The sequence below is a fragment of the Zonotrichia leucophrys genome, chromosome 4 (genome assembly GCF_028769735.1).
Source record: "Zonotrichia leucophrys gambelii isolate GWCS_2022_RI chromosome 4, RI_Zleu_2.0, whole genome shotgun sequence".
NCBI lineage: Eukaryota > Metazoa > Chordata > Aves > Passeriformes > Passerellidae > Zonotrichia > Zonotrichia leucophrys.
In genome coordinates this window covers 70,033,924-70,175,998 of record NC_088173.1, presented here as the reverse complement: position 1 = coordinate 70,175,998, position 142,075 = coordinate 70,033,924, and the positions used below count along the sequence as shown (strand labels likewise).

Genomic DNA, 142,075 nt, shown 5'->3' with positions numbered 1-142,075 from the left:
GAGATGGGATTTAAGGTCCTTTCCAACCCAAATGGTTGATTCTATGCTCTGCAAGCCTAACCAGCGCTCCTTGGGATCTCCTGTCTTGCAATGTCTGTTGTAAACAGAATTTGCATCCTGGAGTGAGAAAAAAATAATTCAAAACCCAACCAACTAAAACAAAAAACCCCAAACCAAAAAAACCCCCACAAACTCAAATCCCAAGAAACTACTTCATGACTTGGCCACATTCTCTGCAAATGGACTGGATTTTTTTTTTTTTTAATTCAGTTCTCCCAGCAGATTTTGCATTGTCTGCCTCTGATCTCTATCTCCTGGCAGGCAAGGCAGCATTTCCTTTGATTTGACAGCATTTAGCAACAAAATCTGAGAGGAAAGCTTGTGATCTGCAGCTGTCAGAAATGCCATTTGCTCCAAGTGGGAGTGCTTGGAAGCAGGGAATCTGCTGTGGAAGGGGTGTGTGTGTGCTGGGACTGTCTGTAACCCTCCTAAGAGAGGGGTTAAAATGCATAAGTGAGAGAAAACAGAGGGGTTTGGCAGCAGATTTTTTATACATAGAACATTTATATATTTATTTCATTTATATATATAAAAATTTCTACCAAAGCCTTGCCAAACCCTTCTGGTTTATTTATGCTACAAGGCTGAAAGGGAATTTTTATTTCTGTAAATCTGCTCTCCCTGTGGAACCTGGGAAAAGGCTGGGAGTGGGATGTTAATAGAAGTTGTGGGAAAAGAAATGGGAAAAATATTTTAGATCTTTCCCATGGCCATCTTGAAAGATCAAATCCCAGCACCAGCATCACTTTGGCCCTTTTCTACCCAGAAGTTCCTGCTTTGGGGTCACTCCAGGTGAATTTCCAAGCCTGATTTTAAGTTTTTCTCAGGGCCAGGACCTGTTTTGGCCCCCTCTGATCTCTGAGTCACTGGTGCTTTCAATGAGCAGCATTTCTTACAATGTGATTATTGCTAATTTGTGCAGGATGGAGGAGTCTGGAGCAGGGCTGTGCCTTACCTGTGTGCCTGCTGTGCTGAAGGGAGAGTGCCTTTAATTCCTTGGGCAGGGAGATTGGAATCTCCCATTAGTAACCAGTTAAATGGGATTTATGGAATAAATTATGGTGCAGGGGAGGTCTGGGTGGTCTCTGGTTCTGCTCCAAGGTGGCTTTTAAAGCAAGGTCAGGTTCTTAAGAGTGAAGAATGGGAGATTCCCCCACCTCACTGGGACCCTGACCCAGTGCTTAGACTTGGCCAGAAAGAGAGAAAACCCCCACATGATGATGGAATTGGCATTTCCATTTTGGACTTCTATTGTCTCTCACAGCTGCTTGCTTTAAGGTTAAAAATCTCACAGCACTGATGAGGAGAGCTCAGTTTCTCTCCTCAGAAGTTTCTCCTGCTCTAGATAAAGCAGAACCCAAAATAGCAGAAGATCAATGAAAAAAGGGTTTAAATGTCAAAGTTGCTGGGAATCTACAAAGGAATGGCGCTGATGCTGCTGAGCCTTGTCTTAATTTCTGTGGGTTCTTAAGGGATTGAGGACAAGGGGGAATGGCTCCCACTGCCAGAGGGCAGGGATGGATGGGATATTGGACAGGAATTGTTCCCTGTGAGGGTGAGGAGCCCTGGCACAGGGTGCCCAGAGAAGAAACCTGGAAGTGTTCACCATCCTTGGAAGTGTCCAAGGCCAGGTTGGACAGGGCTTGGAGCCACTTGGAGGTGTCCCTGGGCATCCAGGGGGGTGGAATGGGAATGACATTAAAGGTCCTTTCCACCCAAACCATTCCGTGATGAGCAAACCCACAGCTCTGGCTGCTTCTCTGGAACTTGCAGGATCAGAAGTGTCTGATAACCTCCTCCAAGATACCTCAAGAACAACAATAGCCATCCCACACCTGAGAACATTCTTTCAATAGATTTCAATATTGGCATTTCCCCAAATAACTCTCTTCCCCCTCTGCTGTGGGAGAGATGACGCACTTGCTTGTGAGGGAGGTGAGCTGATGCTCAGGCTCATTCTTGTCTTGCTTTCAGGTGATAAACAGAAGGTTTAAGTCTAGAGCAAACAGGCTGGAGCTTGGTATGAGCTCGCAGATTACTCATAATTGAAAGGCTTAAAACTTTTATGCACCAGCTGCTGCTTTAGCACTAAAACAATGAGCTCCTGCAGGCAATTACCCTGCTGCCTTTGGAGAATTTCACCTGCACAGACAGAGCAGAGGAGTCCCTGGGTGATTTCCTGGATTCCTTTGGATGTGGTCAGGCTCATTAATGTGGCAACTCTGGCCTGGCCCTCCCTTGTTTCCTAATCTGGTGGTGACTCTGATTTCTGACAGACACTGATTTCAAGGAGAAGTGTCTGTATCTGATGTCTCAGGAGGATTTCGACAGCGTTATGCAAAAGTTTTGTTCTAACAAGAAGTTTGAACCCATTTCTGTCAAGGTTTGCTTCTGCTTATTTTCTGTTAGGAAGCCAAACATGAATCCTTGTTCTGATGGGAGCAGACATGGATGTGTTTACATCCCAAATTGGATCTCTCTGCCTGTTTTCAGTGGTGGTTCAAAGTGAATCTGTCAGAGGTGGCTTCGTGATGGTTCAAAGTCTATTAGAGGTGGTTTCTTGCATGCTGAGGATCACACCCTAGATGTGAACACACCCCTAGATGTGTCCATCAGAACAGCTGGACAAGGCCTTATCTGTTCAAACTGCCCCTAAGACTATTTTAAGTTGGTTTTTTTTACCAAGCTATGTGGTTGAATCACCTGGCTAAACCAGCTAAAGGTAAAGAAGTGAGTGCTGGGCTTTTCCTTTCAGTGTTGCAGAGTTTCTCCAAGTTTTTGTCTCCCAGATTTCCTTTTTCTGCCCATCACAGGCCATGGGTTCAGCTGCAGTTTCCTTCTGCTCCACAGCACTGCTGCTGATCCAGTCCCACCAGTACCAACATGTCTGTGTCTGCTGGTGCTGATATGGATTTGCAAAAAAGGATTGGGTTGGGATCTGGAATAGTCTGAGCTTTCACACATCAAAACACACATGCTTGAAATTGATATCTTTTCACGTCTGCCTGTGCAAAATGATCCTTGGGCTAATACTGGAGGCTGTTGGTTTATTAATCCCTGGATTCCTGTGTTCTTGCTGTTATAGATTCCCTTCAAATGAGCCATTCTTCCCTTGGACACCAGGGTTTGGCCCCGTCAGCCCCCTGGCAGCCTGTCCCCAGCTAAGGGAATTGAGGAATGAGTTTTTAATAAGAATGGGGATGCCCCGTGCAGCAGAGCTGGAATGGCTGCTCTGTGTTCCCAGCTCGCTCAGCCTGGGGATGCCTTTCACTTGGAACTGACATAAAAACAAATGTCAGAGCCTTCCTGAGCTGCTGCTGTGCCTGAACGAGGTGCTTCATGCTCAGAAATGTTCCCCTGGATTTGTGAGCTCCAGGAGCAAGCTGGAAGAATCAAAGCTGATGGAGCCCCCAGCAGATCTTGTCACTCTGAGATCTCCCGTGGTCTCTGCACTGGGTGTTTGAAGCAGGATAATAAGGATGGAGGAGCTGCTCCCAGCTGCTTTTCCCCCTGGAGGAAGGGGGGTTTTATGTAATGGTGCCACGTGAGTCCTTCCTGCAGCAAGCCAGGGCTGACAGGTGATCCCAAAGCCTCGTGCAAGGCTAAGAGGAAAGGGGAATTGTTGATCAGCATTCCTGCTGCAGGAGTTTCCTTGCAGTCCAGTGGATGCTGAGGGATCCACCTGGGGTTTAGAATCCAGGGATAAATTTAAGTATTAAATTACATTATTTTAAATATATTATTATAATCATTAATACAATTACAATATATACTAATAATTAATAGAATACTATTAAAAATTTAAAATATATTATTAATAATTAATATATAATGTATTATTAATATTATAATTATAATACATTATTAATTTAATAAATTTATTATGTAATTATTAAAGTTTTGACTTTTCCTACAACCTCTACCCCACAAGTGATAAACAGAATCATGGAATGGTTTGGGTTGGAAGGGGTCTTAAAGTTCATCTCATTCCAACTCCCTGCCATGGGCAGGGACACCTTGCCCTATCCCAGGTTGTTTCAAGCCCCATCCAACCTCTCTCCTCCAGGGATGGGGAGTCCACAACCTCTCTTCTCAAGGAAATACTTGTTTATCCAATGCCACTCTCAAATACCACACTGTCCAGCTTGGATTATGAAGCCACTTGTCCCTAATCTCCTCTCCCCAGCCCCTTGGAGTTGGGGAGGGTTGGAAGTTGTCCTTTCCTTGTTCAGAGTGTTGTGGTGATGTTGGATAATATTTGCTGGAGGGAGTGTGATTGTATTCAATTTCTACTCTGCCAAACTCCTTAATTCTGTACAGTTTATCCTTTGGCTGGAGCATTTCCTGATGAATGATGGTATGTGACAGGACAAGAGGCAATAGGTTCAAGCTGAGAGAAGGTTTAGATGAGATAAAAGGAAAAAAAATCCTTCCCTGTGAGGGTGGTGAGGCCCTGGCACAGGTGCCCAGAGAAGCTGTGGCTGTTCTGGATCCCTGGAAGTGTCCAAGGTCAGGTTGGAGCAACCTGGGACAGTGGAAGGTGTCCCTGCCCATGGATGGGGGTGGAATTGGATGGGATTTAAGGTCTCTTCCAGCCCAAACCACACTGGGATTCTCTGACAGAAGAGCAAAAGTGATCCACAGCATGTGGATGTTGATACGAGATGGGAAGCAATCCCCTAAAAAACTTGTTCACCTTGACCTTGGAGCATGCAAAGCAATTGTGTAAGTGCATTTATGGACATGGGGTTACAGGGGAAAAGGATGTTTTGGTGGAGACACAGCCACATTTCTGTCCCTCCAGGAAAGCAGGATGCAGCCAGGTTGTGTAAGAGCTGAGAGAAAAGGGATGAGCCCAAGACAGAGACAAATGAAAATCCAGGAACAGGCTGAGCTGAGGGTTCAACCTCCCCCAATATTGGTGTTGGCTTGTTCCTCAACTTGTTTTTGGTTGGAAATCCCAGGGATCACCTTAAGTGGGTGAGACACATTCCCTGCCTTGTTATCATCAGCTTCAGAGCTTGTCCTTTTCACCTTTCTGCTGCTCTCCTTGTTACCTTTAAACCTACAAGAACTGTTTTTAAAGGGATTTGCTGTGCCCAGCAGTTGTTGTAAGGGTGATGTGGCAGAGCAAGTGGAAGCTGTTTGACATATTTGGGACAGAGCTGAGACCACTAACAAGCACTTGGCTTGACAGTGACTGGGAGAAAGGCTGTTAACCTGCCTCGTACTAAAAGTACAGCTGTCTTAAGCACAGCAGGACTGTGGAATTGCTAATGAGGATTCTACCCAGGCTGGGGATCCAAAAAATCTCATTTTTATGAAACCTATCCTATTGTAAACAAGTTTGGCTTCTTTTCTTTTTATTTTTTTTTCTGTCTTAGTAAATAGACACCAAGTGCTATGGAATTGCAAATGTGAAACTGAACTGTGAGGGGTAACTTTTAGGGGTAGAGTCTTGTTCTATCTGTTTCTCTTTAGGCCTCATTACCTTTCCCTGGAAGCCATAAATTGAATAAAGCAATGTAATAGATCCATTTCTGCCTTCATTTTTAGATGCTCTCATATGCTTTTATTGTACCCTGAGCAAGGTATGATAAACTTTGTGTGTATAGAAAGCTGGCAGGGGCTAGAAAAACAAGACAAAAGCATATAAAACTGGCCTTCTTAAAAGTGTGGGCTTTTAGGGGAAGGAAAGGGGAAGAAAAGGCTGCTGGGATCAGATCTGAAATAAACTTTTCCATAAGGTGTACTTCTAGTTGCTTAGACTTCTAACAAACCTCAAAACACTTGACAAAATTCTTTTGTTTCCGGCTCAAAAGGGAGAGGAACAAACGGAAGGAGAAGAGGTGGTGTGTAAGTCTTGGTCCTGAGGAGATTTTGGGCTTTAGAGCTCTGCTCTGCCCCTGATTAGAGGCAGGAACCCTTGGCTTCCACCAGCAAATGGTGAAGTTCTCCAATACTCCAGCCCAGCCCCTGCAGCTACATTAGCAGAGGCTCATTTGAAGCATGACATGAGCTGAGTGTTACCAGATTCTGTTTGAAGCTCCTGTGAAGGGAGAGGATGAGATCAGAGCTTTGACTTTTCCTACAGCCTCTACCCCACAAGTGATCAAGTGCTTGAACCTTGTGCCTGTGGTGTTGTAATCTTAGAACTGGAGGTGCAACCTCCATCTGGAGGTTCTGGACATGAGATGGGCAGGATTTGAACTGGGGATTTGTATTTATAACCTTTTAAACCCCTGCTGGTGCACAACTGATTTAAGTCTTAGCATGGTGTAGAACCCCTCGCTAGAGGGAGAATTGTGGAATGTGGAATATTGGAAAATGTAGAAATTGTGGGAATGGTTTGGGTTGGAATGGACCCTAAAGATCATCCCATTCCATGCCCTGCCATGGGCAGGGACACCTTCCACAGACCAGGTTGTTCCAAGCCCTGTCCAACCTGGCCTTGAACACTTCCAAGGATGGTGGACACTTCCAGGTTGCTTCTCTGGGCACCCTGTGCCAGGGCCTCCCCACCCTCACAGGGAAGGATTTCTTCCCAATTTCCCATCTAACCCTGCCCTCTGGCATGGGAATCCATTTTCCCTTCTCTGTCACTCCAGACCCTTGTCAATTGTCCTTCTCCATCTTTCTTGGAGCCCCTTCAGGCACCGAAAGGCCACAATTAGGTCACCCCAAAGCCTTCTCTTCTCCAGGCTGGACAATCCCAATTCTCTCAACCTTCCCTCACAGCAGAGGTGATGCAACCCTCAAATCAAGGTGGTGTCTCCTCTGCACCCAGTCCAACAAGAAATCTCTGGAGCAGTTTATTCCTGTGGTGGCAGAACCCTCTGCTGTTGCCTTTACCCTGTGATTTTCCACCCCTGTCCCACAGCACAAAGGAAAACTGGATAATCCTCAGATCCAAGGTTAGACAAATGTTGGGCAAGGCTTCACAAAGGCCACAGTTTTGGATCCCTTTCCCTCCAGCACAAGGCCCAACACTCAACTTGGTGCCAGATGGTTGAAGGCCACCAAAGCAGCGCTGGGGAGCCCAGAAGAATGGAACTAAAGCTGGATGTTTTATGGGGCAATAATTAAACACTGACTGGCGCTCTTTCACTCCTCAAATCAGAAAAAACTTGCTAATTCCTGCCTGCTACTGGGAAAGTGCTGCTCTGTGCCTCTGGTGGTGGGGCTGCCCAGCAGCAGGGTTGTGTTTGCACGGCTGCAGGGCAGATCCTGCTCCTTAAAATAACCTTAAAACAACCCAAAACAACCAGCAGCAAAGCTCCAGGCTCAGACTGCAAAGGGCTCTTCAGGAGCCCTTTTCCCCCTGAATTAGACACACAAAATAGACTTTGGTAAATGGCTCTTGTGACTGCTGGAGAAAGGGTGAAATGATGTCCCACACATCCTATAGAATGTTGGGTGGGGCTTGAGAAACCTGGTTTAGTGGAGAGTGTCCCTGATGATGGCAGGGATTGGAAATATGATGCAAAAGATGATCTTTAAGGTCCCTTCCAAGCCAAACCATTCCATGATTTTGTGCTTTTTGTTGGAGCCAGTGGAGGACTTCTTGGCACCTTTGTCTTGATGTTGTCTCTTCTTCTTCCCAACTTGCTCTGGCCCTGTTGCCTTCAAACCTGGGTTTTTTAATCTCCTCCAGTCACCAATTTTCCTGGTGTCTCCCCTGCTGTTGCACATTTCCTTGACTTTTTCACTGCCTCCTGTTCATTGCCCCATACCTGCTTCCAATTTTCCTCAGCAAAGCCAAAACCCTTGAGTTCTAAATCCTGAACTCTAAGGGCTGTTGAGCATATGCAATTTAGTTGCTTTTCCTCCTCCTCTCAAAAGGCTTATAATTTGCCTGGATTTTTGGCGATGACAAAAATGAAATTTGACACAAAAAGCTTGTCCCTCGCTCATTAAACCCCTTGTTCTAAATCATGGGTCCGAGGCTCTAAGGAAAAAAAAATGGAAAAAGCCACCAGAAATTGAACAAAACAATGTGTTTATTCCCATGCTGCTTTCTGAGAAGCGGTTGGATTCACATGTTCCAAGAGAACTGTGCCCCAGGCAGACCCAGCCTAGCATGCAAACTCCTACCCTGAACAGCCAGGGCTTGATGAATTTATAACCAGCTGAAAGCAGAGCAGGGGAGAGTCAGGCAGCCTTGATAACCCTGCCTGGAGATGCACTCTTGGAAGGAAGGTTATCTCTTTTAAAAAATAGACTTAAAAAATAGCTCAAGTCCGGCTGAGCTCCCATTAGGATGTGAAGGATGGAATGGATTCAGGCTTGCCACGTTCCAGACCTCTCCAAACCCTACAAAATCCCCTTTAAACATCCCAGTTGTTCTCCACTCCACCACAACAGCACAAAGGAGGAATGGAAGCCATTCTGTGCCTTTCAGGGGTCACGGGCCATGTGGCCCTGCCCCAGCTCCACAATCAGAGCCTGAGAGAACATTGTCTGCTGGAGAACTTCCTCTGCCACACCACCCTGCTGGAACAGCACGACTGCAGCCCCAGCTCAGCCTCCAAAGGGCTGCCCTCAGCCAGCTCTGTCATTAGGACAATGAGGAATACGTATCTCCAAAGCAGCATGCCTCTTAAAAATCAATTTATTTTCAAGAATGGGTGTGATTCAACAGCTTTTTAAAGACTTCATCCCCTACTGTCTGTATGGTAAGGAATAAGCCTGGTGTTGATCTTGTGATTCTTTCAATGGAAGGCTGGAGTTGGCTGACCTCTATTGTATTTGCAGGGTGTCTCAACGTTGGAATGAATGATGAATCTGACTCCATGTTCTCAGAGGGCTAATTTATTATTTTATGATACTATATTTTATTAAAGAATACTACATTAAACTATACAAAAGAATAGAGAAAGGATACTTACAGAAGGCTAGAAAGATAATAATGAAAAATTCATTACTCTTTCCAGAATCCCGACACAGCTTGGCCCTGATTGGCCAAAGAGTGAAAACAACTCGCAGCAGAATCCAATGGAACAATCACCTGTGGGTGAACAATCTCCACATTCCAAAGCAGCAAAACACACGAGAAGCAAATGAGATAAGAATTGTTTTCCTTTTTCTCTGAGGCTTCTCAGTTTCCCAGGAGAAAAATCCTGGGTGAAGGGATTCTTTCAGGGAATGTGACAGACCTCAGTGTTTTGAATAAGGTTTTATCAATGCTGGGATCTCAATATCTGCTCCTTGGCCTCTCTACCATCAGCAGTCTCACTCAGAGTGTCCCTCTGACCCACTCCTTGCCATGGAGATGTTTCCTGTGAGAGGTTAGTGGTGATTTCCAACCTTGTAGGGGTGTGTGAGCTGTGGGACAGCCAGCACAAGAGCTTGTGTGTGGATTAGCCTGTTGGAAGAGGGCTGTGTCCTCCCAGTTTTGAGGGCTTGGAGTAGAAGAGATGCAGAGGGATTATGGGATTACTTTTATAAAGTAATTATTTTTTATTATTTTTTAATTTTTATATTATTTTATATATATATTTTAAAATGTTCTAATTTTTATTTATTATCCAATCATGGGTGTATGGGATTTTTTTCTGCCTGGCAGCTCAGGTTATGCTCTGTTGCTTGAGGCTTCACAGCGGGTTTTGTTAGTTTTTCAAGGGTTCCACAAGGTGTTAGAAGCCTCCAAGAGAGCTGAAGAGAGACTTTTACAATGGTATGGAGTGACAGGACAAGGGGAATGGCTTTAACTAAAAGTTTGGATTGGATATGAGGAGAAAGTCTTTGCTATGAGGCCCTGGCACAGGTTGCCCTGAGGGGTTGTGGACTCCCTATTTTTGGAAGTGTTCAAGCCCAGGCTGGATGGGGTAACCTGGGCTGGTGAGAGGTGTCCCTGCCCATTCAGGGGGTTGGAACCAGAGAGTCTTCAAAGTCCCCTCCAACCCAAACCATTCTGTGACTTGGTTTTCTTCATGGATTTGGCCATGATTTGTGTAAGGCCTGTAAGATTTTTGTAGTTTCTGCAGTCCAAAAGCCCCACAAGCACTGGAGGATCCCTGCCATCCTTCATCCTGGATGGGAAAGAAGGAAGAAATAATAATTGTGATGCCCCACCATGGGTTCTTCTTCTTCCCTTTCTTCTTTTTTAATGCCACATCTCTGATATTGGAATACGAGAAACTCTGCCCAGGTTTCTCTTCTCTGCCAGGGTTTCTGCTCTCCCATTTCCTCACTGGGAGGTGCAGCCCTGTGAATAATCCTTTCTGAACTGCATCTCTGGATAACTTTTCCTGAATTGTGCTGGCTGATCATAGAACTACAGAATATTATGAGTTGAAAGGGCCCCAAAAGGATCATCCAGTGACTCCTGGCCCTGCACAGGGCACCATTAATTATTTTGCCTTCCTTTACTGTCCAAATTCCTCATTCTCTGAGCCTTAAAAAGCAGAGCATTTAATAGCAGAGTGTTTAATATTCAGCCTGGGATGAACCCAGTTCACCACCAGCTTCCTCCCCCTCTTTCCACCCCACGAGTGGTCACTTCAAATTCCAGTTATGCTGGTTGCTGGAAACTTTAAATTGGCATTTTGGGTGGGCTGAATGATCTTCCTGAAAAGTCCTTGAAGGGTCTTGCCTGTAATAATGTTCCTCAGTGCCTGGCGTGGGTGAGCAGCTCTGAACTCCCAGCAGAGCTCCATGGTAACCAGAAATGGCATTAATAAGAAAAATCGCCACTTCTGCTCAGTCACTCTTATAAAACAGCCCTGCAGCTGGAGGAGCACATGCCTGGCTCAGGGGTGACACAGGTTCAGGCTGGAGCAGCCAACTCCACCACTTTAGTCTTCTCCAAATCCCAGGGCTTTGTCCTCCCCAAATCCCAAGGCTTAGCGTGGCCTTTCCCAAATCCCAAGGCTTGGGCTTGGTCCTCCCCAAATCTCGGGTCTTGGTCATCCCCAAATCCCGGGTCTTGGTCTTTCTTCCCCAAATCCCAAGGCTTGGTGCTCCCCAAATTCCAAGGCTTGGCTCAGTCCTCCCCAAATCCCAGGTCTTGCTCTTTCTTCCCCAAATCCCAAGGCTTAGTCTTTCCCAAATCCCACGGCTTGGTCTTCCTTTCCCAAATCCCAAGGCTCGGTCTTCCCCAAATGCCAAGGCTTGGTCTTCCTTCCTCAAATCCCAAGGCTTAGTTTTTCCCAGATCTCAGGTCTTGGCTTGGTCCTCCCCAAAACTCAAGGCTTGGCTTGGTCCTCCCCAAATCCCTGCTGAATGAGATTTCCTCTCCAGAATTTCCAGAGTGAGTTTGGAAAGGCATCAAGAAAGGGAAGGAATGAGCACATCCATGCCATGGCTGCTCCAGGTATCCCTCACACATTTGGGACTGGAATTTCTTTAAAAAAAAACCCCAAAACCACTCTTTGATTTGGATTTCATCATGACCATCTCTTTGCTGCTGTTAGTGTGGGATGGAGGAGCCAGCAGGACAAAAGATAAGAAAATGGTATTTCCTCAAAGCCACAGTATTTCCATTTGTCATCAGAGGCTTGTGATAGCTGGTTAGGGTTGGTCAGATTTATTTTTAATTTATTTTTTTAAATCTATTCTGACTTTTAAAGGCTGACAGGACATCCTGTACTCTTGAAGCTGGTTGGGTTTCCAGTTTTTCTTTATTTTTGCTGTTACCTCTAAAAAACCTAGAAAGGCTTCAACTTCTATGCTGGAAGAGTTGAGTATTTCCCTTACAAACTCCACATGAAGGGGAAGAGACCAGTTATTGCCTACTGAAAATGCTCTTCAGTGCTTAAAAGCTGACCAGAGAGTGCAAGAACTACCTTTAAATCACAGATTTCCGAGAAGTTTGGAGCACTGAATTTCTGTCAGCAACAACAGAATTCAGTTGCTGATTTTTATTTAATCATTTTGCTCATGCAGAGCAGAGAAACAGTGAACCTGAGTGAGGGTAACTCTGAAGCAGTAAATACTTATTTCTGGCAATTTAAGACATTTTTTGGTATGTTTCTGGTAATGAAGATGATCTAGGTTCCCTGAAGAGCTCTGGCAAGCCACAGTAGTGCTCCAGACCATATCTTATTTAAATGTGTGTGTGACTCCCATCTTGATGATCAGGAGATGAAAACAGCCCTGAGAAGGAAACTCTGCTGGAAAAGCATTTGGAAGTGAGATCTTTCCTTTATGAAAAGCCTAAATTATTTTCCCTGCTGAATTATCTTTGATTTTTTTTAAAACATGCTGAATTATCTTTGATTTTTTTTTTAACCTGCTGAATTATCTTTGATTTTTTTTTAACTGGCTTTTCTCCATGAGTACTTTATGATGACACTTAAATAACACTTTATATGTCAAAAGCACTAAGTGTGCATTAAATCCTCCTGTAACTATGAGGAAATAAGACTTCTGGCTACTGGCAAAAAAAAAAAGAATGTGATGCTTTTTGGTATTTGAGTCATTTATTACCTAAAATAGTACAAGATGGAGGTCTGGCAGGGATTTATGCAGCCCAAGTGTGACACAGATATCCAGGAAGGAGACCAATCCAGGCAGGCACAGGAAGGTTGGGATGATGAGCATTAATTCCCCCAGGCAGGTTTCTATTAACACCACTGTTCCTTGAGTAATTTTCAGCTGGAGCTTTTGCCTCACTCATCTCTGTGGGTATATTAAATAGTACATGGTGTACCAGGGGCTGAGAGATGGTTTGTAAGGAAGGGATGTGTGGATCCTTTCCTAGCAGATCAGAATTAGCAAAATACAAAGATAAATACAAGTTGTGTGAGGGCGATATTAGTCTTGCTCAAGCTGGTATTAAATAAGCAAAAAGGGTGATTTTTTTTAAAGCAAACCTGCTTTGGCAGAGGGGAAAAAGATATTTTTAAATTCCATCCTCAGCACTGTGCATTTGTGGGTGACAGCTCCTTTCTACTGAAGGAAGGAAAGTCTGAATATTAATTCTGTGATTGCGCATTTTGTGTTTGTTTTGTCTTCACTGCCATGACTTCACCCCCTTTCCTCAGCTGATACTGATGACTTGTTAGCTTGGTTAATCCCTTGTCCTCTCTGAAAACATTGGATTTTTCAGCTGCTCTACCAAGCTGAGAGCCAGGTTCATCATTAATTCCTCCTGAGGATGCTTTACCCATCTCAAGTGCTCCTTATTCCCACAAATTATTTTTGAGGAGCTTCTTTAGTCCTGTGAGTCCCTCTGCTTTTTCCTCCAATTGCCATTAGCTGGAAGGAGGATTTCAGCTCTTTTCATGCTGACAGATACATCAGTAAATTGTCACTTCCCCGCAGAGCTAAAAATCTGCCTCTGAAGTGTGGAGCTGACTTTCAACCTGAGCTTGGCATGGTTTAATCCTAATGTGGTGCATTCTGTATCACCAAATGACCCCAACCCTCCTGTTCAGCTCTTCCAGGGTGCCCTGTGGGCCATGAATTTCCCATATTTTGCTCCCTAAAAGGTCCTTTTGACCTCTGCAGTTTCAACCTTGTAGGGGGTGGATTGTTTATTTATCTATATAATTTTTTTAAATATACAGGCATCTTTTTATAGTGTCTTCTTCTGGCCACACAAACACCTCACCTGTGAGAATTTTTAATTATGATGCTCTTGATGTATTCCAGCTGCTTTAGGAGCTGGGATGGTGTTTGTCAGGAATACCTGCCCCTGAAAACAGAGAAGTTGAAAGCTGAGGCTCTTAGTAAAACCCAGTTGCTTAGAAATAGGAGTAACTTTGCTTTCATCTCAAAAAAAAAAAAGCAATAGGTGAAGGCTCTGCAAATCCATCACTCTGCCTAGAGCAGCAAGAAACCAAATCTTATCACAGAACCATGGAATGGTTTGGGTTGGAAAGGACCTTAAAAATCACCCAGTGCTACCCCCTGCCATGGCAGGGACACCTTCCACTGTCCCAGGTGGCTCCAAGCCCTGTCCAGCCTGGCCTTGGGCACTGCCAGGGATCCAGGGGCAGCCTCAGCTTCTTTGGGCACCCTGTGCCAAGGCCTCAGTACCCTCACAGGGAAGAATTTATTCCCAATATCCCAACTAAACCTTTCTTCCTTCAGTAGAAGGCCACTCCTCCTTGTCCTATCATTCCAGGCCCTTGTCCCAAATCCCTACCCAGATTTCCTGGAGCCCCTCTAGGCCCTGGAAGGCTGCAGTAGGTTCTCCTTGGAGCCTCCTCCATCACTGTGGTTGTCATCCCATGCCCCATGAGCAGTTTGGTGTTCGGAATCCTCTGAATCCTTCCCCCTCAGGGAAATCCCCAGAGCATTGCCTTGGAGAGTTTATTACCATAGAGTTTTCCCCACATGAGTGGACAGAAAGGATTCCTTCACGTGCAGGGCCTCAGCACCCTCACAGGGAAGAATTTCTTCCCAAATGTCCCATCCAAACCTTTCTTCCTTCAGTAGAATGCCACTCCTCCTTGTCCTGTCCCTCCATCCCTTGTCCCAAGTCCCTCTCCAGCTCTCCTGGAGCCCCTCAGGCCCTGGAAGGCTGCAGTAGGTTCTCCTTGAAGCCTCCTCCAGCACTGTGGTTGTCATCCCATGCCCTGTGAGCAGTTTGGTGTTTGGAATCCTCTGAATCCTTCCCCCTCAGGGAAATCCCCAGAGCATTGCCTTACCATAGCGCTTTCCCCACCTAGGTGGCAGAAAGGATTCCTTCATGTTCAAGGCCTCAGCACCCTCACAGGGAAGAATTAATTCCTAATATTCCATCTGGATCTTTTTCCTTCAATATAAGGCCACTCCTCCTTGTCCTATCATTACAGTTCCTTGTCCCAAATCCCTCTCCAGCTCTCCTGGAGCCCCTCAGGCCCTGGAAAGCTGCAGTAGGTTCTCCTTGGAGCCTCCTCCAGCACCGTGTTTGCCATCCCATGCCCCATGGGCAGTTTGGTGGACCCTGATGTTGATGCTGGAGCTCTGCCTCCTGTTCAGGGATGGGGGAAGGTGTGATGCAGGCACTGCCTGGAGCAGAGCAGAGGTTCTTGGAGGAGAAAAGGTCTGTGAGTGCAGCCCTGACCTTGACTCCAAGTTCACAGCAGATAAAAAGGAGCTGGAGGGCGTTCAGATGTCATGAGCACGCCAGGGCTGTTGGGTCTCTCCAGCTCTGCAGATGAGGGAATGTGCCAGTGACATGTTTTTGGAGGAGTCTGAAAGGACAGGCTGGTTTGATATTTAAATCTGCATCTGGGGAGGCAGCAGAGCTGTGTGTCTTGGAGGGGAATGTGAGTTTATTTGCTTGGAGCCACCACTTGTAGTATGAAATGGGAATTTGGAGAGCTCCAATGGCAGATGTGGGGTGGGGCTGATGCTTATTTAATGAGCTCTGAGTTTAAATGTTCAGTGTAGGAACCCAGCTCTGCCTGCACACCCCCTGTGACCCCCCCAGGGCCTTGGGCTGCTGAGCTCCTCTTTCATTGCAGCTTTTGCTTGTACTCACAAGGTGTGGAAGAACTGAGGGGAACCTTGAAAAAGGCGTCCTGGAGAGCAGCACTGAGAGCTTGGCCTTGCTTTCCACTTCTGAGGGGTCTGGGGGAATTTTGAAGCATGAGCTGCTTCAAAAACCTATAACTAAAACTGTAACTTCAAAATAATAACTTCAAAATTGTAACAAAAACCCAAGATCATTGGTTTTTATTTTACCTCCACAGTGTGAGAAGGAACAACCTTGTACCCAAGCAGCTCCTCCTTAGGTGACACGAGGTTGGACAGGGCAGCTTCAAATACATCTGCAACACGATTTCAGACAAAAAATTCTATATAAATGCGATTTTTAGCTGCACCTAGAGTCCAACCAAGAGCCAATCTGGCATTGGCAGCTCCAAAATAATCTGTGGGGGAGTTTTTGGTTTTGATTTTTTTTTTTTTTTGGTTTGTGTGTGTGCTGTCTCACTATGAATAAATATAAACAGTCTTCTCCATCCAAGTGTTAGCAAAAGCAGAGCAGGGGATTATAAAAAGTTAACACCCACCCTGTTTTGCCTGGAAACCTCCTAGAAAATAAACAATGCTGCATGATAGACTTGTAAATAGTTCAGTCTACTTTCCCCACTGATGATGAGAGTGGATGAGAAGGAAAAAAACATGTTTAATGCCTCTGGTGTCTTGTTGACTTCTGCCCAAACTGTGGAAAACCTGGAGCACTCAGGTGCAGCCTTAAAATGAAAATATTGATGTCTACCTGCCTAAAACAAGCTCTGGGACTCCCTGGTGGTCTCACCCAGCTATCCATAAGGTTAGGTTTAGGAGTGTGAAGGTAAAATCATTGCTCTGGTCACTCATGGCTGAAGTAATGCTCCCAAAATCAAGAATTAAGTCTGCTCCTGAGGTTCAATTATTAGGGAACAGTGGTGGTTGTAAGGCTTGTGTTAAATGACCACAACAACTTAATACCTGCTTATGTTACCAGGCATTACCTTGATAAAGCCACACTGGTATCATCTGAGCACTTAAAATGTGATTTTTACTGAAGGACCCCCTCAGGGTGAGGCTGTATCTCCATGACACAAAATCACCTCTCAGGCCTCTGAAATTGCCTGTGGGGAGCTGAGACTCTGCAGAAGAACCTGCTGACCAAAACCAGCCTGGTCCTCTTCAATGGCACTGGGGGAAGGTGCCATGTGACATTTGGGGCTTTAATATTGGATAATATCCATGGATTTTTACTCAGCAGAGTGGAGCCAGGTGGGGATCAGGCTCTCCTCACAAAGAACAAGGGACAGGATGAGAGGAAATGGCCTCAGGTTGTGCCAGGGGAGGTTCAGGTTGGATATTAAGGAAAATTTTCTCATTTTCAAAATTTCCTCAATTCAGGAAAGGGTTGCCCAGGAGAGTATTGGAGTCACCAGTCCCAGAAGGATTTAAAAGATAAGTTTAAAAGATAAATTTAAAAGAATTTTTCACAGCAGGGCATCCCCTTCATGGGTTTAACAGGGATAAGGTCTCCATGGTTGTCACATCTTGATGGCCCTTCAGTTAATTAATTAATGCCCCTAGAAGTTCTGGCCTCAAACATTCCTTCCATCTTCTCTGGCCCTGGTGCTTCTTTCCAACCAAATGAACCTGGAGCTGAAATCCAAAACAGCTCTTTGGAATTAAAGCTTCTGAAGTTTAAAGCACAGCAAAAGCCATGCTGGATTGCAAGACAGGTCTGTGTCTGCAATCCCCCTCTAAAAATGCTCCCATGTGAGTAATTTCTGCTTATTAAAAATCTAAAATTAACCCCTGGGATAACACTCTGTGTTACAACTGGAGAACAAACTCTTCTCCTTCTGAGGCACTGAATGTTTTAATCCCTGTGGACTCCCTCCCTTGTGACACATCTTGACAATTTATAGCAGAGCTGAGAGTTTTTTAAACTTGGGCTCTTTCTGGCTAAAAAGTCCAGTTTTACATCTGACAGACTTTTAATTTGAGGTGTGTGAAAACAATCTCAGATTTATCCCTGCACAATCCAACCAGGCAGGAGTTCAGGACCACTTCAGAGGGATTTTAGCCCAGTGATCCTGGCTGGGGGTTTGGTGGCCAAGTGGCCCTGCTGAGATGGCACAAGGAGAGGGTTGTGACAATGATGTGTGAGGCTGGGGAGGCCCCAAGGGCTTAAATTGTGTGTGTCACCTCACAGGAGGCTTTCCTGTGAAACAAAAGATGTCAGGGCAAGGCCAAGGGGAGATTTGGCAGAGCTGAAAGGAGCAACACCACATAAACCATGTGGTCCAAGGTTGCACTTGATGGTCTGGGAGGTGTTTCCCAAAGGAGCTGAGTCTCTGTGCCTGTTCTGGGCCTTGTTTGGTTGGGCTGGGGGTGGTGTGGTGCTCGAGGTCCCTCCTCTCGTGGCTGTGATTCCTTGAGAAGGCTGACCTAGAACAGAGGCTGGACAGAATTAAAAAAACAAAGCAGAGATTTATTAGGAGGCCTCAATGGATCCACCTTGGGCAGCACAAGAGCCCAGCCAGGGCTGCACCCCAGGTGAATCAAAATGGTCACAAAAACGGATGACCAGTCACAGGGTCTCACACTTTTATAAGTTCTGCCCCATTTGCATACTGGAGTTAATTGTCCAATTCCAGCTTTAGCCCATGCAGTCCCATCCTTCTTGTTTTTCTCTCTCCAGCCCATGGTGTTTGTGCTCTTGGGCCTGAGATTTGGATCATTTGTCCTTGGTGCCCAACTAGAGCAGAAATTGTTTTGTCTCCCTGCTCTGTGCAGAGAGCTCACCATCCCCTCATATGAAGCCCAGACCCACACACTAAAGCAGCACAGAATCTAAAAAACATAAAAGCCAAAACCTGAGGCATCAGCTGTACAAACCCTCTGCCTCCAGAATTGCCTCAGCCAAGCCGAGGTGCTGACACTGGGACATGTTGGCTCTCCAGAAAGCTCCTCAGGAGGAAAAGCAGAACTCTACAGCCCAGTCCAACCCCAGATGTGCAGAGCAGGAGTCCCATGGTGCAGGACAAAGCAGGCCCTGCTGTGCTGTGAGTCCTGCTGGGGCTCCCTTTCTTGTGCAGTGACCCCCTGAAGGAGGCCGTGCCCCTCCTGGGGCTCCTCCTTTGTGTGGAAGAGTTAAGTTTGCAGCACAAACACAGCCTGGACTTTCCATAAAACCCATTTGCTAAGTGGTGGCTTTCTCAGTGGTTTCACAGAGTGCCCCTCCCTGATCCTTATCCCTCCCTGGGGGTCTCTTTGATGTAGCAAAGCCCATTTTGATAAATTCAAGATGTTTGAATTTGATGATGTGACCTTGCTGCAAAGTGCATTGAAGTGCAGCTACCTCCTGAAATGGCCTTGGTCACTGTCTTGGTGTTGGTCACCCCTGAGGAAGGGTCTGTGTGCCACCATGGAGTGGGCAGGGGGATGTGAAATATCCCCAGGGTCGTTGCCCCTCATCCCCTCAGGCCACCTCTGCCCCTGTGCCCTGTGCTTGCTGCTGATGGGCACCAGTGGCCCTGGATTTTGGGATTCCTCAGGATTCCTGGGGAGATCCAAGGGGTCCCCCATGGCCAGGGTCCCTGCCTCCTTGCAGGCCAGCTCTGCCTGAGGGTCCCAGGGGATCCTGGGGGTCCCACATGTCCAGTGTCCTCATCTTCTCTCAGGTCAGAGCAGGGGATTATAAAAAGTGAACACCCGCCCTGTTTTGCCTGGAAACGTCTTAGAAAATAAACAGTGCTGCATGATAGACTGAACTATTTCCAAGTCTACTTTCACCACTGATGATGAGAGTGGATGGAGAGGAAAAAAAAAACGTTTAATGCCTCTGGTATCTTGTTGACTTCTGCACAAATTCTGGAGAACCTGGAGCACTCAGGTGCAGGTCCATGGCTCGCCTTAAAATGAAAATATTGGCGTCTACCAGCTCTGCTGTCTGCCTAAAACAAGCTCTGGGACATCCTGGTGGTCTCTCCAATCTCTCCATAAGGTTGGGTTTAGGAGTGTGAAGGTAAAATCATTGCTCTGGTCACTCATGGCTGAGGTAATGCTGCCAAAATCAGGAATGAAATCTGCTCCTGAGGTTCAATTATTAGGGAACTGTGGTGGTAGTAAGGCTCGTGTTAAATGACCACAACAACTTAATACCTCCTTGTGTTACCAGACATTACCTTGATAAAGCCACACTGGTATCATCTGAGCACTGAAAATGTAAATTTTACTGAAGGACCCCCTCCAGGTGAGGCTGTATCTCCATGACACAAAATCACCTCTCAGGCCTCTGAAATTGCCTGTGGGGAGCTGAGACTTTGCAGCAAGAACCTGCTGACCAAAACCAGCCTGGTCCTCTTCAATGGCACTGGGGGAAGGTGCCATGTGACATTTGGGGCTTTAATATTGGATAATATCCATGGATTTTTACTCAGCAGAGTGGAGCCAGGTGGGGATCAGGCTCTCCTCACAAGGAACAAAGGACAGGATGAGGTCCCACCTGCCCAGCATCCCTGTGTCCTTATCCCAGCTGTGCCTGAGGGTCCCTCATGCCCAGGCTCACAGGATAATGGACATTGTCACTGATAACATCAGGGAGCAGAGCAGGGTGAGTGTTGCTTCCACCACTACACAAAAAAAACCACTCCGGTTGTCCAGGAGCCTTCTGGTTTCCCTCAGAGGACCACACCAGGAGCAAAATACCCAGGTGGCTTTCTTGGCTCCATCTGGAGAAGTGAGAGGCCAGGGCAGGGGGGTGAGGACCCTTCCAGAGGTGAGGCAGTGCCCAGGGTTGGTGCTGTGGCCCTGGTGCCCCTCAGAAGAGGGAAGGGCCTGCACTGGGGGGATTGTTACTATGGCAGCACCTGGCCTCCAATCAAGATTTAAAGAAGTGATCTCCACCACTGGACAGCAAAGGAGTTGATGAACAGAACTTTAGGAGGAGCCAAAGGGTTAAAAGGCAAAACCTCCATTGTGTGAATGAGCACATAGTGGGGAAAATCCTTTGCTCTTGACACCATAATATTTTCTCTATTCAGTCTCCTGCTGTATTTTTGATAAGGTTTTAATAAAACTTTTAGATTTTTTTGAAAGTGAGGATCATTTCTCACAACCACAAAGAACTTTTGGTCCTTAGTGGTGTTTGTAGCATCATTTTAGAGTGCAGGGGACATTCTGACTGTGAGAGTTCAGGTACAGCAAGCATGAAAGCAGCCTGGTGTGAGAAATGAGTAATGTGATGAGCAATCTCACAATTAAAAGGCAAATATCATGGATATATGTTAGGAGAAGTTTTATAGATTTATATTTTACTCCTCTTGTGTTTTTATCAGGGGTTATCTGGGTTTGGGACATTTGGGAAGGTGGGATTGTTACTACAGCAACATCTGACCTTCAATCAAGATTTAAGGAAGTGATCTACACCACTGGACAGTAAAGGAGTTGATGGACAGCAGGGAATAAAGGGTTAAGAGGTGAAACCTCCACTGTGTGGGTGAGTATATGGTGGGGAAAATCCTTTACTCTCAACACCATAATATTTTCTCTATTCAGTCTCCTGCTGTATTTTTGATAAGATTTTAATAAACCTTTTAGATTTTTTTGAAAGTGGGGATCATTTCTCACAACCACAATGAACTTTTGGTCCTTAGTGGTGTTTGTAGCATCATTTTAGAGTGCAGAGAATATTCTGAGTTGGAGAATTCAGGCGCAGCAAGCATGAAAACAGCCTGGGGTGATAGGTGAGTAATATGATGAGCAATCTCACAATTAAAAGGCAAATATCATGTACATATGTTAGGAGAAGTTTTATAGATTTATAGCTGTTTTTTTACCCACTCCTTGTGGTGTTATCAGGGGGTTACCTGGGTTTGGGACATTTGGGAGGGTGGGATTTTTACTACATCAACATCTGACCTCCAATCAAGGTTTAAGGAAGGGATCTCCACCACTGGACAACAAAGAAGGAGTTGATGGACAGAACTTTGCGAGGGGCCAAAGGGTTAAAAGGCAAAACCCCCATTGTGTGGATGAACACATGGTGGGGAAAATCCTCTGCTCTTGATGCAATAATATCTTCTGGGGTTGGGATGGTTGAGGGGTACAGGGGTGGCTTCCATGAGAAGCTCTGGAATTGTCCCCATGTCCCATGGAAGGCTCCAAGGTGGACCCAGGAAGAAGGGAGGGGTGAGGGGAAGGTGTTTCTAAGATTTGGGTTTACTTCTCCTTGCCCTGCTCTGATCTGATTGGCAATAAATAAAATAAACTGCCCTGAACTGAGTCTGCTTTTCCCTTGATTTAACCAGTGAGGGATCTCTGCCTGCCCTGGTCTCAACCTTGAGCTTTTTGTTGTGTTTTCTCTGCCTTGTCCAGCTGGGGAGGGCGGTGACAGATCTGCTTTGGCACCCACTCAGGGTCAGCCCCACCACAAGCCCAAATACCTCCCCCAAGGCCAGCTCAGGGCTGGGATCTGGGGCTAAAGGCTGCGGAAATTGGGGCAAATGTGCAAAGGGATTTTTAACTGAAGATTAAATAGCTGCAGAGATTTTTCTGCAGAGTGCTCTGTTCTGTCTACACCTGCTTAGATTTCTTTGGATCTGGGAAACACTTGGGGGAAAATTAGCCCAGATTGCTTTTTTAGGCACCTTAAAGTCTATTATGGATAGAGAGTCTTTCTGCAAGAGAACAACTTGAGAAATTTGAAAAAAAAAATATTGACTGTGAGGCTGGTGAGGCCCTGGCACAGGGTCTGGATCCCTGCAAGTGTCCAAGGCCAGGTTGGACAAGGCTTGGAGACACCTGGGTTAGTGAAGGTGTCCCTGGGTGGCAGTGGATGGTCTCTAAGGTCCCTTCCAACCCAATTAATTCCATGACTCTGTAATATCCACGTTTAAAAGCAGCAGATGCATTTATTTTGTGCCTGGGGCTCACCTCAGCTCACAGCCTCAAGAGCAGGCTCTGAGGACCTGCTGCCTGCTCCCTCTGCCAGCTGTCTGATTATATCCAAGAATTAAATGTGTTTGTGCTGGGAATATTGTGGCACTCCAAAATGACACCCTTAATTGGGATCTGCCTCACAGACAACCTTGCTTTGTGATAAATGACAGCATTTCTTGTGCACACTTCTTTTTATTTTTATTCTTCTTCTTTCCCCTCCATCCCTATGAGCCAGAATGGGGAATTTGCTGTTTTCAGCTGCAGGTTTCTTTCCTGATGCTCCTGGTAGGGATAGCCCTTGTCTGTGGGCAAAAAAAGGAATGGGATTGGGGGTTTTGGGGTTATCCAAGCAAGGAAGGAGCCACAGGCCATTGGGAGGAGGAGGAAGAATCACCCAGATGCATTGCTGGGCATGCAGAGAAGTAAAGTTTGCTCCTGCTGTTGAACTTGGCTTTATCTTTGTCTTAATCTCCTCCAACCCTTTTTTCTTGATGCTCAGGAGCTGGGGGATGCCCTGGGATGTCTCCTCAGGAGATGCAGAAAGGATGAGCTGCTTTTGGGGTGCTCCCAGGTGCCCTTTTAGCTTTGTTCCACTGCTCACACACAGCCCTGGGGCTGGCCTGGGATGTGGGGATGAAGTGCAGGGGTGTCCCCAGGTGGGGCTGCAGCACAAACAGCTGCCCTGACCAGGAAGCTGCTGAGTCCCCCTTGGAGCTCCTTGCAGACCTTGAGGACCTTCCTGCTCAGGGATGTGGCCCTTTCCTGGATATTTTTGGAGGATTTGTGCCCCACAGCCCTGTAAAACTCCTGTGGATCAGCCCAGCCTTGGGCTGCTGTGGTGGAGAAGGAAAAAACCACTTCTGGATTGGGATAAGGTGGTGGAGTGTCCCATGGCCATGGTCAGGTCTGCCAGGGGAGGTGGTGAGGGCAGGACTGGTGACAAGCTCTGATTTGGGGTGGTGAGGCTGGGGACTGGGAAATCTGCTCAGAAATTCCTTCTCAGCTTCCCCTTGGGATGGGAGAGCGTAAGGAGCACAAGGAGAGCTTGTCCCAGCATGAGCTGGATGAAAAATGGCCTGAAAAGTCCTGACTGGTGTGATGGCGATAAATCTCATGTTCTGTTTTGTCACAGTGCTGAGTGCCCTGTGGGTCAGCTGCTGTGGGGTGGGGAGGGCAGCTGGGGCTGATGATTGTGCCCTGCAGAGCTCCAGGGTGGCTGAAGGAGGAGCTGGAGGGATTTTGGGATACTCTGGATAGCTCCAGAGCTCGCTGGTTCTGCAGCTCCTGCTTCAGGTACGTGGGCAGCAGCCCGAGCTGGCCATGCCTGGGATCCCCTCAGCCCTCAGAAGTTTGGAGTGGCTGGGAGCCGTTCATGAAAAGTGCTTGGAACCCACCCCAAAATTGCTGGTCTTGAACTTCTGGAGAGCTTCCAGCCCTCAGGGATGCCACTAGAGGAGCTTTGCTTTCCCCTTTTCCTGTGCCAACAAACCCTGTTCCAGACTGTAACGTTGCTAAGAGGGGAGTTCTGCAGCTTTGGGGGCTCTTGGGTCTTGGGGGCTGCCTGGTGACCCCAGCTGGGGTGTCCCCATCCCATTCCCAGCACTCCCATCCCATACTGGGAAGGGAAATGTCACCATGAGGGCACGTGGAAGTCCTGGCTGGAAAGTGCAGGAATTGTAGAGCCTAGAGGGGATTTTTGCTTTTCCTGTTCTGATCCCAGCCCACATCAGCCTGCTCAGGGATGATTTATTGGAATTATGCCTCTGCATCTCTTTAAAGCACCTTCACCTGCTTCAAAGCACCTCAGCTGCTTCCCTCAGAGCTCCCTGTTCTGCTCTGCTTTGTGCCTGCTGAAAAAACTCTTCCAGATGGTTGAAATCACTGCAAATCACCTCTCTTTGGAGCAGAGGTGCTGTTGCTTCATCAAGCACCAAACTTTGGGAATATTTCTTTTTTTTTTTTTGTGCGTGTTAGCCACAAGTATTCTGTTGGGATAATGACTGGATAATTATTTAACCTCTTTTGAGTCTTGTGGTGCTAATCAACCCTGCCTTCTTTAATCTGGGCTCCAGTGTTGTGAATGGGGCATGATTTACAGGGAGGAGAGGGGGCATAAACTTGTGTTATTGAGCCAAATTTGCTTAACCTCCCTGAAATAGCCTGTGAAGGTTGTGTTGCTCCAGGCCATAGCTGATCCTGTTTGTGCTGCTGGAGATCTGAAGGGCTTTGTCTGATCTGATCTCCCTTTGATTGAGGGTTCTCTTGGTTACTGGGACGGCAGGGAGGAGTTTCTTCCTTACAAATCATGAAATAATAAAAATCTCCAAGGGGTACAAGGGAGGAGACTGAAGAGCGTGGTCAAAGGTGGGGAAAAAAGAAATATTATGGAGATTTTTTTTTTACTTAAAAATCTAACACCATGCAGAGCTGCAGGTCTCCCTGCTGCAGGATTTTTGGAGATGCTGAAATGATCTCAGAGGATGAGTGAGCCCTCCTGTGAGGGGCACGTTTTAAATCCTCGGAGGACACCTTAGGAAGCCTCTCCATAGGCTGAGAAGCTCCAAAAGCTCTTTAATGTGTATTTGTTGGTAGTTTTTATCCAATCCAGGGCTCTGGGATGGAGCATATTCATGGATCAGTAAAAGGAGCTGGTTTTACCCTCTTGAGATGCCCTTTTCCCTCCATACCCATCACCAGTAACTCCCACCTTGTTCAAAGGCTGGCAGCACCTCAGGGAGCCCCTCCATAGTCTGGGAAGCTCCAAAAGCTCTTTAATTTATATTTGCTGGTAGTTTTTATCCAATCCAGGGCTCTGGGCTGGAGAAGATTCATGGATCAGTAAAAGGAGCTGGTTTTACCCTCTTGAGATGCCCTTTTTCCCTCCATACCCATCACCAGTAACTCCCACTGTGTTCAAAGGCTGGCAGCCCACAGTGCTCCAGGCTTTTGCTTTCTCTGCAGAACCAAAACCTTAATGGGATGTTTGTTTGGGAATTGTGGCCAGGAACACTCACCCTGGGTGGATGTTGCAAGGAGAGGGGCTGAGCCTTTAGCTCCTCATGGTTTTCACAGGGCTTGCTCAACTCTCCCCTCCCAGTTTCTATTTCTTGCTGCTGATCACGACAGAGGAAATGTGCCAGGTGAACCTTTTAGTGTTTCAGAAAGTCAGATAATGACCTTGAACCCAGCCAGGATGGTGCTGTCAGCACCTCAGGGTGTTTGGTGTGATGGGGACACTGCCACTCAGTGATGTCAACCTTTTTAATGAGTGAGGCTGGATGCAGCCTGGTGTCCCAGCCCACACCAGATCCGAGCAGGGATGAGCTGGATATGGGCTGGAATCAACCACAAATTGGGCCAGACTTTCCTGAGCTGCAGGATGTTCCTTGAGCAAGAAGGGATAAGACTTTGGAGTTCTCTAGAGCTGTCAGATCTTTACCTTGCTCAGGGTAGAATTTAAATAAATGAATTGTAGAATATTCTGAGTTGGAAGGGGCCCACAGGTGTGGCATTCACATTTTGTAGAAAAATCTTTTCACCCAGGATTTTTATCCTGAGAAACTGAGAAGCCTTAGAGAAAAAGGAAAACAATAATTATCTGATTTGCTTCTCCTGTGTTTTGCTCATGTGGAATGTGTTTGGAGATTGTTTACCCACAGGTGATTGTTTCAGTGGATTCTGCTGTGAGTTGTTTTCACTCTTTGGCCAACTGGGGCCAAGCTGTGTCATAAGTTTTCATTATTATCTTTTTAGCCTTCTGTAAGTATCCTTTCTGTATTCTTTAGTATAGTTTAGTTTAGTATTCTTCAATATAATATAGTATCATAAAATAATAAATTAGCCTTCTGAGAACATGGAGTCAGATTCATCATTCCTCCCTGCCATGGGGCACCCCACAAATACAATACACAAGGATCATGAAAGTCCAACTCTTGACCCAAGAATCCCACCCTGTGCCTGAGAGGGTTGTCCAAACACTTCTGGAACTCTCTCAGGCTGTGCCTGAACTTTTGGTATTGGGACAGAACCAGCCTATCTCTGATAGGACAGAGTTCCCTTCTCCTTCCTCCTGCTGGGGAAAAGAAACCAGGGATGTGACATCTGGGGAGAGCTGCTTGTGGTGAAATCACACAAAGCTGGGTCACAAACTCAGCTCAAACCCTCAGTGAGGGCTTCTTGCTAAAACTACCAGGAGCACCTGATGGATCAGTGTGGACCAGGATGGAATATCCCAATGAATGCCTCGAGCACAGGGAGGTGAGAGAAGCCCTGGGGGAATTTGCGTCACTCACCCAATAACACCACAATGAACTTTCAGTCCTTAGTGGTGTTTGCAGCATCATTTTTAGAGTGCAGGGACATTGTGACTGTGAGAGTTCAGGTACAGCAAGCATGAAAGCAGCCTGGTGTGAGAGATGAGTAATGTGATGAGCAATCTCACAATTAAAAGGCAAATATCATGGATATATGTTAGGAGAAGATTTATAGGTTTATATTTTACCCCCCTTGTGTTGTTATTGGGAGGTGGCCTGGGTTTGGGATATTTGGGAAGGTGGGATTGTTACTACATCAACATCTGACCTCTAATCAAGGTTTAAGGACATGATCTCCACCACTGGACAGCAAAGGAGTTGATGGACAGCAGGGACTAAAGGGTTAAAAGGTGAAACCTCCACTGTGTGGATGAGCACATGGTGGGGAAAATCCTCTGCTCTTGATGCCAAAATTTTCTCTATTCAGTCTTCTGCTGTATTTTTGATAAGGTTTTAATAAACCTTTAGATTTTTTTGAAAGTGAGTATCATTTCTCATAACCACAATGAACTTTTGGTCCTTAGTGGTGTTTGCAGCATCATTTTATAGTGCAGAGAACATTCTGACTGCGAGAGTTCAGGTGTAGCAAGCATGAAAACAGCCTGGGGTGATAGGTGAGTAATGTGATGAGCAATTTCACAATTAAAAGGCAAATATCATGGATATATGTTAGGAGAAGTTTTATAGATTTGTATTTTACCCCCCTTGTGTTGTTATGGGTTTGGGGCATTTGGGAGGGTGGGATTGTTACTACAGCAACATCTGACCTTCAATCAAGATTTAATGAAGGGATCTCCACCACTGGACAGCAAAGAAGGAGCTGATGGAGAGAAGGGACTGAAGGGTTAAAAGGTGAAACCTCCATTGCATACATGAACACATGGTGGGAAAAATCCTTTGCTCTCAACACCATAATATTTTCTCTATTCAGTCTTCTGCTGTGTTTTTGATAAGGCTTTAATAAACCTTTTAGATTTTTTTGAAAGGGAGTATAATTTCTCACAACCACAATGAAATTTTGGTCCTTAGTGGTATTTGTAGCATCATTTTAGAGTGCAGGGGACGTTCTGATTGTGAGAATTCAGGTGTAGCAAGCATGAAAACAGCCTAGCTAAGCTGGAGGGGAGCCCTGGAGCCAGAAGGTGGCTGGCAATGAACTGCTGTGGTGTTTCAGCCTCTAATCAATAAATACTTGTAATGGCAGGCAAACTCTCTATTAAAAAGCTTTGAGAGTGTCTGTTTTGTGTCTCCAGGCTGAAAACAGCCGTGCCAGGGCAGCAGCCTCCCTGATTTGCTCCTTCCTTTGTTTGCTCCCCTGTTTGTGGCAGCAGCTCAGGGGGTGCCTCAGTGTGACGGGCAGAGAAGGAGATGAGGGGATGGAGTTCATGTCCCCCATGAGCTGGGACAGGAAGGGTCCTCAACCAGCCTGATGTGATCTGCATGGACAGGGAGATGAGGGAGATGGGAATGCAGCTTCTCACCTCAATATTTTTATGTTTTATTAGGGAAGAACTGCTCAATGAGGGCTTGGCGCGTTTGTGGGTAAAGACAAAAATATCACAAATTCCAGGCTGAGGTTGGATGGGACTTGGAGAAACCTGGGACAGTGGGAAGTGTCCCTGCCCATGGCAGGGTCTGGATTTGGATCTGGATGAGCTTTACCATCCCTTCCAACCCAAACCACGATTCCCTGATACCTGAAGGAGTTTTTGCCCAGGTGGATCAGTGTGGTTGGTCCAGGGAGGGGATCAAGGTCAGTTTTGGCTGCGTTGGAAAAGGCACCCTTGGAGCTTTCCTTCCCAAAACTCAGAGCTGTGTGGGGTGACAATAAACCCAATCACTTAAAGATCCTCCTCTGAGCAGCACTGGGCATTAGTTGGTGGAATAACATCAACTCTGACCCTAATTTTGGCTGCTTATCTGGTTCCCAGCAGGCTTCAGTGCTCAGAGACAAAATCATCTGAGGCTGGTGCTGCCTTGGGGGAAGCAAATGCTGCAAAGAGAGGAGTTGTTTCTCACTCTGGAACCAAAACATTTCCCAAATCAAACCGCTGCCCAGCTTATCAGGGTGTAAATACATTCTCCTGTGGGAACAGGAACTGCAGGCCAGTCTGAGCTGAATCTTGCTGCCTCTCTTCCTATCAGTCTGCTGCAGTTTCTCAGACACTGGAGGTCTGCAGAGGGTTTGAAATGCATTATTTTCCTCATGTTTTCTTCATGGGGGAGGCAGCAAAGACCTTGGACTACCAAGAAATGTTTGGTTTCATTCAGAGCTGCTCTGTGGTGGGTGTTACACCACTGCTTTTATTTCTTTTCTCAGAAAACCCCTTGTTTTGGTGCTTCTGGAGCTGAAAGCTCAGAAATCACATCACAAACGCATCTTTGGGGATATTTCAAACTGGTTGAGTTCTTGGGGGTGTGCACCACCTCAAAAAAAAGGAAGGCCAGAATGTTGTGATAAAGGAATTGTGCTCCTGACGTGTTTTATTCCGTCCTTGGGTGTAATCTCTTGCCACATCCTGGGACTTGAGGCTGGTGAAAGGGCAAGGCATGTGGGAGCTCCCCAGAGAAGGAAATGACTGTCAGGTTACTCTCTGCTTTAATTCCAGTTATTTCTATCTATTTTCTCAGGATTTCCAGCCAGGAGCCAGCCTGTCTGTGAGAGAAGCATCTCAATGGATGAGAAGGTGCCAGCACTGTTGTAGGTGGCCCTTTGAAGTCTGCACATTCTCTTCAGCCAGGAGAGCCCAAAATACAGCCTGGAAGAGAAGGACAGGGAGCAGGAGTTGTAATTTCAGCTGAATTCTGCAGAATCAGGAGCTGCAGCCTGGCAGGTGGTGGACAGCTCTGAACTGCAGCTCTCAAAGTCGGCAAATAATGGTTGGGTTTGGTTCATTTTGGGGTGTAAAAGTTGTTTCTTCTCACTGGGGTAAGAGGCAGCAACAGGATTAAAAGATATTTCCTATGGTTCTGCAGCCTCAGGCGGAGAATGAGGACAGGGGAGTATGGATGGGCTATGAAATAAATACAATATAAATATTAGGGAGTCTTGCATCTCTTTGCATGTAGAAATCTTTCCTGTAGCAAGGAAATAATTTTGTATTTTGGCACAGGACTGATAGTGAAACGCTGAATTCAGAGATAAGAATCACTTGTTTTTCTTCCAGCTCTCCTCTATTAAAAAGGAGTAAAACTCATCAAACCTCCCCTTGTTTTTTACATGAAAACCTTTGGGGTTTTCTGGTTTGTGCAGGAAGAATAATCTCCTAGGAGATGATGACCAGACTGGTGTTGAACTGGCTTAATGTTGGAAAACTTCCCTGCTAGTGAGTCAAAATTCCCTTGCACTGCTCCTTTCCTGTTCCTCATGGCACTAAAACATGGCAAACTCGTGGCCTACTTGGAATTTTTTCATGGAATGGTTTTCTTTGTAAACCTGCAGGTGATTTCAGGCTTCTTACTTTGGGTATCAAATGCTTAAAAGTTTCCCTTTCTGCCTTGTAAAGACTGAAAATGAATCTACAAACTTCCAGATCCCTCTGGGACAGTTTTTCCTGTCCAGAAAGGGTTGCAGAAGGCAGATCTAATCTCTCAGCTGGACTAGATGATCATTGTAGGTCCCTTTTGGCTGGAAATATTTTACCTCAGGAATGGCTTGTTCTGCTGGTTATTCTTTCTTCCCTCTCATGGAAAAGGGAGGTGTTTGGTTGGAGGAAAAAACCTCTCTGCTGTCCTTTGTCACTGTTCAGTGGGAGTCACTAAATCCCTGCTGCCATCAATAGTCTGTGGCATTTAATGCAAAAATATCATTATGAAGATACTGAGCTGCTTCCTAAAGGCATTGAGGGCTTTATTTATGCCCTCTTCCAGGTGGTGGGAATGCTGCTGATCCAAATTAACTTGAAGAACATGTGCTGGGCTATCAGCACTAGAAGAGCTGGGTTTTGGTTGATGTGGCAGAAGGGAGAGCAGCTCAGCCCCTCTGTTGGGTTGTGCTGCTGCACTGGTTTCCAATAATTGTTGTTTTACTAATTTCAGAGTAAAAAACTCCTTTAAATTGCTGTTGGTTTGAAGGGATGGGCTCTCAAACCTGAGGCTCTGGCTCTGTGGGGGCTCTGTGCTCTTGGTGAACCCAAGGAGGACACAGTGAGTTCTCCTTCTCCTCAAGGAGAGGTGGTGGAGAACATGGTGAATTCTCCTTCTCCACAAGGGGAGGTGGTGGAGAACATGGTGAATTCTCCTTCTCCTCAAGGAGAGGTGGTGGAGGACACGGTGAATTCTCCTTCTCCACAAGGAGAGGTGGTGGAGGACACGGTGAATTCTCCTCCTCAAGGGGAGGTGGTGGAGAACACGGTGAATTCTCCTTCTCCACAGGGGGAGGTGGTGGAGAACGTGGTGAATTCTCCTTCTCCATATGGGGAGGTGGTGGAGGACACGGTGAATTCTCCTCCTCAAGGGGAGGTGGTGGAGGACATGGTGAATTCTCCTCCTCAAGGGGAGGTGGTGGAGGACATGGTGAATTCTCCTCCACAAGGAGAGGTGGTGGAGAACATGGTGAATTCTCCTCCACAAGGAGAGGTGGTGGAGAACATGGTGAATTGTCCTTCTCTGCCAGGAGCTGCTGCCCCCATTTCTGTCACCCAGCCCTTTGCTGGTACCTGTGCTTGCCACATCCCTTGAAATGCCTCTTCTGCCACATCCTCTCACCAAATATCCCATCCTGGTCCAGGCTGGTATGTGGAAGCTCCAGTTGTGAACCTGTGATGGTTTTATTGGGGTGCTCTGTGCATCCCTGCCCCTCACCCCCTCTGTCCCACTGCTGGGGAGGGTGGCACCTCAAGGAGGTTTTTCCTGCAGCCCAACTTGAGCTCCATGAGCACAATGAACTCTGAATCCCCTTTAGCAGTGAGGAAAACCCTGCTGGGCTTTGAAGCTGTTTGTGGAACTTGAGGGGCTTTTAATTATTATTATTATTTTTCTTTTCTGTTCTTATGAGTCTGCTGCCAGCAATTGTATGTGCTCAGTGAGATGAAAGTCACCATGCCCAAGTGTGAAGAATCTTCACAAACACATCCCAGAATCTGATCCATTTTTGTGTTAAAAGTGGGAGTTTAGCTTGTCTGGAAGCTCTTCCAGTTGCTCACAACTTCTCTGTGCTGTAAGTCCTCATGAACCTGCTGCTGAGTCAGTTAAAATCTGCTCTTTTTTTGCCTGGAAAATGATCTTCATTAGGCTTGTTTTTGTTTCTGCTGCTTCCTGTGTGTCTTTGCCTGGTGTGAAGCTGCACTGCTGCCTGGTGCCCTCCTCTTCCTCATCATGAAGGTTTCAGGTAAATATTTTTGCCTGTGGATATGTGTGATTTAACTGGAATAATTAGTCAAGGGGCTCTGCATGGCTGGAGTTTATTCCTCATTACATCTTGAGAAGCTGCTGATTGTCCCTGTTTTTTATCTGCTGCTTTTGTTGTGTAATTCTTTATTGCACTCTCACATGACATCATCTGGAGCTGCTGCTCTGGGCTTTGGGCTTCAGAACATGTTCAGCTGAGTCTTGGGCAAGGAGCAGAGTTTATTACTAAATCCATTAGAGTTCTGAAAATAAATAACCACCATGCTGAATTCCTTATCACCAGCACGTTGCCTCCAGCAGAAGTGAAAATATTCACATTGAGTGGTCACTGACGGCCTGAGAGGGGCTGAGGTTGTCAGTGCCTGGAGTCACTGAGGGTTTTTAACTTTAAATTCTGCTCTACACACACAAAAAAAAAAGGCTGGCAAGTGTGTTCTCCACTGGAATCAACAATCTCTTAATGCTCTGAGGCTAAACTAAGGCTGAAGTCAGCTATTCAGCTGTGGCTCCGTGCAAATCTATTGTGTTTATCTCTGCCCAAGATGTGCTCATTAGGCAGCAGGACTCTTTGTGTAGCTGGAACATCATTTGAAGGGTAGGATTTTCCCAAGATTTTCCCCACAAAGAAAGCAGAGCAGTGGAAAAGCATCTTCTGCTGAATGTCCCCCTCTTCTTCAGTAGCTCCAGTGGCATGGCTGAGCCTCAGTGCTGGACAGGGGGGGCAGCTCTGGTTTCTGTGGCAGGGACAGCACCCAGGGAATGGCTGGAGCTGGTTGAGGTTGGAAATCAGGGAAAGGTTCCTTATCCAGAGGGTGCTGGCAGTGCCCAACTCCCCAGGGAATGGGCACAGCCCCGAGGCTGCCAGAGCTCCAGGAGGGTTTGGACAAGGGTGGGATTGTTGGGGTGTCTGTGCAGGGCCAGGAGCTGGCCTGGATGATCCTGTGGGTCCGTTCCAGCTCAGGATATTCCATATTCCATTCCACAGATATGCCTTACCAGGGTTTGCTGTGTCCTGTAAGGAGGTGTTGGGTCTCTGGCAGCAGGGAGACACAGCCTGGGCTCTCTGCAGGGTGCGACAGCCCCTGTGTGACACAGAGACCCCAAATCCTGCTGTTGGCCAGCCAGGAATGGGGATGTGCTCTGGGAAGCTCCATGGAGAGATCTCTGATTGCTGCAGGAGGCAAAACAGACACCCAGGTGCTGAGGGGCCAGAGTAGGGCTGGAGCTGCTGCTTGGGAGGTGCGTTTCAATCCTACACTCCTTGGGAAATAACTTTTTCCTTTATACCAAAATTGACCAAAATTATTTCTGGTTCAAAGTTTTGGGTGGACTGGCAGTGCTCAGGAGCCTGTGGCTGTGAGAGAAACCACATCCATCTGCTGCTGCTCCTCTCTCTCACAGCATCAGAAGGACCTGGAGCTGCTGGAGAAAATCCAGAGGAGGCCATGGTGCTGCTCCAGGGGCTGGAGCCAGGCTGGGAGAGCTGGGGGTGCTCACCTGGAGAGGAGAAGGATCCAAGGAGAGCTCAGAGCCCCTTGCAGGGCCTGAAGGGGCTCCAGGAGAGCTGGAGAGGGACTGGGGACAAGGCATGGAGGGACAGGACACAGGGAATGGTTCCCACTGCCAGAGGGCAGGGTTAGGTGAGATACTGGGCAGGAATTGTTCCCTGTGAGGGTGCTGAGCCCTGGCACAGGGTGCTCAGAGAAGCTGTGGCTGCCCCTTGGTCCCTGTAAGTGTCCCAGCCCAGGCTGGACAGGGCTTGGAGCCACCTGGGACAGTGGGAGGTGTCCCTGCCACGGCAGGGGTGGCACTGGATGGGCTTTAAGGTCCCTTCCCAAACCATTTCATCATTCTGTGGTCTCAAGTCAGGATTTTTCTCACTTTTACCCCAATTCCCTCTCTGGGCAGGGTTAGGTGGGATATTGGGAAGGAATTGTTCCCTGGGAGGGTGAGAAGCTGTGGCTGCCCCTGGATCCCTGGCAGTGCCCAAGGCCAGGCTGGACGGGGCTTGGAGCACCCTGGGACAGTGGAAGGTGTCCCTGCCATGGCAGGGGGTGGAACTGGGTGGGCTTTAAGGTCCTTTCCAACCCAAACCATTCCATGACTCCATGATCCTCTCCAAGCTGCAGTTCTGTGGCTCCTTCCCAGGGAGGTGGCACCCAGGTGGGAGCTGCTCCCTTTTTGTCTCCCTAAACACCTCCTGGAGGTGGGAGATCTTTACAAATCAACATTTCAGGCCATGAGGAGGGGCAAAGCCTGTGCAGTGAGCACAGTGGTGATGTCTGAGCTCCCAGCCCTGCTCTCATCTCCCTGCTCTAGCCGGGGGCAGCACGAGCTGGCTGCAGGCTCTGGCCTAATGAGATCTGCATGTTGGCATGGCTTTGGCCAGGGAGTTTCTGCCTCCAGCTCTGGCACAGCCTGCTGGAGCCTGGCTGCCTTCCCCAGCTCCTGCCAGTGCCAGGAGGAAATCACCATCTGGGTGCAATCTGCAGCTCAAGGAGCCTGACCTTCCCAGCAGCTCTTGGTTGAGCACCAGCTCTGCCCTCCCTGGGCTCCTTCCCTTGCTAGGGAAAAAGATTGTACAGGAGGGAGACAAAGGAGTGAGTGTTTCTGTACATTTTAATCAAATATAGCTGATTGTTTCTTCTCTTTTCTTTTTTCTTTACCTTCTGATTGGGAACATGAGCAAGGAGCAGCAGAATATTGCCTCTACCTTAAAGCTTCAGATTTCTGGGTCTGCTGCTTGTGCAGCTGCCTCCTGCACTCCCCTAATCCCCCTTGTGCTGAAGGGACTGTTGTGCCTTTTGCTGGAGTTGTTTTGGGGTCTTCTCTCTCTTACTTAGATGAGTTTCTCAGGTGGGGGCAACCTTAAAATATTTGACTCTTCAAGGAGGGCTTGATGTGCTCCCTTTCACCTGGGTGAGCTAATGCTGCTCAGTGTAATATTTATTTGTGCCAAAAAGAAGATGGCAGTTGCTAAACTCACCTCAAAGTCTCAAAACCTCCTCAAAATTCAGGTCACTGGCTCCTTTGGCTTCTAAATTTAATTTCTTGGATTCCTGAAAGCAAACCTGGTGCCTCAAACCAGCCTGGGTCTCCCCAGAGCAGCCTGAAATGGGATCCCCAGAGCTGCTCCTGAGGGATTCAGCTCCAGGGGTGGAATCAGAGAGGGCTGAAGGGATCAGTGGTGGGATAAACACTTAAACCCATCCCAAATGCCAAGGCAGGAGTTACCTGGAGCTCCCAGCAGGTCGCTGCTCCCTCTGCTGTGCTTTTTTATTGCAGTGTCCTGCAGGTGATGGCACGAGCAGGATGTGCAGCAGGGGCTGGGAAGAGAACTCAGGTTTCCCTCAAAGAGCAGGAGGTGAGGTGGGATTTAAGGAGTTCATGATGCAAACAGAATAAAACAACCCAGACTTCAGCCATGGTGGTACCTACATTTTTAATTTGGATCTCCTAAGCAATTTCTTTGCTTTTGTTTCAAGTCTTGGCTGTGTCACAGCTTGGGAATCCCAGAGCTGCTTCGTGAGGATGGGATAAGGGTTTCTCTGCAATGCTTGGGTCCACCTAGTGTTACTTTCTGTGTCCAGGCTCTTGCAGCCTCCAATGTGAGGCCATCAGAAAGGAAAAACAAATATTAAAAAAAAATCAATCAGAGTCTTGGAAAAGCATCCTGCTAAAAAGCAAATACACCTGGCATCTGTCCCTGCCTTGGAGGGAACCCAAGTATCTTCTGCTGGGATACTTGGCTGATCCTGCTGGACCAGGCAAGCAGGTCCTGTATGATCTGGTTGTGAAGCAAAAATCCACTTCCCGCTGGTTTCCAGCCACAAACCAGCCTGGCTACAAAGAGCTGCTTAATGCCAACCAGTCAGTCAATAGGGGAGGAAAATGAACTTCTGCCTGGGAGGGAGGTTGGCTTTGTGCATAAAGTTAAGAACCTGCTGGAGGGGAATGTTGGGATGAGGCTCCTCAGCAGCTGATGGGCTTGGGGAAGGGTGGAACTGCTGCTCCTTGGATCCAGCTGTCCCTGGGTGGCTGTGCTTGGCTGTGACAGGGCAGAATGTCTGCAGAGATCAGGTTTGGAGAGCAGGGATAGAGCAGAGAGAGCCAGACACTGCAGTATCTGATGTCCCCTCTGGTGCCTGGCATGGTGGCAGATAAGCTGATACCCTCCAGAAAATGTCACTGGTGGAGGGCTAAGATTTCTACCATGGGACAGGCACTGCTTTAATGATAATTTATCATAATGGGAAATATGGTTTGGTGCATTAAAGGGGAGTTAATACCAGGGTCAAGTTTTCTGCCATGAGCTCAGAGCCCAAAGGATGCAGGAGTGGAAGGGATCTCAAAACTCCTGGAGGAGACTTCTAGCTCTGGGAAGTTGTCCCTGGATGCTGTCATGTCATTCCTAGTTATCCTCTTCAGGAGGAGCTGCAAGGTGACCCCTGGGCACACTGGGCTCCCTCTCACCTGGTGCAGCTGCCACGTGCTCAGTGTGGGCACAGAGTTAAATGTTGTATATAAACATGTACAGCTAAACCACTCAAACATTCACTTCCTCAATAAATGCATCCTCCAAGCCAACATAAATTAAATTGGATTAAATTATTTGGATTACAACCAAATCCCCCCACTTTTTTTCCTCTTTTTGGTGATGTCCTGGTTTTGGCTGGGATAGAGTTGATTTAAAGCGTTGTGTTTTGGATTTAGTATGAGAATAATGTTGGAGTAATAGCTTTAACCTTCAACTTTTGACAGAGAGTTTCCCACCTCTGTTCAAATGATGTCAAATGCTTTCCTGGGTGATTTGGGATTTTTTTTTCCTTGGATGTGGTTTGTTGGTTTAGAGGATGGTGAAGGTTCACTCAGGGTATGCTGCCTCCACACCAAGATCTGTAGCAATCAAAAGCCAAGATGTCAATAAGATTTCTTTAAACTTTCTTCACCCCTCATTTCCAAATATCCGAATTTTGTGGCTGCCCCTGGATCCCTGGAAGTGTCCAAGGCCAGGCTGGACAGGGCTTGGAGCAACCTGGGATAGTGGAAAATGTCCCTGCCCATGTCAGGTGGGGTGGGACTGGATGGTCCTTAAGGACCCTTCCCACCCAAACCATTCCAGGATTCCCAAATTGCTGTAGCTGGATCAGCTGAGACCCTTCAGGAGGAAATAAAAATCAAGAAATGGAGAAACAAAACAGTCCCAGTCCAATTTTCATGGTGTAAGAACTTAAATGTGCCTTTTTTTTCCTACAGCAAAGGCTGCAGGTTGCTTTTTTCTGCCCCTGCTTTTAAAATTTCGTTGTTGCTGCTTGGTTTGGTAAAGAACCTCAGGCTCCCTTGCTGTGCTGTGCCCCAGGGATTTATTTTGACCCCCAGCTGGTTGGTTTGGACTCAAAAATTTCTGTGCCAGGTTACTTCAGAGGAATTTTGAAGTGCCAGAGAAAACCAGTGTGGATGATGGGACCCCACGGTGTCCATGAGCAGCTCTGATGGGAGAAGCAAAATTTGTCAGAGCTGTGCTTTTCCCTTGCTCTGAAGTTATGAACATCATCTCCCCTGCTAATGCCTCCAGCAGCCTGCATCCCTGGAAAAGTGAATACAGATTTCATTTTGCATTGAAAGGAAGAGCCTCAATCCAGGGCCTGTTGTGTTGGAACAAGGGAGATGGTTTTACCTGAAAAATTACGATTTAATTTTTCATTGAAGGGAAGAGCCTCAATCCAGGGCCTGTTGTGCTGGAACAAGAGGGGAATGAAAGACTTATTTTTTCATTGAAAGGAAGAGCCTCAATGCAGGGCCCATTGTTTTGAAACAAGGTGGGGTGGTTTTAACCTGAAAAATTAAGATTTAATTTTTCATTGAAGGGAAGAACCTCAGTCCAAGGCCTGTTGCACTGGAACAAGGGATGGTGGCCTTAACCTGAAGAATTAATTTTTCTTTGAAAGGAAGAGCCTCAATCCAGGGCCCATTGCTCTGAAACAAGGGGAGGGAATGATTTTAACCCGAAGGATACGTGTCCATATAGATATGAATTAATATTAGGAAGGATTTTTTTCAATAAGAGGATGGTGAGGCCCTGGCACAGGGTACCCAGAGGAGCTGTGGATCCCTGGAAGTGCCCAAGGCCAGGTTGGACAGGGCTTGGAACAACCTGGGCTGGTGGAAATTGTCCCTGCATGGCCAGGGCTGGAAGTGGATGATCATTGAGGTCCTTCCAACGCAATATATTATATAAAAAATTCCGTAGGCTTCTCGAGGAGGGGTCTGCGGGCAGGATCTGCCTTTGCGGTGTCGCTGTCCCCGCCGGGGCCGCGGGCGGGCTTTAGGACCCGGCCGCCTGTGACACCGCCTGTCCCTTCCCCTCCCAGCCGCGCTCCTCGCTCGGGACTTTCTCCAGCTTCATTTTTTTTTTATTATTATTTTATTTATTTATTTTTTTTTAATTGGCGCGCGTGCAGGGGTGGGGGGGGGGTGAAAACCCAGTTGTCTCTCTCTCTCTCTCTTTTTTTTTTTTCCTTCATTATTTATTTATTTTCGGCGGGGGAAAATAAATAAAGAAGTTCTGCCCCCCCCTCCCCCGTCGGCGGCGGGGAAGGCGAAGGCGCGGCGATGGTGCGGACGGGATGAGCGGCGCGGCCATGGCAGCCCGGCGGCTCTTCCACCTCCAGCCCTGCGGTGAGGGACAGGGGTCTGAGGGGCTTCAGGGCTCCGAGGGGCTCTGGGGGACCGGGGGGACCCGGCTGTCCCCCTGCCACCCCCGCTTGCCACCCCGGATTTTGCTTGTTGCACAGCGCAGGGGGTCGCGGCGGGATGCGGTGGGCTTGGAGAGGGGGATGTGTTCTGGTTTTCCCTCTTGGGATGGGGGTAAAAAATCTTCCCTTTGCTTTGTTTTTTATTTTTTATTTTTTCTGTTGGTGACACTCCTGAAGTTGAGCTGCTTGTGCAGAGCGGGATGTTCCAGCGCCGGGGATGCGGTGGGACAGGAGGACACAGAGGGGAAAAGGAGCGATGGAAAGTTGGGGTCTGGCTGTTCTTGGGGTGTTTTATGCCCCGTTTTCACTTTGCCTTCTTTGCACCCAGCATGGGGCGGAGGGCACCGGGTGCTGCTCAGCTCTGCCGAGCGGATGAGGTTGCCTGACTTGGTGTTGGTGTAAAAACCGCAATAAAAAGGAGGGGGAGAAAATAAGTAGAAAAAGCGAAACTTTAATGCGAAAAGTTGGGACAGTTGTGCGCGCTGGGGAAGGCCCCCAGCAAGGAGTTAATCTAAAATGCGGGGGGAGGAGGGGTTTAAATGCGCTGTGTGATTTGGGGTGAAGTTTCAGAGTTATTTTTGCGGTGTCTCCCCGCTGCCCTGCAGAGGAAGCGCTTCCTTCACCGGCATGGCCGCGGCAGCGCTGGGTGACACCGGCTGAAGTGACAGGGACCGCTGCCGGGACTCTGTGCTGGACCACAAGTGACTGTAGGTGGCACAGCAGCTTTGTCACCCGTGCTGTCCCCGCACCTCTGGTGAGGATCGGTGTTCCGGGAGGGTCTGTGCCTCCGGAGCCTTCCCCGCTCCGGTTTAATGGCAAAGTTTTCATTTAGAGCTGATGTTCTGCCTTAGCCGTGTGCTTTACGGACCGTGTTGGATTATGGGGACTGGTTTGGGTGCCTGCAGGAGTAGAAAATCATGGAGATTTGGGTGTCCTGCAGGAATAGAATATCATGGAGAGGTTTGGGTGTCCTGCAGGAGTAGAAAATCAGGGGATGGTTTGGGCTGTCCTGCAGGAATAGAAAATCATGGAGAGGTTTGGGTTGTCCTGCAGGAATAGAAAATCATGGAAAGGTTTGGGGTGTCCTGCAGGAATAGAAAATCATGGAAAGGTTTGGGCTGTCCTGCAGGAATAGAAAATCATAGAAAGGTTTGGGCTGTCCTACAGGAATAGAAAGTATTGGGAAAGTTTGGGCTGTCCTACAGGAATAGAAAGTATTGGGAAAGTTTGGGCTGTCCTACAGGAATAGAAAGTATTGGGAAGGTTTGGGCTGTCCTGCAGGAATAGAAAATCATAGAAAGGTTTGGGCTGTCCTGCAGGAATAGAAAATCATAGAAAGGTTTGGGCTGTCCTGCAGGAATAGAAAATCATGGAAAGGCTTGGGCTGTCCTGCAGGAATAGAAAATCATGGAAAGGCTTGGGCTGTCCTGCAGGAATAGAAAATCGTGGAATGGTTTGGGCTGTCCTGCAGGAATAGAAAATCATGGAAAGGCTTGGACTGTCCTGCAGGAATAGAAAATCGTGGAATCGTTTGGGCTGTCGTGTGGGAATAGAAAATCACTGGAAGGTTTGGGCTGTCCTGCAGGAGTCAAAAATCGTGGGAAGGTTTTGGCTGTCCTGCAGGAATAGAAAATAATGGGAAGGTTTGGGTTTTGGACCTTAAAATACATCACATTCCACCCCTGCCATGGTCAGGGACACCTTCCACTGTCCCAGGTTGCTCCAAGCCCTGTCCAACCTGGCCTTGGGCACTTGCAGGGATCCAGGGGCAGCCACAGCTTCTCTGTGTGGATTTGCACGTGGAGAATCCAAGGGAATTTCCCCCTTTCCCCCAAGTTATTTCAGTGTTTGCAGGATTTTTCCTGGACTGTCTCTAGGTGTGAGCACAGCCTTGTCCCTCCTCTGCCAAGTTCCTGCTCCTCAAGTGCTGCAGCACGGGATAAACCGCTTGAGCCAGGACTGAGTAAACCCAGCTGTGCCTCACCTGGCTTACTGCTCTTGGGTTTGTGGCTGCTTTTTTGGGGTTTTTTGGGAGGCTGGAACAGCGAGGCAACACTTGGAGTCCTGTCTGCACAGCAACCTCAGTGATTGCCACCCCCTGCGAGCCGCGCGTCGCCGCTTCCCGGCTATAATCGGGATTTGTTGGCTAATCCATCTCAGCCAGAGCCCTCCAGTTTTGAAATATCTGTGGCTTTTGTACAGTTGGTGCTCCCTAAGAATGATGGACCGCAGAGGAAGTTCCCCTCCGGCTCTCCTGTTGTTCCTTGGCAGTTTGAATGCTTCAGCTTGTTTAAATAAATGCAGATAAAAAGGAAGGGTTGGGGTTTTTTTGAGTGGAGCCCTCGCTTGACCCACCCGGTGGCATAAGATATCTGTGTGTAAGCTCAGAGTGGCTTGACTTCTAGTAAAGCTGTAGTAAATCATTTGAGGCTGTAAACATTTATTAAAACAAGCTTTATTTTTGTGTTGAGTCAGTGTGAAAACAAAGATGTCTTGGGTTTCAAAGGGAAGGGATCCGCAAGGGAAGTTTTCTGCGCTGGCTTAAAGGAAAGTGTCAGTGAGAAGTTGGATATTTCAGCAGAAGGGAGCTGAGGTAAGAGTTAGGGTCAGATTTTAGCTTCAGAGTTGGAATTTAATCCAGAATTATCAGACTTAGCCTGGTGCTGTTCAATTTGTCTGAATAAGACTAAAACCTCCAATTCTGTCCTGGCACAACTGCGCTGTGCGCTGATGTTCTGCATAGGTACTTTAGGCTTAAGGACAGGTGTTAAATCACATTAACTGGGGAAAGCTGCTTTTTTGGTTTGGTTTTTTTTTTTTTTTTCAGTAATTTTAATAGTGTGCTGTGATTGAGGTGTCTCTGGGAAGCCACAGCATTCCCAGAACCTTTCTGTTTCAGTAGGCTGGGTGGCACTTGAGTTACCTCCTCCTCATGTGAACCCATTCTGGAGAAGTCCTGGTTCCTTGTGTAGGATTGCCCTGGGAGGAAACAAAGCCTGGGAAACTTTAATAACTCATCATCATCATCATGGAGCTGTTATCTACCCTCTAAATATGCAAATCCTTGTCAAGACATCTAGGACAGGTTAAATCCAAGCTGCCTTTGCTATTCCCATCTGAACTGGGAATGCCAAGGCAGTTCCTCAGAGTTCATCCTTACTTGAACCTGAGCAGTGCTGTGTGATTGTGCAGTTTGCAGAGCAGCTCCTTCCACGGTTTGAGCTGGGACCTGGTGATGCTGAAAATCAAGTTTTGTTTTTTATTCCTCTTTTTTAGTGGAAATACAACTTCCTAGCTCTGCTCTGGGCTGGGCTCCCCACAAAGGCTCTCTGCAGAGCACAGCACTGAGGGCTCCTGCATCTGTCAGTGCTGGCTGTGCCATCAAAGGGCTTTGCTGTCACTCATTGCTCCATGGCTTCTTCTGCTCCCTCTTTCTAAATTCATCCCTGGCTCTGACTCCCAATTAAAACCAGCAGGACTGGGAGCTTCACTCTACCTCTGCTGCTGAAGGAGGATCTGAGCTCTGAGCTTGGGTAGGGAATCTGCTGAGATTTGGGTAGGGAACAAAGCCAGAGTAGTGCCAATCCTCTGAGATTTGCTGAGAAAGTGCAAGAACACTGGGAGAAAAACATGAAAAGCAAGGCATTGGAGTGGGCTACATTTTATGCTGGTGAGGACTTTCCTTCCCCACATGTTCTTTGGGGTTCCCCAGCTGATGGAAGTGGCAGAGGAAGGCTGGTGGGGCTGTGCCATAGTGGGATGGATGCCAGCAGTGCTGAATGGGGGCTGTGCTGGGGAAAACCAAGATCTGAAGCTGGTGGAGAGAAGATCTCAGCTGGTCAATGCTGAGAACTGGACAACCTTTGTCTCAAGGTGTTCAGGTGGGCAAACAGTGGAGGTGGAGTTGTTGCTGGGTACAGTGGAGTTGTTGCTGGATGTTACCCACCAAGAGGGGCTCAGGAGTGGAAATTAGGAGGACAGAGCAGCTTGGGAGGAGGATGAGGCGATCTTCCTCCCCTCCTGCTGCTGGGGCAGGTGCTGGCACCCTGCAGTGCCCCCCTGGGATGCGCCACCCCACGGGACGAGGTGTGAGGCACCAGGTTTATTCTCCTTTTCCTCTGCCATCTCCTTTTCCAGGAGTTAACCGCCTCTTCCCCCTGCTCCGAGCCTAATTGCGTCCCCAGGGCTTAACACGCGTGTGTTTGTTTTATTCAACGTGTTGGCTGTTCCCACCGGAACAGGCTGATTTTTCTACTTTTTTTTTTTTTTAGGGATTGGGCTCTTTTTTTTTTTCCTTTTTTTTTTTTTGCTTATTGTGCACAACAAGCTCCTGCACAAGATATTCGTTGCGGGAGGAGGTTGGGAGGGGGGGGAGGAACTGTAGTAATGCCAATACTTCTTGAATATTATAAACCTGGCTTATCAGCCCGACGCAGAGCTGGAATTTGTCTCTTCCTGTGCTGCATCTCTGCTTTCTGAGAGGGGCGTTTAAATACAGCCTGGAGACGCTGCCTTGCCAGTGTGCTCTGCTGGGCTCTGACAGCAGCACCGGGGCTGCTCCAGCGTCTTTGGGCTTTCTTTTATTACTCTTTTTTTTTTATTATTTTTGCACTAAATCCTTTGGGGGAAAAAAAAGGAACTTCTCTGGGAGAAGGCTCTGAGACTGCATGTCCCAACAGTACGCGCTGCAGGAGGCGAAGGGAGACGCGGTTTGCTTCGTACCTGGCTCTCCTCTCTTCTCTGTGCTGATGGAGCCGGCGTCCTTCTGCTACCCCAGGCTCACCTTCCTGCGCTCTCCCTATGGCCAGTTTGGGGCCAGTGCTGGCTCGTCCCAGGATTTGGCCCCGTGGCCGCAGCATTTGGTGCAGCAGAGGTGGAGCAGGCCGGTGGATGGTGCGTGCCCAGGGTTTGGAAGGGTTGGGACGGGGCAGCAGAGCAGCCCAGGTGGGGTTTGAGGTGGGTTTGGAGATGGGAGCAGCACAGGTGGGACTTTGGAAGGGTTGGGACGGGGCAGCAGAGCAGCCCAGGTGGGGTTTGAGGTGGGTTTGGAGATGGGAGCAGCACAGGTGGGACTTTGAGGATGATTGGTGTGGTGGTGGTGATGCTGTCCTGGTCGCACAGTTTGGCATCTCCACCAAGGAGCAGCTCTGGGAGAGCTGATAAACAACCTCAGCGTGGAAAAAATTAAAAATAGAAACTGATCTGAGCCAGTCTTTTGTTTCATGAGCTTGTTCACTTGCTGAAATGGATCCGGCACTGCGTGAAACCTGAAATACCTGCTGGAGGCTCAGCGGGCTCGGTTCACCTCTGGGGTTGTGATGCTGTCAGGGATCCTCTGGACTGTTAGTGAAGGTATCAGGTGTGGGGATACAGGAAGGTTTGAAGATGCTCTGTGCAGGTTTGTCTCACTGTGAGGAGTTACCTTAAAAATTCCAGCTTGGTTCAAATCTTGCTTTAATGTAATATGGGGAGCTTGGTGAATGCTGCTGGTTTAGGAGCTGAGCTCTGTAAGTGCTCATCCTAAGGATGGGAGTCTCAACTTCCTATAAAACTTTTTTTTGGGGAAGATGTCTGGTATTGTATTGCCCTGTTTTCTCTTTAAAGGTGGAGCAAGGAGTGGGACTGGAGACCTCCAGGGGTCTCTTCCACTTTCTGAACCACGCTTTACCTCCTTAGCATCTTATTGCCAGTCTGTGATGTGCCTTACCTGGAAAAGCTCGTCAGGTGGCATGGCAAGGGAAAAAAAAAAAAAATGGAGGAGACTGGCTGAGCAGTCTCAGCAGAGAAAAGGCGTGGGAGGTGTTTAAAAACACGCTTTGCCTGTGGTTCTGTGCAGAGGAAACCAGCCTGGGGCAGGGCCTGGGGATGGGGGCTTGTGGCTGCTAAAGGGATGCCCCTTCCCCAGCCGGGTGCTGCCTCCCCTTGCCGTGCTCTGGTAAATATCATCACTGGGAATTATTTTACTGAACTCACAGGGATTGTCAGAGTTGCTGTAGTAGGGGAGTGACCCAGCCTTGCCAGCATTTGGATAAATTGCTGTTTATTTCTGTTTTATTCTTTTAGGGTTCTGTCTTTTCTGGGTTGATGTTGCTTTGGGGAGGTTTGTTGTTGTTGTTTTTTGTTGTTGTGTGTTTGGCCAGCTTAGACCATTCCTCTGGGGTTTAAGTCTCTGGGGGAGACTTGGCTTATTGTGCTGGAAATCTGGAATTGTAAGGAAAGTGAAGCAGTGTAGAACAGGCTGGAGCAGGAGGAGAGGATGTGGCATTTTCCCTCCAAAGCTTTTTAGGCACCTCACGGTCCAGTGCTGGGCACACACGCTGGGATTTAAGTCCCCTCGGATGAGGTGAGGTCTTTGAGCTCTAATTTCTGCAACTTGCTGCTGGAGCACAGACTTGCTGCCCTGTTTCTCATTCCACTGCATGCATGCATTAACCCCTGCACTGCTGCTGCCGTGCAGCTGAGCTGGATGAAGCAGCAGAGCCCGGCAGGCACGGCAGCTGTATCTTTAAGGAATTTGCTCTATCTCCCTCTCAGCAGCAGGTTTTTTCTCCCCCCCTCCTCCTTTTTTTTCATCCTCTGGCTTTCCCTGTACTTCTCTCTGTAAGGTACAGCATCTTCTCACTTCAGCTCTGGCTGGCACAGAGCTTTTTTTCTTTTTTAAGGAGGCACAGGAGCTTTCTCCATCCTGCATCCAGCAAAACTCTCCGGCGCGCTGCGTCGCTTTAACTACTCTATTTCTGCTCCTGGAGGCAAACAGCTCTGAGAGCTGGTGGGATCCGGGTGGCTGCAGGAGGAGACATCCCAAATCCTTGTTTGGGGCAGTGGTGGCATGTGCGGAGGTGCTGCCCAGGTGTGGGTTTGGCAGAGCTGGGCTGGAGGTGTCCATCTGGGAGCTAATGGGTCGCGCTCTCACTCCACCCATCCGCCGCTCGCCAATTGGAAGTGAGGGACAAAGATGCTCTGGATGGATTCATGTTGGAGCCAGTGAAAAAGCAGGAGCCGGCTCTGCCTCGGCCACCTGAGCGAGTGGCCTTTGGGGACAAGTGCTGCTGGCTGGGGGGAGCAGCCCTGAGGGCAGCAGAGGCATCTGTGGCTCTTGGAGAAGTAGTGCAGGTAAGTTGTGGTCTTAAAACCCCTCCCAGGCTGAAGCACTGCTGTTGCTGGGTGATGCATTTGGTCAGGAAATCTGAAAAAGCAGCTCTGCCAGCTCTTGAATTATTTAATTCACTAAAGTAAGGCAGTGCTTGATGTATTTTCTATGGGCTTTGCTGTGCTTGGTGATGATATCTATTGCCTGTGCTGGGTGTCTCAGTGTTTAAGGATGGAGAATGCCTTTTGAATTCCGTTTAAATTAACCAGAGTGCTGGCTGTCGGGGTTTGAATTTAGTTTCAAGGTATGCATGGGGAGATGAGCACTGAAGAGAGCTTCTCTGTTCTGGTTTTTCTCTTAATTAATGGCAACACATCCTCCCAGCCTGTCAGTGAGCTTTCCATAGAGCTGTTTCACTTGGGGGAAGTGCAGTGCTGAGTGGAGACAAAATCATGTATGTGGTGTGTCTGAAATGCTCCCAAACATCATCCCTGGTGCTGTAGCTGTGGAAGCCTTGTAGAGGAACCATAAACAACATCCTAATGAGTAACATTATCTCCCAGCTTGTCAGTCTGCAGTTATTTCATCACTGGACTGGGGCATTTTAATTTTGGATTGATGATGGACTGGAAAATGGGATCTGGTGCTGCTGCCTCTCCCCCCACCTGTGTTGTTGTTGTTGTTGTTGTTGTTGTGACTGATGTTGTTTTATGGCTCCCAAACTGCATGGGGTGATTGGTGTTGTCCTGCTGAAGCTGGTGGGAATTGCAGACCCTGTTTCTGAGGCTGCAGAGTGCAGCTCTGTGGCCATTTGGGGATCCTTTTGGGCTCTTCTTGCTTTTCGTGGCAGAGGGAAATTTTTCTTTCTGAGTCTTGATGAGAAGCACAGCTGAAAATGTGTTGGGTGATCAGGTGTCTGGGTTCAGTGCTCTGCTTCTGTTTCCAGTACAGACCTTAGGTTTGGCCTGACTTTTGGTTTTCTGTGGCTTAGATCTGTTCCATCCAGTGATTTTGGGGGATGGTGGTAGGGAGGGATGCAGGAACAACTTTGCTGTTAAAGCTTGGCTCAGCCACTGCTGCCTTTTCAGCAGCTGTTTTCATTCCTGGTGGTGATAAGATAGCAGGGGGAAAAAAACTTTCTAGAAATCCACTTTGTTCCAAAACATGACCCTGGTATCCTGGAGGAGGGAGGGATGTTCCAGAGTGACACTGGTGGGGCTGCAGCATCTCTTCCACTTAACCCCCAAGAAAGGCTTATTCCCACCAGTTTACTCCTAATTTTTACAGTATTTAAACATTTAAACCCCTCCAGGGAGCAGCTTCCACCCTCTGAATAGCCCCAAGTCAGTGAAATGTTGTCAGACTGTCTCTTAACCATTTCTGCATGGTTTACACAGTGCCACTGCAGATAAGTGGCAGGTGGTGGCCTCTGGAAGACCTGCCTGTACAAAGAAGGCATTTCAGCAGAGAAAAAGATCTCAGGCATCTTTTAAAAATCCATTTTCAACCCTAACTAAGGTTTGGGGCTGTTGCAATATCTCTTTTTCTTTTGGATTAAGAGTGATGAGGCTTCTGATAGGGCCGTGCAAGGGAAAGAGCTGCCTGAGAAGCTGTCAGTAAGAGTTAATGCTTTCTAAATTATTTAAATGTTTCAGGAAAAGTCTACTGAAGAGCCTCAACTGGCCTGATCTTGGGCCTTTGCCAGCTTGTGGCATCTCTGGAGGTGTTTTGCTGTCTCTCCTCTCCATGTAGTGCTTAAGCAAGAAATCCTTGCGAGAGTTAAATCGCTTTTTAGAGGGTCCAGCAAAACAAAACCTCCAAAAAACTGTAAAAATAACTCAAAAAAACCAAACTAAAAAGGGGGAGAATAGCCAGAATAGTCCAACAGCCAAATCCCAAATGTTGTTGGTGCCTTGCTGCTGAAATTGTCCTGCTCACCTGTGAAATGCTGGCCAAGAAATCCAGTGGGTGAGGAGTAGATATCCTGCGTGGCTCTGGATGTGCAGGGTGCCTTCCTCTTGCAGCTCACCTCTGGGAGGCAGCCTCGGATATTAATTGTTTGGGTGGGCTAAATTGTGATGAGTCAACCTACAAAACGTGGTGCTCCTGCTAAATCCAAACAGCTTTTTTGTTTTTGGGGTGCTGGGAGCTGTCACTGCTGCACCCAGTGACTCTTTATTAGCTGGTTTTATTGCATGGGTGAGCTGCAGGAAGCTGAGGAGGGGAATTGTTCAATGCAGTGAGGAAAAGGCTTTGATTTGAAAACAGCCACGTCTGATCCCTGAGCCTGTGTGTGGGTGGGTGTTTGCCTGGCAGGGAGCAGGCAGGAGGATGCTTCCTGCTTTATCCCTTCAATATGATGCTTTATTTTTTCCCAGCCAGCCACTGTGAAAATGAGTTCTGGGGTTTCATTTACCACAGTGCCCCGTGGCATAACTTAAAACCTCCCCACACCATTTCCATCCTCAGAGGAATATCCAGCTCCTTGCAAATAATCCATGGTTTGAACCTTGAGTGCCTGCTGAGCCTCAAAGGCATGGAGTTGTGTTTGCTGCCTGGGATGTCATCCCACTCTGGTGGAGGACACTGTTTAGATAAATCCATGGAGCAAAACTTTATATCCAAGTGACTCAGGATAGCCCTGGAAATGTCAGAGGACTGCTTTGTGTTCTCCAAAAATCACAGAAATGGGACATTTCCAAGGGGTGTGATGTTTACTTTAGATAATCCAGAGTTCTGAGTCCTACAAACAGGGATCTGGGGGAATGAAACCCTTCTGGGAAACAAAGAAATGGTGAAAATCCTTTGGGGATACTTCTGGTAGGGGGATAGGGGAATAAGCAGCACATCAATGCACCCCTGTGGCAGGAGGAGCATTCAGGTTCCTTTAGTTTAAACATAAAGGGAGTTCTAAAGAATGATTTAACAGAAACATTCTCTCCTGTAAGGTTTTCTAGAGGATGTGTTTATACATCAGGAGGGCAAAGCCTGCGTCCCTGCAGGTCTGGGTCTCTGGGCTGGAGCAATAATTTGCCTTCAGATTTGGGCTGCTTAAAAGCACCTTCCTCCTCAGTGTTTGCTCTGAGCAGCACTTCATCTTCCAAAAGTTTACTGGGGTGAAGAGCTTTGGAGTAGATTTAGATCTTTCTGGGGCATGGCTATTTCCTACACTGTTTTCAGGACCTCCTGAGTTGATTTCTTGTAGATATTTGCATGCAGGTGATATTTTAATCAACCCATTTGCTAAAAATCTGCAGGGAATATCCCTGTTTTGTTACCCAGTGATGCCAGTCACCCTTCTGTGTTAAATCTCCAGATGTTCTGGGGCTTTTTTTCCCTTCAGGGGCTGTGTTTTTCCTCCTAGCCTCATGAGGAGGAGGAGGAGGATGAGCTGAGGAAGGTGAGGGGCAGCAGATGCAGGCAGAGGGGAGCTGCCCTCTCCCTGCGGGGCACTGCCCACTCTTTGCTCTTCTCCTGGTGTTTTTGGGAGCTGTGTTGGGAGGATATTTTGCTGCGTGTGATGGGTGGAACGGGGAGGGAGCAGGATCCCAGCTGGGGCCTGTGGAGCTGGCTCTGTCCTTACAGAGCCCTTCCCTGCAGCCCTGGCCCTGAGCTGGGCAGGGATGGGGCTCTGCTGTGCCCTGGGCAGGGAGGGTTATCCCCCTCAGGCTCGGCTGGGGATGGATGTGTGGCTGCACTGACAAAGGACAGCCAGGCTGCAAAGCTGTGCCTAAAAAGATTCCATTAGTTGATCTTGACTCAGCCCTTCAAGAAAAAACTCCCTGGGACTGCCAGGGTGGATATTCCCCATTTGATCACTTACAAAAGGTCTTTTTGCCCCTCTGGAATTTTGTCTTTGATGTTTTCCTTTGCCTTTGTCCATGCTTTTTAGGGAGGGGTCTGTGTTTGGGAAGCATCAGACACCATTTACCTTTCTGCTTTCCTTTCCAAGCATCCCTCACTGATCTTGAATTACAGTGATCAGTTTGGAAGCCCTGACTCCTGTGATTCTTTTCCTTTTATTTTTTTGGTCACACCTCTCTAGGCATGGAGAAAAACAAGTCAAATCTCCAGCTCTTGTCCTCCTGTCTGTCTGTCAGTTGTGATTGCCCAGCCCAGCAGCACAGGGGCATATTCCAATTTCTGTGCCAGCAGGAGCTTTGCTCTCACCAGCCTTTTCCAGCTGAATTAGGTGGAGCTGTGGGAAGGAATCAGCTGCTGAAGGTGTAGATAGAAATGAGAAGTGGCAACTCCAGCCAGAATAGCTTTTTGCTTGCTGCTGTCCATTAATTCTTGCTGACTTGGGTGGTTTTAAATGATTTGCAGGGAATGTCTCAACCAAGAGCCTGTGCTGCTTGGTTCTTCTTGAAAATTCTCAGAATCTCTTGTTTTAAGAGCACAAGAGAAACTGTGTTGGAGAAAAACTGTAATATTGACATATTTGGAGCTGTTCATCTCGTCTGTGATCAGATTTGCTGCTGACAAGCTCCTGTCCTGTTCTGTTGTGATGCATTTGTGTTATCAGAGGAGCTGGAGGCTTCCTCATCCTCCTCCTGTTGAGCTTTTGCTGCACACTGAGATTTTTAAACTCCATTTCAGTCAATGCCCCACATAATTAAAAAATTCCTTCTCTCCTACAGGTTTTCCCTGAGGTGTTATTTCCTCTGTGTGTGATTTTTCTCTGAAGTCTTGCTTTCTGCTGACTTTGGGTGGAGAAGGGGAGCAGAGTCACAGTTTATGTGCTTTAAATACCCAATAACCACTTGGTTATTGGGTATTTAAAGCACATAAATTGTGACTCTGTCCTTGCTCCAAATTGCAGGAACCTGAATGCAACTTCCAGATCTCTTGTGCAGGAATTCTTTGTCCTGGGTGTTGGGGTGGAGAGAGCAAAGAATAAGAATTTATTAAGAGTTTAATATTGAACAGCAGGACTGGGGAGCTTTGGATGGGGGAAGCTGCATCATCTTCCACCAGCTTGAAGCCTTGGATGAGACCATGAATTTGTGCAAGCTGGAATTATCCCTGGATCAGTTGGAGGGAGTGCAACTTAACTGTAAAATTCCTCATTTTGCATTCAGTGAACTCCTGGAGTCAGCTGGAAGTGGCCAGAACCTTGCTGCAAAGCTCAAGTCCTGCATGTCTTCTGGGAAATGGATTTCTTTCCAGTTACCCATCCCATTTCTGCCCAGTTATCTGACTGGGCAGTTCTGCATGATGCAATAATTGCTAATTCTTCCTGGGAGGAAATAGGCAAAGTCTCAAGGCTTTTTCAGCACAAATGAGTGATTTTTGTGGTGACTTCTCACTCATAGGCTGACATGTTTTGCTTTATCAGCTTTGAGGCAGGACATTGCACGTGCTGATGAGTCTGACAAATGTCCTCAGAGCTCCAGCAAAAATGATAAAAATTGAGGTTCTTGAAGAAGCTGTGGCTGCCCCATCCCTGGAAGTGTCCGAGGCCAGGTTGGATGGGGTTGGAGGAACCTGATCTGGTGGAAGGTGTTGGAATATGGGGTTGGAGCTGGATGGTCTTTAAGGACCCTTCTGGCCCAAACCATTCTGTGAAATTGGGGTATTGGAGCATACCCTGAGTAAAGGACAATGAAGCTACATGATGTTTTCTGATCAGAACTTTTGGGCTAATTAAATTTTCCAGATGTACAAGTTGGTCATGTTTACAGACAGCCCAAGAGCTGCCAATATTAAAGGACCTGTAAATAAAAAAGTTCTTCCCCAGTACCTCTTTCAAACGGGTGTTGTCTCAAAACAAACTCCAATTAACTATCAAGGCACTAGAATTTTTAGAGATTTAAGCCAAAAAAAGCTATAAATGCCACAGGCTGTGGCAGTACTTGTAGAAAGCTTTTGCAGAGCTGTGTTTCACTTCAATATAAGGCTTGTGCTTCAGAGGGCTGTTTATTTGGAAGATGCCAGCACCAGAACATTGTAATTGAGTTACCCAAGTATCCCGAGAATGTGTTTTTATTCATAATCCTCCAGTATTGCAAGGCTCAAGGGAACTTATTGCTAACTTTAAAACAAGAGAGTCAAAATGGGTTTATTAGCTGGAGATGCAGTGTGCACAGGAATTTAATAATGGAGGATGGCATGGCAGGGGTTTGTTGTTAAATGTAAAAATGATAAGAATGTAAGAAATCAGGAAATATACCCACTTCTTGTCTGGTGCTTCCCATGGCAGATCAGCTGTTCCATCCCAGCACCTTAAACAACAACAGCAACCCTGACTCTGCTGCCAGTTAAAAATAAATGTCATATCCAGGTCTGGTGGAAGCTGTCCCTGCCCATGGCAGAGTCTTGGATGGTCTTTTAACTTCCAGCTCAGATAATTCTGTGATTCTCTCATATTCCTCTGCCTTGGTGGCTCTTGGGGTCGCTGCTGTTGCCTCAGCTCAAAGGGTAATGGCTTAGCCATGAAATCTTCAGCTGCATCCTTGAGTCTGGAAAAAGCAGCTTTGTTTTCTCTTTTGCAGCACTTCAGCTCTTCACGTCTGAATTCAGTGCTCAGAAAGCTCAGAAATTTTCATTTTGAGGAAGGAAAGAAGTGGTAACACCGTGTGCCTCTCCAATTTAGTCTCATCTAACAAGCATCCCTGCAGGGAATAAGGTTGGGGTGGCAGTGGGAAGTTATTTTCTGGAGTAAATTAATGTTTAGAAAAGAAGAGCACGGCTTAAATTGTCAAAAGAGAGCTGCACCATGTGCTTTTGGGCAGACAGTGGAAGGTGGCACCGTGTTCTGCCTTTGGATAGAGAGAACAGTTGGAGAGTCTGGTTGTCCTTGGAGGTGATGGGTGAGAAGGAGTCTGAAGAGAGGCAGGACCTCTCTGAGACCTCTCAGAGGCACAGAAATGAGTTGTTGTGCTCCATCTTTGCTCCTTGGGGTAGTGCTTTCCAGCTTTGTCTCTAGAAGCATTTGTCTTGCTGAAATTTCTTTGCTTGGATTTTTTTTTTCTTTAATTGTTGGAGCCTTTGAAAGAAAACCTGAGTGGAAGGAACGGGAGGCATGGGATTGGTGGATCTGAGGGTGTGCCGAGGGGAAACCCCTGCACTTTACAGGCTGGAGGAAAATTTATCCTTCATGGAAACACTTCTGCAATTTCAGGCAAGTGCTGGAGCATTACCATGTTGATACCTAATGAATTTGGAGACTTGTACTCCTGCCCAGGCTTCCCTAAGCCCAGCAATTGCATCGATCACTGCGGTGTTTCATAACTGGCCCTTGCTTGAACTCTTTTTAATTTCAGGAGTGGAGGTGAGGTGGGGAGAGGAAATACAAGGTTGGTGTGTGTGTGCCAGGCAGTGGCTGCTGGAGCAGAGCAGGCTCAGCCTTGCTGTCAGCTCTGCACAGCCCAAACCCAGCGCAGCAAAATGCGGCTGAGGAGCCGAGACCTTGGATGTGAAATCCTGTAAGCGCCAGGAGAGGGGAGCAGGTGGAGCCGCTGATGTGTTTGTCTTTCTGGCTGCTCCTCAGCCTGCACTTCAGCAGGAGCCAGCTGGCCTTGTCCTTAGGTAGCATCCCTCAGCATAAGGAATGCTGATGGGAGAATATGGGGAGAAAAGGACTGGGGCGTAAGGAGATTAATTGGGCTGTCCCTGAGATCTGTCTGGTTTGTTCTGCTCAGTTCAGAACTTGGGGTTGTTCAGACTGGAAAAGAGGTGACCTGTATTAGAGGACACATTTTAAGACATTTCCTCCTAATTTATCCAAAGCTGGGACAGAAGATTGTAGGGTAAACTTACTGCGACATTTTACTGCTTAAAGAGGGCCTTTAGGAAAGGTGGGGACAGACTTTTTAGAAAAGCTTCTTGGGATAAGACAAGGGGTGATGGTTATAAATGAAAAGAGGTTTAGTTTAGACATAAAGAATAAATTTTTTGCAGGTTGCCCAGAGATTTGGTGGATGCCCCATCCCAGGAGATGTTCAACATCAGGCTGGATGGCTGAGCAGCCTTATCTAGTTACAGATATCCCTTCCCATGGCAGGGAAGGTGGAATAAACCTTTAGAAATCCCTTCCAAACCAAATTATTGTATGAAAAAGTCAGGTGAATGTTGAATTCTGTAGTGCATCAGAGGTACAGATGCTGTAGCCCCCAATTTACCTTTCCCACCTCCACTTGTGCTAATCCCTGACCTTTCAGCTGCGCCTGTGGCTCCCTGCCTGTGTCTGGGCTTGTATAAACACCCATCACCTTTTACCTCCTGGGCACGCCAGGCACAGGTTCCTGATGTTAATGTGCCCCTTCCGTGGGGGATGGAAGAGCTTTTCCAAAGGCGCCAACAAGGCTGTTTGGAAGTCTGAATTGGGTTGGTGCTGTGGGACAGCATTATGTTGGGAGAAGACAAATTACCAGGGCTGGGTTTTTGCCAGGACGTAGTAGGGTGAACGCCTGACTTTTTATCTTTTTTTTTTTTTTTCTTTCCCCAAACGTGCCATTGCATCTTTAATTACAAGGTTAAGACCTCTGTTTTATGACTCATCTGAAAAAAACAGCACCTCCACCATAATTACCCGAGCATGTTGCCGGGGGGACTGTGGTTCATTAGTGACTCAGAGGAACCAGTGGCACCTAATGAAATGGCACTGCCTGCTGTAACACCCCAGCCTTGCCCTTTTCATGCCTGCTCCAAGCAGGGACCAAACCAGTCTCCCATAAAGGTGTGATGCCAATCTTTGGGATGCTGCAGCTGGAAGGAATTTCTGAGGAAGAAACCAACCAATTCCTGATCATTAGACAGCATCAAGCCACAGAATAGCTGTGTTCAGTTGAAGGAAGAGCAGAGGGTCTCATTTTGCCCAGTGAAAGATGAACATGTTACTTCAGGCTCCCTCAGAAGCCATAAGAGGAGTGAGAAATGGATAAACCATCCTGCTGGGAATGTGGGTTCCTTGGGTAATCTGCCCGCCGCCGAGGCGTATTTTGTTTGTTTCCCTGAAATACGTAAATGCAATCATTGCACAATAAAAGAGTCTTTTAAAACTTTCCTTTGATCATTAACATGCTAATCAGTCTGGATGGATCTTCTCCTTCCCTTCCAGGTGGAGGGAAACAATTGACTCGTGTAATGGGTGCCCCTTGGCCACAGTTCGGTGCCGTTTGTTCCTCCAGCCCATTGTTCTGGGATGAACTTTGGAACATTGTGTTTCTCCTTTGGACCAGACACTGGAATTGCCCTCTGGTTTATGTGCTGGCTCTTTTATTTATTTTTTTTTTCCCATAGCCATCAGGGTATCCCTTCAGGATCCTGTGGGCACTGGAATGTCTGAGTGGTGACAAGTGACAGGGCTGGGAGGTGCTGCCGTCAGTGACAAGTGGCTTTACATCCGTCATGTGCACAAGGGCTCCCGTGGGACCAGCAGCAATTGTGAGCCCTGAAAACGTGGCACACTGTACAAGGGAATAAAGAGCCTGCAACCTGGGAGCCAGAAGTGATGGGGCAGAGAAAGGCTCTTTGGGAAACAGTGTCATACCTCAAAGGAAAAGCAGGAAGCCTAATCTGTAGAACAATAAGGCAGGCAAAACCTCTTTCCTTGTTGGCCCAAATTCATCCCAGGCTTGCGTAGGTAATGTTTGATTAGCCTAATGAGCTGGGGAGAGACACAGCAAACCTATTCCTCTTTCTGATTGCATTTTGGCTGGCAAGAAGTGTGTGAAGAGGCAGCATCGAGTCCCACGTTTCCAAGGGGCTGCTCGGGTGATTCTTGCTCAGGGCTTGAAATCAAGGGCTCTGTTATTGATGGAAAATGAGCCATGCACCTGTCCAGGGGCGCTGCTGCCCACACAGGCTGAGCTGTCACATTTTGTCAGCCTTCAGAGCAGCCAGGCTGGGTTTGGGCAGCAGGCTTTGGTCACACCTGAGAGCAGGTGCTGCTGTGCTCTGTTATCACACCAATAGATGTTCAGTGGCTGCTTTGCCAGCAGTGAATTGCAGAACTGACTCAGTAGCAAAACTCCTGTTCCTAATAAATGCTGGGGATCCATCCCTGCTGCTGCTGTGTTGGTGGATTTGCTCTTGCTCAGCATCATTTCCCATTTGTGGCTTCCTCACCAGACCCTGTTGGTGCAGATGGTGTTGCCTGCAGGACCTCAGCTCAGGAAGTGGGCCAAGGAAGGCTGGAGGGTTCTGGGGCTTATCTTCAAGTGCCAAGCACTGTTTGGGGGATATCCTAATGATTAGGAGTAGCAGGATGGAAAGTGAATTCCCATTTTCATAAAATTGAGTTGTTTTATGTAAATTAAACTGGTTATTTTGTCTGAGCACAAGGTACTACTCGGGCTTCATTGTGGCTAGTATTTTTATAAAAACATTTCAGATGTTTAGTTTGTGTTTTTGCTGACGTACTTGTTCAGGTTTGGTAAATCCCTGAGATGATCAGAGTCATCCTGATCTTTAGCCTTGCTCTTTTGTGGTCCCAGCCCAGGATGTCTGACACTTTTTTGCAAGTACTGCCTGTGGCTGTAAAGGAAATTTCTGGTAAATACTATAATATCAATAAGCAAAAAGTTACATTTACCACACAGGAAAATCTGATGCCTGCAGTATTTTGGGTTTGGCTTTGTGCTGTAAAGTGAAGACATTCAACATCTTGATGATTCTCATGTTTCATTTTTTTCTGTCTTCTCCAGAGTCTCCACCAGCAGCGATGTCAAGAAATGGATACTTCTTTGAAGAGAGTGGCAAGTATTATTTGACTTTTTTTGCACACACACCTTATTGGAGGGAGAGCTGCACTGCAGGGGTAGCTGCAAACCTGCCATGGGTGATAGAGAATCCATTCAGCTGAAGTGTGATGTGAAAACAGTCTGGTGTGGTGCTTGTGTAATCCAGTACTGGGAGCAGGCTCCGTGTTTTTAAATCCTGTAGATGTTTGAGATAGGCAGTAAATAATCAACTCCACATTGTCATCAGTGACTGTTCTGGGTGGCTCCTTGTTTTTCAAGTTCTTTTGTGATGTTTTCCTGTCATACAGCCTGGCAGGTGTATCTGCTTGTCTTTTTCTGGAGTGGGGATCATGCGTGGGTGTTGGATCCCTTTGGAGACATCCTGCCAAAGAGCATCAAGCAAAACTTGGATGGCTCTGGCAGACACATCTTTTACTGCAAAGATTTTTTTTTTTCTTTGAAGCAAGATGAAATGGTGGCATTTGAAAATTTGGATCATCTGCCTCAACTTGGATCATCTGCCTCAAAGATGACTGAGATCTTGGAGGTACTGAAGTTCCATCTTCTCTGCTGATTCTGGAGAAGTAGGATCATGGAATAATTTTGGTTGGAAAAGACCTTAAAGATAATCTTGTTCCAACCTCCTGCCCTGTGTTTTCCCCCAAAACAGCATGTATTTAGGGAATTAGGGAGAGATCTCCTGGAGAATTCCAGCCTCTTCAGGAAGTAGTCCCTGAGGGCTTGGGGCTTCCTGCCCTTGGAAGTGCTGGAAATATTCAGGACTTCCAAATGGTGAGAAAAAAGACTAAAATTCTCTGGTTATTTAGGCCCTTAGATGCTTGTAGCTGTCACAAGGCTCATCTTTCTTGTTCCAGGCTGGGCCAAGCCTTAGGTTGACATCTGGAAGGGGAAGTTGAATGTCTGCCAGATGTCAGCTGATCCAGCGCCACTGGTGACAGCACTTCCTTTGGCACTGGCTCTCCCTTTCTCGTACAAAGAACAAATTTTGGGGAGTCAAAGGACAAAACTGGAAGCCAGTCCTCTCATCTCTAGCCAGAGGTGTTCTCTGGAGGCTGGGTTGAGTTGCAGAAGGGCAGAAAATCATGCTTGACCTCAGGGAGGATTTCTGAGGGCATATGGGGTGTGAGGTTTGGGTAGCCCTGCTCCTTCCCTCCTTCCCACCTGGGTCGTGGGCTCTTGGGATGTTGTTGGTGCTTTCCTGAGGACTGGGAATGTGAGAGAGCGACCCAGGTTGGGAGCTGGGGAGGTGACTGAGCCCCCAGCATCTGCCTGAGAGCAGTGAAAGGGTTTGGGGGGATACACTGCTGATTTTGGCAGTACAAGCCCCTACTTCTTCCCCAAACCCTTCTGCCAGAGCCCAGCTGTCTGTCCTGACATCTTAGGTGCCTCTACATGTCCCCTTTCAGGACTCAGTCTTGCCTTCTTCAAACTATCCCCACAAACACCAAAAAAAACCCCCAAAAGCAGATCTCTGAATGTTTTTTTCTTCTTGTGGCATCTTCTGAGAGCGGCTTCTTCTTTTGTCGACTTGGTGCCATGGCAATGGGCATTTCTGCCCTGGATTTGTGGTATTACTCATCTTCCTCCTTTGTCTTAAGGAGACAGCACCTTGGAGCTGCCTCTGAGGGCTTTGAGGAGCTCTCTGGTGCTTTCCTGCTGTGCTTGTGTGGTTTGGGGAAGGAGGGGAGGTTCCTCCTCGGCCCTTGTTGTGTTGTGATTGGAAATACACTGGATTTCTTGGTTATTTCACTCTCAGAGCTGCTGTCACTCTTACTCCTCATTACAAAGTGACCTTTTGGAAGAGTTCAGCTGCTGTGGAGTGATGAGTCACCTTGTGCTGCTCGATTGCACCGAGGCCTTGGGGTGGATGGACAGCACATCCCAGGGTGTGTGCTGGTGTGAGCGCTCCCACCCCGCCGTGCTGCTTTGGTGATCTCTCTGCAGGAGTTCTGTGCCCTCAGATTCTCAAAGCCTTCACCCCAAAACGTCATCAGGGCTGCAGGAAACCACAGATAAAGATGTTACCTTTTCACAGGGTTTCAAAACAGCTTGTTTTGAAATGGGGCTATGAAATCACCGAGCTTGTGGGGATCTGCCAGGCAGGAGATGTTCTTGCCCCACCTCTGAAGCAATAAAAATCCCCAGTCCCCCTAGAAAGAAAAAAAAGAAACCTCTTAAATTCTGTTTTTTGGACATTTTCCTCCCTTTTCTCAGCAGGGCAACATCTTTTGATATTCTTGCTCTGTGTAGAGTGGAGCTTTTTTCCTTATCTCCTCCTGGGATCTTGCAAATACATATGGTTTTCTGTATTCTTAGTAATTAGGATGTTTTTGTTTCTGAGCATATCTGAGGCTCTCTTCGGAGCCTGGGTCTGTCTTTTGCCAGCTAACTTTTCTTTACCCTTCTTGTGTTCTCAGCAATGTTAAAATTTAAAAGTTGAAAACTCATTTTCAGTTGAAAGGACTGTAGTGAGCGTGATCTTGGCTGCAGCACCTAAGCAGAGCTTTGGAAGAACCTCCTGGATGTTTACATCCTTAAAAACTTCAAGTTTTTAGTAATTTGTAGCTCTGGTAATTACTGGGGAGCTGGGGAAAGCCCTGAAAGGATTTTCTAGTGAATTAATATGTGACTATTTGGGAAATTCAGAGGTTGTTATGGTCCCAACCATCTCCCAGCCTAACTAGCTAAAAGTCTGGAAAGTTCATCAAGGAAATCAGCTTTGAGTTCAAGTTTTCCCTTATTTCTGGAAGAACTTGAAAGCCACTTTTGTGGCTTTTAGTGCCTTGCATGAGGTAAATACTTACAAGAGGTAAATATTTACAAAAGGTAAATACTTACAGTGTAGCTGGGAAAAAAATCTGGTGAGGAGTTTGTTCTGTACAGGCAATATTAAGAGGAAAAAAAAGGAAATAAATTTGTGCCTGCCCAGTTGGACATTTCTGATTGAGGGTGGTGGCAGCAGATTTGATAACATCTGATGGCCATGGTCTGTTTTCAGCCCATGTGTGCTGTCAGTTTTAACAGTTGTCCTGTGCCATCTTGCTGATGAAAATCCATGTTTTTACTCATTTTTTGAATATCTGGAAGAAGCCTCTTGCACAAACAAACCTGGCAGGGCCTGGTGGTAATTGGTGTCCCCCTCCTTGCGTGTTAAAGTCACTTAAATCTTCTGTAAGGTTGTTTTGACAAATGAGTTTTCTTTGTGGTGAGTGTGAGTGAGTAATGAGATGATTGTGGAGCTCCAATCCAAACCTGGGGATAATTGGAGTCCTGATAAAATGCAGCTCAGCAATCAGGGCTCAGAATTAACTCATCAAGCCCCTCATTGTCTATTGGGAGCATCCTGCACCCTCCTTGTGGAAGTGGAGCTCTAAAAGCACTGGAATTACCTGCAAGTGATTAAATTCTGCCCAAATTGTGATGAGGTTTTTAACTGAGCCAAAAACTTTCCCTGATAAGACACAAACCCAGAAGTTTTCTGGTTCCTCTTGCAAAATCTGAGGGAAGGAATCCCAGTGCAGTGCTGGGGATATCTGAATTGTTGCATTGTTTGAAAGCTGGCTCAACAGATCCTGCAGCATAAATTTATTTTTTTTTCTGGTCTTCCAGAGCAAATCCCTCACTGCCTGGTCTCCTCTGACTTATTAATTGGTTTTGCTGGCACAATAAATCACAGTTGTGTTGAAGGGCCCCAAGGCCCCAGTCTGGCTTGGGATGTTTGGATATATTTTATCTGCTTGTTTTTGTTTTTCAGTTTGCAGTTCAGCTTGGTATGTGTTCTGGGGGAGTTTTCTTTCTTCTTCTTTTTTTTTTTATTTTTTAAAATATATTTGACTTTATCTATCTTGGAATTGTTTGCTTAAGTAGGAGATTAATTTAAATGTTTTTTTGAAACAAATCCTTTCACAATGGGTTTTTTCCCATGAGATGCCCAGTTTGCCAGCAGGAGATGAACTGCTGCTACCTGTGGGAGAGCACCAGGAGATGGCTCACAGGTCTCTTGCACATTTTTATTTCTGGAATTATCAGGAGAAAAACCTTTAATAAAATACCAAAAGGAACAGGAACACCCCTGATTTCTGAGGGTTCTGCTGCAGCACTGAGACTCCACATGCTCCTGTGTTCTGTAAAAACAAAACAAAAAACCCCCACAACACTCCACTGAATTACTTGGATTATTCACAACATTTCCTAGAAATCTGGCTGCAAAATACAATACTGGAATTAATTCAAAAGTGCCTGGGTGTTGTTTGTTTTGTTTTGTTTTTGTGTTGTTTTTTTTTTTTTTTTGGAGGGTTTTTTTTTTCTTTGCAGCAGCAACAGATCAGTTCTTGGAGCTCTGTTATGAATTATCACTGAAGTGGCAGGGGAAGCCTGATGTTTTCATCTGGCTCTTCATGACAAAAGGCTGGAGTAGGGTTGGGAAGATGCAGCTGAGGTTGTGGTCAGCCAGTGGTGCAGGGCTGTGGGAGAGCTCTGCTCTTGCTGACTCACCTGCTCTGCACTTTCTACCTCTGCTTTGGATTTTTTTTTTTTTTTTTTTTTTGCTTTTCCAAGAGGAGGTTGTGGTTTAATCTGTGCTCTTGAGCTTAGGTAATGGATTGACATCATCCTAGCAGGTGGTCATTGCTGTAGAAAATCTGTATTTTGTAGAGAGCCAAAAAGCTTCACCCAACACTCTTAAGGTACCTGTGGAAGGTCTGGCATTGGGGGACACCTCATGTAAATCCTATTTACATGATCTGAAGATCTGCCTGTGCCAACCCAAATTATTTGGTTTAAATCTAGAGTGATTTATTGAGTTGGGACCCTGAAGAACACCTCTTCCACCCTTCCCATGGGCAGAGTTACCTTCCACTTAACCAGGGTGCTCCAGGCTCTGTCCACACACTTGCAGGAATGAGGCAACCAAAACTTCTCTGTGAATCTTAATAGTTTTTCTAACCAAGGTATTCAGGATAAGCTCTGGGTGCTCCTGGCTGATGAGTTTTCTGCAGCAAACCCTCAGCAGTCCAGCCATGAGGTTTGGGGACACCCCCAGCCCCCCAGTTGGTCCCTGTGGCTGCCAGGGGTAAATAAATCTCCTGTGAGCCTTGCCAGGGCTGTGAACCAGAGAAAAAGCTTAAAATCCTAGCAGGCATCCAGATTTATTTAATCATTGTGGCTCTCAGTTTTAGCAGGGTGGGAGACAGCTTTGGGTGCTGCTGGCTGGCTGCAGCCTTGCAGTTGTTCTTGTCTGTGAAATGCAATCATTTGTTAGGAAAGAAGAGGATTTTTATGACTTTTGTCGTGCAAAACAAAGCCCAAACTTTGCAGTTCAACCTCAGCAGGGATGTGTAAAATTTAGGTGTGCATTTACCTAAAAAAATATCATTATAGCAATGTAATTGCTCTCATTTTGTCTGGGAAAAAAGAGAATTATTTTGGTAATTTGGGTGATTTTGCTGGAATCAGCCTGTGAGATGTGCCCACAAACTTGCTGTGGTTCATGTGGGACTAGGGTGATGTTTACACCTTTTTTTTTCTGGAATGTTCTGGAGATTGGAAAACTGATCACACTTGCACAAAGTTCTTCCAGATCTCTCCAGAATCCTCCAGCTGCTCTCTCCCTGCCTGAGTTACCTGACTGGAAGGTTACCTAGCCTATGGAGGCACCAGGAATTTGTGTTTTCTGTGCAGAGTGGAAAGGTCACTTTGGAGGTGGCTGCTCCATTATTAACTGAGTTTCCTTTTGCACCCAAAGTTTGGGATTTGGGTGTTTTCCAAGTGGTGCAGTGAATTGGAGCCTGCAGGGACTGAAACAAACCCTCTGAGAGCTCAGGTTAATTAAAACTTCATGCCTTTCTTGAAAATCAGTGTCTATTCCTGGCTAGAGCAAGTTAAAAATCCACAAGGAGAAAAATTAGGTGAAGATGACTTTTTTTAACTCAATACCAGCATTACCAAGTGAGTTTTTAGGCTTAAATCTCTCTTGAGTTCCTTAATACTCTGTTACAACCAGGAACTGGGGTGCTCCAAAGAACCAGGCTGGATTTTAGGGTAATGCCCATATCCCATCTGATGCTCCTTTACCTTTAAAAGCTATTGAATATACATTATTATCATTGATTCCTCTGACCTTCTGTACTTGACCTGTAATTCCTCTGAGAAAATGGATGCAAAAATGGTTTTCAGGCTCTTCCAAAACAATTTGCTGCCTTCTGTGCCTAAAAACTCCCTTGAGGAATCTGAAATGGCTTTTAAGGTGACAAGCTGATAGCATTGGATTGCCAATCACAGCTCAAAAAGCCTCTTTTAACGTAGTTTGAGGTCCCTGGCTTTCTGAGGAGAGTTTTTGGGAGGGGTGAAGAGGAGGAGATGCAATTCCATGATTCTGGAAGCCTGGGCTTGGATTTGACAGAGGGAATAAGCACTGCTGTAGATGAGAACAATTTTCCAGGCTTGGAGAAGAGATTGCCTTGGAAATTGAGGGTAAAAATCAGTTGCTTCCAGAAAACTGCTCTGAGTTAGTGGCTTGTGCCTGCAGATGTTGGTTAGAGCTCCACAAGTGGCTTTGTCACCTGAGAGGTTGTGCAGGGGCTGTGGCTGGAATAATTCCCATCACCTGGGGTGTGAGAGGATGTTTTTAGTAATAAAGCTGCTTTTTCTCCCAGGAAATTGAGCTTGATTAAGGTTTTTGGCTTTCCTGGAGAAGCCTGCAGCCCTTGCTGCTCCCACTCCAGCTTTTCCAGGGAATTTATCTGACGTGGCTGAGGCTGAGCTTCCTGCTCAGCTGATTTCATTGGCCCAGGTGCAGCTGCCAGGTGCCACCAGAGCAGCAGTGGGACACTCAGTGCCACCACTGATGGCAGCAGCTGCAGTCACTGCTGCTCCCTACAGAGCCCTGAGCACTAAAACTCAGCTCCAAAGCAAAATAGCTGCAGGGCAGGCACCTTGTCAGAGCTGTGAGAGGGCTGAGAGCAGCAGGAGCTGGGAGGTGGAGCTGAGAATGTGAGGAAAGTAAAGAGAGAAGGCTGGGAATGGAATCATGGAATCCTGGAATGGTTTGGGTTGGAAGGGTCCTTAAAAGATCCCCCTTCACCCTCTTGCCATGGGCAGGAGCAGCTTCCATCAGACCAGGTTGCTCCAAGCCCCATCCAGCCTGATCTTGGGTGGATTTTGGGATTTCAGAACACAGCAGGTCTGGGATTAACTACAGAGGAAGGGCTGATGTTTTGCAGGGAAATCACCAGAGAAATCCTAATTCTTCTTCTTTTTTTCTTCCCAGCACCTGCATAAAATTGAGTTTATTTTCTACTTATTCTGGTTTATTTTCCTGTTGCATAGTATGGGCTGAGGGAAGCCCTTAAAGTAAAGGAGGATTTAAGGTGAAAGCATCTGCTGGTTCTGAGGGTGAGGAGGGGATTTTGTTCTTGCAGCACTGAAGGGTGCTGCTTGCTCTCCTTGGTCTCATGCACTTCCCATGTTTTTCCATTTCTTTGCCATGAGATGAGTGCTGCAGGGTGGTCTGAGGGGGATTATCCTGACCACAGTGTGTTCTTCATGGTGCAGGAGGGCTGCACTGGTCTGGGCCAGCTTTAACTGTGTTCCAGCTCCTCCTCAGCCAAACCTCTTTTCTCTCTTTCTTTTCTCTTTCTTTTCTCTCTCTTTTCTGTCTTTCCTCTCTCTTTTCTCTCCTTTCTCTCTCTTTTCTCTCTCTGTTTTCTCTCTCTCTTTCCCCTCTCTTTCCCCCTCTTTCCTCTCTCTTTCCTCTCTCTTTCCTCTCTCTCTCCTCTCTCTTTCCTCTGTTTTCTCTCTTTTCTTTCCTCTCTCTTTCCCTTCTCTCCCCTCTCTCCTCTCTCTTTCCTCTTTCTCTCCCTTTCTCTCCCTTTCTCTCTCTTTCTCTCCCTTCTCTCCCTTTCTCTCCCTTTCTCTCCCTTTCTCTCCCTTTCTCTCCCTTTCTCTCCCTTTCTCTCCCTTTCTCTTCCTTCTCTTTTCTCTCTTTTCCTCTCTTTTCTCTCTTTCTCTTCTCTCTCTTCTCTTTCTCTCTTTCTCTCTTTCTCTTCCTCTTTCTCTCTTTCTCTCTCATTCTCTCTCTCTTTCTCTCTCTTTCTCTTTCTTTCTCTCTCTTTCTCTCTCTCTCTCTTTCTCTCTCTCTCCTCTCTCTTTCTTTTCTCCTTCCTTTCTCCATCCTTTTTTTCTCTGTCTCTTCTCTCTCCTCTCTCTCTCTCCTCTCTCTCTTCTCTTTTAGAGCATATTTTGGGCTGAAGTGACACCTTCTGTGCTCAGGGCTCTGACTGGCCCTGTCACACAGCCCGTGGCACTTCAGCCAACGCTGGCTTCATCTGAAGGTGCCAACTTGCAGTGATAAAGATGGGGGGAGCATCAATTTGAAGATCTTAAACTCTCCCCCAGGAAATCTGATGCCAATGAAAAGGTGTTTAACTCTGCCCTCGGTCTCTGAAGCAACTGCTCCTGACAAAGCCTGTGAAGTGTTTCTGGGACTTCCATATGGAAACTTAGTTGGCATTTGCACAAATTCTGCAACAGCCACATCAGATCCTGCTCTGAACTTCTGCAAAACACCCATCAGACTTCCAGAGGAGCTGAACAGCTTCTGCTGTCGCTTGTGGCATCTGCTGCCCTTCAAGCAGCGGGGGTGGCACTCAGTGAGCATCAGGGAATGAGGGGGAAGCAGCTGCCAGGGCTGGAGGCAGGGCTGCAGCTCACAGGGAAGGTGCATCTGCCACCACAGAGCCTGTGTCACCTCGAGGTCACCCTGCCTTTGACAGGCGTGAATTGCTCATGGTTTCAAGCTCCTGGCAGATGAAATGGGCTGAAGGATTCCAAACAGGAGTGATCTGAGCCTGGAGGTGCTTCAGTGACAGAGCAGACACCTGTCTGGGAGTGCAGTTCCTGTCCAGCCCAGGTTGGGGATTATTTGCAGGCCGAGTGTTTTGTCCCTGCCTTGCCCAAGGGACACGAGGCTCGGCTGCCTTTTGTTCTGCTCTTTCCTCCCCTAAAGAGGGAGGAACAGAGGATGCTTCCCTTGCCAGAGTCCTGGCTGACCTCTGCCCAACCCTCTGATCCTACTCCACCCTTGCCCTTCTTCCAGCTCCTGGGCTGCTTCTGTCCTGTCTCCAGCCCTCTCTGGTTTCCACCACTGCCACCCTCTTATCAAACCACTTTCAGTGGCTGGGGAGGGGAATAAATCATTTTCCCTGCTTGGCTTTTCCCTATTTACCCATCTGATTCCTTTAGGACAGAGAAGAAAAGCTCAGCCATGTTCTCAGAGCTGGGTGCTCAAACCATCCTTATGTGACCCAGTGAGTGGGAAGGTTGGAGATGAAGCTCAGAACTTCACTGAGGGTGCAATCCTGGATGTGGTTGAGGTGGAAAAAGCCTTGGCCAGGGTGATTTTTTTTCCTCTGGATGTGGTTGAGGTGGAAAAAGCCTTCCCCAGGCTGTTTTTTTTCCTTTGCAGGGCTGCCCAAACTCTCCTGGCACTGAGGGGAATGTCAGCGCTGTGGGTGCTCAGCTTTGAGGAGAGATTATGGTGTCCATCATGCATTTTGGAGGAACCAAACCCCAACTTTGGGACTTAGTTTGCGATTGAGATGCTTGTGAGGGACTTTGCAATACTTCTGATGGCAACAGGCACCTTGGCTGGCTGTTGTCCATCCCTTCCACATCTGCCAGCAGAGATTCCTTATCTGGTGGTGCCCTCAGCATTCAGGTGTTTCCTGTACTTTCCTCACTTCACTTTTTTCTGTCTGGACAAGTTTCCATCGTGCAGGGCTGCAAACACCCCAAGCTCTGCCAGCAGCGGAGGGTGATATCCTCAGTGTGCTTTGCTGGATGGGGACAGCAGCACCCTGGATGGTTTTTGAAGCCTTCAGAGCACTTCAGGGCTTATTCACATTAATTCCTGTCAGATTGTAAGGTGAAGGAGGCAGAGATCAGGAGGGGGGTTAATCTGAGGGGCTTTATCAAGTATCCCACACCTTTGATAAGTAGTTTAGGAGTCATCTGGAGGCTTGAAGCTCCTGCAGCCCCTTTGCACCCTCTGAACCCTCTGGGGGGATGCTGAGCTCCATCAGCTCGTGGCAGGAAATGCTGCAGCCCCTGTCCTGTGTCACTGAGTTCCTGTTTGTGGCTTCACTCATCTGGGTTTGTGTTTTGTGGTGGAGAACTGTTGGCTTGATCCCTCAGAGGCAGCATGTGCTGCTTTCAGCTGCTGCCTCCACATTTGCTTATACAAGGCTTTAAAAAAAGCCATCAATATTTTAGTTTCCATTCAAGCCTCTGCCTTGGAGCTCCCCCTTTTCATTTCACTGTAGTGCCTAGAGCCAGCTAATGAAATATCTCCCTCCTGCTTCAAATTAGGCATAAAAGACTTGTTAGAAGATGAGGAGAAGCTGCTGAATAATCCTGGTAATGTAAAAATCGACATTCTATAATGTCCCTAATTCTCCTAATTAAACATGATACATGAGTGTGCTACAAGAGTCCTCCAGCTGCTCCCTAATGAGATGTTGCAGGGACCACTTTGCTGTTGGATGAGGCTGGGTTAAACTCTAATTAAAGCCTTGCAAAAGGCTAAGGAGTTGTCTGGTGTAATTAAGAAACTTGTCTCGCATTCTCAGTGCTGCCACCCCCAGTGACCTGCTCCTCTGCCCGTTGGGGAACTATGGGTCTCTCTGTCCATATCAGGTATCTCCTTGGAAACTTCTTTTATTTTTTTTCCGTTTTCCCACCTGTAGTTTCAAATTGCCGTGTCCCAAAGCAGCGGCGCGGCCTTGGCTCGGTTGAGGTGTTGAGTTCGGGGTGCGCTGGGGCACAACTCTTACTTTTGGTGGTGTTTTTATGCAGCATTTTCATCCTGTGGTGGCTTTTACCTGAAGGGGAGCAAGATGTTGTGGCTGAGTCTTGCTGCCCACACTGTTGGCATGAGGAAGAAGCCTCTGAGGCCACCCCAAAACATGCTGGGTGCCATTCCTTGAACGCCGCGGGCCTCGCAGGGCCTCAGAGCGGCGCCTCACAAGGCCCCGGCGATGGCCGAGAGCCCCTCAACCCTGGACTCAGACTCGGACACCACAGACATCTCACTGCCAACAACAACAGCAACACGCCGTGCGAGCCAGCCCTCTTATGACACCCCCCTCTCATTGTCAGGGTACCTCAAGTGCGACACGGACGATGCGAAGGAGGAGGTGGTGAATGAGGAGCTCTTCGACGGCGTCAACTCCACCATCGTGTCTGCAGACAGCATCCGCTTCTTCGTCAACGTCAACCTCGAGGGCACTCCCAGCGCCACCGGTGAGTGGCCCCAAAAAATAGGGGTGGCAAAGGGGGGTTGGTGCTGCTGGTGGGATTTCATGGGATCACAGTAGATTGGGTTGGAAGGGATCTTAAATGTGATTTCTTTAAGGGTAGGGACAGCTTCTGCTAGGCCAGGTTGCTCCAGGCCCTGTCCAACCCATCCTTGAACCTTTGCTTCTGGCACAGTGTTTTAATATCCTCAGTGCTGATAAATGATGAGGACGGAAAATAGCCAAGCTATTCACCAAAAAACTTCTGTCATTTTGTTTTATTTCATATGCAATTTTTAACTTTTTTCTTTTGCACAAAATCCCGTTGGCTTAATTTCCCATAAAATCCAGTGCTGATACTTAGTGAATCCTTTGAAAAGTAAAGCTGGAAGAGGAAGGGAATACAGATCTAAACTGAAATCCTACATAGTGCTAAGCCAGGTCTGAGAAACAGAGGTTTTAGGAGAAAACAAAAATCAAGCTAAAGAGGTTTTTTTTTTGTGGCTGGTAGCTGTGACAATCTTTCTTAGCTGTAGCAACCATTTTATTTTTCTAGAAAATGTTTTCAGTTTTAGTAAGATAAGTAGTTCTGAATTAGACAAAACTTAACCTTCTTTATTCCCTGGAAGTGTTCAAGGCCAGGTTGGATGGGGCTTGGAGCAACCTGGTCTGGTGGAAGGTGTCCCTGCCCACAGATGGGGGATGGAACTGGGTTATCTTTAAGGTCCTTTCCCACCCAGTTTGTGAAAGTTGGATTTTGTGGGATATACCTGGGAAAACACAGCTCTAGGATACACAGCAGCCTGGATTTGTCCCAGCAGCCGGAGCCTGCCTACGTGGGCTATTTTAGAGGTTAAATGCACAGGCTGTGGCTTATTCTTGGTGTCACAATGTCAGAGAGTCCTTTAAGTTTGTTAAAAGTTATTTTTGAGTTACATGCAAATCCCAGTTGATCTGCAGTGAGCAGTTACTGGGAATGGTGATGCACACTAGGCGCAGCCTGGACTCCTGTTTGACTGTCTTGGAGTCTGCTTTTTGACTCTGAGCAATGACTTGAACTTAGGAATAATATCCAGCAATTTCCAAGCCTGCAATTTTACAAATGCCATCTTAATTGAAAGATTTAAGGGAACTGTGCTCTGCTATGACAAGTCAGGACTCAATGCCGTGGGGTGCATTGTTTGGGGATGAGGAATGCAGGTGCTGTGGATTCTTCTGCATCTGAAGAAGTTCACTTTCCTTGTGTGTCCTTGTGGGCTTTTTTTTGTTTTCCCTTCCATTCAAAACAGGACAAAAAAGGCTGCCTTATTTCCCTGAAGCATTGCTGTTTGTGCTGGTGATATTAGTTGTATCCCTTTTTTTTTTTTTCTCAGCTAAGATGATCAGAATTTTTAAGGAAAAATTGATTTCTGGTGTGTTGGGGTCCTGTTTCAAATGGAACGCTGGAGATTTTTAAAATGAGTTTCAGACAGAGCAAAACCCCAAACTTTCAATAAGGGGATATGTGAAAAAATAGATTTTTTCCCCTCTTTTACAACATCAAAGTGATCCAGGTAGCCAAATTCCAACTTTTTCACTGTTATGCAAAGCATTCATCAGGGTCCAGGGGTAGGAGTCATCTGGGCTATCAGTTCTTTTACAGAGATGGTTTTACTGGAGTTTCTTCCAGACTGGATTTATACACATCAAATCAGTCTGTGGCTGCCCAGGGCACAGCTGATCCTCCTGGAGGAGTGGCTGAGATGAACCCCTTAAAATCCTCCAAGAAAAACACCCTGAACTTCTGAAAAAAATACCCAATTCCCAAACTGAGGTTTAATTATGCCAGAGCCAAGGTGTGTCTGGGAGTGAATTGTTCCCTGCACAGAAATTCCCTTCCATCACTGCCACTCTTTGGGAGGTTTGTTTTTATACTCAGGTTTTGATTTCCTAGAGCAAAGCTGGAACTGAACCTTTGCAAGCTGGAAAGGAGGAGGAAATAAAAGTGGGGTTTCTCCAGGCAATGCCAGAAACCCCAACACCTCATTTCTTACCCCTGGGGAGCTGGTGCACCAGGATCCTACAAAATCCTCTGTTGCTCTGAAAACACAGAGAAAAACCAAGCATGGGAATGGAATCTTTGCATCCTCATCTAATTTTCCTGCCTTCTCCAAGCTGGGTGAAATGTTTGAGTCAAAATGTGCTCTCTTGGCTGAATGTGGTGCCCAAACTCTCTCTTGCTGGAGATTTTTTGGGGTCAGCTGCTGTGAGTTTGCTGCCCACCTTAATAAAGGGCTAAAAGATCCAAAATTCCCATTTTGGAGGGGATGAGTTGGAACCCTGGGATGCAGGTGCTGACAGGCAGTGAAGGTGGAATTACAGATGCAGTGACAGCTCTGCATCATCCTGTTGAGCTGTTCCTCTCTGTGTGATGTGTGTGCAGCTCTCCATGAGCATAATTGGATGCTCTCCACTGCAATTCTGTTTTTAAAAAGATCACTGTGTGGGATTAAGCTTTGAGCCAACAAAACACAGCACGACCAATAAAACCCCAACAAATGACCACTGACATAAAATACTGGGCTTTCTGCACAGGTGTGTGTAAAACAGGATGGCTTGAAGAAATCTGGGGTTTAAGGTATGGTCTGTCTTATTTTTAATTAATACTGGCTGCCTTTGCAGGGAGTACTGAGCCCAAAGCAGTGCAGATGCCTGAGCACTAAAATGCTGCTCAGTGGTGACATTTGGGTCATTTCTCCTGGGTGTTTCAGTGCTTCCTTGTGTTAACTGATGGAAGTTTTTTTTTTTAATTCTTTTCTGCTTTTTATCCTTGTAACTTGGATTTTGGTGGTAACATTTGTTTTCAGGAAATATTCATAGCTCTAAGAGGAAGGTGGGTGTTTATCTGAAGCTGGAGGCTTTTGGACCTGGGATCTGCATTTTTGGGGGAAGATCAGGGTGGTTTTTAGGCTGAGGCTTTTTCTGAAGTCACAATAAATGTTTGCAAGTAAAATCACAGAATTGTTTGGGTGGGAAGTGACCTTTAAAGGTCATCTAGTCCAACACCCCTGCAGTAAGCAGGAATGTTTTCCACTACACCAGTTTGCTCCAAACCCCATCCAACCTGGCCTTGAACACTTCCAGGGATCCGGGGGCAGATCTCTGGGCAATTGGGCCTCACCACCCTCATTGTAAAATAATTTCTTTTTCAAGTCTAATCTAAATGTCCTCTCTGTCAATGGGAAACATTTCCCCGTTGTCCTGGCACTCCAGGCTTTTGTCCAGGAAACCTTTATCTGCAGCACACCTGGAATTAAATCCCTGCAAATAATTACAGCAGTTTGGTTTAGGCTGGGCCTTAAATTTAATGGACAGGTCATGCAAGTGAGTCTTGGGAATATGTGGGGGCACATCCTTGCCATCAGTCACAGCGTTCTTATCTCCTTGGCAGCTCCCTTAAATCAGCCAGGCACGTATTTTCATCATTTGGATCTTGGGTTTTTCTTTCAGTTTCAGGTTTTGAAACAATCATTTGGATCTTGTTCTTGTACTTTGGGCTTTTAAAACAGTTCTTTGGATGTTGTTTTCGTAGTTTGAGGCTCTGAAACAATTCACCTTCTCCTTACCCACATTGCAAGAGGTTTTGCACAGTATTTCTTTGAATTTAGGCACATTTCTCAAAGATTTGTGGAGCTCTCGCTGCTGAACTTTTCCCACTTGCAGCTGATGCTCAGACTGGAGATTTTAGAGAGTTTTGGGGAGAACAAGCCAAACTCCTTCCAGCAGTGAGAAGCCAATTGGAAAGCAGGATGTGGCTGTGCCGGGGTGTGGGGAGGAAGCAGCGGAACACCAATTACGCTTCAGGAGAAATTAGAGGCTGTTCCACTCTGCTCAAACTGATCATTCCTAGATGATGTTTTTCAGTTTTGAGTTTTGCTCAGTTTTAGGTTTTAAAACAATCATTTGGATCTTGTTCTTGCACTTTGGGCTTTTAAAACAGTTCTTTGGATGTTGTTTTTGTAGTTTGAGGCTCTGAAACTCAGCCTCTCCTTACCCACATTGCAGGAGGTTCTGCACAGTATATCCTTAAATTCAGGCACAATTTCTCCAGGATTTGTGGAGCTGTAGCTGCCTTACTTATCCCACTTGCAGCTGATGCTCAGACTGGAGATTTTAGAGGTGTCTCCAGCAGTTTTGGGGAGCACAAGCCAAACTCCTGCCGGCAGTGAGGAGCCAATTGGAAAGCAGGATGTGGCTGTGCCGGGGTGTGGGGGGAAAGCAGCGGAACACCAATTACGCTTCAGGAGGAATTAAAGGCTGTTCCACCCTGCTCAAACTGATCATTCCTAGATACAGAGAATCAACAGTTTCCTGTGCTCCAGAGGCACACACGTGCACGCCCGCCGCCACAAAACACAGCATCCAAATCCTGGCCCAGCCCCTGCCCAGATGACTTTTTTTCCTTCAAGGGGACGAGGAGAAAAGCTGGATGCTGGCGCCAAGGATATTCCAGGGAGAGTAAGGTCCAGAGACAAGTGGTCTGGGCTTGAATGGGTATCACTCTGCACACAATAGTCACATTTCCTCACATTAATACCAAGGTCCTTTTTATGTCTCGAGGCACAATGCTGACCCACGCGTTCCATCTGATAACTCCTGTTTTAGCAGTTTGATGTCAGAGTGGGATGTTGGGCTCCTGAGGCTTCCTACCCTCTAATGGAAAGTGGATATAGCGATTGTGTGCCGGGGAGGGGACGGCCTCCCTCCGAATTTCCTGGCCAGGGTGTTTTCAAAGCGCTGCTTAGGAAGCTGAGGGAGGTGTGGGGGGAGCACGGGTGCTTCTGCACGGAGGCAGCAGCCTCCCTTCTCCGTGCTTCACCTTGGTGCTTTGGAGCAGCTAAATCCTCCCTGTGGGTTTTAAAGCGCGTGGAAAAAAATGCACATATTTCCTTTACTCCAAATTGATTGATAGAATCTACCACAGGTGGGTTTTTTTTATGAAATATTCAGCTTTTATAGCACATAGGTGTGACAAGTGACACCTTGACCTAATCAATCTTTGTGATGTCCCCTCTCTTCCCAGTTCCCCACCCAGGAGTGTGAGGGATGGTTCTTCACCTGCCCTGCTGTTTTTGCTGCTCCACAATCCTTATTCCCACCTGCCTTTGGCCTGAGGGTTTGTGGGATGAACCGAGCAGACTTCAGGCCCTTTTCCTCATCACCTCTTGTGGGAATGTGGGAATATGGAATAATGAAGGCACAGTTATTTATCTAACAATATTTAACCAAAATTACTCAAATCTAATGGTGATTAGTCCAAGCTCAGTACAGCAAAGCAAAGAATCCTGTTGCCCTGCTGTTTTTGCTGCTCCAGATTCCTTATTCCCACCTGCCTTTGGCCTGGGTATTTGTGGGATGAACCCAGCAGACTTCAGGCTCTTTTCCTCATCACCTGTTGTGGGAATGGGGGATAATGAAGGCACAGTTATTTAACAATATTTAATCAAAATTACTCAAATCTGGGGGTGATTAGTCCAGGTTCAGGACAGCAAAGCAAAGAATCCCTCTGAGATCCTGTTTGTGCAATCCCTCACTGCCAGTGGTGTGTTAGAGGTGTCACCAGTGCTCCTGACAAACTCCTGTCACGCCATGTGGTGATGGGGTTTTATTTAAATGTCTTTAAGGCAGATTTGAAAAGCAGAACAGTTTTTTTTTCTGCTCACAGTGTGGTTTGACACAAGTGGCTGAGTCTCAGATTTGGGCAGACCCTTGATAAAAAGCAAAGATTAAATAGATTTTTTAGTTTTTTTAAGTAATAAGCCCTCACAATCTTAAATGCTTCCAGTCACACCAGGTCCTTGCCTTTTCAGGGTAAACCATGGAAGTGCTAATACAGTATTCTGCTCTGATTTATTTTACTGTGCTTATATATATTTACTGTGAAGATGCACCAGGGAGTGTTTGTAGATCTAAAGAAATGTGCCCAGCCAAAAAGCTCTTTTTCTCCAATTTCCACTCCTTTTATCCCAAAATAAAATACTGTCTTAAGATGCTGCAAGCATCCAGTGGTGGCTCTGCTCCAAAGGCTTTTGGATCTTCTCAGGTGTTAAGGGCAGCACTGGGGACCTGGATGAGGAAAAGGATGGAAAGGGATCCTGGGTGAAAGGAGATCTCTTAAGACAAAAGGTGAAAAACCTTAAACTTTGGTGTTTGACTTTCAGGGGTTTGTTTTCAGGCTTGCATGGCAGATGTTGTTACCTAAGCAGGGGGTGGAGGGGAAGCAAGGAGGGGATTTTGTTTCTCTGGGTTGCTCTCAGGGATATTATCAGGGCAGCTGGGATGAAACCAAACAAATAAACTTCCAAGCATTAAATCTCATTTGTGTTGAAGTTGGACAGGGCCTGTTTGGAGAATAAAAGGAGAGACAGAGCGTGCCACAAGGTCTGATGGTGACAATTCCTCAGAGTTGTCACAGCTGAGCTCCCTGGGAGTCGCTCGTGGGGTTCCCAGTAACGCTCCGTGCCTGTGTGCACGCATCCCAGAACGTCGGGATGCGCGTGGCGCCTTGATCTGCCTGCCAGGGGATGTCGGGGATGCGTTGCTGACTTTTTGGCTTTTCCCCTGGGCAGGACCTGGAGCAGAGCCCAACAGATAAGCTCAGCCACCCCTGGCAGCTCTCCCTCACACACACAATAATGCCCCTTGCTCGCTCGCTTGCCTAAAATAGGCTTGTGCTGCCTGCTCTGTCCAGCAAGGAGGGCCGCAAAAATAGACGTGAAAATTTCACGTGATCCCGACCTCCCTGTAGAGTTTCATTGTGACATTCAGGTGTGAAATCTGTTAGGGTTTCTGGTAGGGTGAATCCAGGGTTTTTTGCCATATCATCTCCATGAAGGGCTCCTTTGTGGAGGTGCAAGGGCCAGTGTGTTGATTCTTTTTACCCCTCCTTGGCTGGAGAGAGGTGGAGATGGTGCTCTGGAGGAGGAGAAAATGAGTGGCAGGTTGGTGGTGATTGGACTTGAGCTTTGGATGTGTCATGGGCAACCTCCTGCAGGGTTTGATCCCACTGTGCCCGGCAGGAAATAAATGGATATTTATTGTGAACAAGGCAGAAGAGCACTTGAGAAGACTCTGTGTATTTTTCCCTTCCCTTTGTCATGTTCCAGTGGATTTGCTGCTATCCCTGAGTGATTTTGTAGCACTCCAGTGAGCATTTAAGATACCAGCCCAGAACTGGGATGGACATACCCGTCCATCTCCTTGCCTGGATTAAATCTGAGCCGTGTGTTGTTGGGATGAATGATGAATGAAGCTCTGGGCTTTGCAAAATGCCACCTCCATACCCAGAACAGCTTTTTTGAGAAGTTTGAAAGATCCTGCTCCAACAGATGTAATGAGATGTTTTTGCTTGTGTTGATAAAGCAGCACTTGGTGCTCCTCCAGCTGGGTACGTGAGAGAGCTGTCAGCAAAGATTGATACATCTTGAAAATGATAAGAGGAACCAAGAGCTGCTGCCTGATAAAAGCACAACAAGAATTTCTGTTCCATTTCCATGTATCCATGAGGACAGGCTGCAGCTCTCTCTTCAGCATGTGCCTGCTATTGTTCAGGATTGTGGGTATTTTTTTTGTCTCTCCAGAACTATTTCTTGCAAAAGCAGATAAACCAAAACATGTTTTCTCCTCAATGAATATTTATGGGCTTCCAAATCTCCCCGCATACTTCTGCATGTGTAATTAGGCTGGAAGTTGGGTAAGTGAGCATTGGAGAACTACAGATGTGAGAGCCTGGGGAAAATGCTTGATGTTTCTGGTTTATTTGGGTGCTTGCTTTTTAATAATAAATTGCACTTTTTAGATGAAACAGCTTGTGTTTTCCAAAAGGCGCAGCAAAAGCAGGAATAATTGGGGCTGTTGCAGCAGCAGACTTGTCTGGTTAAGTGATGCTTTTAATCACATGTGCAGCATCCAAGTGAAATTTGGGAGAAGTTGGGTGATGTAACCAAAGCCTCTGAACCACCTCATTGTGTTTAGGGGGAGATGAAGTCAATCCTTTCCCTCTTTTCTACAGCTCTGCTCCCACTTTGAGTTGGAGCCTTTGAACCCCACTGAGGGCAAAACTCAAATTTCTGTTTGATCAGCAATGATTTTGTTTAAAGCAGTTTTCTGCATGCAAAAGATAATAGGTTTTTTTTTTTTTTTTTGGAGTTCTGGAGTTTTAACATGAGTTGCACCCTCAGCTGATTTTTGAAGAGTAGCAGGGCTTGGCTTGAAGGTGAGTGGCCAAGTCATGGGATTGCAGCAGCTCTTACAGGTTAGGATTTGGAAGTAGAGCTCTGGAAAGGAAGCAAAACCCTCATCTGAATAACTGTAACTCCGTGTTACATCTCTGTAGTTTTCCACAGCTTGGCCTCTGGAAAAGTTTTGGTCTTCAGTGGGTTTTTCCATGCTGCTGCTGCTGTGCTCATTCAAATTAAAGCTGTTCATGTGCTTCATTTTGGTAGCAGCTCAGGCTTTTGGGGGGTTTTTTTGGAGAACTTAAGGAGAAGGATGCCAGGCTGGAAGTGTTCAAGTCCATGTTGGATGGGGCTTGGTGCTGCCTGGTCAAGTGGAAAGTGACCTCAGTGGTCTTTATGATCCCTTCCATCCCAAACTTTTCCATGATTCTCTGCAAAGAAAGTACCTGTGGGACAAATAATGCCACAGAGAAGCTGCCTTGGCTGCAAGGACTCGGCTTTTGGCAAATACAGCTTGATTTTGTTTTGTTTTGTAGCTGATACCCAAAAAATGCTTTGTAGTTACTCTAAGAAAATGTTATTGTTGGCTCTTGGAAGTTTGAAGTGGGAATTTCCCGGGTTCCCCCATCCTGTGTATTCAATGACATTTACTAGTCCCTAAACAGCAGTTTTCTTTCCCAAGAGTTGTGTTGCTTTCTCCTCAGATTTATGGAGGCAGCGTGGTGAGTTGACAGGACATTAATGTGCTCATCTTGGAGTCACTGCCTGCAATCCCTTGGAAGTGCCTGGCTGTTATTGTTGACTCCTTAACGAGGACAAGGAGGGTTTCCAAACGAGGGTGACTCATGAAATCGTAGCCTCAATCTATCAAACAACGATGCATTGGATTAAATGATTACTTCAAGGATTAGAAGTTGGATTTTTGGGGAGGTGGAGAGGGAGGGGAGAGAAGGGAAGAGTAAAAATACATCAGAGTTACAAAAACCCAGCCAAAAAAAGCTGCAAGACACAATCCCCTAGTGATCAGATAATGCCAATCCAAGCGTGCTTGGTTCACGCTTCCAAAATGGGAGATGTTGTAAAAACTGAATCTCTGCTTTTCTCTAGAGATCATCCCCTGCCAAGAGAGTGATGCTTCACCTCCTCCTGAGCCTCCTGCTCGGCTCCTGCTGCCTGTCAGGTACCTCTGATAGTAACACTCTTCTGATGTGGGTTTTTTTTCTCCTTCTTTCCAGCTGAAAGTGAAGGTGCTGGCTGCGTGTTACTGCACACATCAAGGAAGGTAAGTAGAGGTGCTGTGTGACCAATTTGGTTTTTTCATCATCCAGAAGTACAGAAAAGGATCTTGAAACACACTTGAGGGGCTGCTTGTCGCTGGCCTAAACAAAAGGCATTTAAATGCTTCTTCTCTTCAATTCCTCTCCCTTTCTTTAAAGCTAAAAAGCCACGTGCTGCTCATTCTCAGAACAATTTCTCTGTAATTCTGATTGTTCCACTGCTTTTTGTCCCAGACAATTCCTTGACATGTTAATTCATCACTTTCTCTTCTGCAGCTGCCTCCACAGGGATCCAAGTGTGTCCTGGCTGCTGAGCTCCTCTGGAGCTGGAAACAGAGACACCCAGCAGACATGGCTGGGGTTTGGTTCCCTCTTTATTCCAGCTATTCAGTCATCCTTCACGAGGTTCTGCAGGAGTGAAATCCCTGGAAACAAGCAGGCTAGGAGGAGGATTAGGAGCCCACACTTAGTTTACACTTGCTCCTGAGACTGTAACTCACTAATGATAAGGTGAAAGTGCAAAAAAAACCTCTATAAGCTTTTGTTATTCCAAAACTTCAGCTATGGAAAGGCACAGAAATTACTCAGGGAGGAATTGGGTTGGTTTTTAATAACTTCTCTGTGAGGGTGGGCAGGCTCTTGCACAGGGCACCCAGAGAAGCTGTGGCTGCCCCTGGATCCCTGCAAGTGCCCAAGGCCAGGTTGGACAGGGCTTGGAGCACCCTGGGATAGTGAAGGTGTCCCTGCCATGGCAGGGGTGGCACTGGGTGATCTTTGAGGTCCCTTCCAACCCAAGCCATTCTTTAATTCTCTGATTCTGCATTTTGTACTGTGTGAAGTTTTGCCTTTAGATTTGGGAGGCTCTTGGTGCGTTAAGTTGTCTTGACTTTGTGCCTGAAGGAGTTGCCGTTGTCATGGGAACTTGTAGCATCACTGATCCTGGGAAATCACAGAATCATTTAGGTTGGGAAAACCCTCTAAGGTCACAAATCCAACCATTCCCCCAGCACCGCCAAGGCCACCACTGACATGTCCCCAAGTGCCACATCCACACAGCTTTTAAACCCCTCCAGGGATGGGGACTCCACCACAGCCCTGGGCAGCTGTGCCTGTGCCTGAGATCTTGGATTTCAGGCTTTGCTGCAGGTTGTAATTTGAAGTTTTAGTTTGTCCAGCCTTGTAAGCTTTGGGGGCTTTTTAGGGAATCCCAGAGAGCTCTTTTAATTCTGCTTTTCTTTAGGACTCTAAGACAGCTCAAATCCTGAAAAGATATTTCAGAAGTGTGAATTAGTAGTGGGAGGAAATGTGTGATAGCTTTAGAAACCTTTTCCCCAAGTTAACAAAAAACCCCAAAGCAAATCAATACCAAAGAAAACACCACCCCAAACAAAGCCACCACCAAAAAAAAAATTAAACATTGTTTGGTATAGAATCATGGAAAGTTAAAATAAGCAATTCTATGCTCTGGAATGAAAATGTCTTTATCCCTAATTTGTCTTGTCTAATCCCAGTGCCAAGGTTCTCAGTCATACACACTTGACTGAAAGTAACCTGAGAACTTAATCACTTAAAAGTGCAAATTCTAAGCCCAAACTCAGGATCTGCCTCTGATAAGAAATAGTTGGAAACTGCTAACTCATAAGTGTCTCTTCTATTTTGTTTTTCCTTTTCAGAGCTGTAGGATTCTTGCTTTTTCTGGCCTGTAGTTCATGCTTGAGCATTTTAGTGTGCTGTGGAGCCACAAATACCAGAGAGCTTTAGCAGGGCTTGAGAAAAAGACACTTTTGCCAGTTTTTCCCTCCAGGGAGGATGAGTGGAAATTTTGTGCTTCAAATGCAAAGGAAATTGAGACCTGACTCATGGAGGAGATGGCTCCAAGTGTCTGGGAAGGGGGAATCACCAGCAGAGAAGTGAGAAGCTTTGTTTGGAGAAGTTTCCCTGCAGGTTGTCCCTGTCTCTGGTGGAAGCCTGTGGTTCTGGAAGGGCAGTTTGTGTCTCAGGCAATTTGCTATCTAGCATTTGGTGGGCAGGAATAAAGGCTCTTCACACAGATTGAGCTATTTAATCACCATCACAGAGTGGTTCTGAGGGAATTGGCCCAAAGGATCATGGCAGCAGCCCAGGCAGAGCTCTGCTCAGCAGAATGGGATTTTTTGGACACCAGAAAAAATGTGCTGGTGGCTCTAAGTGAAGGTGTCTCCCTCCTGAGCAGCCAGCCAAGAGAGAGCTTGCATTTTGAGCCTTGTTGATAAGTTAGAATGTGTGATTTTGGCCTGCCTGAAGTCAGGGCAGGCTTTTTCAGTGTTTTCCCCCTTTTTTGGCACAGCAGCCTCTGTTCTGTCATGGTGCAAGTGGAGCTTTGCAATCAAGGATGCCCAGAGCTGTTCAAATGGCTCTTGGGTAGCTGACTTGGGTTTCTTCCTAAGCAGTTTCCAGCATCAAATTTCCAGCATCAAGTTTCCTGGTGTGACTTGACTATCCAGCTAAAAATATTAGAGAGGGAGCCTTCATTAATCTGCCCTGAACCCAGTGGGGGTCCTGGCTGGAACAGTTGTGCCTGAGCTGTCTCTGAGGCTTTGCTGTGCCAGTGCTTCCAGTAATTTGATTTTGGTGTGTCTCAGGGAGTGATGGATTTCTCTCCTTTCATGGTGGCTGCTTGCCTTGTGATGTTTAATGTGCATAAAGCCTCTTTAAGCTCAGGGAGTAGATTTAGACTGGGTGTTAGAGATGCTCCCTTTTGAAGGTGGGGAGGCCCTGGCACAGGGTGCCCAGAGAAGCTGTGGCTGCCCCTGGATCCCTGGAAGTGCCCCAGGCCAGGTTGGACGGGGATTTGGAGCACCCTGGGATAGTGAAGGTGTCCCTGCCCATGGCAAGGGTTTGAACTGGATGAGCTTTGAGTTCCCTTCCAGCCCAAACCATTCCATGACTCTATAATGCCTTCCCTAATCTTAGGAGCTGATAATAATGCTAAATGGATGATAAATATGAGTCTTCCCCCTATTTCCTATAAAGGACCAACAGCAGGGAAATGAAACAGCTCTGGGGCATGGAAAGTTATTTTTCCAAGGCATTGCTTGAAGCCTGTGGCTCAGCTGGAGCTGAATCCTCCTGATTTGCAATGAGCTGCTGCTGGTGCTGTCAGGCACAGCTCAGTGCAGGATCAGGGTCGATTGAGATGAGCTGGGGCCTTCCAGTGCCTGAAGGCAGCTACAAGAAAGATAGGGAAGAGATAACTTAAAATAGTCTGGAGTGACAGGACAAGGGAAAATGGCTTCAGACTGAAAGAGAGTAGGTTTAGACTGGATATTAGGAAAAAATTCTTTATCATGAAGATGGTGAGGCCCTGGCACAGCTTGCCCAGAGAAGCTGTGTCTGCCCCACCCTGGAAGTGTCCAAGGCCAGGTTGGATAGTGCTCTGAGCAACCTGGGACAGTGGAAAGTGTCCCTGCCCATGGCAAGGGACGGAACTGGATCATCTTTGAGGTCCTTTCAATCCAAACCATTCTGTGATTCTGTGATCTGGGCAGATAACCCACATGAATGCCTTTGATTAATTTTTTGCTGTCCCTCACCTTTCTCCTTCTGCTATTCTCCTTCTGGTTGCTTCTCTGCAGAAGTTGGTGACACAAAGCCACCTTTGCTATTTTGAAAACGCATTATTACAGGTGTATGTTAATCTGCTCTCACTTTTGAGACAGACTCAGTGCTTGCACTTCTGAGGTGGAGTTGTAGCTGTGTCACCGTCTCCTCTCCTACGAGCAGATGGCTCCAAAGCCTTGGGGGTGGGAGCTGAAACGCTTCAGAGAATCCTCCCTCTCAAGGATGCTGTGGAAAGAGTGATTGATGCAAAGTAAAACAGTGCTAATTGCAATGGATGTGTACTGACAACTTGATAGTTGCTGTGATAATTACAGTAATTAGGGAGATGTTAGCATTTTTTTGCCTGTGTCTATAAATGGAAAAGGTAAGAGAGAATGTGCATGGAAGGAGAGGACCCATGAGGGATGGCCGTGCACCCTGGGGGAAATGTGGCATGGTCCTGGCTGTGGAGGCAGCTGGGGATCAGATTTGTAAAAGCAATTCAGAGCTTGGTTCTTCCTGAGCTTGAGGGGAACTGAGGGTTTCAATGTCTCTTGACAATCTGGTTCTCAGCATCACGAATTGAGCTTGGCAGCTTTCCCATGGGAAGGAAGATCCATAGAACAGCTCAGTTCACATTTCCTCACTCAGGCTGTTGGACAGGGCCAAGACTGCCAGCCCTCCTTGTCCAATGCTTGTGTGTGGATTTCCGAGGACTCTGCAATGGGAATTTGTAGTTTGATCACTCAATTAATCACCTTCCCACTGACAGGTACAGAAAGGAGTTGAGGTCTACATATTGCAGACAGGTAGAAAAATTATAAAAGAAAAGCCTCATAAAATCAGGCCTGCTCTGCTAAATTAATAGCTGGCCTGTCACTTCTAAATGCAGCTAAGTACTTTGCAAGTTCTCATGCAAAAACATCTTGAAAATGAGAGTTTGTTAACACAACAGTCTATTTCTAGGGTAGAAAACAAGTGCACCTATATAAACAATAAGCTCAGTCCCATAAGAAGATAGATAAACAATAAGCTCAGTCCCATCAGTGAAGATAATATGTAAACAATTCAAGAATAGAGAGATTTGATAGACAAATAAAATACCTTTTACTAACCAATAGAGTAATTAGCAAGAAAGCTATTAACCAGTTAAAGTTGCCCAGGAAGGCTGTAAAAACTGTATTAAATGAGTTGTGTGAATAAAGAATTAACTTTTCCTGCATGAAGAGACTGAGTTCTGACATACTGGGACTGTCTCTTCCATCTCAAAGCCAGTGAGTCTGGGACAGCAGAAAGAACCAGCAGAGAGCTGGGATAGTTTCAGCCTCTGCTGTCTTTTATTCATTATTGCTTTAAAGCTAAGTCTACAAAGGAAGAAAACTTCCATGGAAGTGGAAAGAACAGAAATTTAGCAAATGTCAGAAAAGTTGATGGGCTGGATGGCATTCCCCACCTTCCACTTCAGGCTCCCTAACTGGGAGCACTGGGAACAGATGGTTCCCAGTTTGAGGACAACTGGGTTGACTTAGCACTGAGATTCATACTGGTGATTTTTCATGCTGCTGAGCTCAGTGTCCAATTCTCCCAAATAACTTTCCCACTTTTTTGTCAAACTTCCTGAATTACTTGAATCTAAAAAAGATTTAAAATGCTACCTTAAATATTTTTACTTTTAGACCAACTTAATCTAGGCTAAAAAAAACCAACCAACCACAAAAAAAACTTTTTTTAAAAAAAATTCTGCTTTCTATGTCAGGGTATAAATGGTACCTGTGGGCACACTGTTAGGATAAGCCTTGAAAATGCAAACCTTCCATGCATTAATGCATAAAATGCTTTTTCTTCTGTGATCTCCATGGCCAGTAGAATCTTTGGTTGTGTGCTAACCTCAGCAAAACTGCTTGTGAAGGACCCAAATTCTGCTTTGCTGGTTTTGTGTACAGCTGTCTCATGCTCTTTTCTCAACACAGTACCTGAAATTAAAGAATTTTGAGGAGGAGGTGAGAGCCCAGAGAGACCTGGATGGTTTCTTGGCCAGAGCCAGCATCATCCTGGATGAAACAGCCACGTCCTTGGACGATGTTCTCCGGGAGATGCTGAGACATTTCGCCGAGGATCCTGAGAACATGGAGCCCAGCTGCAACTTCGAAAAAATCATGAACACTTTATTCACAGATTCAGGGACCCCACGGGAAGGGAACGGTAATCAGCTCTTTGCTTTGCCTGCTGGGCTGCTCTTCATTTGCCATCCTGGCCATGGTGGGGTGTGCTGGGCAATCACTGTGTGGTCCCCAGGCTTGCACGTTGCATGTGACCCCATGGGTTAATTTTATTTTCCATGTCATTCAGACTGAAGGGCCTCATTTCTCCTGGGTTTTTGTGTTTTGGTGGAGTCTTACCCCTGTTTCATTAAGATCATCCATTGTGGTGTTCTCTGGGGCGTCTTGTTTGCGTGGACCCTTTTAGTTTGCTTGTCCTCATCAGCAATGGCTCCTTTGCCTTGTGATTCTCCACCTGAATTCACACAGGCTGAGGAATTTTGCCTGCTTTGGATGAGTAACTGGGGAGGGTTGATCCTTTGTGTCACTCCCAGCCCATTGGAGGAAATTGGAGACACTTGATTTTCCTCCAGAAGCTCAACTGGGGCAGCCCTAGCCAAGGTTGTTGGCTTGGTATGACCTTAAGCTATCAACAAATGGTATCACCTTAAGCTATCAACAACTGGTATCACCCTAAGTTATCAACAACTGGTATCACCTTAAGCTATCAAAAAAATGTTGTAGTGTAGTCTAAAAAATTACTGCCTTATAGCCCAAGATGTGAAGAAGCTTAACTAAGCATTGTTTCTCTGTAGGCATCCTTGATGGTTCAGAGCCACCAGGAATGATTGCACTATCATATCCAGCGCACCTCAAATGTAACTGTCACAGCCTGAGTGAATTTGTTTAACAGATATGTCAAGTCCTGAGCATGTAGTAAGCATGTTCATGCTTTGGTTACTTCTTGCTACCTGTCTTTAGAGCTTCGCATTTGTAATCCTTTTAATTTAGGCTTTCTGCCAATAAAGAACAAAAAGTAAGTAGTGCTGTAAAATAGTGTGAGAGCAGTAGCTGGGAAGAGGGGGAGAGAGGGCAGGGGATTGGGAAGGTGACATCCCTCCCAGTCCTGTCTGTGTGTGTGTGGTGGATAATGCTAATCTAATAACCCAGTACTGCAGTAGGATGATGTTGGGAGGAGAAAGCAGCTGCTTTTCTGAGCTGTGAATAGTTTAAGGACACAGTTCAAAAGCAGCAGGGCAAATGTTTCCATCTCTCTCTGTCAGCCCCCACCCCTGCATTAGTCCACTGGGCAGATAGGAATGCTTGGGATTAGTAGTCAGCTTCCATTTAGACAGAAATGTTATTTACAGCTGCAGAATAAATGAGGACAGCCTGTGATGTTTCCCTCTCTTCTCTTCCCAGTTCACCTTTTATCAGACACAATTCAAGGGGTCACAGCCACAGTCACGGGGGTGCAGTATCAGCAGTCCTGGCTCTGTATCATGTAAGTACCTGGCTTAGATGAGCAAAACCACTGACATCCAAACCTTTTCCTGCTGCTGGGAGGAGCAGAGGTTCAGAATGTGCCCTTTTGGGTTAAGATGGTGGTGCTTGTTCCATCCATCCTGTGGGATCTGTCTCTCTCTGGGCTGCTTCTCTTGGCAAACACATGCAGTAGGTGACCACAGCCCCTCCAGGGCATTCAGCTCTTGGATGTTATAGAAATCTGCTGTTAACAAGCTAAGAATGCTGAAAAAATGAGCCAGAAAATGCTAATTACTGAGAAATGCTAATAAGGGGACAAGCAAACTGGTTCATGGACTGCTTTGCCTGCCAAAGTCTGGGAGCCTGGACCAAAAGATTTCTGAGGTCCTTTGATGGAACCATCCAAACTTTGTTGCTGAAAATTGAAGTCAGACATTCCACACTATTTAGACACTGATTACTTTGTCTGACAATTAATTTGGACGCTGATTAATTGTCAACACTGTTAAACATTGGAGGAGCAGGCCCTTAAGAACTCTGTCACCTGGGATTTATGAGATGTGGTGGCTTCACCCCAGCTTGCACTTGACCAGAACTGGGGTTTGAAGTCATTGTCTCCAAGTCAGGCCTGTGGGGTGAGCCAGGCTGTCCCTTCACAGGGGAAAAGCCAGAACCTGAGTCCCTGAGCCAGCCAAGGCTGTGCCTTTTTGACTCTTGCTTTATTCCTGTGCATTCTTAAAGTCAGAGTTGTCAAGAAATATGTTAATTCCCAGAGAAATGGCTGGGATATGTGGGATAGGTGCCTAAAGGCATGCACATATTTTAGCCTTCACAGCCAGTTTGCTGGGACAACTGTCACAATAGTTTTCCTTCTGCTTGCTCTTCTCCTGCCCTCTGCTTATGGCTGGGGAAAATGGAGAGAAATAGAGGATTAAGAAAAAAAAAACCAATCAAAAAATAGACAACACAATCAACAAACAAGGAGAAATCTTCCCCTTGTTTTGAGTCTCTTATGAAAGAGAAGGATGTGATCTCCATGTGAAAAAGAAGTGATGGCATATCAGGGCATCAGAGAGCTGGATGATATTTTTTGCTTTTGGTGCTACTTTTTTACACCTGGCACTTACAGAGCAGGACCACAATGAACAAAACTAATCTATAAAGTAAAATAGTGTCAACCAAGAGGACTTTTGGGCAGTTTTCTCCTCTTTGGATGCCATAGGAAGGGTAACAGCAGTAAGGATAAGGTGCTGCTGATGCAGAGGATGGAAGTTGCTCCTGTGGGGTGAGGAGGGTTTTGGGGAGTGTTGCCTTAACACCAAAGCATTTTAAAGGTCAGGATACAAATGCTGTGATTACATACATGAGACTGAAAAGGGTGGGTTCAGCCTCTTAGGAAAGTGAGCCAAAGCTTTAAATGCATCCATGTGAGTAATCCTGGCTTCCATGACAAGAGATGATTTAAAAAATAAGCTCAGAGCCTGAAGGTGTCTTGTGCAAAACTTTCCTTGTTTCTTCCTTTTGTTGCTCTGAAGAGGGAGAAGAAAGTGGTGGGAAAGCAATGATGAGTTATTAACCATAATTATCTAATTATTGCACTGTATTTCTGCTGGAGTTATTGTGCAACAGATTGTGAACCATATTTTTAGATCTTACATTTTTCTTGAAGTCAGATTGCAAAACAGCTTCCAAACCTCTGAAGTAAAAGGAATTTGTTGATGAAAAAATTTTCCATATGAGTGGGAAGAACCTTTAAGATATCTGCTATTCTTTATCCTTGAATTTGGTCTATACCCTTTGCTAAGTTTTAAATTAGCACTTCTGGGTTGGTGCACATTAACCAACTTTTAATTCCTGGTGGATGAGATAAAATTGATATAATAAGATTATATTAATGAGGAGGAACAGCTCAGAGATAAGGTTTTGGTGGTGTTGCTTCTGCATAGATGATGAGAGGGAATATTAACATCTGAAATTAGTTAGGGGTGAGAAAGGAAGGAATTGTGTAGGATATTCACCGAGTTGTGCAGAGCCTGGCTGCAGAAGAACATTCCTAATGAAGACAAAAATGTGTTTCCCTCTCCTTTGTGCTGGAAAGAAGGCTCTTATTTCTTATCAGATTTATCCTCCCTGAAAAGAGCAGTGGGGAAAACCTGGGGTAGAGATAATCGTTCTGCTTCTGTTGGATTTGGTGCTTTCCTGATGGTTTCAGGTCTAGGGAAGCTCCAGCAAGGTCAGACATTCCATATGGAGCTGGGCTTCAGTCACAGGGCAGAACAAACCCTTGAGGAATTGAAGATCTCAAGGTTTCAATGTTCCTGTGAAGTCCAGAAAAACAACTGAATTCTGATTCACTGCAGGTCTTAGGGGTGGATTTGTCAGGAATGACGAAAACCTGATCTTGCTGAGGCCATACCAGGATGCATCAGCTTATGGAAAACTTGGGATTCTTCAGTTAAAATGAGAGCTGAGAGTATCAAAGCCTTTCATGCCCCAGGGTCCAGCTCTGGAAGAATGAAGTTTCTATTTGTGTACATGGTCACTTCCTAACTAGAAAGCAAATCTTGAGAGTTATAGATGAGCTCCATCAGCCCAGGACAACATCTCATACCTTTGAAACCATGGACACAACTCTTTTTTACTCGTATTTCAGCATTTGCCAGAACAGGAAGACCCAAACTGCCCAGAGATCTCATCTCTACTTCTCTGGGATGTTGTTTCTTTGGACAACCTGGGATGAGGGATTTCTGTCCCAGACTGGGGAGTGCTGGACTGTTTTCCTCAGTTATTTAAGTGAGGAAGTTCAGCTGCTGGCAGGAGCTGCAGCATGGAATGATTAAAGCTCCCCTGAAGCACCCAGACCTGCCATGATCCCAGCACAGAGGGGTAAACTGGATGTTTTCCATGGGATAAATGGGCAAGAAGATCCAGTGGGAGCTGCTAGTTTTGGTGTTGCAGTTTTATGCCTCAAAAAGGCCAAGAAACCCCTCCCCAAGAAATCCCATGAAGAGGTGACTCTATCCCAAGCCAAGTCCTGTCACACCCCTCTCCTTCTTTAACTGCCTGACAAATGAAGATGAACATGCCTGATTTTTAATTTTTTTGCTCTTGGAGTGAAGGATATATGATTTTAAAATGGCTTAACTGGGTGCTGGTGGATTTTTCTCCCTCATGTCCTGCGAGGTAAAACATCAGCTCAGTGGGTTATGGAATAAATATCCCTGAGCTGATGGAACTCCCCAGGCATCCCAACTTCCAGGCTGTGTTCTCCCTGCCAGCACATTGATATAACTGCTGATTTACAGAGCTGAATCCTTAGAAGAATGTGAAATCAAGCTGCTCCATGGTCAGGATGGAGTAGTTGTAGAGCCATTTCTGGCTGGATTGCTAAGGCACATGGACTGGGCATTAAAGTGATTTCCTAAAGCTCTTTTAACAGGCAGAGCAGAGGGAAAAAAGCCTCTCTGCAAGCAAAGAGTGGTTCAGTGGTTTGTGTGCTCTGTGTTGCTATAGAATTTCTGCCTTTGATGCAGCCTGTCATGGCAGTGACTCCTGTGGAGGAGTTTAACACAGAAAAACCCAGGTAGCCTCTCAAAAATAGGTATTGCGAGATGATATTGGATAACCAGCAAGGCTACTGTTGAGATAATCAAAATTTGAGGAGTTAGATCCCAAATTTAATGTATTGTGGTGAAAGATGTGACTCTCAACAGAACTAATGCAGGTCCATTTCATGTGTTTAAGGATTTTTCCAGACCCAGAGGTCTGTGGGTTTCTAGAAGAGTCACACTGTCTCTGATTTAGCTGTTGAATAGATTGCAAATAGAGATGCTTCACTTGCTGTCTCTTCCTCAGATTGTTCTTTTAAAGGGCAGAATGGGAAATTAAAACAGTTGGACTGCTTAAAACAAATATTTTCATTTAGAGGGATGATTACAAGATTTGGAGCCTTGTAAGCAAGAGCCTCTTCTCCAGAATTTACAACCATCATCTCTCAAGTGTTCTTTGGGCTCAGAGAACCATACAATTTTTTAAGGGCCTCTCCACCCTTTTTGATTTTTCCCAGATTATGCTGGAGAGTGGAAGCTTTTGCAGGTGCTGTTTTATGTAAAGAAAACCTCAAATTCAACCTCTGCATTAGGAATTTGGGCCCTGAAGAAGAAAGATGGCTTGTTTTGCTACCTGCAGGGTCTGAACAGGGGTGAGAAGTCTCCCTATAGAATCAGGAAGGTTGGAAAAGTCCAATCCTTAATGCAGCACTACCGTGTTCACCTCCAAACCATGGCCCCAGTGTTGAGTTTGGGAGGTCACCAGGATGAAGGAGGAATTGAGAATCTGACTCTTAGAAGGCTGATTTATTATTATATTATATTATATTATATTATATTATATTATATTATATTATATTATATTATATTATATTATATTATATTATATTATATTATATTATATTATATTATAGTATTGTATAGTATAGTATTGTATAGTATATACTAAAACTATATTAAAGAAAGAGAAAGGATACAGACAGAAGTCTTAACAAGAATGATAATGAAAAACTCATGACTGACTCCTCAGAGTCTGACAGAGCTGATGGTGGTTGGTCATTAATTAAAAGCAAATCACATGAAACCAATCAAACATGCACCTGTTGGTAAACAATCTCCAGCCACATTCCAAAGCAGCAAAACAGGGAGAAGCAAATGAGATAATATTCTTTTTTTTTCTCTGAGCATTCTCATCTTCCCAGGAGAAGAAATGCTGGCAAAGGGATTTTTCAGAAAATATCACAGTGACAGCCCCAGTGCCACAGCCAACATCTGGCAAGGGTTCTTTGAATTCAGAGAACCAATTAATTTTCTTTTTAGGGCCTCTCCCTCCATGCTGGGCCATCCCAGGTGGTGCTGGAGAGCTCCTGCAGGTGTTGTGTGATGGAATAGAATTCTCAATACTCACTGAGCTGGAGGAGATCCTTCCCCCTGGAGAGGATGAGTCTCCTGGAGCCCAGCAAGGTGCATTTCCCAGGCCAGAAGGACTCCCAGCCTGGAGTGGGGGTGTTGTGGCTGAGACCAGCCTGTGCCAAGCTCTGGGTGAGCTGCCTGGCCTGGCCACAGCTTCATTCCTCACTTGCAGATCCTGCTTTCTCCACGCTGGTGCCTGGAGCTGCTCAGCAAAGGAAGATTTATTGGCAGTGGTTGAGAACAAGAAGTGTCATTGTTGTTCTGTGTGGGGACAGGAAAAGGCTGGCTGGCTGATTACCTCTGCTGGGCACTTTTTCATACTGCAAGGGATAATTTGTTTCTGAATTAACTTCCTTTCTTGCCCTTTTAAAAGAGGGTTTCTGTTTCTCTTAGGTCTCCATAATTTGACCCTTTTTATGATTTGCTTGAGCAATGTGTTATTACTCTGATAACATCTTGGGTGTGGGGCAGACCTGGGGCACGTGGGACTCGGTGGATCTGGGATTTTGGTGGAGCTCTGCCAGTTCTCACCATCCCAGTGCCACCCTCAGCACCACCAGAGGCAGAGAGGAGCACAGGGAAGCAGAATTTGTGCTATCATTTCAATGCCCTTTTTACAAGCTCAATTATTGGGGGATCAAGATAAAACTGCTGAGAACACAACCTGGCATCTCATTAAATCATAGTCCAGCATTTCCTGGGCTGACTAATACTGGGTGAAAATAGATTTTTTCAGCTTTCTGGCCAAACCAAGGGAGAGTCAAATGTAGCTCAAGTCAAACCAAAAAGGAACTTGGAGGCTTTGACCAAATCAGACTTGATTTAGAGTCAGCTGAAAATGTCTTGCTATTTCTCAGTTTTTTGGGGCTATTTACCCTCCTGCATTTTTTTTTTTTTAGTGGGAATTTAGGTTCTACTTTAAAAAAAAACTTGTTTCATTTTGAAAGTGACTTTCTTCTTGGCCTGAGCTGTGCTGACTTTTACCTGCAGTCTTGCTTGGCTTGGGATTTCTCCATGTAAACCAAGGAACTTTATTTTTTTTGTGTCTTTTACAAATATTTGCACAATTCTAGTTGGGACTGCAGTTTTGGTTTGTATTGTATTTGTATCTGGATTCTGGAATTAAAACAAAAGTGGGAGCTGTAAGTGCTACACCAGGGAATAGGATTTGAGTCAGCTATATAATTGCTTAAATTTGAAGAAAAGCTTGAGCTGCTGAATGATGCATGGGCAGGAGTGACTTGGCCTTGAACTGGAAGTATTGAAACATCATTTTTCCCCAAATTTATGGATGTAACAGAGGGAGAGCAGACTGAGATGAGGCTGCATTCTGCACTGTTCCTCCCCTCCATGCAGCCAGGCTCAGGTACATCCCATCTTCTCTGTGGCACCTGTTTAAATCTGGTTTTAATCAGGTTTGTCCTCACTAAATCAACTCCAGCCTGATTTGCAAAGGTGTTATTGATCTAAATTATTTGTACATTGACCTAAGTGTTAGAAATTCTCAGTTTTGCTGGTGTGATATTGGGATTTAGAGCCATGTGTCAGTGTCCATAGAGTTCTTTACAGAGGAGCTGGAGGAGACTCTCAGAAGTGTGAGAAACCTCAAACTCCAGCACTCTGGATAAAACTATTTGAGATGAAAAGGGTTGATAATGACAGTGAATTTCTTGGTGTCTTGTCAATGTCAATTCCACTGTGTGAAATCTTTCAATGCTGTGGGATCCTCTTTCCTCAGCTTGAGAAAACAGTGAACTCCTGACTTAGGGAAACACAAATTTTTGGTGGCTGCCATGAAAATGATCTTAGATGTAAGAGAGACCCAATAGCAAAGCTCAGTTTTTTACAGTCCAGTTTTCCCTCTGTACCTACCCAAGAAGCTCTTGAGCTGAAGTGGGATTTGACGCTGCTGGCAGGACTCCTGTCCCTGCAAAACACAGCTCTGGAGACAGTTCATGGAGATGAAACATAACCCTGTCACTCCAGGGAGAAAGAAAACTCCAGAACTTGTGGCTTGCTTTGTTATTGCGCTGTATAATAGGCTTTTCCAGATTGCTTTGTACTTGAGTGGTTTCTTGCTTGGTCAGGTCCTGCCTGGTGCACATGGCAGGGAAGGAAAGGTGAGTGGGAAGTGTTGGTATTGAATTTATTAACCCTTGGCTCCTCCAGGGGTTAAGAAATTGTTGATACAGCCCTGTGAGCCACAGGTGCTGATACCTGCTGCTGCTGGCCATGGCTGGGATAGAAATTATGTCCAAAATGCCCAGCAAACCTTCATTTCTAAAACAGATTAATTGATGAGCTTGATGCCTCAGGTTTTGGTTTTTATATTTTTCAGATTCTGTGCTGCTTTAGTGTGTGGGTCTGGGTTTCATATGAGGGGATGGTGAGCTCTGTGCACAGAGCAGGGAGACAAAACAATTCCTGCTCCAGCTGGGCACCAAGGACAAATGACCAAATCTCAGGCCCAAAATTGCAAACAACATGGGCTGAAGAGAGAAAAACAAGCAGGATGGGACTGCATGGGCTAAATTAGACAACTCCAAGATGCAAATGGAGCAGAACTTATAAAAGTGAGAGACCCCATGACCAGTTGTCCATTTTGTGACCATTTTGGGTTCATCTTGGGTGCAGCCCTGGCTGGGCTCTTGTGCTGCCCAAGGTAGATCCATTGAGGTCTTTTAATAAATCCCTACTTTATTGTTTAGCTCTAACCTCTGTTCTGGGTAAGCCTTCGCAAGGCATCAAGCTCAGCAGCTGAGGTGTGCAAATGCTGAGAGCTGAGCTCAGAATTAATGTTAATGCTTTCAGTAATCATTCACTGCTGGTGACCAGGTGGGTGAAGGTGGCAGAACTGAAGGTGTTGGGCCACTTGAAGGTTCTCCAGTTGGTCCAAAGCCCAGAGTTCATGTCCCCTCTGGCTTATTGAGCTGTAACACAAGGAGACTTGTCTGCAGTCCAGCCACAGCTGGATTGCAACCAGGGGCTTGGCTTTGGTTGTGAAAACAAGTGTTGCTTGCACTCTATTTTCAATTACTTCAAAAGATATTTATTCCTCACCTTAGGACCTGCCTTGATCTTTCTCTCTTGCAAAGCTGATTCAAGTACAAAAAGAACAAGAGGCTGTGGTGAAGGGAAGTTAGGAAATAAATGAACCAGTGTCATCTTTCTCATGCCCTGTATTGTTCTAATTAAGCTGTTTGCTTGCTCTCAGACAAGTGTCTGTATGAGATTAATTTGTAGAAGCAGGCTGCTTCCAGTTTGAGATCAGGAAGTCAAACTCAGTAAGAAAATACTTGATGGTGTGATTTTTAATTTTTTTAAATGCAAATATTGAAGAACTTGATAGAAAATCTGACGTAGTCCAGACCAGGACATCTCCAGCTGAAGATCTTGTTAATGGAACAGCCCTCAGGGTGCATGGGGGTGAGAATACATCTCAAAAACAAAGAAACAAGATGGATTATGGAAGAGAAATTAGAGAAATAAATCTTCCTGTTGGAGGGCTGTATTAGGTGCTTGTTAGATGAACAAAAGGGAGCAAGCAGCTGAAATAACTTTGAACCAGGTAAAAGGAGGGGAGTATATAATGATAACTCTGGGGCAGGAAAACATTTCCATACCTCTTCCAGGTGTCTGTAGGCAAACCCTGTGTGCATTTTCCACCAGTGGTTTACAGAAGGGTTGGGAAGTGGTTGGTGGCTTTAAAGGGAACAGGAGAGCTGAATGCCAGGCTGACATTACTCACTTGCTACCCCTGAAGCAAACCCCAAAATTTTCCAGCAGGCAAAGTGGCAGCTAAACAGGTCCCAGCTCTGGTTAAATATCCTGAGGTGGAGACAAACCTGATCTTTCACAGCCTCTGGAGATGATCCCTGTGTTTATTCCACACAACTTTCTTTGTTAGTCTTGGTTCTGGGAGTCAAACATCCATCCCAGCCCCTGGATCACAGCCAAGGATTTCCCTCCAAGCACTAATCCCATCTCTGTGGTTCTTGAGCAGGGAGGTCAGCCTGGTTTCTTTAACACTTGGGAGCCAGAAAGTGGAAAACAACAGCTGGGAGCAAATGGGGAAAGCCATTACAACAGAGAGATCTGCCTGAGGCAGAAGTGGGAGTACATTGGCTTGGCATTTTGCCTTAGTGTTTCCAGAAGCACCTTGGGAGATCAGGTGAAATGAAATGTAATCTGCTTTCCAATAATGCAGGTGGTTTTTCATAAGAGGCTTTTTTTTTTTTTTTTTGTGTTTGTGTAGACACTTCTGTAGCTCTGCAGGTACTCAGTGTGTTGTGCTCTCTGTCATTTGTTTTTTTGGCTGTTAAAAAGCAGCTGGAGGAAAAGGCAGAATACACCTTGAAATCTTGAAAGGTATTTCCCATCAAAACATAGATGTCAAATTGTACAAAAGGGAGCAGAATTGGGCTGATAGTAACTAAGTTTAAGACTTCAGATGTCTTCAACCAACATCATAATGTGTTTCTCAAAGGTGAAATGTGTTTTTATACCTTGTGCACCAGGGGAGATCATGCCTGGAGTTGTGGGGCCCAGTCTGACAATCCCCTTTTCCCCACAGTTGCACTATAAAGTCCCTTCAGCGACGTCACGTTTGCATCAGCCGCCTGGAGAGGCCTCAGAACTGGGGGGAGAACTCCTGTGAAGTCAGATTTGTCATACTGGTCCTGGCTCCTCCCAAAATGGTGAGTTTTGTTCTTCTTGCTCCATAATTTCAGCAGTTTCTCCTGAGTTTGTTGTTCCTTGGGCTCCTCCGAGGGTTAATAAATGTTTTTAAACATTTATTGGTTTGTTTTTAAAACACAAGGGGATGTGAAAAGGCCTGAGGTCTTCTCAGCAGCTGTCAAGATGATTTGTGCTGTTGGTGAGGGGTGGATTGGTGGGCTGTCCTTGTCTCATGGCCTGTATCCTGATGGGGAGGAGAGCACTCTGTGGTCCCCATAAACACCTGGGATGCCCTTAACACTCCATGGATTCCCCTCTCCAGCTGGAGCTGCTATTTTTAGAAGTAAGAAATGCAGTTCCTTGCTAAAGCCAAGCTTTTGAAAGGCCCTTGTGAGCCTACAGCTGGTGCCCCAGGGCAAAGGTCTGGGTTGTTTCCCAGCAAACTTCCCTGATGGGGCTGACATTTACCCTGCACGTGTGGCTGCAGCAGCTGGAGGTGATGTAGCCAAGAGGAAGATGATTCTTTTTTGAGCTCTGTTGCAGTGAGGGTGAGACTTTCTGGGAGCTGTGGTGCTTTTAAGGCCAGCCTGTCCCTGAGGCTCCTTGGGTTCAGAGCTTTTAGCACCTGAAACAGCAAGGTTAAAGCTTGCTCAAGTTCAGGTTCTTTGGTGTTGACAAGAATGGCACAGTAGAACACTTTTACTGCAATCAGAATATCCTGAGTTGGAAGGGACCCACAAGGATCATCCAAGTCTGACTCTGATATCATGGGGTGCATCAAGGTTAATTGGGGATCACCATCCTGTCTTCCTAGAAAGCCCTGGCCTGACCAAGGTGGTTCTTGCAGCTGATGGCTGAGTGGTTCAAAGCTCAAGACCTTTTCACACTCCAGCTGGCTGTTTACACCTTGGGGCTGCTGGGTCTGTGCTCCTGGGAGGTGCTGGAGAGGTTGAGGACCTTTCCTGGGACAGGATATGTCCTGATTCAATTTCCTGCTCTTCAATGCTATCTGTGTGACCTTGGCACCTGCTGCTCTGGCCTGTCTCCTCCCCCCTTCACCACCACCCACATTTAAATGGGAATCCTGGTGTTTCCTTCTTTCCCAGGATTTCTGGCAGGTCTTTCCCAACTTGCTTTTGGCATGGACCTCGAAGCCAACAGGCTGAAAACATATTGATGTTCCTTGTGCAAAGCAGGAGGGAGAACACCTGGAGCTGTGTGCAGCTCCATGGATCTGTCCCTCATTGTTATCTGGGGCCAGCTACGTGCAAAGCCCTCACCAGCGGCTCTGCATCCGCTGGGATCCCCAGAGTTTGCAATTCCAATGGTCAGCATCAAATTAAGGGAAGGGAGTGGAGGCCAACAGAGCTTGCACTTGCCAATGTGCTTTTTTATTTTAAATGGGTTGGTGGAGCCAGCCCCAAGTGCGCATTTCTGGTGCAGCAGTTAAAATAATTAACCTGCTGACAGCATCACGTTCAGTGGAAGGGGGGAAAGTCCACAAAATGGGCATTTGTTATGCTGGGAATCCAGATTCTTGGCCTTGCTAATATGGAGGAAGGTAAAAAAAAAGAGCTTTCCTGCAAATATCTATCCTCTCTAAACTGTTCATCTCCTTAGTGAAGGAAAAATGGGAAGAGCATTGGGAATATTGAAGCAATCCTTGCAGCATCCAGCCCAAGGATTGTTGCTACTTCGAGGTGAAAGGTGGAGCCTTCTCTGTGATGGCTATTCCAGGCTGGTTCACAGACTCTAAAAGCAAGTCTCAGGGAAAATCCTTCACTTGAATCCAAACCTCTCCCTGGAAACTTAAATTGAATGTGCCCTAGTGAGTGTTTGAAGGGACATTCCTGGTGATAGAATCCCAGAATAGTTTGGGTTGGGAGGGGCATTTAAAACAATCTCATTCCAACTTCTGCCATGTTCAGAGACACCTTCCACTATCCCAGATTGCTCCAAGCCCCATCCAACCTGGTCTTGAACACTTCAGGGGTAGGGCAGCCACAATTTTTTGGAGCAAATGGAAGATGGGGCAGTTACAATTTTCCTGAGCAAATGGCAGAGAGGAGGATGATGTGAGTGATGGAGGAAGGACAGCATTAGCAATGACTCTGGGACCAGCTCAGTGCCACCCACGCCTGAGCTTCTGCGTCACCCACACTGAATTATTTGGTTGTGTCCATGGAGAAATTGTTCATCTGTTCAGTTGTGAATCATGAGAAGCAATTGGGATCAATCACAGATGCTCACTCTTCTTTTCACAGCAGAGTGAGGAGCTTGGAGGTTCTCCAGGGCTGGGGGAATGTTTGGGTGTCTCTGGTAGCTGCTGCCTGATAAGTGTAGAGTGTAGAAGAGGTGGGTGGGTTAAAACTTGGCATCAGAAGGAGCTTTTAATGAGCTGTGGTTCTGTGTAATTTAGTCTTGGCAAGTATTTCACCTGTCCTGGCCACAGTAGGAGCAGGTCAGGGCCTGGAGAGCTTGGATTTTGTGGGTTTGTGCAGGGACTGGGGGACCTCAGCCTCCTTTACTCTTCCCTTTGCATTTAATTTCTTGCAGTAGGAAAGCAGCTTGGATTCTGTTGGAAGCTGGACCCCCACAGATCAGGCCTGTGTCTCACAGAAATATTAAATCCTGAAAATAAACACTTTTTTCATGTCTGCAAGACTCCTGTCCCTTCCAATCATTTAGTGAAGACAGACAAGAGCTCCTTGTGTGTGTTCTCAGCTGTTTTTTCCCATCCTTTCCTCTGTGCCAGTGGTTACTTGAGCTGAGAGCTCTCAACCTCCACTTGTGCTGCCAGAATTGCTCCAGAGTGGCCAAATGAGTTGAGTTTTAATGCCCAGAAAATAGGAATCAGATGAGCACAATAATCTCAGTCTTTCAGATAAGACATCAGTACCTGCAGAAGCCTTTCCACCCCAGGAGCAGCAATGCTGAGGTGATGTTAAGTAGCAGAGATTGTCTTGTCTTGAAGGGAAAGCAGGGATAAAATGCACACTCAGCATGATTCAGCTTTGGATTGGTTTCTGGGAAGTTGATCAAGTAAAGATCAATCAGGGCCTCAGGACCTGTGGTGGTGCCTCCAGAGGATTCCGCTGTGGATGTGTGTTCATCTGCAACAACTTCCAACTTCCACATGTGCCCTCCTCCCTCAGGTCTCTCTGGGATCCTGGGAGGGGGGCAGGTTTGTCTTCAGAGGGATAAATTATGGGGTTTACCTTTCAGAAGTGAAATTACATGGTTTTACAAGCACTTTTTCTGTCTTTTTTTTTTCCTGCTTAGAAAAGCACCAAAACGGCCACAGAAGTGGGCAGGACCTTTGCCACGATGTTTTCAGACATAACCTTCCGGCAGAAGCTTCTGGAAACCAAAACTGAGGAGGAGTTCAAGGAGGCCTTGGTGTACCAACGCCACTTGCTGACGGTGGCCAATCAGAGACCCTCAGGAAGGAAAGATGGGCGCAAGTCACACGGTAGCAAACACCTCAAGGTGAGGCTTGGCCAGCACCTCTGCCATGCCCTGGTGTCCAAATCCCTCCATCCATCATCCATATATCCATCCATCCATCCGTCCATCCATCATCCATCCATCATCCATCCATCCATCCATCCATCCATCCATCCATCCATCCATCCATCATCCATCCATCCATCCGTCCATTATCCATCCATCCATCCATCCATCCATCCATCCATCCATCCATCCAAGGAGATTTGGGGTGAGGAGGTGAACATTTGAGGCCAGTGGATGCAGCAGCATTCCCAGCAAGCTCCCACCACCAAGGCTTCCCCAAATTTCTGCTTTGTGCACACCCACCTTTCTCAGATTTGCTATAAATCTCCAAAAAGCCACTTTAAGGTGCTGAAGGGATGCAGAGCACTTGGGGGTTTAAATGGTTGCAGGACTTTGATTCCAGATGCTTAGTGAAGGGTGGGATTAATGGATCCCTGCTCCTTGTCAGTCCAAGGTACTTAATCCTTACAATCAGAAGGCTCTGAAGGAAGCTGCTGCTTGTCTTTCCTGCAGCCAAAAAAGCTTCTTGGCCATCTCTGCACGGTAATTTCACTTAAAAGTTGCCTGTCAGTATTTGGCCTGAATTCTCCCTGTTTGATCTGTAGCTCTGTAAAACATTACTTGCTTTGTACTTTAAAGTTGGAGGGAAATGCTGTAACTCAGCTTTCTTTTCTGGAATTTCCTGTGTGTTGGTCATTGCTTTGTTTTTCCGTTCAGAAATCCATTCTTTAAGCAGACAGCATACCTGAAAAACAAACTGGGCTATCCCCAGCATGCTGCTCCTGTCTCTGCATTACAAATAACCCCAAAGCTTTGGGTTGCTTATAGTGCAGGAGCTGCTTCACTTATCACTTATTTTTTCCCCCTGGAACAGATTTAAGGGTTTTGATCTGCACATCTGGAAATGAGCAAAGCTCATGTTTTTCCTGTGGAATCCCCTTGCTTATAGGTAGTGCTTTGAACTTTGCTAGACCCCAGATCTGCTCTTAACTTTGCAGAACAAGTCCTGAAACCCTCTTTAAACTCAGGTCATGCAAGGCAGGGATATTTGGAGTAGTAATTTACCTAAAGTAGGTTTAACCCTCTACACCTGGCCTTTCAAATGGATTTTTGTTAGAGCAGTTGAAGTGTCTGACTTTGTCTTTTGCTAAAAATAGCCAAAAACATGTCTCCAGAGGGTTTTCTGCTCTGTGGTTTGGTGAGGAGGGCTGGATGAGACACTGAGTTTGTAGGTTTTGGCCCTGACACTGGTGATTCCTGCTGGCCTGCTTGGAAAAGCAGCCTTGGCCAGGCTGAATTCTGGTTTCTGTAGAGGGTGACACTTCTTCCTTCAGCTCTTGCTTTTGGCATTGACGGTGTGGGCCTGGATTTGCTGAAGTGTTTTGTCTTTTTAAAACCATTTTATCCTTGAGGTCTTGGGAGATGCAGCCTCTCTATCCCCACCTCGCCCTGCCAGTACAAAGAGCTGGGAAAGGAGATTTCCTGGCAAGCCAAGGTTTGCCTGGAGAAGTGAGGTTGATTTGACCTCTTAGGTTGGATTCCTCAGCTCCTGAGAGCCATCTCCAGCTTTTCCTCCCTTGTGGAGAGGAAGCATTTAATATGAGCAAAACAAACCCATGTGAGAGCAGGAGTGTAATTTCAACCTGTCAGCCACCCCCAGAGAAATAAACACCCTCCCAGGAGCCCCTGGACTGTGACAAGTGAGCTCTCAGGAAGGTGTAAAGTCTCTGGGTGACATGAAAATCTGGCCTCTTGGGTCCTGCAGTGATGGGAGAGGAAACAAGCCTGAAATTCTGGGTGTGTGAGTGGGATTTTTTGCAAGTGCTTGTTTTTACCTCTGCTGAAATACTGAGGGGGATGTGACAGTCACATTCCCTGCTGTGCCTACAGCACTGTCACTTTGCTTTGGCTCATCTCAGAGGATTATTTAGGCAGGGCTATGTACTCAATCATAATTAAGTCAGCCTGAAATCCTCTTGTTTACTGAGGCATCTAATTGTGATTTTGTTCATGGAGGAGCCCCTAACAGCTGTGATGTTTTTCTGGCTGTGATTTTGTGTCCTGTGTGGATTTGCTGAGGGGGCTGTGTGTGCTCAGCGTCAGCAGGAGGGGGATACAGAGGATGATGTGGTTTTGCACAGATTCATGTCCCTGATCTCTGTAAAATACTCCTGCAGCCCCCCAGCACTTTTGGGGAGGGCTGAGGAAGGGTCAGAGTTGTTGGAGCACATTTTTTCTGTTTGGCTTTGTAGCTGCTAAGTGCTGGCTTAGCCTCTTCTCTAACCCAAATAATGGTAAGAAACTGGGAGACATTTGTAGAATGCAAAGTGGAAAAATTCATGAACTTCATCTCTTTGGCTAGGTTGGGGGATAAAAGTGAAACCAAAAAGGGCTGTAACTTTGGAGGCCAGTCTTTCATATTCTGTATTTTTTATCTTTTGTAACTCAGTCTTTTAGCAGCCTCCTACTTTAAGGAAGGCTGGAGAGGGCGTGGAGTGACAGGAGAGGGGGGAATGGAATTAAACTGAAAGAGGTAGATTTAGATGAGATATTAGGAAGAAATCCTTCTGTCACAGGGTGCCCAGAGAAGCTGTGGCTGTCCCTGGATCCCTGGAAGTGTCCAAGGACAGGGCTTGGAGCCACCTGGGATAGTGGAAAGTGTCCCTGCCTTTGGACCTGGGTGGGCTTTGAGATCCCTTCCAGCCCAAACTATTCTGTGATTCTGTGGTATCTCTGGTGCAGCCCAGGTTGAGTCTGAGGGTAGAGAGCAGAGAGGAAAGCTCACAGGAGGATCAGCCCAACAGAAGGAACAGCTTTTCCTGCTGGTGAGGTTCCACTGACACCCCCTACCCTCATTCCACACTCACACACACAAGAAATAAGTGCGTGGAAGAAATCAGAGCGGGTCTTAAACGTAACCCTGGTGCCTTGTGGGATGAGTTAGGCAGTGCTTTCCTCCTCTGCACACTCCCAGCTGCCTGGAACAGCTTTTGTTCCCCAGAGCCCTCTCCCTGCTGCCCCAGGCCAGCAGCAGCCTCTGCTCCTCCTTCCCTGCAAGATGAGACACCCTGAGCATCCTTTCCCTGTGCTCACTGCAGCATGATAAGTAAACATCCCAGTCTGAGGCCATTGTGATTCTCTGGCTGACTCATGCCTTCAGGAATCTCTTTCTGGGGGGAAAAATTAAATTGCTTTTCGAGTGCATCTGGCTTTGATGTCCAGCTCTGCCACCAAATATGGTTGAAGCACTGAGATTTTTTTCAGAAATGCTTCAAATGCAGATGTTTTGCTGGCAACACATCTGTCTGCTCATCCTGGTTGTTCAGGTTAGAGTTGAAACTGTCCTAAAGTTCAAAAAGTCCTACAGGTGCATTGGCAAATAGCAACAGAATTGACTTAAATAGCTGAAATCTGAGATGATACAGTCACTGATAAAGGAGCTGCTCCTCTTTGCACCCCAAACCCAGTGATTGCTGTGCCTGGTGTGTTCCTCCTAAAGGAAAATATCCCCTTCTTTATTTTGTTTGTGGTTCTGATTTTCCAGGTGCTGCAAACAGGTGAGTCCCAGGAGAGAAGGCAAAGCTGTGTGTAGTCCATAAAATGAGCACTGTACCTTTCTAAAGCAGTCATTTTTATCAGTTTCCACATGAGGCAGCCAAAGGAAGAGCTCCCTGCTGCTTTGAGATGATCTGTCAGTGTAAATTTTGTGTCTGTAATTTTTATTTCCCCCCTTACACTCCCTAGCAGAGGTTATAAGTCTTCTGTGCCTGTTTCTGCAACAAATACATGAAATGTTTTAGCTGAGGCAGCTGGGGTTGTTATCACTGCATAAAGGTGCATTTGATTTTCAGAGTGGCTTGTGTGCTCTGAGAGTAACAGGAAAAAATCTGACAGGTGCCTCATTTGTAAGTGTTGCCTACCCTGATGCTTTCCATGTGCTTTCCATAAGGAAGGACTTGTGAGGATTGGGAGGCTGAGAGTCAATAGCAGCTGTCACATATTCCTGACAAGCTCCTCATTGCCTGTGGTGAGCAGCAGATCCTATCAGCAATCCCACTGCACCTTGCAGGCCCCCAAACCAGGAATAAAAGGGAAAATGTTGGATTTTTGGAACCCTTCCCCAGTGTTTTTATTGTGTTTTAAGGGCAGAAATTATGGTTGTGTGGATTTACTCAAGCTTTTCCCTGTTGATGGAGTTTGAGGTGCAGACAGCCTGAATTTCCTCACATCTTTTGAGGTCTCCCTTTGCCTCGGCAAAGCACTTGCTGGGGATCCTCTTTCAGAGGTTTCACATGGATATAGGAGAATTTTTGTGCTGGCATCTAAAGGAAAAGTTGTGTGAAGGGATGGGGAAGGCACCTCAGACATGTTCAACCCCAGGACACCCAATGTCTGATCCATCCAGTGGATCCTCAGCTCCCTCACCTGCAAACCAGGGATGCAGATAGGAGTGGGAGGGGGAAAAGGGAAGGAAGGGAGGAAAACAGGGTGGTCTGGGGGATTTTCTCCTTTACAATGCTATGAGGATATAAATTGAATCTGGGCGAGTTTATTTTTATTATCACGACAAGATGGGATTTGAATGCCCTATTGAAAACGAGCCCTCTCACTCCTATCAGGCTTGAATAAGGAGCTTAATCTCTTTAACAATGCATGAGCCCTTACACTGACACAGCACTTCCTTCCTTTCTTCAGCTGCAGGACTTTCTCAGTATTGGCAAGGGGATTTCTGATGACATTGCACGAAGATTCCCAGTGTACGCGCTGGATTTCACCGATGGTACGTTGGCCAATGTTTATGGAAGCGCTGCCCCGAGTGGGGAATTTTTTTTTTGTGATGTGATGTCCTGTTTACAGTGTGCATTCAATGTGTGCTTTGATATGTGTAACAGCTCTCCTGGCCCTTGTTTAAAAGGGTGTTTTGGCAAAAGCCGGTGAATGGGCAGCGTGGAGCACTGGAGAGGAGGCTCCTGCAGCGTTTCCTTAATGAAGGTGCTGGCTGTGCGCGGATGAGGGTTTTAATTTTTATTAAGCGGTGATTAAATGGATCGATTATTACCGTGTGTAGACTCACATCAACTCCTTGCAATCTAATTACTCAGCACTGGCCTGATAGGCCCTTTCTGCTGCCTCTGCAAGCTGGCTCCACACTAATTATAGTGATGCTGTGGGAGTTGAGAATGCTTAAACAAAATGTGAGCTGCAGTAACTTCAGCCCGGTGTTGTGAAAAACAGGATACGGCTCGTCCGCTGCCGCCAGATCACACGAGCAGCACACAGTGTTTAAAGTGAGCCTCAGCCTGATGCAGCTCCCACAGTGGCCTTGGGGTTTTGAAGAGTTGTTTTCTCCCTTTTCACTCACAGACTTTCACTTTCTTGAAGGCTGGGCGGAATCTTCAGGGCAAAGTGAGGTTACAGAGCCCGAGCCTGACATCAATATGTGTTTCCTGCAGCTTGTTGGGGAGCTGGTTAATATATTCAATCTCATACCCAGAAAGTTCAAATAAAACAGAGAATTAAAGTGTAGGCAGGGAGAACCTTGGAGATTTATCAGCTATATCAGGAATTTATCCCTTCCTGCTGTTAAATCCACCTTAGCTCAAGTGTGTGTCCCTGCCTTCCTCAGTGCACCAGTACTGTGAAGGCTCTTGAGATGAAGGTGTTCTTCTTTGGATTAGGCATAAAAAAACCAAGATGCCCACCCAGACCCCAATTTTCAGAGTATTCTCTTGCAAAGCCATCTTCCACAGGCAGCTTAAGCTTCAGAGAGGCCTGGCCAAGGCTGTGGATGTGTCCTCACTCCCTTCCAACCAGGAGAGGAACGTAAATGAGATGTTGGCTTAGCACAGGGGTTGAGTGCTGGGTGCTTTCTCCAGGTGCACTGCTGGGATGCAATTTATTTTCAGGAGACTTGGTGTGATAGGAGGGCTAAGGCTGATTTCTCTGGGGATTTGAGGGTGTTTTAAAGAGGATGGGAGATGTAAAATGATTTTCAGGGGAGCAGCAAGGATTTGGATGAAACGGAAACAATTTTTGCTGTGTGAATCACTGGCATCAGGTCTGGCAGGGGACTTCAGCTCCTAATCTGGACACTTCATCCCTTTGGCTGTTGCTTTCTAGAGCTGTCAAAAGCTCATTTTTCATTATAAAGGGATTTTGAAGCACTTTAGAAGGGAACTGCTGCAGAAGTGCCTTGTGGGGACCCATGTTCACCTCAAGACAGAGCAGTGTCTGCTGTGCCTGTCTGAGCTCAGCAGGCACAAAACCATCAGATTTTGGTCCTGCAGCCAATTCTGGCTGTCAGCAGATTTAGGAGCCCCCTTCAGGGTCCATATTGTGGCTCCGTCTGCATCCATATGGATCCTGTGGGTGCTGCCTCAGCCCCGGGCTCTTGGCTGTGAGTTCTGCAGGCTTTGCTCACACTGATGTACAGAATGGGCATAAAAGTGGGATAAAATGCAACCACAGGTTAAAAAGTGTCAGTGATTTGTTATACAACTTCTGGAGAGTGGAAAAAAGCCCAGTGAAACTCCAGAACTACTTCAGCTCAAATGGGAGGTTCTCATTGTAGGAGCAGTTGTGCCCTTTCAATAGAAAAAGGGGATTTTCTAAAAAATACTGTATGTTAGTATGGCCATTTCTTTCCAGAAACCAGAAATTAGGATGAATTCTTTAAGGAGCTGCTTGAAATGAAAAGCAGATGGAGCATGAAGCATGTGCCATAAACTGCTGAGACTGAAGGTGATCAGGAATGTGGAATTCCTGGAGCATCTCAAAGCAGTGGTGCAGCAGAACACGAGGGATTTGAACTATCCCAGTGTCTGCACTCCAGACAGCCACATGTGCACCATCAAAGAGCTCTGAATTATAAAGATGCTGGGTTTTGGATGGTTGGAGTCTCTAAATCCTCAATCTCAGAAGCATCCTGGGGTTTTGGGTTAGACAGATAAACCCATCAGGAGCAGGGGGATAAATAATGAGGTTTTTTGTAGGACCAGAAAATCTTTGGCCAGTTAGAGTTTTGTGGGATTGGTCCCTTTTCACACACTGCACAAATTTCCCTTAAAGGAAAAGTCTTTCTCTTTTTTTTTGTTTCTTTTTACTTCAGATTAGAAACTCATCAACTTAATGTTGTGGCAATCTTGTGCATTTTACTGAATGGGTCAAAGGATCAAGGAAGAGTTTTCTAAACATTTTTCCCAGGATTTTGGTGATAAAGATGGCTTTTAATAGATGTCTTCCAGCAGGAGCATCTGAAGATGAACAACTAGGCTATGCTGAGTCTGAGAACTCCTGTAGTTTTCCTTTAAATTGGAATTTATTCCATTTGGCTGTGACCTTTGTGTGTAGGATTCTATCTTAAAAAACCAGTGTGACTGAACTTCATCCTGATCCTGTCAAATTGGCTCAGAGCACTCGTGAGTCAATTTTATTACTCTTTAAGCCTCAAACTGGAGCTTCCAGAAATTTCTTTATATTGAGGCTGGTTTGAGTGAAAGGGGATTCTGCCTGGACTCAGATACAAGATTTCTGAAACTCCTGAAAGCTGCTGTCCTCATTCTTCAGTGTTATTTTCTGGGACAACACAGAGGAACAAACACAATTGCAGTGCCTGAAGTGCCCAGTGGGAAATGTGAGGTGCCTTAGATTTTAATGGTGAGCTTTGATGCTGTGTTCTTCAACATCCATATTCCTTCACCTCCTTCAGGGAAAATGAAGGAAAAAGAGGAAAACTGATGTTTATTCTTTCTCCCTGTTTTTTTTTTGAGCTTGTGTCTTTGATACCTGGTTGTGATGGGTGGAAAGTCCTGCTGGAAGTGTGGATTTCTCCCTGTCCTTGGTCCTGCAGGGGGTCCCTAACCAGCTCCTGAGGTCTGCTGGCAGATCCTTGGGATTTGCCGTGATGTTTTGCAGGAGGGAGATCTCCAAAGCTCCCTGCAATGTGGGCATGCTTAGAAGGCTTTAAAATGTTGGAGAAATTGGATTTGAAAGAGAACTTTTTGTTGCTGGCTGTCTAAGAGTTTAAACCTTGATCTGAACCCAGAGCTGAAATGTTGACCATGGACTGGTTTTGATTTGTGCCAAATCCTCATCAGCTTTCCTGCCTGGTTGCCTTGGCCACCTTGTCTGTCAGGATTCCATTCCTGGGAGGGGAAATAAAGGGATTGCAGAGAGGCCTTTCCCTGTCTCTCCTGCCTTAGATCAGATATGAGAGAGCTCCTGCATCACCCTGCAGCCCTTCATCCCTAAATACCACCTGGGTACCAAAGTTTAACATCCCAAACTTGTCATAATTGCCCAAAACATCCAACTTGGGTTGCTCTGGGGTCTCTGTGTGTCAGTGGTGGATGGGAATGTTCTAAAGATACATCATGTTTTGTGGATGGATGTTGCCTTCCAAGAGACCCAGGATTTCTTGGGAAATGGGCTGAAGGAAGTGAGATGGAAAGGGAAAGGAGTGAGCCTTGATCTGATTTTTCATGCCTCTCTGCTCTCAGCATATGCTTGGCTTCTGCTCCAAACTCCCTGAGTGGATTTCCTTTTCCGGTTGAGTTCTTAGTCCCACTTGTTCTGTGATTTATTCCTCACAGGACTTCAGGGAAGATTCATCTTCACAACATTGGGCAGAGTCCAGCAGCCACCACATAAATGAAAGCCCAGCTTTTGAGGGCTTTAGGAGAAGTTTGTAATTCTGAGTTTTACAGTGTTTTTAATATGAATTTTTTTTTTAATTAGGGCTTTAATAAACACATCCTTGCTGCTATGCTGCAGGTCATTGTAATTAAATTTTCTTTGCACAGGATGTTTCAGAGAATTGGGAAGAAACATTAACAGGCAGCTCAGAGAATGACCATCAGTTGTGATTTTGATTTAGTAAATACACAATTAATAGACTTCAGGAGCTGTAAACCCAATTTTTAGGGCTGCTGGTCATTGAGTTACTGCTATGGAATCCCAAGCACAGTGAGGCCAAAATTGCTGCAGTTTCCCCTGAAACTGTAACCTTGTCTCTACAAACTGTGAGATTTCAGAAATCCACGCAGGTAAAATGGAACTGTCACGTTGATGAACATAATTGCTCCCCATTCCAGTGTGTAGCTATACCTTAATTTCAGGGGAATGCTCCTGTAATAATCAGCTACTCAAATTCCACAGCTGGACCAAGAGTTGATTTTTATGCTATAAATTTCCATGGTGCAGGTGGAGTGACACATTTTTCAGTGGCTTTATGAGCCTTGTCACAGATGAAATACCATCAAAATGCATCTCACCTTCTTCTGAATGAAGCCACAGCAGTCCATGGGCTGCAGAACATCCTGAAAATGTTTCACCAGATGTTGGCTTTAAAAAGGCAGAAGGGCAAATTGTGGTTAATGCTGGATTTCAGTGCCTGTTCCAGGTGGATCTGTACAAGGAGAGGCAGTGTTTGGTTGTGACTGCAATTAAAGAGTGAGCAGTCAGCTTTGGGAAGGAGTGTGTTTAATTATTGTCTCCATTACAAAGTGAATTTCACTGCCCACCAGAAGGATTCTTGATCCTAGAATCTTATGTGGCTGATTATGGATTAAAGAAAGTGCTGGAAGTCTTGGACCCAGCCAGGATGAATCACAGAATTACTGAAGTTGGAAAAATCCTCCAAGATTGAGTCCAAGCTGTACCCAATCCTTGTCCCCAGCCCAGAGCACTGAGTGCCACCTCCAGTCCTTCCTTGGACAGCTCCAGGGCTGGGCACTCCCTGGACAGCCCATTCCAATGTTTAACAACCTTTTCCATGAAGAAATTCCTCCTGATGTTCAGCTGAACTCCCTTGGTGCAGCTTGGGTCCATGTCCTTGTGCATAAGGACCTCCATGACCAGCAAGGGCTCCTTTGCCAGGATGGAATCTGAAAATGAAATTTTGTAATGCTCTTCAAGGTTTCTTCCTTCTGCCCTCTCATGCTATGGTTTAACCACCTGAACCTTTTAAAAAAAGATATTATTTGCTTCTCTGGACCTGGTTGTCCTTTCAGAAATTATTTCAAAGCTTCCAGGCATTGTTGCCCCTGACCTTTCACATTGGAAAGACTCCTTTGTCCAAAAAGCAGTATTTTGGAGTGATAGAGAATCCTCTGAACCAGGGTGTGACCATGTCTGCTCATGGAACCTCCCCTCAGCCCTGTTTCTCTTGCCAAATCCTTCCTTTTCTCTAAAGGCTTCAAGCAGTTTGGGCTGTGAGGTTGGAGTCAGGATCACAGGATGTCTTCGTCTGTGAGAATTAAATTCCAACCCTTTGGGTTGCCAGGAGTAGTCAGGAATGTGACCTGTGGTTTCTGGATCTTCCCAATAAATGCAAAAGAATTTGCCTGGGAACAGCTGGGTCTGATGACTCCCAAAAGGTCAAACTCATATTTGCATGCTTGAGGTGTCTCTTGTCAGGTTTTAGCCTGGACTTTGAGGATGCTGAGCATCAGAAGTGCTCTTTGTGTCTGTTCCTCTCCTGCCTGCAAGCAGGCACCTCACAAGGTGTCCTTTATTCATGTGGCTGCCTGTTCATTACACATCACCTTTGATTTTTGGGTTTTTACGTCCTCCTCCCATCCTTATCTCTGCCCTGCAAATGGTGCAGAAAGCAGATGTTAGATAAGATCCCAAAGTCATTGAGAGATTTTTGTTCTTTTCATTCTGGTGATAAAGATTTTCAGTGTGGCACCAATAACCTCAAAAGCCAAGCCCTCCTTTATCTGATCCAACTAATTTTTTTTTTTGGTTTTACCTCTCTCAGCAAGGGACTGGTGCTGCAAAAGCTTAGATAGACATTTGGCAGCTCAGAGCAGATTTCTATGTGGGAATTCTTGGCTCTGGAGCCTCCCAGAAAGGGGAATTGGGCAGCTCCAAGCACCTCCAGCTGTTTTAGAGGAACAGCACCATCAAGGATGGTGGCACAGGCAGCCTGGAGGCTGAGGAGACTTTTTCCAGTGCATCCTCTCTGTTCTGTGGAAAAACTTGTGTTCTCCTGGAGCAACATCAGCTGCTGTCATCTCATCCTTTCTCCTGTGCACCCCCAGTGAGCTCATATCAGCATCAGCCTGAAAACAGGAAGGGGAAGGGAAGCTACTTCAGAGGCTCTTAAATTCATATTCTGACACTTTAATTCTCTTTCTGGCTGCTTTGTGTTTTGGCCTGGTGTGGTTTTTTTTCCGATGGAGATGAGAGGGGTGAGTGGATGGAAAAGAGAGAGGCTGTTCTTTCAGCAGGGCTTGGTAAATCAAACCTCAGTGCAGCCATTCCTGACCTCTGGGGCTGTTTGTTTTTTGTCCTTCTGCCATTTTTTGGCTCAGAGTAGCATATTATTGATCAAACCTACAGCCTTAGACTTCTGTCTAGGGAAAAATGAAGTGCTTAGTGTTTTCCTGCCCAAGAAAAGAGTAGGGAAGACAAGAGATTGTTGTGAAGCTCACTAGGGACACAGTCCAGAATGCCTGAAAAGTTGGTGTTAAAAAGGCAGGAGTGGGGGTTTATGAACCCTAAACTTACAGTTTCTGCCTTGATCCTCTTCCAAGCTCTGGGGATTGACAAAACTGAGCAAAAGGCTTCTTGTATTTCCTGTTTTGATGATGTCCAAAATGTCTGGTGGCAATTTTGGTGCTACTTCTGGTCCCAGATGAACAGAAGAGTGTGGGATGTACAGAATCAATCATTAACTGTTTGGTTCCATGTTTAAAGAGTGGACTGAATTTCTGCTTCTCAAGATGAACTAACAGTGGCTGTGGCTGATGTGAGAAGGTTTTTAGTGCTTTACCAACATGATTTTTATTGTGGTTTGCCCCAGGTATTATTGGGAGCAACAAAGCTATAGGGAAATACATCACAACCATGATCTTTCTGTACTTTGCCTGCCTCCTTCCAGCCATTGCTTTTGGGTCCCTCAATGATGAAAATACCCGAGGAGCTATTGGTGAGTTCATCAGTTTTGTGCTTCTTAAACTTGACAGTTTTGTGCATTTGATTCCATGTATTCAAAATTTCATTATGGTCACAGAAAGTTCTGAGAGTTTTTATTTACAGGGGGAAGACAAACCCAAAATCACGACTGAAGGATTTTTTTCTAATTAAGTTTATTATTTTTGTTAAAAACCAGAAAAATTGAACACTGCTTTGGGTGTTATCATCTGACTTGGATTGACACAGAAGTATGCTACTGTATTTTTGAATTATGCTGACTTAATGTAATTATTTGCACATTTTTCTTGGTACAAGCTGCTGTGCTTTTGACCTGGATTTGATTGCCAGCATTGAAATCCCTGGGACAGAGCTAAACATCATCCTTTATCCCAGTTGTAGAAGCAGTTTGTGCTGCAGTCACAGTTCAAACCAGCACTGGTTATGTCTTATAAGTGTTAAAATAAAATAAATACATTAAAAAGTATATATAAAATATAACAATACACAGAAAAAATTCCAGAGTCCATCAGTTAACTGAACATCTGGAAACCTAAATTATGGATACGAATAAAGGCTCACTTTTTGATTTATGAGTGTGTACTCTATAAACATTTCTTCGCCTCATGAGTGGTTTGTTTCTGTGCCCTGTGGAAGCTCCTGGATGAGGCAGGGATTGACCCAACTCCCTGTTTTTGTTTCCACCCTCCCCAATTCCAGATGTGCGGAAGACGATTTTCGGGCAGTGCATTGGAGGGCTGCTCTACGCCCTCTTCTCAGGGCAGCCCCTGGTGGTGCTGCTGACCACAGCTCCCTTGGCCATCTACATCAGTGGTGAGTCTGCAGCGGGGGATTTGAGGGACTGGGACTTTGGGTGAGAGCTTTCTAGAGTTTGAGTTGGGTTTGTTTGATAAATTGATGTTTAATGGCTGCTATCAGGGAAAGGTCTCCCCCAGAGGGTGGTGGGGATGGGAGCAAGCTCCCCTGGGAGTTACAGGGCACAAAGTCAAGGAGTGCTTGGATAAGGCTCTAAGGTACATCATGGGATTGTTGGGATGTCCTGTGTGGGGCCAGGAGTTGGATGGATAATCCGATGGGGTCCCTTCCAGCTCAGGATGTTCTGAAATTCAAAACCTGAATCAAATTCCTCCCCTTTCCATCACCATCAGAATATCCTAAGTTGGAAGGGACCCACAGGGATCATCGAGACCTGGTTTAGTTCAAATTGTTTTTCTGAAGAAATCATTTTGCAGAGAAAAAAATAAATGAAAAGAAGCATTTCTTCAGCTTCAGTGAGAAAATCTGTTTAAGTAATGATTTTCTCATGTGGCTGCGTTTAACCAGCTTGAAACAAAGTTTTTTGGGTCTGTTGAGTTTTGAATTTTTCTAATCAATGTTTTAAAGTATCATCAGCAGCTTTCCAGGTACTGCAAGCTGATCTCAATGAACCAAAGATCAGCCAAAGGAACAAGCTCAGTTATCTGTGGGGATAACCAGAGGATGGGGCTGCAAAGAGCAGCTGTGACACCCCTTGCTCAACAGCATCCCAAAATGTCACTGAGAGCAAATTTCAGTTGCTTTTGTGGCCTCAATCTCCAGGAAAAATGCTTTGAGCAGTATGGGGGGGAATATTTTTCCAGGTGTCTCTCCCCATTTATCCTGGTGGAAGGGGAGATCAGTTTGTGTTGATCCAGTGGAAGTGCAGGAATATGGATTTAGTGGTATCTGTAATAAATGCATTGGGGTAAAGTGTTGAAATTGGTTCTTTGTGGCCTGGAGCAGATGGGGATCACTGGGTGGCAGTGACAGGAGTTGATTGTGACACATGAATGCTTCACTTTTGCAGTCATCCAAGGAATCTGTGATGACTACAACTTGGATTTCAATGCTTTCTATGCCTGGATTGGACTCTGGAACAGCTTTTTCCTTGTGATCTACTCCCTCTTTAATGTCAGCCTCCTGATGAAGCTCTTTAAAAGGTAGCTATTTTCAAGAAGTCATATTTTGATCAGATTATTCTTCAAATGGAAAAATTACACATTCCACAAGCTCCTTAATTATGAACTTGCTGCAAAATGTATTTTGTGAGAGGAGGAAAGTATCATTTTGGCTTATTGTTCCAGCTTGAAAGAAGTTCTCTGATTTACTGGGTTTTGTTTCTAAGTTGGAGCCTAACTCAGATTGGTGTATTTTCATGTAAATTGATGAATATGCGGATTTTTCTTTGAGCAGAGTTGAATGCAGCTCTATTAATTCCTGGGCTTTTTCCACAGGTCAACAGAAGAAATAATTGCACTTTTTATATCCATCACATTTGTGCTTGATGCCATCAAAGGCATTATTAAAGGTAAGTCTTGCAACAGAGTTTTTCAGAGCAGATCTCTGCTTTGCTGCCTTGTCAAAGGCAAGCACAAGGCTGCAAAAATGTGTGATGTTTGCTTGTTCTGTGTTCAAAGTCTTCAGGGGAAAAAAGAAAATCGGTGTGTGAGATAGAAGCAGCCCTTTGTCAGCAATTTACCTGGGTGTGCAGAATTTTTAGCAGCTCTGATTTCTGTTGGTTGAGACAGAATTGGTTTCTAAACTTCCACCAAATGGAGAAACCATTATGTTATTGATGTGAGTGCTTCCTCCTGATTCCAGTTTGGTTTTGAAAAAAAAACAAAAAAGTCCAATTTGAATGCAGTGTATGGAGTCCTTATTCCTTGACACATTATTCAGACTCTGTGGAGGGGAGTTGAAAGATGGGTTGGGATTTCTTGGTTTTCCCTGAGCTCTGAGACCCTTCTCTAATGGCAGTACAAGGACTGCAGTGCCTCCAGCACCTTCCTGAATCTCCTCTGCCCTTTCAAGCCACTTGGTTTTCCCATTTCTGGGTTAAATTCTACATCTCCATGGAGAGCCTTGAGGTTTAATAGATTCCTCTGAAACTTCTCTCCCTCCCCATGGGGATTGGCAGGAGGTATTTGAGAAGGTGAATCATGGTAGCAGAAATACCTTGTGAGTGGCAGCATTTCTGTTCATCCCAGTGAGGAGCTGGACAATTCCTTGATTTTTATGACCTGTTGTCCAACATCCCAAAATTTGAGCTATCTTTGAAATCCTTCAGGATACACCCAAGCACACTCCTTGTTTTTAAGACACTCAGGCTTGCAAGGGAATGCTTTCCAAGAGATTTGACACTGCAGAGCAATTTGAAGTGAGAAACTTTCTCGCTTGACTGGGAATCCTTAATTGCCTTGTGTGCTTTGATTGTGCAATCAGAGGGTGTTTTTTTCTCTGTAGAACACCTGCATCTTTTAAATATCCTGCTTGGAGCTTGGTGAGGCAGAGATTTTATGGGATAATTGTTGACTCTGTGAGCTTTGCTGAGTGTGTGCTGTCAGTGCCCTGTCCTGGAGGCATGGGACAGTCTCCAGGTGGTCCTCAACAGAAAATTCAGCTGCCCTGTAAAAATTAGCAAATATTCACAAAGTTTCTGTAGCCCAGAGCTGATCTCCCATAGCAGAGGTTAAAAGTGCAGGAAGCATCCACTGCTCTTGTCTGCCAGACTTTCAGGAATGTGCAAGAAAATCCGTGGAGTATTGTAGTGGGAACAGGAGAAGATGCTGTAAGACAAGGGGCAGTGGCCTTACTGACAGAAACCAGGTTTAGATTGGATATTAGGGAGAAATTCTTCCCTGTGAGGGTGGTGAGGCCCTGGCACAGGTTCCCAGAGCATCTGTGGTTGCCTCTGGATCCCTGGAAGTGTCCCAGGCCAGGTTGGATGGGACTTGGAGCACCCTGGGACAGTGGAAGGTGTCCCTGCCCATGGCAGGGGATGGAACAAGATGATCTTAAAGATCCCTTCCAACCCAGCACATTCTGTGATTTTATGTGTGATTAGTGAACCAGTTGAATGTTCTTTGTGCTTGTGAAAGGATGAATTTGCAGAAATGATGGTGATAAAGTCACACCAACACTCCTTTGCCAGCTCATGTTGGCTTCAGCTGCATCTGGGAGCGTTCAGGGCTCCACAGGTGGGTCCAAAGCTGTTTCCAGACGCAGGAGGGCACTGGTGCTGACAGGCACAGACTTTATCCTTAACCCTCTTAGAGCCCATATTTATAAACATACCACCAGTCAACTCATAGCCACAGGCTCACCTTTGTTCTTCCCTGTCTGTTTTTGAGGAGGTGATGGTTCACTGCTGCCACCTCCTCCTCCTCCCACTCAAAATTTTGGTTGAGCAGTTCAGTAGGAAGTGAAAGCTGATATTTTTTCGATGCTGTTTAAATGTGTCCTGTTAGTGCCTTGGCTTTTTGAGTGCCAGGGGACAATGCCACCTCTTCCCAGATGTTTTCCCAGCCTGTTCATAGCCTTGATTCTGTGCAAGGTACACATGCAGGAAAGGAGGGGACGGGAGCCAAAGCCACACGGTCCGGTGACACTTTGTTTTCACTGCCTGGCCCGGTCACCGAGGCTGTGTTTGTTTGATCTTGACATCTGCACTGAGCAGGAAATGGTGGTGAGCAGGCAGAGGAAAACAAAGCCAGCTCATGTTGTTGGAGGCTGGAGAAGGGCTTGGCTTCAGCCAGGGCACCCCTGGCTCTGCTGCTCTCTCTGGATGATGGCAGCGAGGTTCACTGAGCTCTGGTGCGAAAACAAACCAGAAATGTTCAGGAATCAAATCCTTCCCAGCAAGGTGGTATGTGATGAAGGCCTCCACTCTCTGTCTTGGCGTGTTCTTGTTGCTTGAATTAAAATACAAGAGTAAAGCAAGGTTTTTTTCCTCTGTCCAGGAGGGACTGGAGCAGTCCTGCCTGAGTTGGTGCATATACATGGAATTGCAGCCGCAGAGATGGAACATGGAGTGATGTAGTCAAGCTGAGCACCAAAGATCAGCCCCAAATATATTATTGCAATATATCCCAGCCCTAAATATACTATTGCATTATAGCCATCTGTGGGAGCTTGAGAAAATCTACAAGACCCAAAACAAAATCACTTGTTTGTTACTCATTCCAGTCCAAATCTTAATCCAGAGGAACGCAAATACATTCTCTGTAGTTCCTGGGTTGTTTGTGCTGCTGGTTTCTCTGATGCATCTCTGGGACTCAGTAGCACTCAGGGTGGGCAGGCTTTTCTCCCTGGCCAGCTGTGAATTCCCAGGAAATGCTGCCAGAATCATTTTTGTCAGGACAAAAGCATCCTTTGGCGTTCAGAGCCGGAAAGTGCAAATCTTCTAACGAGCCATTCTGTGCCAGGCTCTGGGTCATGGCAGTGCCCTGGGGCCCAGGATTTTTTTTTACCTGTTTTCAGAGCAGGTGTGTGTGTGTGTCCTGCCAGGGCTGAGGCAGCTGGAGCACAGAGGGAGGAAATGAAGGAGGGCAGAGCCTCTTCCATAGCACGCAATGGGGAACCTTTCTGGAGCAGGGTCAGGATGGGATTGTTCCTCACTGGGGGAACCTTTCTGGAGCTTTAAGGGGATCTCCTCACTCCTGGCTGCTCTTGGTGCAGTTTGAGAGGTTACATTTTGAGCTGTAAACCTTCTGTGATGTTTAAATTTATGTACAGATGTCTTGAATGAGAGGCAGTCTTGTCTCTTGTGGCCTATGTGCTATGCTGGCCTCATCCACTTGTGGAATGCCCAGACTCCTTTTAAAGCACCTTTAAATCCTTCCAGAGATGGTGCAGGAAAGATCATTACTGCTTTTCAAATGGCTTCTTTGTTGAACTTGGGGCATTTTACACTGGGGTGAGCTCCAAAGCAGCAGTAACACAACCTGGGCTTCAGTCCAGGTGGTTGCAAATATTTGTTGGGCTGCACAAGAACATTCAAAGTTCCCTCTCAAACATTCAGAATTAGTTTGTCTACACTGCTTTCCCTGTGGCCACTGCAGATGGAAAAGTTGAAATGTTTGGTGCTTTCAGAACCTGGATTATTATTTGAGAGTGAGGGAAATGTTAGGAAGTGCATTTTAACCTAAGCTTCAGGTGGTTGTGGTTTTGCCTAGAGAGGATGGTCTTGCCCTGAAGTTCTCTATGCAAAGTTTGAAGGGATATTTTGACCAAAATGAAGAAAGATAGTGGGACTGCAAAGCTCTGGTGTGGTGGTTTCCATGCTCCTGTATTTCCCATGGGTATAGGGAAGTGTGGATGCTGCATGTTGCCATTGGAGCAGATATTGTGGGAACACTGAGGCTGCAAAGCCCAATTCCCATCTTCTGCTTTTACTTGCTCCTTCAGGCTGTTTTTCCCCAAAGTGGTGAAATGATCCCAAAAACATATTTTTACACTTGAAGCCAGCCAGTGACATAGAAATGGGAACACAGTAAATGCTCAAGAGCAAGAGGGTCTTTACAGCTGTCCATTCCTTATATAAATGCCTTTGAGCTGATCTAAAACATTTATGGACAGTTCCAGAGGCTTTACTGGGTGTTTTGCTTGTGCAGGTTTACTTCAGGCCTGTAACTCTAATTTGCATTGTAAATTTAAATGTTCTGCCAGGTTTTGCATGTCAACACTTACCTCTGAAATCTGGACTAGCCTTGGAAGAAAAGTAATTAGTGTACACTCTGTAATCCACTTAAGGATCTGTGCAACCTGGCTGCTCTTAGTGTTTCCAGAGAATCCTGATGGAATTTGTTTGCCAGGCTACTGAAAGCAGGTGTCTAGATAGAAATATTTATATGTGTATCTAACAGCAGTGCTTCCAGTGTTGGGAACAAAACCACATAATTAGCACTGCAAGTCCTTACAGTGTTGCTTTATAAATTAATCTAACTCTTACCTGTTAAAGTAAGTGAAAAAATCAATTTGTGAAGCACTGGCTTCCTAAGAGCAACAGCTCTGATTTCTTTCTGCAGGCTTGAGAGGCAGAGCTGGTGAGGCATAACGTTAATACTTCGTGATCAAGCAAGAAACCCACTTTATTTAACTTGCTTTGATTGTCTTCTCCTAACGCTTGCCTGTTGGTTGTTTGTGCAGTTTTTAAGACATATTACCGCAATGACCAGACAGGAGGTGGAAAAGCAGGGGCTGATGCTATCCCAGGCCTTGGCATCAACAGCAGCTTCTTGATGAACTCCTCAGTGAGCGAGAACCAGACGTGCACTCAGGATGGGCACCACTACGGGCGCGAGACCGCTGTCCTCAGCCTCATGCTGATGTTGGGAACTCTCTGGCTCGGCCACACCCTCTATCAGTTCAAGAAAAGGTGAGTTGTTCAGAGCTCAGGCTGCTGACTGTTTCATGTTCTCTCTGAGGGAGTCATTAACAGAATGACCAGGTTGGAAAAGACCTTCAAGATCATCCAGTCCAACCCAGCCCCAACACCTCAACTAAACCCTGGCACTGAGTGCCAAATTCAGGTTTTATTTAAACACATCCAGGGAAGGCGACTCCACTACCTCCCCCGGCAGCCATTCCAGAACTTTATCACTCTTTCTGTGAAAAACTTCTTTCTAATATCCAACCTGTATTTCCCTTGGTGCAGCTTGAGGCTGTGTCTCTGGTTCTGTCAGTGCTGCCTGGAGAAAGAAATCAACCCCACCTGACCACAGCCACCTTTCAGGGAGTTGTAGAGAGTTATAAGCTCACCTCTGAGCCTCCTTATCTCCAGGCTGGACACCCCCAGCTCTCTCAATTGTTCCTCACAGGGTTTGTGTTCCCAGCCCCTCACCAGCCTTGTTGCTCTCCTTGGGACATGCTCAAGTATCTCAACATCCTTCCTAAACTGAGGGGCCAGAACTGGACACAGCACTCAAGGTGTGGCCTCACCAATTTTGCAACCCAGGAATATCAGGTGGAAGCCAAAGACAGAGATGAACTTGCCAGGGCCACCTGGAAAATATTCCCAGTAGAACAAAATGTTCACTCAGTGGATGATGTCCTTCTGTCTTTGGTTTGGCCTCACAAGTGACTTTGTAAAAAAGCTTTGGGTTCCCACTTGGGATCCCTGTATCTCCCTCCAAACAGGGATTGAACCATTTTGCGGGGCAAAAATTCCTGATGGTGCAGGAAGGTCTACTGGGAATGTACTTTCAGTGTGCTCCCGGGAGTCAAACATCGGCTCTAATTTGGGGTTTGCTCCTATTGCTCTTAAAACTCTTCATTTGAGATGCAGGAATCAATTAAAGTAAAGTGCAAATGAGACACAAATTGGTGCTTGAAGGCCTTTTTTTTTTCTAGCTTGCATCTTATTTTCTTGTTTCTTTGTGTTTTGCTTCTGCACTCATCAACCTTCAAAGGTTCCAGAAGATTTAGGGCTGAGTAAAAGACTAATTCATCACTCCAAGTATCTCTTTAGCATTGCAAGATGAGACTGAATTTTCACTTTTAAACATTAAATGTTGTCAGGATTGAGTGATTGTCCTGACAGTGGGGTGCTGATGGGAATTTCTTGTCTCTTTTGCAGCCCATATTTGCACGCGAGGGTACGTGAAATTCTGTCCGACTGTGCCTTACCCATTTCAGTCCTGACCTTCTCTATTGTGGGTTCCTTTATCTTCAATGAAATTGAAAGTAAGTTCTTATTTTGTTCTCTGGAATTCTGAGGTTTATGAAAGCAAGAAGTGAAATCCTAGAAGGGTTTTGCTAATAAAGTTCTTCCATATAATTTCACAAATTCTTTGTGTACCTCCCACCAAGAGCTCAGATTTCCTCACTGTTAGATTTATATCATTCAAAACCCTGATTGAGTCTGGGGCAAGAAAAATTATCCAGATGTGTCTTTTCAATGAGTTTGAGGTATGTGTCATAAAAAGGGAGATGAACAATCTCTGGCAAAGAACAAAGGGCAGAGTAATCAGCAGGCAGGAAGGGTTGTTGCCAGTCATATCAACATGGAGTTGGTCATCCCAGTTTGTCCTCTTTGTCTCCAGTTTGTTTTCCTAATTTAGGTGAAATGGTGCAGAGCATCTGGGCAGCTCTAAGTTACACAAGGAAATCTAAAAATGAGCCACCATTCATTGGCCAAATAGATCAACTTTTCCATATCAGGAAGTGATAATGGGGACAGGAATTGCATTGTCCTGCAGTGACGTGAGCGGGTGATGTGAGGAAATGTATGGAAACAAATAAGAAATGGCTTTTTCTTTGTTGTGATGGCCATTCCATCCAGTTGGATTGCAAAATGATGTGTGGCCATGTGTGATTTATCCCCAGCCATGGATTGCTTCCAATAGCAGCAGTTTTGATTTAGATTTTATACTAAAATGCCTTGCACAGCTTGTTGGAGATGAGGAAGTTCTCAAATGCCTCTGTGGGTTGATGAGCTGAGCATTATGGTGCTGGTTAGAAATAAGGCTTCCTCATCTAAAAACATGTTGCATCTGTGGAAAACAAGTTTCCCTCTTTTGTTTTGCTCCAATATCTGTAATGCCTCGCTAGGACTAGCAGTGGTCTGTCCTATCAGGATGGCAGCCAAGTTGTAAGTGGATGGAGGAGAAAAATAAACCAAACCAGCCAGATGGACCCATCTTCCATGGCCTCCAGGCTCCCACATGCCAGAGCATCACTCCTGCTTTCCTGCTCGCTTCCCAGCACTTCGTGGTGTGGGTAAAACATTGATGGTTGGACAAGAAGGTGCCTCCTAACATCCTTCCCCTCCTCTTTGCAGTGTCCAAATTTAACTACAACGCCTCTGACAGCTTGTTTGTGCTGGCCCCTGTGCAGTCCCTGTCCATTGGGTCGGTCATGAGTGCCATGGGGCTGGGATTTCTCCTCTCCATGCTCTTCTTCATCGAGCAGAACATCGTCGCGTCGCTCACCAACGCCCCAGAGAACAGGTAACACCTCTGTGGAGGGATGTCCCTGGGTCTGCACCACCACTGCTAGCCCAAAGCTTGTCTGAACACCAGAAATGTATTCAGGGTGTGTTTTTAAGAATTTCTGTTGTCACAGGTGGAGGTAACTCTGCTTCTTAACTCCTCACCATCCCCAAAGCCTGATGTTGTGGCAATGAGCCAGAACCACAAATCCTCCACAATCTCATCACCTCAACCCATTTCTTCTTTACTCTCTGCCCAACACCATTGTTTGTCCTCTAAAACTCTCAAGGCATTTTTTAGGAAGAGTTTGGGAGACAAGAGGTGGTGTGGTGAATGTGAAGTGGATGTTTTGTACAGTTTGAGGTCTTTGGATGCACCTCAACATATTTTAGGGAGTGTCTGACACATGTGGACACTTGCACTGCTCTTGCAGTACAGAGAATTTGTTGAAAATGAGAAGTCAATGACCTACATAAATGCTGTAGCACAATGTGCTGCAGCTGAGCATCAGGAGTGTTTGGAGCTGGTAAATTCCATCTGCAAAAAAGGTGGAAGTGCAATAAAACAATATGTCCAATGTCTGATAAGTCTCACTTGTGTGCAAACTTGAGATATTGCACTATTAAAATATTCCCTCTGATGTTTTTGTGCCAACTGCAATCAGATGTGATGTCAAGAATGAATGTGGATGACTTTTTTTCCAGGGGAACTACCACGTCTCTGAGGATTTTTTGCTAATGTGATGCGTGGGAGGGTTCTCTCCTTGCATAATATCCATTAGCATTCTCCATGTTGTAGCTGGAGTGACACAGTATTAGGAGAGAGGAGACAAGCTCAAATTCAGCTACACTAATTTAGTTTCCTTTGACCACCTCTTATCTCTATTATATCCCTTTAAGTGTTGCATAAATCTGTATGTAAGTGGGTCATCTCTTGGCTAAGATGAATTTCTTCTACACTTTTGGTATTTTCCACTAGAGTGTCTTTAAGGAATGTAAAATACTCTTTGGAGTTTTTTAAAGTGCTTTTCAGAGCATCTGGGTACAGAGCTGAGCTGGTCAGGTGTTGGGGCAGGGATTTTTAGAGATGTAAAAACTAAGACTCGACACCATCTGTTTGTGGTGCCAACACAGACACTTTGCACTATCCCAGGTTGCTCCAACTCCCATCCAGCCTGACCTTGGACACTTCCAGGGATCCAGGGGCAGCCACAGCTTCTCTGGGCAATCTGTGCCACCCACACAGGGAAGGATTATTTTCTAATATCTCATCTAAATCTACTCTTTGTCTGTTTGAGTCCATTCCCCCTTGTCCTGGAAGGCTGCAATTAGGTCACCTCCAGATTGAACAATCCCAATTCTCTCAGCCTTTCCTCACAGAGCAGAGGTGCTCCATCCCTCTGATAATCTCGGTGGCCTCCTCTGGATTCATTCCAACAGGTTAATGTCCTTAAAGCCTTCTGAAAAGAATGGGGAGGACAACAAACAATGACCCTGAGGGTGCTGAAGGTGCCTTTGCTCAGAGAAAGCAGCACGTGAGCAGGGGCTGTGTTTCCAACGCAGGAAATGCGTTTGCAATCCCACCCTTCCTGCCAGCACCTTCCAGAGGCATTGCAGGGCAGACACCTACCTGACCCACTCACCCCACAGCCTCCTCAGTCAGTGGAAGGGGACACTCCCTGTGGGACCAGGCTTTTGTCCCAAAACAAGCCCCACCCCACATTTCTGCTGCCCAAACAATGGCTTTGATCTTCATGGGCTGGGTCAGCTCTACCAGCTCCATGTGCCTCATGTCCAGGAGTATCATGGATGGCTCCAAGTCTGTGCAGAGGTGTTCTTTGCAGCTTGTTTGGGTGGCATTGGCATCTAAATGATATTCCCTTTCCAGCTGGTGGTGCCCACAGAGAATTCAGCTGATCCCTTACATTGTGTGAGGATGTTAAGTGCTCCAGTGGCAGAGATTCAGCCTGAGACCTTCCAGTGAGGGTTTAAACTCTGAGAGCTGAATCCTTCTCCAGCTTTTTTTCTAAACTTTACTCGTAATATCTCAGTATTATATCTCTCTTTACTCATAATATCTCCTACAAGATAGGAGTATTCAGGAAAGGGACAGACCTTGGAAAAAATTATTGAAGTCAGTGTGAGTTCAGTCTTGGTGCTGCTTTTCTGCACAGTCCTGGCAAAGTGAGTGTGCTCTTACTTCTCAGTGAAGGCTGTCAGATTCCCCCATCCCCTAAAAAACAAACCAGGGAGACTCTGCAGCATTTGGTGAACTTAGGGGCAAATTTCCTTGGTTGGCTACCAACCTTTTGGAATGTGTTGCCCAGAGAAGCTGTGGCTGTCCCCCCTAGAAGTGTCCAAGGACAGGTAGGATGGGGTTTGGAGTAACCTGGGATAGTGGAAGGTGTCCCTTCCCATGGCAGGGGGATGGAACTGGATGATCTTTAAGGTTCCTTCCAACCCAAACCGTTCTGTGATCCATTCCACAATGCTGTGACTACCAAGGAGGAGCTGAAGTTTAATGAATTCCTGTCCCATTTTCTTATCATGCAGTAGCAATTACATAATTAGGGGATTACTGCAGCATACCAAGCACGTGTTCTGCTCGTGGGGAAGGAGACAGATCAGTTTCTTGTTCTTACAAACAAGAGACTTCAGTGTCAGTACTTTGACAACAAATGCTCAGGATTTTATGTGGACTCTGTGAGCAAACACATGCATGGATTTTGTATAGACTCTGCAATAAATGTAGGAGAAAAACACTGAAATTTTCATGGGCTATTACTTCATGGGCTGCCTTTCTGCTCAGCATTGTTCTGTCCAGATGACAGCAACTTAGGGGAGCAAACCATCACATTTCACTCCTTTAGTGTTCACACCGTGCGCACGGTAAATCCAGAGGTGTGAAATCTCGGTGTGTATCTTTGTTGAGTGTTCAACAAAGACAGCCAGTAGGGTTTGCACCAGGTGTAACCAGGTGTAACTGCTGTCCCCCACTGCTCATTGCAGGTTGGTGAAGGGCACAGCCTATCACTGGGACCTGCTGCTGGTGGCACTGATCAACACGGGGCTCTCGGTTTTCGGCCTGCCCTGGATCCACGCGGCCTTCCCGCATTCCCCCATGCACGTCCGGGCCCTGGCCTACGTGGAGGAGAGAGTGGAGAGTGGACACATCTATGAGACGTAAGTAGAGCTCTTTGGATTCAGTTTTGAGCTCTTTGGATTCATTTTTGTTGCCATCCCAATCCTTTGGGAACGGTGGGTTTGCGTGGTTGGGGTGTTGGATGTTGTATTCCAGATAGGAAAGTGATGGAAATATGCACCCAATGAGCCTTGATTTGGCTTCATCCCCTTCACTCAAGCACTCAAATTCATGCTCTGGACAGTGGCAGCATCCTACAGGGATCCCACCCACTCCATTGCAAATTCTGCTCTGGAAAAGTCAGCCAAGGCCATTTGCAGTTTCAGCCTTGTGGAAAGCTGAGGAGATGCTTTGGCCGGATCTCTCCGGATGCTTTCCCCAGAAAGAATCCAAAGCTGATTCACTGCCTGAAACCTGTCTGGTGGTTATTACGAAGGGGAGAAAAAATGCACCATTATTTCAGAGCTCCCATAACATCTCCCACCACATTTTGGGAAGGAGATGCTTAAATTCTCTGGGTTTTAAACAAAAACAAGTGTGAAGCCATGGCTGGGTCATGGGTTTCCATTTAAGACCAACTCTTCTGCTGCTCTGAGTTGAGCAACACATTCTTATCACAGACCTATTAAAAAAAATTAAAAACCTTTTTCTCATGAAACAATCTCTGCTCTGGAGCAGATCTGGCCTGTTTGATCTCAATCTGTTGCAGTTGAGTGCTTTTACCACGGGAGTGGTAATTTCCACTCACATACCATTAGTTTTAATTATCCTGCCTTGGTTTCCATTTTCTGCATTGCCACTTATCAAAAGTGAGGCTAAGTGATCATTGATTTTGGGGGATGGAGTAGGTCTGTCTTAATCTCAGTCTTGCCTTCATGCTTGTTTTGGTGCCAAATGGCCCAGCCCAGCCAGGCACAGCTGATTTTTGGGTCAGGGATGGACAAATTTCACCTTCCACATCTGGAAATTGCTGAGTTCTGCTGCACCCTGTAACTCTTCTACAGATCTTTTCCTGGGAGATCAGTCCCTTGGGTTTGTGTTCCCATTAGGATATGTTGCTATTGGTTGTTTCCACAGTTGTATCTCTCTTGAATAAATGCTAAACCCTATTTAAAGAAAAAAATCAACTTTGAAATTGGAGTTCTGTAGAGTTTTAATCCTTGCCCTTGCTCCTCATGTCCGTGATGTGCTCTGGGATACCTGCACTTTCTGTTTCTTTGAGAGATGCAAAACTCACATTTTGAAACCCATGTGCCAAACCTCCCTCCTGTGTCTCCTGTTGTCACTTTGAATACCCAAATGCCTCTTTTTCCTGTTTTTCCACTGTCATGGTTCTGTATTCTGTCTTTGCTTTGACCAAGTCAAGTCCCCTGCCTGAACTAAGGACTAATTCCTGCACCTCTCCTCTCCTCCTTCACGCCAAAAAAAAGCACCAGAGAGGCCTTTTTGGCCACTCTGTCCAAGATACAGCTCCAGGGATTATCCTGGAATGGCTGAGGGCTGTCTATCTCCCTGAGGATGTTTCCTCATGGCACAGCTCTGCTCTGCTGGAGGCAAATTGGTGCTGGGAACTGGATATTGGGACTGAAAAAGGGAATGAGGGTTTCCTGGTGCTTTGAACTCCCTTTGAGACCTAAGCTTTTTGTTCTCTGCAAAGCACTGGGGCTGGAACAGGAGGCTCCAAGCAATGCAGTCATCTTTTTCTTTCCTTTTTTTTTTTTTCCCTCTTAGCCAGCTCTGCTGAAAAAGAAATGAAGCTCAATTAGAAAATCAACTCTGTCTCCCTTGGCAGGCTCCTTCCCTGCACTCAAAATCAAAGCTCCCACAGGATGATGATATAAACAAGGATAAAGATCTGTCACACTGAAAGCAAAATTTTCTTCTCCCCTGTAGAGAAACGATTTCAGTTTCCTGTGGCAATCTGCAAACAGGCTCTTGTTGCTTACTTGGAGAAGTTCAGGAATGGCTAATCCCATGCTAGCCATATTTAGAGGATTTGGGGGAAATGAGCCTGGATTATGCTCTTTAATCTCCATTAATTACTTTATTTCTATCACAGTACAGACTTTCTGGAGCTGTTTCCTCAAGGGCCAAACCAGATTCTGAACACATGGAAATCAAGGATTCCTCTGTTGATTTAATGTGACTGTGATGTTCTTACTCTGGAAATGAGGTGCTGGAATTAGCAGAAGACCAATCTAAAGCTGGGAACATCAGTTTTACAAATACCATGTTTGGCCAATTATGAGCAATTTTAGCTATGTTCTGATAAAATATTCCAAACTAATAAGTGGCATTAGCAGGGGCTGGCAGCAATTGCAGTACATCTTGCCTGTGATCAAACACAGTGCTGTGATTGCTGCATCCCTAAGAGATGGCTGCAGAAAATTCCATGAACTTCAGAAATCTCTTACCTAAGGGCTGCCGCTCTGAGCTTGTTCTTGCAGCCTTGCATCTGATGGAAATGTGATTTTGTAGCTCCTTTTGTTCCTGAGCTCTTCCACTTGCATGACTTCCCTTGCAGACTTGCGTGTGCTTGCAGGGCAGGAGCCTCCCCAGCAGGAGGAGAGATCTCTGTGTGAAACAGCAGAAATTCTTCCTCTGTGGCTGACCTGGTGCTGGAGGAACTCTTGTGTACCTGGATGGGGTTAAATCAGTGCATCCTTAAACTCCTGCTGCTCTGAGCCACCACGGAGGCTTGTGGTGCTTCTGGCAGCTCTGGAGTGGCCAGACTGGAATGACTCTGGGACAGTTGCACTTGAAGCTGCTTGGTTTTGTTAATCTCCAGCAGTTATGTAGTGATCCAGACCTGGAGGCAGTGGGAAAGATGCCAAACTCTGTCCGTTTAGGTGATGTCCCAGTTCCACCAGAGCTGGCAAGAATGGAGCACTCTGCTCTCCCTCAGCCTCTCTAGGCACTGACAGGGACCTCTTGGATGTGAGAGACTTGCAAGAGGATCCAACAAAATCTGCTTGGAAGGAGAAAAGCTGGGATTTAAACCTGTTGGAAGGTTACTTAAAGGTTAACACCTCTGTGCATCCTGTCCTGGTAATCCTGGATTGTTTGTAGGACCTGCCCCACTACTCACAGAAGAATTCCAGTGTTGTCATCAGGATTTTGTGTGCTGTTTGTGGTACCTGTTGTTCTTTAGGTCTCGTGACTGCTGGTGTTAATTCTGCCTTGTTGTCCAAATCCTCAGAGCAAGCTTTGGGCTGTCACCCCTTCCCTCCCTGTCCAAATACAGGTGTGGAAGGCTCCTTCATCCCCTTTTGTTCCTTGAAGGTATAAACAGATTTCAGATTCAACCTGACCTTACTTCTGAGCAAAACTCTTCAACTTAATATTGCAATAATTCAGTCTTCTTCAGAACAGAATGATTAAGAAATCCCAGCAGTGCATGTGCAAAGGAGAGAAGTGTGTTCTGATAGATCTTTGGTGTTAATCCTCAGAGAAATTTGTGTATAGGGTTAATTCAGAATTTGAGGGGTCTCATCCAGGGAATGAGGTCACTAAATGACACCAAAACAGCCTATGGACAAAAATTTTCCCTCATAACAGGGGGATTTATTCACTGTCTGATCCACTGTATTGTTGGATTTATCTTCTAAAAAGAAAAAAAAATAGGAATCCTCTTTTTCTTTCCTTGTAAGTAGTCTTGACAGATGTGGGTTTCCTTTCCTCCTATTGTTTCTGGTGATTTTTTCAGACTGGGAGGAGATGCTCACAGGTTTAGCTGAAGTGCACAGAAAACACAGCAGCCTCCCCTCAAGCAGGTTGCTAAAGCTGCTGCCTGCTTTCCTGTCAGTCTTCCTCTCAAAAAAAGCTCAATTTGTGGCCTGTCAGCTCTGGAAAATTTGCATTAATTAATGACATGTTTAGCATGGTAATAGGCAGTTGCCCACAGCAGGATAGAATCCCTGTGTGGTGCTCTCAGCACTCCCTTCCATGTAAACAGGGAGATCCTCAAATCCATCAGAAATGCTGACTCGCTCTCAGGAGGAGACTGCTGACTTGCTGTTTGGTTTTTTGTTTGTTTTTTTTTTCCCCTCCAAGACGTTCCTTATATCCTGGAGAAGTCAATGAGTTTTCTTTGGGAGAGAAGCCAGTTGCATGTGCCCAGGGTAAAGCAAGGGAAGGAAAGACCAGAAAGAGGATTCTTGGCTGTTTATTTTTTTTTTTCTTTTCTGCATTGTGCTAAACAGAATCAGTTTTGAGGGCAATTTAGTTCAGGATAGGATCTGTAGAGCTTTACAGAAGGGGAATTTGGCACTTTTCCAGCTGCTCTGTTTGAGCTGTGGATTAAGTGCCTGGCCTGGCTCCAGCCAGGCTCTGCCTCCTCAATGTCAGCACGGGGCCAGAAGTGCTGATTTCAGTGGTGGCGATGAGTTTCCCTTTCCCTGGTGGCACGTGTGCTCCATGGAGCAACCACTGGGATAAAAACAGATCTTGGGGTGTTCTCCCATCTCCTAACCCCTCTTTTCTTGCTGCCAGGATTGTGAGTGTGAAGGAGACGCGGCTGACAAGTCTGATGGCCAATTTCCTGGTGGGGCTGTCGCTGCTGCTGCTCCCGTTCCCCCTGCAGTGGATCCCAAAGCCGGTGCTCTTCGGCCTCTTCCTCTACATCGCCCTCACCTCCATCGATGGCAACCAGCTCTTTGAGAGGGTGGCTCTGCTGCTCAAGGAACAGGTACCTGGAGCTGTTTGCAACCCAGCTGTTCAAAATCTCAGTGTGGGATTTTTTTTTGTGAGGTGTTTATTTTTTAATGAGGGGTTTTGGGGGGAGTTTTAAACCCCCCCTGTGCTGTTGTGTATTGTGTTTGGGTTTTCCCCAGATGAAGGAAGGAATGATGAATCTGACTCCATGTTCTTAGAAGGCTAATTTAACTACATTATTTTAAAAAATACTAAACTATACTGTACTAAAGAATACAGAAAGGATACTTACAAAAGGATAAAATTATAATAATTTATTATTTTATGATACTATATTATAATAAAAAATACTAAACTGCACTATACAGAAAGGATACTTACAAAAGGCTAAAAAGATAATAATTTATTATTTTATGATACTATATTATATTAAAAATTACTAAACTATACTATACTAAAGAATACAGAAAGGATACTTACAAAAGCCTTAAAAAGATAATAATTTATTATTTTATGATACTATATTATATTAAAAATTACTAAACTATACTATACTAAAGAATACAGAAAGGATACTTACAAAAGCCTCAAAATATTATAATTGATTATTTTATGATACTATATTATATTAAAAAATACTCAACTATACTATTCTTAAGAATACAGAAATGATACTTACAAAAGGCTTAAAAATATAATAATTTATTATTTTATGATACTATATTATATTAAAAAATACTATACTATACTAAAGAATACAGACAGGATACTTACAAAAGGCTAAAAATATAATAATTGATTATTTTATGATACTATATTAAAAATACTAAACTATACTATTCTAAAGAATACAGAAAAGATATTTACAAAAGGTTTAAAAAGATAATAATTGATTGTTTTGTGATACTATATTATATTAAAAAATACTAAACTATACTATACTAAAGAATACAGAAAGGATACTTAAAAAAGGCTAAAAAGATAATAATTGATTATTTTATGATACTATATTATATTTAAAAATACTATACTATACTAAAGAATACAGACAGGATACTTACAAACGGCTTAAAAAGATAATTGATTATTTTATGATACTGTATTATATTAAAAAATACTAAACTATACTATACTAAAGAATACAGAAAGGATACTTAAAAAAGGCTAAAAAGATAATAATGAAAACTTGTGACTCTCTTTCTAGAGTCCACAGTTTGGCCCTGATTGGCCAAAGAGTGAAAACAACTCACAGCAGAAATCACCTGTGGGTAAACAATCTCCAAACACATTCCAAAAGAACAAAACACAACAAGGAGAAGCAAATCAGAGAATTATTGTTTTTCTTTTTCTCTGAGGCTTTTCAACTTCCCAGGAGAGAAATCCTGGGTGAAGGGATTTTTCCAGAAAATGTGAATATCACAGTTGTCATCTGCAGTGTACATGCATTTAAAAAAATAATAATATAAAATATAATAAGCACAACATCAAGAAATTATGATATTTGATTTCCCCATCAAAGCTTCAGGCAGGTATTTTCTTGGTGCTGTTTTATACTTTCATTTTGTGTAAAATACAGCAAGATGGGATTTTAAACTCAAAATGAAATTACTTGTGTTATTGAAACCTCTGTGATGTGGGCTGAAAACAAACCTGGAAGATGTTTTTTTAAACCTGTCTCTGTTACAGGTGCTAAAAATGTGTTGTTTGGGAGTGTAGGTGGTACCTGGAGCAGTCTCCAGCTCACCTTCTCTTATATAACAAGGATCAAGGGCTTAATAAGCCCAGCATTTGGCTCTACATCTCTGCTAATCTGTCTTGATCTCCATTATTACATCCCAGAGGTCAAAACTGTGAAATTTGGGTAAAGATTGCATTTGTCATGTCATGTCAATTTTTGAACAGCTACTGATATATGTGACTTATTACTTCTGGTTTCAGTAGGAATTATGTGTGGAATTTTCCAGGTTTTGGCATGCAAAATTAAAAAGTATTCTCAAATATGGAAAACTCCCTTTTGTGGAAACCTTTTAATGAGTCATGGCACGATCTAAAAGCCACTGAGGCTGTGTTGGTGCCAGCAGACAGTCGCTCATCCTCTTCATTGATGTATAGACAGTGAGTCAAAGCCTGAGTGCTCAGACATGAGCAAGGAACTGTCAAAAGAAACCACCATATTTAGCCTATTAATGTCATTTTTTCCCCCCTATTTCTCAAAAATGGGTGGCTTATAGGAGCTGAGAAAATCCCTGCAGTGTGAGCACAGCCCTTAACACATTTCCCTCATCTCCTGAAGCCCTAGAGGAGTTCAGCCAAGAGATGGGAGCTCCAGGGGCAAGCCTGGAGCCTTGCAAGGCTATGAAGTTATGAGGAGCTGGGTGTCAGGGGGAGGAGCCATGGACAGGAACAACACCTGGATGCATCTGCTCTCCTTCCCACCTCTGGCTCTGGAGCCCTGGCAATCCCAGTCCTCCTCAGGGAATCTCACTACTGCCCTTCCCAAGGTGTTTCATTGCACTCCAGATGTTCCCTGAGGGGTGTCTCTGCAGGCTCTCAGTGCCCACTCATCCTCTGGGTCTTGCTGCCAATGCTGTGGTTTCAGGCACTGGAATTTAGGAATTAACCCTACAAATCCCATGTTCAGCAGCTGAACCTTTTAAGGACCCTGATGGTGATTCATGCATTGTATAAATTGATGACTTCCCTCCAACCCTGGTGTCCCAAAGTTCCATTCTGCTGTCCCAAATCCAGGTCCCTGCATGTCTAACATGTGGCTTTTCTCTTCCCAGACTGCTTATCCTCCAACCCATTACATCCGCAGAGTTCCCCAGAGGAAGATCCACTACTTCACAGGCCTGCAGGTCCTGCAGCTCCTCATCCTCTGTGGCTTTGGAATGTCACCCCTGCCTTACATGAAGATGATCTTCCCCCTCATCATGATAGGGATGATCCCCATCAGGTAGGAAGCTTGGTTGTATTTTTTTCCCTGTCTCCCATGTCTTGTGTTTTCAGGCTTGGGTTGCTGGAAGTCTGAGGAGAGGAGAAATTGGGAGCTGGACTTGTTTAGTCTGGAGAGAAGAGTGAGAGGGGATCTCACCAATCCATATAAATACCTCCAGGATGGTGCCAGACTCTTTCCAATGATGCCCAGTGATAAGACAAGGACTAAAAGACACAAACTAAAACACAAGAAGTTCCACCACAATATGAGGAAGAACTTGTTTATGTTGAGGGTGGGAGCAGCCCTGGAGTCTCCCTCTCTGGAGACATTCCAAACCCACCTGGACACATTCCTGTGTCACCTGCTCCTGGGGGATTGGGCTGGGTGATCTCCAGAGGTCCCTTCCAATCCCAGCTATTGCATGAAGTGGGAGTGGTTCAGGAGGGTTTTCTGCATTTTCCAGCCTAAGCAGCTCCTGGAAGTGGGTAATAACAAGGGGCTTTTTACCACCTGCTCAGACCTGAGGAGAAATCAGGATTTCACTGCTGCTGGGAGTTGTGCAGAGTTCTGGGCTGGCAGGTGCTCTTCCTCCAGCTTCCCAGGAGACTGAACCTCTCCTTTTTAGTTCCTCTGAGATGCCTGATCTTCCAGAGAAGCCATAGTCCAGACCTCTAGGTGGTATTTGATAACGTTCCTTATCACTTTGCAATTTGATTTTCCAGCAGAGCTGGAAACTTTTCCTAAGAGGAATCCTTATCTCTTACTTAGTGCTGTGGTGACCTCCCAGACCTCCTGCACTGCTGGATGCCCCTGTCAATGATCAGTTGGGTGAAACTGGCCACATTTAAACTGAAAATATATATTTAAAGCTGGGAGGACCACACAATATCCTACAGAGAGAGAGAGAATTGAGATAGAATCATTAAGAAATTTAACTAATTTCTTCCTTGGGGTTCATTAGCAGCTACTGCCCATCATTCTCCAGTTAAATCATTCATGCTCTCAGTCCTTTGGATATAATGAGAGGCCATAAAAAGATCTTGGAAGGAACAGATCAAGTTTCCAGTCCACTTGATTATTTTTAGGCCAGCATGGTACCAGTGATATCTGCTTGACTTTGAGCTTGCAGTCCCAGAGATTTTGCAAAGTCCAGGGCTGCCAATTTGCTGATCTGCACCACCTGCTGTGGTGTTTTCCTTGGCTGATAAAGATGGGTCCAGTCCTTTCTGAAGCAAAAGCGAATGTTAGAGCCACCATGGCTTTCAAGAGGATCATGTCAGAGCCATTCGGGCTGGATTTTAAAGATAAACAGGCTTGGAAAACACAGAAATTATTGTTCCTCTGGTGGTAATGCCTCACCTGCCCTTCACACTGGTGGCACTTGGGGTGCCTGGGTAAGTGCTGGTAAATATCCCAGAGCTGGATGAGTGGCTCCTGTAGGAATTGCAGCTCAGTGCAGAACAGAAAACGTGGGGCACACTCAGCCAAATTCAGGCATTGGACATGGTATGAAAAACTCAATTAGTTTGGAGAGAATGCAGTCAAAAAATCTGATTTTGTACTCAGAGCTCAATACTAATATGCAAATCTATCTTCTTTTCAGTAAATAAGATGCTGTCACTTTATACCCTCTGTGTTGCTAACTCATTTCTTTTTCCAGGGCAGTTTTTTCCCAGCAGCTGGATAATCAGCCCTGCTGCCAAGGGGAAGATGCTGCCTGGCACAGCATGGAAATTTGCCCTTGGCTTTGCTTCCTCTGATTTCTTTTGCCTTCATGTAGTTTGTGTGGCCTCCAGCCAAGAAGGCAGCACCATGATCCATGAGCTCTGTAGTTAATGACTTTTTCCCAAAGATTTGGCATTCTAAATAGATGAGGCACTTGAAGAAATTTAATATATTTTCTCCAATTTATTTTTTTAAAGAAGTGAAGGGAAAAAGAGGAGATGGGACAGTAGCCAGGGGACAAATTCAAGGATCAAACAAGGCATGGCTTGGTGTCCCATCCAGAACTCAGCCATGTCCCAAAGCCACATTTCCATCCATCCAACAGCTGGAGAAACAGGATTTGTGTTGTCATTAGTGGGGGATCACTGGTGTGGTCTCAGACAGATTCTGAGAAGCCACTGAAATCCATGACTGCGGTGGAAAACAGCCTGACTGAAGAAAACTTGATCTCTTTGGCTATTCCCAGTTCCTGGCCTAAATTCAGAACTTTGGGATGATGAGTTTTTGGTTGCCCACAGAAGAATCTTCTCTCCAAGTTGTCTCTTATCTGGGCTCTCAAGCATTTTATTCTATGATAGGTCTATTTAAGGAGATCCTGGTATTTCTCATTAATAAGTGATGTTTGGGATCACTTGTACAGCTGTTGAAATCTGAAACTGATTTTTTGGTGCTTTATCAGTTATTTTAACAGCTGAAGAGTCACTTCCTTGTTAAACAAGGGAAAATGCCAGATAAATGTGCATTTGGGTTGGTTTTTTTTTCTTTTTTTTGTTGTTGTTGAGTTGTAGTTTGTATTTTATTATAGGGTATTTTATTTATAAAATAAAATATAATAGGGTATATAGGGTATTTTATTTATAAAATACCCTATAGCAAAATAAAATAATTCCTTATAATAATAATAAAATAAAATAATACCCTATAATAATAATAAAATAAAATAATACCCTTAATAATAATAAAATAAATAATAATAATAATAAAATACAAACAGTTTTATTTACAAAATATTTAATTAGTTTAAAATATTATTTTAAACACTTCTTAAAATAAATTTAAATTTTATTTTAATGTGTGACAGTAGTTTAAAAGTAGTGTTAGTTCTTATTTTTAAAATGACAGATATAATACTATTTATTTATGTAAATATATTATTTGGGTTTTTATTTAAAATTTTTGTATATATGTGAATAGTTTTATTTATTTACAAGATTTACAAGAGCAACTTTACAGTACCTTTCTAACCGAAATATATTAACGTGAGGATATTCTTGCAAAAAATCAAATTAAAAAAAATTATAGTAAGTAATTTTTTAATTACAATTTTTTATAGTAAACTACTTCTTAAAGTAAGCTTATAAAAATTTTTAAAGTAATTTGTTTTAAATGTGTTTGTCCATGCATCTCCACATGGAGAAGCCAGACACCAGGTCAGGATGGTCTTGTTTGGAGTCATGGCTTTTCACCTCTTTATTTTTGTCACCCTGAGGACTTGGTGGTGACAGAGCTCTGGGAAAGTGACTTCCTCCAGTGAGGATGAGGATGAGGATGTTCTCTTTCCAGCTGGAAGGAGGGAGGAGGCTCTTGCAGAGGGAGTCGGGCATTGCTGTTCATATAAATAAAAGCTGTGTTTGCTTTTGTGAGGTTTTGCTGTCCCCCGCTTTGTGTCCCCCTCAGTGTGTGAATGTCACAGCCAATCTCGCCCAGGAGCTTTAGGACAAAGAGAAAAATGCTGCCCAAACAAGGACTGACCGCTGTGTCTGCTCTGCCCTAGGTACAACCTGCTCCCCAAGATCATCGAGGCCAAGTACCTGGATGCCATGGATGCAGAGTACTGAGTGTCCCCAGCCTGCAGAGCAGCAGGGACAGCCCTGGGGGCCAGCCAAGGCCTGGGACCATCCCTGCAGCTTCCTTTCACCACTTTCTTCGTGCTCTGACGTTGGCAATGCACTCCTGTCACAGCTCCACGGGGCCTGTGCCAGACCAAGGGAGCCTTGGACTGAGAGGACGCTGCTCTCTGGAGCTGTCAGGCCAAGGAGCTTTATGGAAAATGCTTCTTTCCACACCCCCTAAGCACACCAACCCCAAAGATCAGCCTGGCCGCACGGTTGGAGCATCCAGAGTTGGCCTGTGTTCCCTTGTTTGAGGGTGGGGGGGATTTTTTAATGCACCACATCCTTTTCTTCCCTAACACTAAGAACAGACCCTTGTTTTATAGAATGACAGCCCTGGCCTGGCCTTTGAAATTCCAATTCCCTGTGCATCCAGTGTTCCCAAATTGGTGTTCTGGGTGGGATGGCCCTGTGCTAAACCACTGATGGCAGCAGAGATGGTGGCTGTTTTCTCACATTCATGGGTTTGGAAGCACTTGCAATGTGTACTGCTACAACCCACAGCTTTGGATGAATTTTTAATCCCAGCAAATGAGCTGGGAACATTCAGAGGCTGGGCTGGAATGGCCCTGTGGGTGAAACCCCTGCTGGGTTTGAGCTGTTTGGGCATTAGTTTGGATCTCTCTCCCATTTCTCCTGGGTAATCAAACACAGAATTGTAGGTTTTTGCACAACTGCAGCATTTTTTGCTTGCACGCAGAGGGCAGTTGTGTAGAGGTTGCATATATACATATGTACAGTAGTGCCTATGTGTACATATATACATATGGAGTTGTGTATATATTTTGCATAGATATACAAATAGGCCTGGTTCTTTCCAAATTCACAAAGTGTTTTGTGCACTCAGTGTTACCCACCATGTCCTGACCATATACTTGTTCTCTCTGCTTCAGTGCTGCTTTTTCTCATTTTGAGATATGGTCACTTTTATTCCTTTGGAAGCTGCTCAGTTACTGGTTCTGTTCATGTGTTGCTTTCTTCAAGGTGTTTTCTTTGCTTTCTCCTTCCTGTGGCTTGAGACCTTCATCATTCTGTCTCGAGGCTCCACCATGTGAATTTTTCATTTAATTTTGATGTACAGAATGCAATGAAAGTTTTCCTCTTTTCACCTAATCAATATTTGTTGGTCATTTCATTGTTTCTGTTGCGTAGCTGATTTCCAGTTTCCCTCCCCCTGCCCCTCCCAGATGTTATATTATATTTCTGGATGAATCTTAACTTCTGCTGTCTTTTATATTTCAGTTTATTTAATTTTGCTTGTACTATGGTCAGTTTTCTTATTTGGAGTACTGTGAAACAAAGCTGCCCTTTAGTTCAGTGCTTGGCACATCACAGGTCACAGCTAAAAATGTTCAGAAAATTGTGGACCTCGGTGATGAACTTTCAAAAGAGTAGAAATGAGGGAAGAAGAATGTAAAATATGAATTTATCAGCACAGAGAAGTGTGTCTCACCAGTTGCTTGCCCAGTAAATGATGCAGAGATTTTTCCTCCCACCCCAGCATGGTGAGGGAGACCAACCCAGCCATGAGGGAGGAAGGCTTTGGGTGCAAAGCTCCTGTGCTGATGCTGAACCAGGCTCAAGCCACTGCAGATTTGGTGTATTTGCACTAAAGATCAGAAGGTATTTAATCTTCGTGGAGCTGCCCACGGCTCTCAAACACGTGTGCAGAACTAATTTTTGCATTTTCTTACGAAACCCTTTGTATTGAGACTCTGGAGGAGAGCAGTGAGAGTTCCTATATCCATGATTTTATATCCCCGGGGGAATTTTAGGGGAAACCCCTCAGCTTAGCAAGCAAAACAATGTCACAGACAGCAAAACCACGACTTTCATGTGGCACCAGGATGGTGTGAGAATTCTCAGGGTCAGGGTGACCACCCCAGTGCATCAGAGCAGGGAATTTGGCTCTCAGCAGCCTCAGAGGCGGCTCCTGCACGTCTGACAAGAGCAGGTACAAACCCAAACGTGGTTTCTGACCATTTTCCCCAAGATTCCCTGGCTTTTGAGTCATTTCTGTGGCAGGGTCACTCAGAGCTGTTAGCAAGGGCTGCGTGCAGGAGCGGGGGCAGGCAGGATCTCAGAGGTGGCACAGCTCTGTCTGATCTTCAGTCGACAGCAGAAGGGCAGGTGAGAGGCAGCAGTTCAGGCCCAGGCAGTGCAGAGGCTGCTGAGGCTGAAATAACATGTTTTTCCCACAGATGTCAAAAGATTGAAGCAAAGCTGCAATCAGAGGTGTCATCCTCTGGCTGAGTGAAGCTGTAACACACACGTGACCCGTGGGTGAATTCCTGGTGTCTCCACAGGAAAAACTCTCCTTGGGGGGTGGTTTGAGGGAATTTTGGGTGCTGTGGCTGGAGGAAGGACAGGATGTGCCCAAGGGAGTGTGGCTTTGGTCCTCTTTGAAGCTCTGGGTGGGATTTCCCATAGTGGGGTGGACTGGCCTGCAGGTTTTACCAGATGAAATAATTTTGAGATGCACCTTCCATTTCCCCACTTAGAAGAACCAAAAATGACCCCATTTAAAACCTTTTTAAAATGTCCCCATTTAAAACCTTTTTAAATTATCAATTTCAGATAGTGTCAAATGGTGCAGAGAGAATTGAAAATCCAGGCAGCAGGGAGGGTTAAATTTCAACCACAACTCTTGTTTGTATCTTTTCTTTTCCTTCAGAGGTGTGACTTGAGTGTTTGTGCTTTCTTTGTAGCATCAGTAGGATTCTGTTCTGCAGGGTTTTTGTTCTTACAGAAGTCAGGGGCCAAAGAATCAACTGATGGGAAATCAGCACAGCTTGAGGGGGGGGAAAAAAAAAGCTGTGCTGGCTTGGACTGATTGAACATTTGAACCTATGTCTCAATATTTGGGTGGAAGGGAGATGTGAGACTCGAGGCCTCTTGTCTCAGGAGGGGTTTTTATGATCCTGCAGAGGATTTATTTTAATTTTTTCCATGCCTTTTCTCTTCTTGTTTGCTTCTGGTTTTGCTGACTTAAGTGCAGGCGTTTCCAGGAAGTAGCTGACTAGGGAAGGAGGGTTTGTTCAGAGTTGATTGAGCACTTTAATACTTCTGTGAAGGTTTAAGACAATTAGAATGTAAAAGAAGTTTTATTATAAGCTCTTTATATACGCACAATGCTCTGTGTAACTGTTGCCAAAGAACTGAGTCTGAAAGGTGTCAAGAGCTGTTGGGAGAGTCTGTGGGCTTCACCTGGCATTGCAAGGTAGGGAAAAGCTTCTGAAACGAGTGGATTTTGGAAGTTGCCCTTTGACAGCTGCCAAAATGATCAGAAACTGGAGATAGAATAAAATTCTACTCTCAAACTTGTAGTTTTTGATCCTTGCGTTGAATGTAGGAGCTAGAAGTGAGCTTGACAATTAAAATTGGATTTGTACCTGACTGGTTTTGTTGGTCTGAGACTTTATTTTGTTGCTTTGGAAGACGTGCTGTGTGTGGGATTTGATGTGTTTGTCCATGTAAATGAAGGGAAGTTGGTGAAAAGGTGGAACTTGCTGACCAAGCAGTGCAGCCCTTTTGGGATTGCTTAGGGGAGCAGAGCTGACAACTGCACTGCAACAACCCCAAACTCCCTGGCACCAACATTTGAAGTTATTTAATAAATGTCAGGCTCCACTTGGATGTGCTGCAGAAGGATGGGGATGGAGTAAAGGGATTCAGCTGCTTTGGCTCAGAGCTGCTGCTGTGAAGGGGTCCAGGATGAGCCCCAGCACTGTGGGACACAACTGGAGCTTCCTGATGGTCCAGGAAAGAAACAGGGTGGATGCCACACTTCTGTACAGCTGTAGGTTCTTCCCCAAAATTCCCCATCCCCAGCTGCACCCAGAGACTTCACAAACTCCTGCTCATGATCTTTGGCTGCTTTAGGAGCTGCTGCTGCACTCTGCTCTGGACACTCCTGGGAGGAGCAGGAAATTCCCCAAAGTTGGATGGATTTGAAGGTGGGAGGGCAGGGGTTGGTTTGGGGGAGTTTTTGTGGAGTTCTCAGCAACAAGAAAGGGACCTGAGCTGTCACATCACCAAAAGCAGCTCCTGTGTGTCCCACCAGGCACCATCATCACACATTCATGTTACTCCCTCCCAACCTTTTTTTTATTATTTGTTGCATTCTGAATCTGCCCTTCGCAGGGTTTTTACCTGATTAGAACATTGATGGGCAGATCCAGGGGTGGCTCGAGCACCTCTGTTGTGTCTGTCCCCCCAAAACCCAGTGCAGGCTGTTTGCTGTCATCTCCTGAGCCAGCGCTCTGCTTCCCCAGCCCACTCTAGAAGCTGCCTCTGGAATTTCCACGGGGGAAATGCTGAGGGGGAATTTTTCCTCGAGAACCTGAGCCTGTGTCTGGCAGTGGCTGCTCCTTTGCCAGATAATCAATGATGAAGGATTGATTCACAACTGTGCAGCAGCTGCACCTCCCCATCTCTTCAGAAATCTCCTTTATGGACCCTGTTCCAGTTGGGATGTCCTCCTTTCATCTGCCAAGCTTCCCAAACAACCCAAATGGACATAATCGGGTGGGGCTGGGTTATTTTCTGTGCTGAGGCCTGAATGTTAGAAGGGAATCATCTTCTCTAATTATTTTCCTGTCTAATTAAGGCATTGAAGGACCAAACCCTGTCCATCCCACTCGTGGCTGCAGCTCTGCTTGCAAAGAGCAAACCAGAGCAGAGGGCAGGGAGTTGTTGCAGTACAAGCTTTAGAATCACAAATTAGCACTTTCCTCTTTGGCTTTTGGGTGTTTTCCTCTCACACTTCCCTGGCTGTGTCTTTCTTTGCCTTGTACAAAACGCTGCATGAGCCGGGATCACTTTGCTCTGCTCTGATGTCACATTAAATATTGAAGAGCCTGTCCTGGGGGAGCTGCTGCCTTCTGCTCCCCATCTGCTCACTTGGAGACTCTGCTCTTCCTCCAGGAGACAAATCCCTGCTGCTGCAGGAGCAGCGTCCCTGAAAGGGCACACAGGAGGGTCACTCAGCCACAGAAGGGGAGCAAAATGCAAAGAATTGGGAAAAACAGCTTGAAAATAAAGTCCCTCCTGATCTGAGTGATGTTGGGACTTTTTAGTATGTGGGGAGAAGCAGGAGCTGTGCAGCAGTGAGGTGTTTGTGAATCAGGAGCCTGCAGGAAATCCTCCTTATCAAATTCAGCATGTGGGGGACTGATTTCAGTGCTGATTTTGGGAGGGCTGGGAGCAGTTCTCACCTGGCAGATCCAGGGGTGGCTCAAGCACCTCTGTTGTGTCTGTTCCCCCAAAACTCAGTGCAAGCTGTTTGCTCACCTGCCCAGCAGCAGCAGTTGGTGTTCTGGAATGCTTTTCGAGGTGAGTTTTCCATGGCTGGATGGCCTGGGTGGTTCTGCAGGGGTGGCAGGAGCAGAAGGTGCAGCCCTGGGTGCCCTGAGCATCCCCAGTGCTGGGGGGAGCTCTTGGATGGGGGTGACAGAGCCCAGGCTGTGTCCCCTCCTGTCTGGGGCTGCATCTCCTGGGAGCTGTGCTGGCACCTCCCATTGCTCAAATCTGGGACCAAATTTGATTTCAACAGCACCTCCAGGGAGTGCTGGCCTGCTGGAACAGGATTTTATGGGAATCACATCTTCATGGAATCACAGAGTGGTTTGGGTTGGAAAGGACCTTAAAGCCCATCCAGTTTCACTCCCTGCCATGTTCAGGGACACATTCCATCAGCCCAGGCTGATCCAAGCCCTGTCAAACCTGGTCTTGGGCACTTCCAGGGATCCAGGGACAGCCACAGCTTCTCTGGGAATTCCATCCCAGCCCCTCCTCAGCCTCCCAGGGAACAATTCCTTCCCAATCTCCCAGCCATCCCTGCCCTCTGGCAGTGGGCAGCCATTCCCTGTGTCCTGTCCCTCCAGGCCCTTCACTGCAGAGCTTCCCTTGCCTGCCCAGGTGTTGGCAGCTTCCTCCCATCTCCACCACTTCTGATACTGAAAACTAATTCTGATTCTGGGATTGAGTGGCCAATTCTGGAAGCTGCAGCCCCTGGGAGGTGTTGGATATGTCCCCTTGGAGCTGGGCCATGCTCTGAGGAACCCACAGGTCCAAGGGGATCCCATGGGAGAAGGAATGATCCAGCTGCAGAGCACAGCTGGCACTGGGGAGGCAGGAGCTGCTGATTGACCCTGGGAGGGTTCATTTAGCCTGCTTTCATCAGTGACTGAGGGCTCTGCTATTTTTGGAGGTGTTTATCCCCTCCTTTCCCTGCCCTCTTTGTGGGTGTGAGTTTGTTCCCACAAAGGAAAGATTGGATTCAATGATCCTTGTGGGTCCCTTCCAAGTCAGGACATTCCATGATCCTCTGAGATGATCCTATGAGCTGTTACCCCAGAAAACAGAAATTCTAAAACTAAAAACTGCAACAGATCACCTGCTGAAAAACCCCAAACTTCACCCAAAGTACACCCTCAATGCAAACCAGCCCCTTCCCCATGTTCCACCTGAGAAAGGAGTATCCTAAATACATAAATATCCTAAATCCTCCCTCATTTCCCCTCCTGCTTTCCCTGCAGGGAGTGTAAATGCAGGATAAGCCCTGCTTAAGAGGAGAAACCTTCCAGGGGCAGACCCAGCTCATCCTCAGCCCTGCATCCCCTCTCCCTGCAGCACAGGGTGGATTTCCAGGGTTTATTTCCCCCCATGATGTGTAACTGGTTAAATTCTTCATTGGGAGCCCAGGAGGTTTTCCCCAGGATCCTCAGAAAGGATTTGAAGTGAGGAAGGTCCCTGCTCAGGGATTTCTGGCCCATGGATATTGCACTTGCTAAAGAGGCTCTCCCAGAGCACGTCCCTGATCTGGTGTTGATTTTCCAGTGAAGGATTTCCTTTGATAAGAGTTGCTTGGAAGGGGAGGGAGGGAGAGGGAATTCCTTGGCTGTATAAGGAAGCTGTGTATTTAAAATGGAAATAAAAAAGAAGTATGCTGTTTAGATATTTCTGCTTTTTGCCCAATCCGTGTCTTTTCTTTAGTCTGGGTTTCTCTCCCAGTGCTGAGGGTGTTTCTCTGGGGATATTCGGGTAATCCCCAGCACTTGGAGCACTCGAGCATCTCAGCTGTGACTGTACGAGCACGTGTCTGACACAGGAGAGTCTGGGGAGCCAAAAACTGGATTGTTTCATCATTTAATGGGGAATAACTGCACCTTTTGCCTGATTTGGTGCACTGGCAGCATCTGGAGCTGGCTCTGACTTCCTTGGCATCACCCAAAGCAGAGATGAGCCCAAATCCAGGTGAATGTTGTCACTGGGGAGCCTGGGAATTCTCCAAGGAGTGGATTTGTTACCTGCCACAGGATCCAGCATCCACCTGCCAACTCCAACCTCCTGTAACTCAAAGAGGAGCTCACAAGGACACGAGATTGAGGTGAGGCTGGGAATGGCTGTGTGGGTCTGAGAGCAGGATCTGGGACAATCCAGAGCCTGCCAATATAGAAATTGTAACATTTTATTCTATTATTATATCAATATTGATATATTGATATAACATATATCAATCCCTGTATATTGATATATTATTATAAATATATTACAATATTGATATATTGATAATGATATATAGATATGTTATTATACCTATATTATAATATTGATTTATTGATATTGATATATTATTATACATATATTATAATATTGATATATTGATATAATATATATAAATCCCTGTATATTGATATATTATTATGCCTATATTATTATATTGATATATTATATTGATATATTGATATATTATACATATATAATTATATCACTATTGGTATTATTATATTATTATTTGTTGATAATAGAGAAATAATGCCTATATATATAATATCTATATAATGCCTATATATATAATTATCTATATAATAATAATATGTATATAATGCCAATATTGCAGCAATTTTATTGTGCCTGGTCTCCAGCCACTGCATCTCCCCAGGTTCTGTGGGATTTCTCCTCCAGCTCTGACCTTCATCACCATGAGCTGCCCTAAAGCAATGCTAATGACCCTTATATAAATCTATACATTTAAAAAAATCCCAATTCCTATTCTGTCCTTTCCTGGGGACAGAAACCCAGGAAAAGGGGCAGCAGTTTGGGTGGTGCTAATTTGGGTGATTTTTGCTTCCCTCAGATTTTTGGGATGGGAGATGCTCCCTGCTGTGCCATGGGGACTGTTGGGATGTGCCAAAAGCAGAGCCCTGAAACTGCCCCAGCCCAGGGCTGCTCCCTCCTGCACAGGCTGGAGAGCCCCAAAACAGGAGAGAAAAATGGGTGAGAAGTGATTGTGCTCAAACAGTTTGGGGTTTCTGTGGCTGAGATGACCCAAAGGTATTAAAAGTCTTTTTTCGCAGCTCTGCACTTGAAGAAGAAGTCGAGATTTGTCGGTTCTGCATTTCAAGGTTGTTCATT

At 45.9% G+C, this 142,075-nt stretch overlaps 1 protein-coding gene across 7 annotated transcripts; it reads left to right on the top strand.

Moving 5' to 3' along the window:
• Positions 1 to 32,003: 32,003 nt before the first annotated feature.
• On the top strand, positions 32,004 to 137,053 carry SLC4A11 (solute carrier family 4 member 11). 7 transcript variants are annotated; one of them, XM_064712035.1, is made up of 21 exons: positions 32,004 to 32,031; positions 56,546 to 56,596; positions 67,757 to 67,900; positions 77,345 to 77,391; positions 82,936 to 83,167; positions 83,820 to 83,882; positions 84,427 to 84,508; positions 94,024 to 94,147; positions 97,410 to 97,616; positions 102,336 to 102,420; positions 109,450 to 109,575; positions 110,280 to 110,393; positions 111,406 to 111,538; positions 111,833 to 111,906; positions 116,526 to 116,754; positions 117,955 to 118,061; positions 119,158 to 119,326; positions 122,317 to 122,490; positions 126,941 to 127,136; positions 129,889 to 130,058; positions 133,540 to 137,053. In XM_064712035.1, exons 1-21 carry the CDS (start codon positions 32,019 to 32,021, stop codon positions 133,601 to 133,603), a joined length of 2,604 nt encoding a protein of 867 aa, XP_064568105.1. In that variant the 5' UTR covers positions 32,004 to 32,018; the 3' UTR covers positions 133,604 to 137,053. The 7 variants fall into 7 exon arrangements, with proteins under 7 accessions (XP_064568105.1, XP_064568104.1, XP_064568102.1 ...); XM_064712034.1 differs by lacking the exon at positions 32,004 to 32,031 and adding an exon at positions 38,615 to 38,729; XM_064712032.1 differs by lacking the exon at positions 32,004 to 32,031 and adding an exon at positions 43,322 to 43,699.
• The last annotated feature ends 5,022 nt before the right edge of the window (positions 137,054 to 142,075 follow it).

Bases quoted from the DNA above. Each gene is read 5' to 3' on its own strand.
- SLC4A11 (XM_064712032.1), top strand. From the start codon at position 43,474: ATGTCCCAACAGTACGCGCTGCAGGAGGCGAAGGGAGACGCGGTTTGC. The intron at 118,062-119,157 runs GTAAGTTCTTAT...TCCTCTTTGCAG, and splicing joins TATCTTCAATGAAATTGAAA to TGTCCAAATTTAACTACAAC. The intron at 119,327-122,316 runs GTAACACCTCTG...TGCTCATTGCAG, and splicing joins ACCAACGCCCCAGAGAACAG to GTTGGTGAAGGGCACAGCCT.